General features: G+C 35.3%; 3 protein-coding genes across 3 annotated transcripts in view; all 3 read left to right on the top strand.

The window, feature by feature from the left end:
• Positions 1-144, top strand: part of LOC145661877 (uncharacterized) — a 2,622-nt gene extending 2,478 nt beyond the window's left edge. The window contains exon 1 of the mRNA XM_081727219.1: positions 1-144. This exon is cut by the window's left edge and continues 2,478 nt beyond it. Within this exon, the coding sequence (XP_081583345.1) occupies positions 1-144 (144 nt within the window).
• Positions 145-23,840: 23,696 nt separating this feature from the next.
• LOC145661876 (ionotropic receptor 21a-like) lies at positions 23,841-140,902 on the top strand. The gene is made up of 2 exons (XM_081727218.1): positions 23,841-24,870; positions 140,820-140,902. Exons 1-2 carry the CDS (start codon positions 23,841-23,843, stop codon positions 140,900-140,902), a joined length of 1,113 nt encoding a protein of 370 aa, XP_081583344.1.
• Positions 140,903-141,233: 331 nt separating this feature from the next.
• Positions 141,234-142,706, top strand: LOC145661875 (glutamate receptor ionotropic, delta-1-like). The gene has a single exon (XM_081727217.1). It carries the CDS (start codon positions 141,234-141,236, stop codon positions 142,704-142,706), a length of 1,473 nt encoding a protein of 490 aa, XP_081583343.1.
• Positions 142,707-144,179: the final 1,473 nt, after the last annotated feature.

Here is a 144,179-nt window from a genome sequence, read left to right as displayed (position 1 = left end):
TTACGCAGTAGATTTCGCAGTGAATATTTGGGACAGTTGGTGCAGCATTGGAAATCTAGAAGAAACCATAGCGAAATAAAAATAGGGGATGTTGTACTTGTAGAAAACTTCGAACTGTTACAACTCGAACTGGTAGAAAAGTGAAACCTCCTAACAGATTAGATCTTTTGTATATACTTAAAAATAAATAATGTTTGTTGTGGTTGAGTTACTAGTCCCCTCAACGTAACTCAAGGTAGGAGGATGTTGGATTTGTTATGGCAACATTTGTACCGAGTTTTGTTCTTCTTTTGTTTTTCTTTTGTTCTTCTTTCCCTCGTTTTGTATCAGCTGTAGTGCAAGTGCTAATGTTAGAATAAAGATAGTATTTTTTGCCTTCTATAATATAACATTAACGTCTTATTGTAACACCGGGGTTTTAAAAATGCATATCTTATTAACGATAAAAGACAGCAAAATTTAGTTAATTTCTCTGAAACGACTAGCTCAAAAAGTTTTAGTCATACTAATTGGAAATGTTTTTATCAACAGGTGGCAGCGCTGCGGAGCGTTGACCTTGAGACGACGTAGCGGCTGCGGTAGTCAGTGAATCAGCGCCGTGCCGTGTGGATTGTTGCGCTTCGCGCTATGGTGACGCCACAACAAAAGGCTCAATGTGTTATTCAAGAGATAGAGTACCGTTACGATGTGTGCCGTGCCACTCACGGGGCTCATATTGAACTTTATTAAATTGTTAAAACAAACGTGAAAATGTAAGCTTTCCAATCATGTATAACACATGTATGTACGTTTTTTTTTTTACTTATTTTGCCTCAAAACCCCGGCGGGGCTCATATTGAACTTTATTAAATTGTTAAAAACAAAACTTGAAAATGTAAGCTTTCCAATCATGTATAACACATGTATGTACGTTTTTTACTTAATTAAAATATTTTTCCTCAAAACCCCGGAGTTCTTTTATAGACAAACTGTATTTCTTATGACATATGTTTTTACAATCTGCTTAACATAAGCTTTCAGACGATTTTAACAAGGGATGCAACCAGCATATTTTATTAGAGATTAGATTTCTAGGCTGTCGGCATCTATGGCTATTTAGCCAGCGACGTCTGAGAGTGACGTCCCTTGGCGAGCACACTGTCCGAGCGAAATGGAAGGAAGGAAGCGGCTTGGGACCTGTATATTAGGCACCACCCCGGCATTTCGCTAGTGAGAATGAAGGAAACTCAGGAAAAAAATCAGTCAAGATGGTGGCCTGAAAAAGTTGTTACACTTTCTTGACCGAGTGTCCCACCGGGAATCGAATCTGGGACCGCTCGCACCAAAGACGAGAGTTAGCGAATACGTCATGCAAGGCCGAAGCATATTTTATTATCACTGATATGGGTCAAAATAAAAAGTTCCCGAATTTACATTAATTTGGTGCAAACCAAGCTAATAGGAGACGTGGATATCCTACAGCCCATCAGAATATTGTGTCCAAATAGCTGCAAAACAAATTGCTATTTCATTTTGCTCGGTTCAGAAACGAATCGCCACTGATCTTGTTAATAAATTATTCCACAAAGACTACTGTTTGCGTTCTTTTCAAAAGTCAAGTACAGTAGACTCTGCATTATCAGGCCTAGTTAAGAGACAGAAAAAGAAAGAAAGAGAGAAAACTCAGCAATAAAATGAGAAATGTTTTGTAAACGATCTACTAAACTTGTAACGCTCTCATAAAAACACGACTACGCCAAGAAGAAAGTCATCAATCAAGGAAATTTTCAAAAACTAGAAACTATATATATTTTGACTCTTTAAGGCCTAGTTAATTTTGATTATTTTGAAATTGCATGTACATTATGTTTTCTCATCCGTTGGTACGCGAGCTGGTAAGGATTATCCGTATTACTTATGGCAGTACGCCAGTGCAAAATTGGGAACTCCTGATTTACATTTTTTCATGTTTCTTGCAATTAAATTAGACATTATTAAATTTATTTTAAAATGCCTGCAATACATTTATTCTTTTCGAATTCTTTTTTGTGTAATATCGTTTAATCGTATGTTACAATATTAACAAAACCCTGTCTATACTAAGTGTTCATGTAATATTAATAAGACCGAAATGCGATGTAAAAAGTGTGTTTTTAATGATATGTGTGGAGAAATAAGTGAGTAATCATAGTTCTCCAACGTACCAAGCATTTTTGTTATCCGGCCCGCCCTTCTGCGACATTAGACTGGAGAGTCGGTTGTCTACTGTATATACGTTTACGACAAACGACAAAGGGAGACGAAAAAGGCTTGCCTAGAATCGATTTAAGATGAGAGTGAAGCGTTTGGGAACCGAGGCGAGACTTCTACAAAAAAAAAAAAAAAAAAAAAAAGACGAAACTAAAAAAAAATTCTTCTCGTCTAGTTTTGTGGGTAATACTAATATGGACATTTTAAGAAAGTAATTGCCACCCTTTTCTGCTACTGCCTCGTCGAATTTCCAAAAATCCTTTCCAAGTGGTACCTACTGTATGTCTTGTTCAAATTTTAAGTTTCTAGCTTAAGCTGTTTGGCCTGAACTTTGATCAGTCAGTCAGACAATCACTCAGTCAGGACTTTTTTCAAATATAGAGATATATGAATACAGGTCGCTACTAAGGAAAGTACCCCGGGCATGTGGTAGGAGGGGCGCATAAAAGAGGAATAGATAGTTAGAGGTACATATAAATTAGAGAGCGCCGAATTTCATGTTTGGCCCGGGTGATGTAAGCCCTGTATGGTTAAGGAAAATATAGGCTCTAATATCCCTGAAGTTGAAAAACCACTTACGTAACACCCCAATTTCGACTTTACACGTCGCTAGTCCTACGTTAGTGTTCGATAGTGACGCAAATCGTTAGTATTCCACAGATAACGTGTACTTTTTTTAAAAAAATAATGAGTATGGGTCTTCTAGCTGCATGCCAACAGGCTCACATCTCAAATCATCTCATCAATCTAAGAATCATCTCAAAAATGAGGTTAACCATTAGAACAATGTAAATGTTCATTAGTGCCATCAATATGAACATTCATACTTCGATCGTACAGCTCTTAGTGTAATAATAAGACTTTAACAACTTTATACATCAGGCTCACCTTATTAAAATTAACCAAACGAACATGATAACACCACGCTCTTTGTTAGAGTCTCAATGCGTCCCTATATTCTCGCTAACATAATGTACAAGGAGAATGTGCTGACTGCTATGCCCAAGTTACTTTCTTGCAACTATGAGCTCCTCCGTGGCTAAGCGGTTAGCGTACGCGCCTGTGGCGTGGGAGTCCCGGGTTCGATTCCCGGCGGGAGCTCATGTGGTTCGGATTCCACGTTAATCAGTAGGTCCACGTCTCATATAGCCTCGCTGCTGAACGGGATGTTAAACTCAAAATCAACTCAACTCATTTCTTGCAGCTATTATTTATCTGTTATTTATTGCTAGTCTGCAAAGAATTCCTTAGGTTAATATGCCGATGTCATTGATAGTCATTGCAGTGCTTGATAGTCCTTGATGGTGGTAGGAGTATGTGCGCTACTATTAAAACATATCAAAAAACACAATAGGTAAAATCTGCAACTTAAAGGTTCCTAGTTTTCTTTTACAGTACATAAACTAATAATAATAATAATAATAATAATAATAATAATAATAATAATAATAATAATAATAATAATAATAATTGTTATTGTTATTATTATAAAAAGAATAAGACTATTGCAGCATAAAAGTTATCAATTGCATCACATCGGCAACAAGCGACATATATTTTAACTTCATAAAAATTCGTTTCTCACGATTTTCTCAAAAACTACGCAAGATAATTCCTCTCTTTTATATCATTTTGTTTATCTCGGTGTGATACCTATCTTATCTCTGGACAATATCACAGTAAAACAAGAATTAAATATTAGGAGTGCAAGATAATTCTGGGTTATATCTCATTAACCATGGAAAGATTGTGTAGTGTATATTTCAGGATGTAAGTTTCAGATTAACTTGCATTATATATTCTTAGGATTACAAAAAAGAAATAAAATTCCGAATTCACGAATTTTTCCGAATTCCAGATTTTTTCCGAAATCGGATTTTTCCGAATTCCAGAATTTCCGAAATTGGAATTTTTCCGAAATCGGAATTTCTCCGAATTCCGGATTTTTCAGAATTTCGTTTTTTTAAAAGAATTCATGAACTTTTTCCGAAATCCGCAATTTTGCGAATTCCGGATTTTTTCCGATTTTACTTTCCAGATTTCGGAAAGTATAAATTCCGCAATTGGCCATCCCTAAAATGAAAATGATTATGTTTCTGAGTTAGTAACTCTTGATCAAATTTTCAACATAAATTAAGTTCGAGCTGGGATGACTTTTAACATTTCACTTTGATGATGCAGCTTGGGGGAGAGGAAGTGGAGCGATATATACAAATGATCGAAGATGACCGATATTGATGTGGAATACATAGCTTTCGGGGCCCACTGATACGAACAGTCACATTTCCGATGCCGTTTAAATCCTTATTCTGCCCCTATCGTCCTTTATGTGGAAAATGAAACGCATTCTTCTCGTGCGAAGAAAGGGCATTCTGCTAGTTAGAAGAAAGTTTACTTTGATAATGACGTCATTCATCTGTCATCAAAAGCTACTTTCAAGTAAATGTTACTTTCTTTACTTCTTCATTTCTTCTGTAATTTATGGTGTCGAGTGGGTGATAAGCAGTAAAGTACCACCCGACCTTAACTCGAAAATCACTCTTCGAATGAAGGGGTCGTGAATGAGATCAGTCGGGGAAACTATTGACTAACAGTCGAGCAAGATAAGTCATATGAGATTAAAATTCAGAAATTTGCTGGCAAATTTACTGACTATTTTGTTTTGCATTTCTTGAGTTGGGGTTCTTGTTGGGCTGAGTTTTGGTTGCATGCCATTTGCGACACTCTGCAGAACGTAGACTTAACTGGCTATCAGATCGCAAATTATATGAGCACCATGCCAATTACCCGCCTGTAAGAGTATCATGTAATTAAATTGCATATTCCCCATCCATATACTCAGAAGGTTTATTATTATACCGATATGACAGTACAACTCTTCTATTTACGCTTCAGTGTCGAGCGTATCATTCTTATACAACCATTCACCAATGCATTCTTAGGGCAAATTCTGCAATGCCCTCATGCGTATAACATTCTCGCCTAAGCTTGTAGTATAAGAACAATATATAAAACACAAGAAGTATGGTCATAGTTGTTGGATAGAACTTGTAGATATATACCCAAAACTTCCCAGAAGTAATGTAAAATTATATTTTCATTACCTATCATATCTGTATTATTTCTGTGAGTATATTTATTTTTCTACTTATTGAGTTTTGCCTCCTTTCTACTAGCAGTATTATTATAACCTCTTTGTATTTTCATGAGCGCCTTTTATTTTACGTTATTGTAACCAAATATTTCTTTTCCTTTTGGAATGGCTAAGGAAAATCTACTTTCATTTCAACGTCTCATGTTTCTCATAGTGTATGCTATTTTCTTATAATATTGAAGATATACTTGTCTCTTCGTCACCATTTGTATCTTCTACTTTGGTTCATCGCAAAAACATGATTAATATTGAATTATTTGCTATCCCATTTGTTAGTTCTATGATTTAATTCTGTCCACATCTAAACTTTTGCTTTCCCTTCATGGAACAGCATTGAATCCAAGTTTCCTTTATAAACATCAATTTCTTTTATGAGTTTGAATATTATTTTCATCCTGCTTATTGGATTTTAGATGAGGAGTTTATAATTGTTACTTGCCATTTCTATTTCCTTCTTCAGGCATGCATCTCTTCTGAAATCCAATTTATATCCTTCTTACTTTCTTTGCAGCTGTATTGATTCAAACATATGGAGTTTTCCTTTTTCTCTTTCGGAAAAGTTTCCTTTAATCCTTGCCTCTTTCTTATCTAGAATATTTCTCAATGTAGCTCAATGTTCTTCCACTCTTTGGGTATTTCATAAATCTGAGATTCCTTTACAGAGAAATGTTGAAGAATATTGTAAGTACAAACATACTGATATACAGTGGCGTATTTACGATTTTGTTTCGGGAGGGGCTTTGCTTAGTTTCGGGGGGGGCTTTGCCTGAAAATGTGAAAATTCTGCAAGATATTTCATATATTTCACTATAGTAAGTAAGATTTCGGGGGGGGGGGGGGCTTAAGCCCGGAAGCCCCCCTCCCTAAATACGCCACTGCTGATATATTATATTATATTTGCGGGTTAATTGTTATTGTTAAAGCTTTCCGTGCGAGTCATCTAGATTTAACTCATGATCAGAACTCAAACAGGGTTTGATTATCATATTAAGCTATATATCCGAAACGTAAAACCGAACTCTCCAATCCGAACGATAAAAATAATACTTTCTGATATCTTCAAGGATATTAATCGAGATATCATTGTTAATTCTGTGCCAACCACTGAATCAACATTAACAGCGTTTTCTACTAAGAGAGGAATCCAACTTGAGATTGGAATATCTAATCCTTACTTGTACTTATTTTTTAATAATTGAAAAGTACGAAAAGTAGGGCGAGCATACATCCTGTTTTGACGCGGGACAGTCCCGTTTTACTGGCGTGTTCGGGCCGTCCTGTCAGCAGATGGAATAAAAGTAATATTTGTCCCGTTTTATACCAGTGCAAGATGTAAATAACAAACCCTGTATCCTTACATCTTGTAAATATATTAGTAATTAATATTAACAAAGAGGCAAGAATTGAACTGAAATTCCCGACATTAAACATACTCTATAGTTCGCAGCACTGCTCGAAAGGCATCAGAGGTTTTAGCAGTTGATTTTTTTGTTGAACATACTTCAACCGTGACTTTCGTTTTTTGTAACTTTCGAATTACTTGACCCCGTCCTGTAACAGAGAGAGAGAGAGAGGGGAGAGAGAGAGAGAGAGAGAGAGAGAAAGAGAAAGAGAGAGAGAGAGAAAGAGAAGGGGAGGAGCTCTGATATCAAGGCGCTGATAAGAACAAAGGTAGGTCTAAAATTAGGTATTGCTAAGGTAAACAGGAACTAATTTACAGCACTGACCTGTTTGTCATTTCTTATGATTTTTAAGAAGCGGGAACCTGTTTCGTTTTCAACTGAAAATTTTATGGTCACCCTAACGAGAAGGCGAGATAATTATCACATTTTGTGTTGGGCATGAATTTATGAGGAAGGGAAAGGATAGCGACTACTTGATATGGAATTACTGCTCTACGTGAAAAAACAAGGATTGATCATTTGGATTTTCTAAATCCTTAGGCGCTGTTTTTTTTTCGCATTTGCTTTCCTTGTTCTTACTACTGCTATGGTTTTGCTGTGTTACTGAAAGTAAAGAGTGGGAGAGATGAGACGACAAGTCGCAACTGTTGACTGCATACGGTGAGTATAATAAAAGTGAGTATAATAAAAGTAGATTTCTTCTAGTGCTCTGTTCTTTTGTCTTTCGTCTAGTTTGTGAACAGGTTGTGATTTGAAATTCATACTTTGCTATCAGGAGCTCCTTCGTGGCTAAGCGGTTAGCGTACGCGCCTTTGGCGTGGCAGACCCGGGCTCGATTTCTGGCGGAGCTCATGGGTTCGGATTCCACGTTAATCAGTAGGTCCCTTCTCATATAGACTCGCTGCTGAAAGAGACATTAAACTCAAAATCAACTGAACTCATTTTTTGCTATCACTCGAGGACTATAAAGAAAAGAAATAAATGGTCGTTCTCTTTCGTTCCGTTGTCTTTTGTGAGACAACATTATGTTTTCGGTCCACATCATTCTAGATTGAAGTTATTTATATAACCCTTGTTTCTCTTCGCGAAATAGTTTTCATTAGAGGATATTATAATTAAAGTCAAAGAGTGCAGCAAGTTTGCTGCTTAGGTATTTTGATTACTTATTTTGACTACTTATTTAAGGTTAATATTTATGCCTAAAAGTGCCTCATTAATCTGTGCTTAATTACGTTCATTGATTGTGGGGAGAATAATTTTAATTGAATCACCAAATGAAACAATTAATACTTGGAAGTTCAGATTGGGTTGTTAGGCAATAAATATGTATTTTGTGAGTTTTAAAATAATTCTGAACATTTGGTTGCTGGAAAATACTACAATTCAATTGAAATATATTATAAATTGTTTGGATAAATGTAACAACTTGGTACCCGTTTAAATTTAAATGAGTTTTATGAATTGTATTTATAATAAGTACCTCTGTTTAAAAATTGATAGATTTAACGACGAAAGGAAAAGTCAAATGAACGTCGTATTTATATATTGTTAATTCGCCACATTTGTTTGTTTGTTAGTCAGTAATATATATGAGATTTTGTTTATGAATTATAATCCTTGTTTACAATTATAAAATAAAATAGTTGTTAAATATAAGTTTAGGTATCAGAGTGTATTTGTTTTGTTTTGGGTATTCACTAATATTGGGGCATTTATTGGAAAATAGTATTGCTATTGTATTGAAATTTTGCTTCCTGTTAACGGACTTGACTTTTCCAGGAGACATGTCTGGGTGTTCAAAGTACCCCATTGTATTAAGAGCTATAGTTTTCTTTCAAATTGCTTACCTTTTTTTCTTTCTTTCTTTCCTTTTTGATTTGAAGTTCATAGTCAAGCGGTGAGTTTACTTAGATAGCGAGGGAGCGTTATCTGTGGAACATATATAAAAACAAACACTAATAGATGTGATAGCGAGATGTGTTATTTCATGCGAAAGAACATGACATTGATCAACAAGAAATAGGCGGCTGAAAATTCCTACAAAAGGTTTCTCAACGGTTTTTTGTGGTATCGAGTGCATTGAATAACATACTAAAACTTTACCCAAGTTTGATCACCGAAAAGACCCGATTTTCAAGATGGCGTCCAAGATGGCCGTCAAAATAATTTAAACTCTCAAAAAATTCCGACAAAAAGTTTCTCAGCAGTTCATTGTGGTATCGCGTGCACTGAACAACATACTAATAGTTTACCTAAGTTTGACCACCGGAAAGACCCAGTTTTCAAGATGGCGTCCAAGATGGCCGTCAAAATACGGATTAACCCTAAAACAATCCTACAAAATTTTTCTCAGCGGTTTTCTGTAGTATCGAGTACGCAGAATAACAAACTAAAAGTTTACCTAAGTTTGACCACCGGAAAGACCCAATTTTTAAGATGGCGTCCAATATGGCCGTCAAAGTAGGTTAAACCCTCAAAAAATTCCCACAAAAAGTTTCTCAGCGGTTTATTGTGGTATCGAGTGCACTGAATAACATACTAAAGGTTTAACCAAGTTTGGCCACCGGAAAGACTCGATTTTCAAGATGGCCCTGGAAATACGGCTCAACACTCCAAAGATTTCTACAAAGAAGTTTCTCAACGTTTTTTTACAAAATTTTCTCAGTTTACCCAAATCTGACCATCTTAAAGACCTCAGTTTCAAGATAATGTCCAAGATAGTCGCCAAACCCGTCTACAGTTCTCATTCTATGAAGGTAAAGCTAGTGTTTATATTTTCAGGGTCTTACAATACATTTATGACACCTATATTACCAAAACTGTTTTCTTTAACGTTAGTTTACCTGAACATGTTGTTTTCTTAACATTAAAGTATTTACAAATAGTCATTGTCACATTCCTTTTCCAAAACAATTTCCTTGAAATAATTTCTAGTTTTCTTTGACACGAAAGTCGGTGATTTTTTTGACGTTTTTCTTGTACTATAGTTTGCGTTGAATGACATACTAAACGTTTACCTAAGTCTGACAACCGGTAAGGCCCAATTTTTAATGTGGCGTCCATGATGGTCATCAAACACTTAATTCATAGAGTTTTCATTCTATAAAAGTAAAATTAGTGTTCACACTATAATTTTAACGGCCCTGATTTTACCAGTAACTTTGCTTATACTTAATTTACGAAAAATATCAAAATTCTTCATGAACATTGAAATAATTACAAATATTCATTCTCCCATTCTTCTTCCGAAACAGAATCATTAAAAGTATTTTCACAATTTTCAGTTTGACACGGTCCACACGCAGACGTACATGGTAGTCCATATCTCATGCAAGTTTCGTTAGGCATCCAGTCGTGCAATTGCAGTGGATCATATGAAGAAGACTTTCTGGAGCAGCAGGTATATCACTCATAAATGGTACATACTGATTGTGCAACAGCTTCCGACCCCAATCAACTTTATTCATATCACTGACCTTCCCAATCCAAACCATGATTTGATAGTATACTCGAAAGCTGTGATATTTGGTCGAAGACTCGGTAGAAGAAAGGCTCTCTGGAGTGACGAATGACGTTGCAGAAACAAGTTTTTTACGGAAGTGTTGGTGGCGCAAAGAAGTAAGAGAGTCAGTATTTCTGCCCCCAAATAAAACTACCATTACCTTTCTTCCTAGACTCTCTATAATAGTTTTGTTTGTCGTGGCTGCAGAAATACATTTGCACAGTTCTGAATCGTTTGCTTACTGCTAATAAGTTTTTGGAATGCTGACTTCTTGCCTACACCAAATATGCGCGAAGTTGAATCACATCCTGTGTAAGCATGAATGAACAGTAGTTGCGAACACACATTACTACCCAGGACTCGCTTAATCTCTGTGATATCATATACTTTATGCAATGCAGACCTGTCCGAACGAAAATATAGTCCTTTATTATTTAGCTGTGCATAGTATAGGAGAAGGATAAGTAAATCTGTATCTTCCCCTACCAACGTTGTTGGATGTTGTTCTGAATATTTGACAGCTGCCTTGACAATGTCCATGTCTGCATCCCCTGACGCATTAATAACACTGCATTCTCATCCGCAATTCTTCTGTGACCATGTGAATAAATGTCTGTTTCTGGGAGGATATAGAGAGAAAATCATCTTTATTTCCTGCGAATTCTGTTGTTGCATTGAAGCTGATGGTCGAGTGGGTGATTTGACCTCGTCGATGATGAGCATTATCCTTGATAGAAGGACCGGCTTCGTAACCATCAAAAATAACAGTTGCTTTTCCGTAATGTTTTATGGTAAATTCAGCGTATGAGCGTGCAATGGCACAATACGTGTCGTTCTTTTTCCAAGGCAAGCGATGAAGAAGGGAACCACCGTCTAATACATAATGTTCAGTTCTGGGATTCGAATCCATTATGCCTTTTTGGGATTTCTTGATAACATGCTCCTCAATTGTATGAGCCAATTGAGCCTTGTCACTTTTACGAAATATTTCTTTGGCTTCAAACAGAGCTGCTGGGAATAGACTGAGCTCATATCTCCATGCTCCAGAAAAAGGTCTCCAGTTTTTGACATAACCAAAAATCGTTGATAGAGAAGAGCAGGATCAATGGATCGGTCTTTGTCAATTTTAATGCTCGACTCGTCGGCAAGAGTTTTTGCACGGTCTTTTAGTTTAAATGATACATCAAAGATTGGCTTCCCGACCATATCTTGTACAATATTTTTCCCAACAATCTCTGAATTATGCACATTGACATCGTCTTTGACAACTGCATTGTAACAATGTTTCTCAAAGAAGGGTCTGGTGAGAATGGTGTACAGGTTACAAGTTTTCCCTTGATCTTCTCCAAATCACAGTAATCTCTCTTAACTCTTGACATTGTTGTTTCTCGATGCTGATGGCTGGTTGTGTAGGTAAGGGCATTAAATGCCTGCATAGTATCGTGGAATTGAGATGTTATAGATGTCGACATGGTCCACAAAGCACGCATTTCTTCAGTTATCCCACTTCCGTGGGTTAATCCGCCACTACTCTTTAAAGACCTCATCAACGTCTGCTCGATAACTAGGTCTGAACTAAGTCCTGCCCCAAAATGGTTACTGCGGCGAATCACATGGAATCCCTTGGAGAAAACAGCATATACATTAGGATGTGTTCCTCAATTGATTCACTTGCACATAGAGATATGCAGATTATAAGTAGTTATAATGTCCAGCAGCGGCAAATATTGGTAGACAGTCTAACACTGCTTGCAAGTGCATCATCCAAGACCCTGTGCGGTCTGCTTTGATGAGTGATCGAGTAACTTGCAGCATTCTTTGATAGTTTGTCCAAAGCATACTTGTTTGTGATCTGTGGCCAAGTTCTCCCCTTCTTGTGTCAATCAGTTGTTTTGCTTCGATCAACGCATCCGACTTTATCGCATTTTCAATCGTGATTTGTTTCAATATCAATGATGAATATAATTTTTCTACTTCATTCACTAGTGACGCAAATTGTTTGTTATTTTCCTCCAGATTTGAGACAATTATATGATTCAGACATCTGTCTATTAAGAGATGTTCACGGAAAGCTCTCTGAACTGATTTTCCGGTCATCATGTGCTAAACAGTGTTTCCACCGTAAACAACTTCCATAATATTACGAAGTCCTGTTCCTTCCATCAGTTTACTGATTGCGCCGAGCAGGTTCATAAATGTGTGAAAGCATCCAAGCAACAGTACGATATCTTTTAAGTAGCTACCCTGTGGTGCATCTGTAATGATTTCTGCAGCTTTCCAATACAAAGGCTGGTCAAACGTTATAATTGGTGGAGCATGTTGTTTCATAGCGAGTCTACAAATAAAGTCCAAGGTAGATAAAATGCAAGACTTGTCTCCAGAGTACAAGTCTATCATAGGCAAGAACACAATCGATGATTGACCTGGATGTTGTAATCCTTGATGTATAATGTGCATCATTTCCTGCAACTCAGGGATTTCTTGTAATAAGTTTAGCGAGAGTTCCCAAAGTACATCAATTGTATTATCGCAGTTGCCAAGTGATGGGAGATCTTTGAAAACAACGGTGTCACGAACATGTTTCGCAAAGCGATATTCTAGAATTGGAATTTTACTCTTCACTGCCAAGTCCTGATTACTTACATTTCTTCTCGGAATGACTCGATTCGTCTTTTGTCCTGGTGTGAGAGCAGCTATGATCCCTATTCCATGGAAGGTTCCTCCATATATTGTGGTCGATATTGTCTGTAGCTAAACAAAGAGTCATGTCTGGCATTCTTATATCACCTGTCAACACATCTGGAGCAACTGAATCAGCTGCGTTCTTTTCAAAACGCAGAACTTCTTTATAAGACGAACTAAATCCCAGAGCATGCAGCGTATCCACAAGGAATTGAGATCGATACAAGTGGTGAACCTGCACTGCAAGGCCAAGCTGTAAGGGAGCAACAACAGCACGTGGTCGGGCTGCCTGAATAACTGCATGATCTATTCCTGCCACCTTCCGATTTATATTTTACCCTACAAAAATACCATTCAACAATCTCCGCAAGGAATCAGGTACGAAAGAAAGGGCTGATACTAGCTTAAGAGAATTTTCAGTTGGATACTGATCTGTTAGAGATGGGATGGTGGACCTTATATAAGGCGGGCTGCTGTTTCGATGATAGCGTTTTTCTGTGATTCTTTATCCTTTGCAACAATGCTGAAGTAAGATCTGAGAATATTTGATGTAATTTCTCTCATCGTTACAATATCATGGACACCGTCTCCTTGAGCAAAATAAATATTTTTGTCATACTGTTGTTTTAACTTTTCTTTGATGTAACTCTTTCCAAATGGTTCTGAATCTTTCATTTCCAGAAATTCCTTCATTTTATCTTGTAGGTGTGAAACGGTCAATTGTTTATCGTCATTATCTTCTAGGTAAGAGCAAACTTTCAAAAATACTTGCTCTTGATCTTTGTTTTTGGGTCGGCCAGGTTTACTGCGCTTCGTCTCTTGTTCTTTCTGAAACTGTAGCGGTATGCGAAACCCAGAACGAAAATTGCTGCTACAAGAGTGATGGTAAACACAATCAGCGGCGTGCAGGTCATGTCCAAAATATTCAATTCTTCCTTTCACGACATCCGCCCATTCATCTAAACGACTATTACAACATTCAATAATAGTGTTCACAAATACGTCTGTCTTCACATAGCTGACACAATCACTTCCTGGTGTAACTGTAATACCGCAGAAGAAACAATCTGTTTGGCTGTTGAACGCACCTTGAGATACCCTGCACTTCTCTTTGCTGGTTGAGAATATTTCCTATTTTTGCTTTTAATGTCTTTCGGACTGATGTACCGTTGTCTGCATTTTGTGTGTACTTTTTCCCCTGCTGAAATTAACAAATCATCTCCTCTTTCCGCACTTGCTTTATTGATTCCTTCAGCTCCCTTCTCACGAACTTGTACAATATCTGAAGAACAACTTAAATCTTCATGACATATAGGACAATTTCTTTCCTGGATATGTTAGCATTCATGCTGAAGCATGAAAGAAACAAAGAAAACAACATTAACATATTACTACGTTTTTTAAATCGCACAATAAACTACACAACAGTAATATAATAAAGCAATAAGCTACAGTTCAGTAAACGAATATGCTCGAAAATAGAAGCGCAAATTGGAGCAAAGTTACTTTGCGCCTACGAAATATATTCTAAGACCCTAAAAAAATGTGGACACCAACGTTGCTTTTATATAATGAAAACTATGGGAGTTAAGTATTTGACGACCTTCTTGGACCCCATCTTGAAAATTAGTCCTTTTCAGTTATCAAACTTAGTTAACCTTTTAGTATGTTGTTCAGTGTATTCGATATTACAAAAAGAAATCGTTGAGAAACTTTTTGTAGAAGCATTTGAAGGTTAACTCGTATTTCATCGGCCATCTTGGACGCCATCTTGAAAATTGGGTCTTCCGGTGGTCACACTTGAGTAAACTTCTGGTATGTTATTCAGTGCTGTCGATACTACAAAACACCGTTGAGAAACCTTTTGTAGGAATTTTTTTAGGGTTAATCCATATTTTGACGCCCATATTGGACGCCATCTTGAAAATTGGGTCTTTCCGGTGATCAAACTTGGGTAAACTTTTAGTATGTTATTCAGCGCTCTCAATACTACAAAAAACCGTTGAGAAACCTTTTGTAGGAATTTTTTTAGGGTTAATCCATATTTTGACGCCCATATTGGACGCCATCTTGAAAATTGCGTCTTTCCGGTGATCAAACTTGGGTAAACTTTTAGTATGTTATTCAGCGCTCTCAATACTACAAAAAACCGTTGAGAAACCTTTTGTAGGAATTTTTTGAGGGTTAGGTGTTTTTTTTTTCATATCTGCAGCCGTCTAAAAGCAATAGCGATAATCATCTCTGATCGTGTCTTTCATGTAGTGTTTTAAATGGAAAAAGCATTGGTCTATTGTTACCACTGAGACTAAAACAGATTCCATTAAATGCACTTAGTTCTTACAATAAAGTATCAAAATAATAATAGTAATAATAGTAATAAAGATATCTGCTGAAAGATATACAGAAAACTAGGTTTCAGTGTCTATAATATAGGGCTAAATTAATATTTTCCATTACCGGCTGCGACCATTAAGAATACCTTCGTGATCTATATAGAACATGAGAAATCAATTTCCATAACACGAAAGATGCATTAACACTGCTACGGAAACATACAATAATGTTCATAAAAAAATTATTTACTTCTGCCTTCTGGAAAAACTATTTTGTAGAAACATGTAATTTTACTCTGAAAACTTTTATTTATTTTCCATGATCCGAAATAAAAGAAATATTTTATCCACGCAAATTTGTGTGGTGTATTAGATTTTCATCTCTAAATAGACAGTATAACCTCTAGTGTTCTCTAAAGAGAAGTCAACAAAGCAATGGGGAACTTTGAATGTTTTATTTATATACCCCGATTTGTTCTATAACAAATCCATGTAACATGTAGTGTAAGAATATAAGTTTCTACTTTTCTTCTTCAACAAAAAGACTGGTTTCGAACACCTCTTCATTCCTCGTATTCGTTTGCTAGCCTCGTTAAAGGGAGATAGTTTTGGCAGTCTGGGTCCTCGCTTAATTGTAGCTGTGGTATGTATATAATGTGTAAGGTGTAAAAATTATAATACTCAGATATTACAATGTGTTCTCTAAGAAGAATGAAATAATATTATATGTAATTGGATGTGAAGTGTTATAATGAAAAGAAACGAATCATTCTTAAGGTATCAATATTTTAAGTTTCATTAATCTTTTATACGGACAAATTTGTTTTTGGATGGCTGTAAATCAGTAAATGCAGTTATATATATAATGAATCATTGAACAAACTGAAATCTAATGTAATTCTTTAAGGTTGCACTATTGACATAGACACAATCTTATCAACATTTGTTTAAATTAGACATCTGAAAAGGAATTATTATTATTATTATTATTATTTCATATTTTGTCACTTGTAAGAATAGCAATTGCATTACGCATGGAACTATACCTTTAGAATAGGATCAAATTAATAAAATCAGGCGTTTCAAATGGGAAGTGACAACAGCTTAGACAATCAAGGGGCCTGATTTTATGTGCTTGCACTTGAATAAATAGCATTTTCGATAAGAAACTACTGTTAGCTTGTGCTTCAATTAGTTGCGACTAAGTTTAATTTTATTGTTGTTTCGAAGATTTTCGATTACACAGATTTAACGTAAGATTTATAATAATTTAATGCGATTAGTGGTGTATTTAGGGGGATTCAGGTTTAAGCCTCCCCGAAATTGTATTTACGATACTAAAGTAAATGGCATATCTTGCAGAATTCTAACATTTCTAGGACTAAAGTTAACAAAGCCCCCTCGAAACAAAATCGTAAATACGCCACTGAATGGGAGTGATATACTTCGGTGTATTATGAACACATTGATCTAACAGATGTTTGGTACACATATAAGATGATTCGAGGCGGACGAATTTAAGACGCTATCTGTTTATGATCATGATTGTTTCAGTTAGTAGTATTCTTACGAATGAATTAGGTTCTGACTGCCCTGTCATATGTCTGTCAGATTGTATTCTACTGTAAGTTAAGCATAAAAGAAAATTAACAGTTGGTTGATTGTTTATTGTTTTTACTTATGCAAATTTATTTAATTTATTTCTAAAAAAAGCAATGCATACAAATACTACTTTATGTAAAAATGTTCTTTTTTAGTTCTATAACCTTAGTAACTGTAGTTTATATGCATTAGTGATATAACATTATTATTGTCCGTTTACTGTAGCTTGGAGCTGTGTTTTGACACAAAACCTGGCTAGCGAATCTTAGCAGTCCTTCCCCTTCTTTCCCCTTATCGCAGTGGTAACAGTGGCACTAACTCATCAACTTTAGCACTAGTAGGGTTTGATATTTGCAAGTTGCGTAAATTTCGAAACAGTTTACTTCTTCTCTAATGAGCGCCCGTAACTTGTGTGGGACAGGGGAGGGGCAACTGCCCCCAGGAAGGTTCCCCGCGGTTCGAAGGGGCCCAGTTTGAGGCAAAATTTTCTTAATCCATATGCGATACGAACATGAAGTTATAAATGAAGCATCAAACAGTTTCACTACATTACATAAAGCAGCGCACAAAAGGTAAATAAAACAAAAGTGAGTCGTGGGACCACTTCAGTAAAAAACGTCTACTATTAGGCCCCTAGAAATAACATTTATTCGTATGGTTTTGAGGTTTGTCAATATTGTCGCCTGAATTAATTTGTCATGTATGGAAGGGGCCCAGGGGCGTAAGTAACGGCCCCGCAGACCTTGCCGTGAGGGAGGGCCACAGGCTCCGGGGGGACAAATAGTAAGAGAAAGATATAAAGAGGAGGGCCCTAGAATGAGGAAAAACTTTTTCTATGAGGCCCAAATACACGTATTAATGCTTGCCCCCCAGAAAAATCTAAGTTACGGCGCTGTCTCTAATGTGAATTTATTGGTACAGTTCTACTAATAGTTAACTATATCAGGTTGGTCTCTTTAAACCTTGGTTCGTGGAGAGAAACAATCTTACAGGAGGATAGTATTCATATTTTAAGAAGGTGGGGAATAAAGAGCGAGGATGAGAAAGATGAGAAGAAAGAAAGAAAGATAATGAAAGAAACACTTCTACATTTATTTCATAATGAATTTAAACACATATAAACGAAAAAGGGATATCGGAACCCACTACCATAATAATTGTGGAAGGGTTGGTAACATTCTGGCGTAATATATTTCCCGCCAATTCTGGGGCCTGTGTTTGGCCCAATTCTGGCCTTACAGCAATGGCGGATCCAGGGGACGATCGGGGCCCGCCGCAGAGGAAACTTTCTTATTTTATATGTTAAATAAAACTCATCCCAGAATTTGGAGCTCTTAAAAGTAGCTCTAAGTAGCAGTACTAAAACCCACCACCTCCCCAGAAATCCGACCTGAATATGCCCCTGCCTTACAGAAGCTATCATCTAGGCATTCACCTCGTGGGACTGAGGAAAACCTTAATAAGGAATACCAGCCAGAGTTGGGTTCATGCCCACGCTCGATCTACATATTTTAATGCCTTTTTTTGTGTTGGACAGTGCCTGGTAAGGGCACCCAAACAGGGTAAAAGCGTGCTGCTTTAAAATATTTACATGTTAAAATTCGCTTTATACTGTACTTTGAACAAGTAATTCAATGTGTATTATATTCTTCTTACAGCAGCATGCTTTATTTCCTAATACTTTAAGTCTATGGTTGTTAGTATTTATAATTATTGCATCATACTAATTCTTCTCAAAGCTCGTTCAACTAGTAGAAATTCTAGATTTGGCAGTTTGCAACATTGCAAACCTTCACCAACAGGCAATAATGTGGTGAGAATATTTCCACCTATACTCGCATCGAAATTCCCAGCTTCTGTTTACAATCAGTACAAGATGTTTCTGTGGCCTTATCATGAAAACAACGCTGTCCAGCGAACCTAACCGTCTTCGCTTTCTCTGTTTGTTGTTTACAATACAAACTGTATACTTCCAATATTGCCAGGCGTACAAGGTTTTCGCACACTTTCGAACAAGAAGACTTGTACAAAATTGAGTGTGCATTATATGTAAGATTGTAATACATAATAACTAACTCTATTTGTCATAACGTTAATACCTCAGTCATCCCAAAAGCAGCAATTTATGTAGTAATAATAATTGTTCTATGACTGTGCAGAAGTAGGTACATTCGGTTCGGCGATTCATGTGCCTGGCAACCATGAATTAACCATGTAGGGGTGAGAAGCAAGGTGATGACGCTCGCACTACAATTGTTGTTTGTAAACAATTTTCCATCCTAGAGTGGACGGACAATATTATTATTATTATTATTATTATTATTATTATTATTATTATTATTATTATTATTATTATTATTATTATTATTATTATTATTAAATGTGGTATTTAACTTCAATTTTTTTAAATTTCCATGTTTTAAATTTTATTTTTTCACTGACTGTATTTGTCGTAAATTTTACTTGTTTTAGGAATTGTACAATTATTATAAAATAATTTAATTGTAACAATTTACATAAAAGAGAAACGGAGAAGGTAAGAAAAGGAAAGAAAAAGGCAAAACTATGATGCATAGAAATGAATGAAAGAAAAATGGTATGAAAATTGTAAATTCTGCATAGTTAGTTATAAAAGGAAAACTTCTTGTAATAGTTTGCCAGAAGGTAATGTACCTAAAATGGAAGTCACATAAAATAAAGAATATATATATATATATATATATATATATATATATATATATATATATATATATATATATGTGTGTGTGTGTGTGTGTGTGTGCAACTACGCAAAATGCAGTCTCTAAGTAAAGTGAAGACCACCTTTGAAAACAAAATATTTGATCTGCTGTTGAATCATTTTCTGAGTTAAGGAGACACAGCGAAGTGACAATCTCCACATCAATATGTGTTCGTCCCTCGGTTAGGTGTTATTTATTGTGACCTTTTTCATTCTGCTCTGATTCTTAATCGGTTTTGGAATATTCCCAGCATTTGTAAAACAAATATTGGAGAAAAACTATGATGAAAAGGTGACTGAACGTAATGATGAAAACATTACCTTCTCCACTTCTCAAAGTTCAGGAGAGATGAAGAAGCCGTTTCCACATTTTCCATGGGTCAAGTAGGCTTGTCTCGAAAAAAAACACTCTTTATATTTTTTATATTCTTTCAACACGAAATTCTATCTCAAAATAATCAATAGTTAAGAAGAAATAGAAGACTTACTAGCATTTGAATCTATATTTTAAATTCGGCTCATCAAAATTTGCTTTCGATTTATTTCTTTACATTTCGCTAACAAGTGATGTTTACCTCGAAACAACCTAAATATAAGAAAAAATAACGATTTACTTTTATCTCGATAACGAAAAATAAGTTGTGAAAATAGATTAGAAACAATTAGAGAAATTAACTTTACAAATTAAAACTAGCAAGACCACACAAAACACTATGAAGAAACCAATGGTTAGATGATACCAAACTAGACGAACTAATTATTAACCAAATAATAAATGAAGAAATTTTAATAGACTGTATGATAATTTTAAAACAAACATAGTTATTAAAAATTGCATTAGTTGGTAAATCCAAATGAACTAAGAAGGAATTTCGAAGGGACACAAAACGTTTAGGGATAGAAATAATTGTGGAAATAGAGGATTAAATAATGTTAGAAATATATTACAAAATAATTTGCACCAACAATGAAAACACGTTCATAATTATATCTCAATTGACTAGTATCCAGAGAGATCATCTCGAAATATCCACAAAGGAAAACACCACTGGATACACAGATGATGTTGGTGCAGCAGGGTTTCTGCAATATTTAGTAGCTACTAATGCGACTATTCAGTCCTCAACTTGCAATATAAGTAAAACACAAATTTAGGTATTGCAACTTCTTTCCTAGTTAAAAAGTGTCTTATGTATCAATAATTTAAATGCGTGTGTGTATTTGTATTTTCTTGTTAGCAATGTCTTATGTAAATCATCTATAAGCAACAGTGAATGACAACCATTTATTACAAACTGCAAAACAAAAATATTTCCAAAATTACTATAAAAGCAAGAAATAAATAAATATAGACCATGATCGATGAACTACAGCTGAATGACATTCTAGGCAATTCAAACTGATAACGCAGAGATCAACTGGGGCAATCAAATGAAACAAAATCAATTTCAATATGGTCATTTGAGGCAATATGGACACCCTAAATACATTAGCACTACTTAAAGGTTGTAATGAATAATTAAAGAAACGAATTATAGCCCATGGTTAAATATTCTATTTCAACCAGTTGACAGATACAATACATGTTACACAAAACCAATGTGTGGCTGTGGAGCCACAATTGAAATGAATGATGAAGAGGTGTCGGACTGCACGAACTCAACGGGGAAAACCGACAGGTTGTTGGGGCAGCATCGAAATCAACATTAAAACATTACGTACTAGGTAGTGTCGTTAATAATTCCACAACACACATTACTGTTAGTTAAGTAGTTGATAAGCTTTAAACAAACATGGAAATCTATAATTTTAGGAAGGTACTATACCTTTATTTACAGCTACAAGAATATTTAAAAATGTCACTGAGCTACAATTGAGGGAAAGAACAATCACAAAAATGTATTTAGATAAAGAAATATGTGAAACAAGAATTTCATTACAATATGCTAAATATAATACAATATAATATGCTTAATGGCGGTGAGCCAGTGCGGAGAGCACAAAAATTATGTTTATCATAAAAATATTTATTAGTTTATGTTAATCATATATCAAAGTGTACCTGTAGATTAAAATATTAGTGTTAGCTTCATATATAGGAATGAGCACTTATTTTTGTCTGAGATCTCACATTGTTGACAAACAAAGAAGGGATCGTCTAATGAAGAACACAGTCCTCGGGAAACCATTGAAATATTTTGTCGTAAAACCAACCTCGGCAAGTAGCACAATTTTCTTTTTGAGTTTTCTCATTCTTGTTATTGTTTTGCAACATTTTTATGTATCCACACATTCTTGTGTGTTTTCTATGCAGATGTTTAAAGTTTCGCACTATTGTCCTTCGCTTTACATTACCACATCTTATTTTCTTGGGTGAACCCACACGCGTCTAATGTAATTAACTTTCCTTCTAATGCGCGTTCGTCTTCTTCAGCAAATGTTGTATGTTCACCAAAATGTTTCTTGCAGTTAACTTTGAATAACCTTCCACATAATGCATCCGAGGGACTTCAAACGCTCTTGCAGCAATAACAAGTAGCTTTTTATTCTCAACGGTCTCTATGGCTACTGGCACGTTTAAATTCCATGAGCATCTCTTGCTTTTCTGTGTGGAATTTCGAACCGTGATGCAACGGGAAAAGGATGCATACATTCTACTATCTATATAACAATACTAATGCAGTATTTTTGATATATACGTTATTAAAATCAAAACCAAAGGGGAAAAACTCATCTGTCGAAAGTGCCCCAAATGTGAGTGTCGGAAGTACCCCGAATATACATGTTGCACTTAACTATATTTTATGCAAGCTAGGAACACAACATATTGATGAACCAACTACCTGTGATTGCACAACTTTCAGTTGTATGCTGTTCACCATGACTACTGAACAATACAACTTTCACTTTCAAACAAGAGCTTAACCCTTGACTTCTCACATATCTCTCACACTTTACCTCATACATTTAGACCTTTGTCGTCAAATTATTTTACTTATTCTTAAACTTTTACAGATATACATTCTATAAACGCCAAAGTTCCATTTAGTACTGTTTAGGCCAGCACTTTCACTTCCAGATAGAATTGACAGTGTTATAAGCTTAGAAATGTCGGTATTCCCCAACTGTCGGTCTTCCCCTGAATGGCCATATATCTTAGAAGTTTGTTATAATTTTCTTTAAACATTTACAAAACTAATATAATTGCAAGATCAGTAGCGAAAGTAAGGAACTTCTAAATGAACGAAGTCATTGATTTATAGTATAACATTTGCTGCAACACAGTGTCTTGTATTTCATAAAAGTTTTCATACCAAAATGTTTATTTTATTTGTATTAAAGTTTGTAACTTCATTTGCAGAACACCACTGGAATTAATTTTCATGATTATTTATTCCACATTTATCGGTTTACTGCTAAGTATTAATCTCAATATTCTTGTATATTGCAGGAAATGGATCTTACATCACATTGGAGCGTAATATATATTCAACTTTTATGTTTTACAAAAAACATCTCGGTGATGACATTTTGGGAAGATACTAATTGTGACAACACATTTGTATTGGAAAAATTTATTATTGAAATGTATACCGACTTTAAATGTACAGCACTGTATAACGATAGAAACAATTCTATTGAAGAAATTGCTTCCATAATAAGCATATTCGATAAGCATATTGATTCTCCAACGTATATAATTAACACAATGTTCCTCCATGGAAGTGATAAACATAAGTTAGTTGTTGATTTGTTGGATCAAAATTGCAATAGCTTTATAATCTCAACAGAAAATATATGTGAAACATTTTATGGATTGCACAAGAGCTACCAACGAACAATACAAAGAAATCAAAGACGATTTCTAATTCTAATTAGAGAAAATGAAATGTCACTGAATAATTACATCAGCTGTAAAACGATCAGTTTCTTTCCTTTTACACATATTTTAGTATTGCCATACAGTCAACAAACTTATAATTACTCAAACATTCGTTTGCTAACTCATATTCTGGCTGATAACTTGGAACCTCTTAGACTGCAAGAAATAAATATATCAACATCTAAGTCTGTAAACTTGAAACCAAAACAAAATTTAAATTTGAGTGGTCTCTTGATTAATTTATCCTTTTATGTATATCCACCATGGACAATTGTGAACGCAGATTCCTATGATGGCGTAGAATACAGAATAATGTACCATTTCTCGAGAAAGTATAATTTTACATGGAAAGTGGATATTGTTGAAACATGGGGACATGACACAGATAATTCAACAACTGAAAGTTTTTTTGGTAGGCTCAAAGGCTATAAGTATCATCTTGGTATAACATCAGTATACTTGACTTTCAACCGTAACCACTATTTCCAATGTGCTATACCTCATGGTCAATCTGATGTCACATTTCTAACTCCACTTTCTATTAACAACCATTACTTGTGGACAATACTTCGTCCATTTTCACTTGGAGTATGGCTAATGCTATTATTATTTATTTTGTTTAATTCGATAATACTTCACACTTTCTCATTTCTTTATAATGTTAAATTAAAGTTAGCCACCAGAGATCCATATCGCAAGTATATATATTGCATTCTATATTCTGTGTCAATTACACTAGGATTTTCAACTCCTAATACGGGTCAAGGAGGGATAAAGCATTTAATAATTTGGATGTTCATAACTTCAACTCTTCTAACAACTGCATATAACTGTAATCTTGTATCACATCTTACGTCACCTTCTTTCCTGAAGCCAATCGACACATTACAACAGCTGTTAGAATCTGGTTTGAAATGGGGTAGTGATCAAGAAGGATGGGACGGGACACTTATTTCGTCAACCAATCATGTTGTTCAGCAGATTCTGAAACGACAGTTATTTATACAGAATTCAGAAGAGTTAAACGCTTTGATAACTACAGGTAAACTAGCAATTCCAGTGGACAGAACGAATCCTGGGTTTATTTCTGGTGCGGAATTTATAGAGAAAAGTAACTTTGAAAGGTTACATGTGATGAGAGAAAATGCAATTAGTAGCTACTATGTTTTTCTGTTTAATATTAATTCACCTCTTGTTCAGATGTTTAATTCATATTTGATGCTGATATTGGAGTCAGGCGTCATTGACCACTGGGCTAGAGAATTATATAAATTATTCGACAGTGACTTTGGAAGTAGGCGTTTAGAAGAAATCCGTCCGTTGCGATTGGAGGACATCAAAGGTACATTTATTATACTTTTAATTGGCATCAGTTTTTCTTTCCTCATTTTTCTATTGGAAACACTAGCATATTTCATGAGGAAATAAACATAAAAGAAAATGTACAATGTTTAAAGAGTATATACGTATTTTAAGGATGACCAAAATTTTCCGGAATCCGGATTGGGAATTTATTTTCCGGAGTCGGAAATTTCACTTACCGGATTTGAGAAAAATCTCGTAATTCGGAAAAAAAGAAACCCGGAAAAATTCCGGAACTTAGAAAATTTCGAAATTCAGAGAAATTCATCGTTTTTTCCGAAGCCGGAATTTTATAAATTCCGTTTTTTCTGAATTCCGGAAATTTTTTTACATCGAAATTTTCTGAAATCCTGCATTTTCCGATTTCTGGAATTTCTCCGATTTTACTTTCCGGATTCCGGAAAGTAAAAATTCCGGAATTGGCCATCCCTAACATATTTACAATTGCAAATAATTAAGAATTCGTGACTTCAGGTCAACAGATCGATCATAGTATATTCATAAAGACGTTTGTAATACTCCACTAAAGTGAAATGGAGTACAGTTTAGTTTATGTTTGTGTTTATTATTTATATTGTTCATACTATGTAATAAAGAGTATTCAGCGTGTCTAAGGTACACACTAATAATACTTACTTACTCTCTGGAAAATTTTAACAAATATATTAGTATGCAGTTACTGTAACAGAAACTGATTCGATAGAGGCACGTAGAAGATAGCTCTGTAATAACAAACCTTGAATCAACATTCGCTTTTTTCTAAAAAAAAAAAAAAAAAAAAAACAATACGTGAGATCATTGTAGAGTTTGGATTATTTTTTAAGAAATAATATTGTTTTATATGTGATTTTGTATCATGATATTCAACGCTAGAATATACAGTAAGTGCTATAACAATTATTTACTGAGGGAAATTTTAACATGGAAGTAAACGATTTCGGCTTCGGTCACGCCATAAAATATGTAGCATTTAATGTGGCAATAAAACTGCTAATTGCCTAACAAACAATTTAATATTAAAACAATTCTTACATAAAACAATTTTTATTTACATACCAATCGTTGTATACACACTTTTACTCACACATATTTATTCTGTTATTCATATCACCATTGAGCTCCTCCGTGGCTAAGCGGTTAGCATACGCGCTTTTGGTGTGGGAGGCCCGGGTTCGATTCCCGGCGGGAGCTCATGTGGTTCGGATTCCACGTTAATCAGTAGGTCCACGTCTCATATAGCCTCGCTGCTGAACGGGACGTTAAACTCGAAATCAACTCAACTCATATCACCATAAACTCACTGGACACTAATCAAGAAATTAACTATTAACAGGAATATGCTAAAATCCGGAGATTTTCTAGACCGTGAACTGTATTAATTTAACGACGTTTATCCAAACATTTCTAGCTGTCGTTACGTAATTAGATTTTTTTATGATAAGAACTTTTACTGCATGTATAAATTTAAAATATAAACATTAAAATTTTAATTTCTTCCTTATAAGCACATCTAAGAATACATAGATTATCTGTAGCCATCATATTTTTTCCAAAATAAACATCGTACAGCTTGACAACAATATCCTTCAATTTATAAATAAACAAAATAAAACAATTGTAGATAGATAACCGATAAAGCCTAAGAGCCACGACCATAGTTAGTATTTATCCATTATCTTTTCGAAAGCAGAATTAATTCTAGTGAAGTTATAGATTCTTATGTGTACGTTTCATTTTAAAACACTCAAAATCGTATAACAAAATGACATTTTAGAAAAGTATTTTCTTTCTGAAGGGAGACACTTGGAAATATACTTCTTCAAGAAATAAACATAAGTGGAAAATTAAGTAAAATCAAATACAAAGGTCACAGGGGGTTAAAAGGTAACATTATTCCATTTCCTTTCTTTTAATTCACTTAATTCCTTTTGTATTAAGGAAACATTCAGTGGAAATGAAATGGAAGAGAAGTATTCAATATTTGGGAACTTCGAAATTCCGTCATTTCAATTAAACCTAACTTATGTCTGTTTAACTTTATGGTATATATTAGGTCAATACATGAACAGGTTACAAGACAGGCTAATTTAAATACGTTACATTTCACTTCGGACTCGATGGCTACGCTAACTGATGATGCACTTAGATCTAGTTGCCTGGTAGTATACTGGTGTAATATTATTTTTTCTTATGATTGATCTCCATTTACATTGTAGTTTCAGTCTTACAAAAGTATTATCATGAATTTTCCTGATGGTACTCAATGATACAATATAAATAAATGTCAGAAAGGCAGGTAATGGGCATCAAACTCCGTACACTGCATTTCGATGCAGATCAGTGCATTTTTATAATCAAGAGAATTGTGCAGGTTGTGGATGGCCAGGTTATATCTTCGAAGTTACTAAACGCTGAAACTGTCATTAAATAAATTCTTGCATGAACTCATAATTACATGTATTATTTCCAACTTTGAGAAAAACATTATCTATGTGAAATAAACAGCACTTTTGAAAATAAAATTTTTAAACAGCTGTTGAATCATTGTCTGAGTTTAAGGTGACCCAGCGAAGTGACGTAATAGGTGAAGAGTCTATACATCAACTTGTGTTCAATCCTGGATTGGGCGTTATTTAATGTGTCCATTGCCTATTCTGCTCTGTTCCGTATCCGACCTGCGAATTCTCAGTTCATGTGTAAAATAAATATTTGAAAAAAATGTTTGATGAAAAGGTGGCATGAACATAATGCTGCCAGCATTACCTTCTTCACTTGCCAAGTTCTTGAAAGGAAGAAGGCGTATCTATATCCCCCGTGGGCAAACTCAGTTTGTCACGAATAAAACAATCTTTATACTTTATACATTTCTAAAAAAGATATGTCAAAACAACCGAACTTTAAGAGAAAATAAAGGAGTCGCAGGCATTTACATTCAAGTTTTAAATTTGGAGCCACCAAAATTTACTTTCCATTTATTTCTTCGCTTACTTTCCCAGTAACAATTTTTACATCAAAATAGCCAACAAATAACAAACGAAAGCAATTTGTTTGTTTCTCGACAACGCAAAATGGTTTGTGAAAAAGGTTTAGGAACAATTGTAGAAATGAACTTCAGAAACTGAAAGTGGCAAGACCATACGAAAACAGTATAAAGAACCAAATGTTTAGATAGGATATCGAACTAGATCAAATGATTCTTATTAAAATAACAAAATAAGAGATTTCAACAGGAAAGATGATCTCTAAAGTTTTGAAGTAAACATGATTATTAATAGTTAAAATATTATTCCCAAAATAACTATGAATGAAATTTGAATAGAGGTAGAATGTATAAAGGCTGAAATAATTTTAGAAATTGATGACCAAACAAATTTCATGCACAACGCAAATATGGACATAATTATATTTATTCATTGATAGAGGTTTAATGGGAATGTTCTACGTTGGTTCTGTGAATGGAATTGTTGCTTCTTTTACTTTCCAAATGGTGTAACTCAAGCTGATAGTTTCCAAGTGATGTGTCTCCAGCTGAATGTTGCCAAACAGGTAACTTCAGTTCATTCTTGTAGTTCTACGTCTGCTTTCGTGAAATTGGGATTTTTCTTAGAAGTTATAATGAACTGTATTGCAGATTAAACTTCTTTCACGAAATAGAGTGAAGACTCTTAAGGGCTCATTTACAAAATAAACTTGGGTAAGTAAACTTCACACTGATCTTTTAAATTTGAAATTTGAAACCGGAAGTTGTTGCGGAAATCAAATACTTTAGGTTTTAATATAGAGTTAGGGAAGGAGACCTATTGTGTTTGCATTCCACAACAATTTCCGTTTTCAAGATTGATATACATGGAGCAAAACTGATAACAGGTAGCGAGTGATAGTTTTTTTTTTTGTAATCGATTAACTGTTCTAAATATAATTACAATCTGCTCTCTCGACCCTGTATTTAAGCCGAAAGTGTTAGAAATCAATCACATTCGGTTTTAAAATTGGTTGTCGTAGAACAAAAACTATAATACGTAGATAGCGAGAAGCAGTTTTCTGTAGTTAATTAAAGCGTTCCAAAATTATATTCTTCTCCACTAGAATCTCTCTACTAAAACAAAAGACGCAGAAATCAAACACTTGGCGGTTTTAACCTTGGTCGCTATAGAGTAAGAACGGTACGTACAAGCATATTCCTTCAATCGATTAAATGTCTCAAGAATTAGTATCATTTCCATCCTCAAGTATTTACTAAAATCGGAAGTAGTAAAAATCCACTACGACGGCAAATTTCAATATTTCTCTACATATAGCAAAAAAGATAACAGCCCGGTTTTAGCGTGATCATCAGAGCGAAAATGGTACTATATAGCAGAAAGTAGCTTTCTGCAATCAATTAAGCGTTCCTTTTCCACTGTAATGTTTCAACTAAAACCGGAAATGATATAAATCTACTAACACTTATGATTTCAATAATATTTGAATAAATAGTACCCCATAAGAAAACAAACTCTGTCACGAGATGTACAAGTGACATTGTTACTTGTCTAATGTATAAAGGGAGGATGAAGCACTAACATTTTTTAAAAAATCTTTGTTCGTTTCAAACAGTATTGGTCTCTCTCTTCTTAATTTGTAATGTATAAAGCAACTATACATCACTGCGTTATTAGTCAATCTGGTTTCGTGTAGTGTTTCAATTCTCATTTTCAAAGTTTAAAATAAAATAATGATATTCTGGTTTATTATCGAGTCTAACATTATTCTTAGGTTGTATTATTATTATCATTATTATTATTGGTCTTTTCCGTCTTTCAATTTTTAAGGCAATAAAATATTTTGCACTATCATAAAATATGTGCCACTTTTAAACAGTATTATTCTGTTCAATGGTGCACGCAAGGGAATGGATTTTCTAGTTTGAGACACCCCTTGAGCATGGTGTTACGCAAAAATAAACATTTAACATACTAAACTATATATACAAAAACACTTAAAAGTATACGAACTTGGGAGTCTGAAGCCCTTATGGCAAACTTCTGTGTAAACTACTGATTGTGTTTCTGCTCTCATTTCTGACAGTTTTCACGTTTGAATGAAATTTTGAAGTGCAGGGTAAGCAAAAAGGTGACCACCTACTTTGTCAAAATATCTTTAATGCTTATAAATTTTTCTTCAAAACAAATGAACGAAAACAAATGGTTGAGATTGGTTTTGAATTTAAACTTGCAATTTGAAAGTTGAGTGTGAAGTTGATCCAACTTTATTTTATAAATTAATTATTACTTTAACAAACAAACTAGTTTCTTTTCAAAATAACAAATAAAACACGAAAAAGCACGTCTCGCTTGAATTTTGAGTCGAAATTTAAAAGTAGAGTATGTAGTGTGAAGTTATCGATTGTATCGATTAAACATATCTTTTTGGTTTTCGAAAGAAGTGAATTTTTTCTTCAAATTAACTTTATTTTAAAAAGATATCCTTACGTTTTTCGAAACATAGTACCTTTCTTCAAATAATCAATAACAAACCCATATCAAAGGATTGATTTTTGTCTTGAATCAAAATTTGTAAGTAAAGGATCAGGGTAAATTCGGTCACATTCAAATTGTTTTTGTAAATCTCTCTCTTTTATGTAACCGAAACAGAGAATTTTATCTTCAATACAATCAATAACAAAAGAAAAACAAGTGATTAGCTTCGGTTTTAAAGCGAAATTAGAAAGTGGGGTGAGTGTGAGGTAAATTTGGCCACATCCCAACTTCATTTCGTAAATATCCCTTTATGATTTTCGAAACAAATATTTTTTCTTCGAAATTATCAATAATAAATGGAAAACAAAAATGGCTTCTGTTTTGAATTGAAATTTGAAAGTGTGTGTGTGGTCAGTGAAAGTGTAAATGTCTCTTTATAAATTTCGAAACAAACGACGTTTTTCATCATAACAATCTATTACAAGCGACTGGCTTGGATTTTGAATCGAAATTGAAATTTGAGAGACCACGTAGAAGTTAGCTACACCCTACCTGTATTTTGTAATTTTTTCTCGAAATTTTTCGAAACAAACGATTAATTCTTCAAAACAATCAATAGTAAAAAAAAAAAAAAAAAAACGATTGGCCAGTGGGAAGTTAGGTTCCCCAAACTTTATTTTGTAAATATCTCGTTAGGTTTTTGCGAAACAAACGATTTTCCTTCAAAAGAGTCAATAACAAACGAAAAACAAACGATTGAGTTTGGTTTCGAGTCGTAATTGGAAAGTTGGGTGGGGGCAACTTCACGCAAGTTTTCCTGGGAACTCGTATTTAAAAATACGAAAATTTTTCATATACTGTCATAGAAATCTTGTATTTCATATGTTTTGTAGACACGAGTATCTATGTCGGAATATAAGGTTAACAATAATGTCGAGTTTCTTCATGATACGAGTCCACACACTATTCTTAGTTGGACGTCTATAACACATTTAACACACACCACAAACCAAATATATAGATATATATTGTTTTCTGGAGGTATTATAATACATTCTTCGTTACACAATTATAGGGAGAACGGGCCCACCTTAGAGAAACTGGAAAAATATTAAAAAATGTACTGAATGATACAAAAAAAGGTAAATTAAAATACGTTGTTTCAAATACATTGTAGTGTATTACGTTGTTAGTTATTACTACAAATATGAAAATTTATCGGTAAATGTTTGAGTGTTATTGCCTTATAAGTAGAGTAGTAGCACTCAACAATCTTCGCAATATTAAAGCAATACTAATTGCTATAAAATAAAGAAACCATATATTTGTACTCATATTCATTTATATTTATATATAGGTAAACAGAGTAAACGTTCATTAACAATGGAAATGTTGAGACCGTTAATATGAAAATTGTTTTACATTCTTATGTTCCTATCAGACGTTATCCTATTACCTTATCTTTCAAAGCAATTACTGTTATGTGACCGACTTTACAAGTTTGTGTTTTGTGATAAATAAACTTTTAGTATTTAACATATAAAGTCCTTATAATAGGATAGCAGTGAAATATCGCCCAGATTGAGCACCACTATCTAATACTCGTCATATGATCTTTTATTTTTTTATCATTAGCAGCATTAAATATTTGGATTGTAATAATTACGAAGTAAAGAGCACATACTACCATTATAGTTGTCAAAAATACACATCGCTACTGTAGTGTTTAATTATAATTATCATGCAGTTTTGTCCTCAAAATGTTATTACTTTTAATGCGCAATTAGTTGAAATCATCATTTCAAACGATTCGTGTGTTCACCGAATTGTACAAACCCAATCGAAGTTCAAAGAAAATGTTGCCATTGCTTGAGAACCGAACCATTTTTCCGTTACGTATACATTAGGGTTTATCGGAAAAACGTGTTTTTTGAAATCTTGTTACTCTTAGTGGCCATTTTTGGCCAAATGCGTTTAATATAACATAACAAAAATTTCAAATTTATACCTCAATTTTTTGAGGTGCCGCCATTGGCTTAAAATTCGGAAACGCATGATGAAATCGTAGATTTTTAAAACGTAAGTGAAATATTTATTACTTTATACAATATTACCCTTAGTAATAATTGTTTTTCAAGTAGTCCAAATACAATGAGGAAAGAAATTTAAAATCGTTAGCTCTTGTTTATCTGGTGACGCTATCGTTTTGACTGAGAGAAAAATCGACAAACTTGTAATGTTTATGTGTGGCAGCTGCGGTTGTGTGAGACGCGGACCGCTCCAAAACTTTGATCGTGAAATATCAAAAGTGGTAATAACAGTATGTCAGAAGTGCTTAAAGGACATGAAGAATTGGAACGACACATTGTGTAGGGACAATTCGCAAAAAAATAAATGAACACGGGTTTATTTTCTGCGGAAAAACGGTTTTAAGGGCAAAGCCCCCAAAGTTTGAAATTTGACGCCCAAAAGGCAAGAAGTGCGCCTAATTGAACGAAATTATGCACAAATATTATAGACGTAAATTGAGGTAATTCGGTTTCTTATTTTCCTGGAGAAAAACGGTTGAGTGGGGCACGGACCTTCTAAACCGTTGATTACGAAATCTCAAAAGTGCAAATATACGTCAGAAGTTTCTAAAGAGTACGGAGAATTGCAACGAAACTTCGTATAGGGACAATTTGCAACAAAATAAATGAAACGTGTTTTAATGTGTGCGGAAAAACACTGGTGGAGCCTAGGCCCCTCCGAAAAAATCGGGCCTCGGCGTTAAATTCCAAAATTCTGGATGAGGGCTTCTGCCCCCGTAAAACCGTTTTCCCCAGAAAATAAAAAAAAAATGTGTTCCCTAATTTTTATTTATTGTCCCTATACAAAGTTTTGATCCAATTCTTCATGTCCTTTAGGAATTTCTGACATAATGTTATTAGCACTTTTGATATTTCATGATCAAAGGTTTGGGGGGGGGGTCCGTGCCCCACGCAATCATTTTTTCCAGGATAATACGAAACCCGCCTTTCCTTATTTTACTTCTGCAATATCTGTGCAGAATTTCGTTCGCTTCGGACCACTTGTTTTTGCCTTTCGGGCGTCAACTTTCAAAATTTTTGGTGGGGTTATTTTACCTCCTAAAACGTTTTTCCGCGAAAATAATAAAACATGTATTCGTTTATTTTACGTGTAGTGTCTACCTGCCAAATTTTATTAAAATCGGAGTGTTACACTTGGGAAGTGTTACTTGTTAGACATTTAATCCGTGAAATCGGCGGGACCAATTTTATAAGAACAAATTGGAATGGCTTTACGAAACTGCGTGTCATTACTTCTTGTTGATTTTGAACTTGTAGCTGTTCACTGGACTCAGATCTTCGGTGCTTTGATTTAAGCACGGATCTAAAATATATACTGAATATTTGCCGTTTGGACATTGTTTTGCAGGTTCTTCGCTAGTCAAAATCCTGAAAGGCTACATCAGGCGAGATGGTTGGCAACTGTTAATAGAATTTTCGCCTTTACATCGCAACAGGGAAACCTTCAACAGAGCTCAAAATTATGGTTTCCTACATAATGAATATTTATGCTCCTGTATGGTTCTATATTGAAAGCGAATCATCTTGTACACAAGCATCTAAACATTTATCAAAACTTACGTGATTTTCTAGATCTATGGATTCATATACTAAATCAATCATAGATCTCTTTATAATTGCGAAATGCATGGTTTAGTCATCCCGAGCATTTACTTCTGGCAATGATATCGGACATAGATGCCAACATAAGAAGGCTCGGTTGGAGAATAATTTTGAAAGCAAGAACATTATCCTTATCTGTCAGTATGAGAGAATTCAGTTTCTGAAGGTTTCCTTGCCACACTCAAGCAGTAGAGCGTATGATAAAATTAGTGACAGAAGCGGCTAGTTCTCTGTGATGTGCAGACGCTCGTCACGGACTTATTTTGACAACTTTAAAATCTCGAGAAGGGACACCGCAGTTCACAATGAACTTAGAAAACAATTAGCTCAATAATATATAATACTAATATAATAAATAATAAAAAATAATAATAATATAATAAATAATAATATGAGTAACTGAACGCAACATTTGAGAATAAGTAATCTGCAAATTCAAAACTAAAGATGAGACCTGGAGTGGGAGAAAGGGCGGAACTCGAACTGCAGCAATAGAGTAGTGACACTTGGGGGATTTTTGACCTACTGCGCATGTGCAAACTCTTCCGTTTCTTGTTCCAGTTCCGGTTCCTGTTCAGGTTTCAATTCACGGTCCGATTCATGTTCCGATTCCTGTTCGAACTCAAGTTCCAGTACCTGTTCCGGTTCCCCCGGAGCAGATAACGAGTAGCCTTTTACGCCTATGACCTATTGTAGAGATTACACAAGCATGAACACCACCGGACCACGCACGCGCAGAAACATTACAGTTCGAATTACACAAAACAGCAAGACTATGAACATAGTAGAACGACCATGGCACTGCTGGTAGTGTTTTTTCAATCATTATAACATCATTTACGAGCACTTTTGTGATGTAAGAAAAGACTATGGCAACATATTAGAGCAGAGATTAAAAAAATAACAACAGCATTTAACAATATAGCAGAAGTTTGATTATTCACCCCCCCCACCACCACCACACACACACACTTGGTGCAGCAGGCAGTTTCAGTTTAGTAGAAATTGCAGTAACGGGCAGAAAAATTATAGTTTCAACTCCTGTTCCAGTACCACTGCCGGTTGCTATTTAACAGCAGAGTTTGAACATAGCACATATTCTAACCCTATGTAACTAGCAGGGTTGTATTTTTTCTCTTTGACGACAGTCCTAATTTAAGGGTCAAAGTTCTATTTAGCAACGAGTGACAGATCTGGGGTTGGTGTCGAATTCGAAATTTCATAAGCCATGACCAGAAGTGCGATTTTATGGGTCAAGATGACCTCATTGAGTTACTGCGGTTTCAGATTCATGATCAGCTTATATGACATCGTTATTGATCTGGTGGAGTCGAATTCGAAATCTCAAAAAATCGTGACAAAAAGCGCGGATTTATGGGCCAAGATGACATCGTAGCGACTCGGCGGTTTCAGATTCGTGATCAGCGTATCTAACATCAGTATTAGTTTGGTGGTGTCGAATTCGAAGTCTCAAAAGTCGTGATCAAAAGTGCGATTTCATGGGTCAAGATTACATCGTTGCGACTCAGCGGTTTTAGATGCGTGATCAGCGTGTATGGCATCAGTATTAATTTGGTGGTGTCGAATTCGAAATATCAAAGACCGTGACCGGAAATGCGGGTTTATGGGTCAAGATGACATCGTAGCGAGTCGCCCGTTGCAGGTTCATGATCAGCGTATATGACACTGGTATTAGTTTGATAGGGCCGAATTCGAAATCTTAAAAACTCGAGACCAGAACTGCGGTTTATGGGTCAAGGTGACCTCGCAGCGACTCGGCGGTTCAGATTCGTGATCGGCGCACCAAGTTACATGAAAAATAATGATTTTTCGAAATTGTCAAGATTTAGGGGGCAAAGTCCTATTTGGCAACGAGTGAAAGATCTGGGGCCCTGAGGTTTATGGACAAGATGATCTCGTAGGGACTAGGCAATTTATTAAAATTTTTGGCAGAAATGGTCCGCTCCTGGTTATAGGATAATTAATGGTATGCTGCTTGTCACGACAATGTCAAATTTGAAAACCGTGTGCCTTTAGCTCGAACCGTAGTCGAGAGAATTACAGTTATTTGGAATTTTGGCAACAATGGCCCACTCCTGGTTATAGGATAATGAATGGTATGCGAGTTGTCACGACAATGTCAAATTTGGAAACCGTGATCCTTTAGCTTTAACCGTTCTCGAGAAATCTACGATTATTTGAAATTTTGGCAGAAAGAATGGATCACCCTTGGTCATAGTACAATGAGACTCTCAGAATATATGCTGCTTGTCGCGGCAGTCAAAATATTCACGATTGTTCCTTTGGTCCTAGGCCAATAAAACACTCTGAATATATGTATGGTTTTCAACCAAATTAACAATAAGTTTTAGAATGGGAAAAAGTTTATTATTTTTAAAATATCTTGTTTCGTTTTGAAGTACTTCGCATGTGCCGGACCAAATGAGGTCAACGGGAGAGTAAAAAGTGTTTCGCTTCATGTTCCAGTTCCAGCACCAATTCCGATTCCTGCTCCGCTTCAATTTCGATCCCGACTTCTGTTTTGATTCAGTACAAATGCTATAAGCGTTGTTTTCAATATATCGTGAAAACAGTGAGCATTAAGAATAATACGATATAAGAGAAAACACCACCTAGTACTCTATGGTGGGAAGAGACCCAATTACAGTAAAGCAGCAATCATTAACGATAATACACTATTACAAAAAAGACTTCTAGGTGTTCTATAGTGAAGGATTGTTGATCGTTGTAAAACAGTGAGCGTTAAGAATAATACGTGATTAGAGAGCCGCATTAACTAACCCCCAGAGAGGGACATCCTCTTGCCTGGCTAGAAAATGGGATACGTGATTTGGTAGAGTATTTAATGAAAGGTGTACTCCCTCATCATCCTGTAGGACTTATGTTTATTAACCAAAGCCACCCAGGAAAAAGCATTTTATTTGTCTTTTAGAGCTGTTAGTAATATGAATGCTTATAATGTATGGACTGCTTTAGAAAAGGTAATACAATCAAACACGCCTTTCCTATGTCAGGACCATTTCGTTGTTTATTTTCACCACGTTGAACTGCCTATTGGTATGGGACGGAATTCTGCGGGTGAAACAGAATTTCACTAATATAAATGAGTATATAAAACACAACAGATGTATCGTTGTTATTAGAAATCCCGATTATTATTGTTTGTGCCAGGCCCTGGTAGTGGCTATAGGCCTTCTTGAAAATAAAGATAACAGAAAAGAGATAGATAGATACAGGTATCAATACTCAACAATTATGTTTAATAAGGTCTCTGAATTGTGTGAAAAGGCTTGTGTTAGTTTAGAGAACAGTGGTGGAATACCGGAATTTAAAAAAAGTTCAGGCCTATTAACACGTATAGAATTACTGTGTATGACGGTTTGTCTGGAGAAAAGTATTTTTCGAGGGGCACGGTCAGGGTAAACTTATTAATTTACTGTAAGTAACAACCATTACAATGTAATCACTAACCTAACTGCGGCATTTTCATGCCATTAATATTGCAAAGAATGTCATAAAAGATGTCACATTAAAGACAGGCATGCGGGGATGTGTAAAGCCTTGTGTAATAAATGCCAGATTAATCCACCATGCACCGTTACAGAATGCGTACTATATTATAATGAATGTAATAAATGCTTTTACGGAGCTCAATGCTACAATAATCATGTCTTCATTATGCGATATCTTGAAAGTGTGCGCTCAATGTCTTAAAGCACACGTGGTGAAAAAGGCGGAATCCAAATGTCTGTGGGGAAGTATTCTGCACGAGAAGTAATAATATGATGCTATCAGGGCATCTATGTTATATTCAACCGAGTAGAGTACGTACTCCATAAAAATGGTTATTAGTGTTTTATGATATTGAGTGCCGACAAGATAAGGAAATAGCCGGTGGTACGTTAGAGCATGAGCCCAACCTGTTAGTAAGCCAACAGATATGCTGCAACTGTAAACAAATGTATTGTAGAGTTTCTAGATTATTTGGCACAAAGGCGTTCTGGTATTAATAATAGTAGCCATAGCTCATAACTCAAAAGGCTATGACGCTCATTTTGTTTTACGCACAATGCTGCTTGAGAAAGAGTAAATTCCTCGAATAATTATGCGTGGGTGTAAAATTTTAGACATGGAATATTTATATATAATTTATTGATAGGCTAAATTTTCTACCAATGCCTTTGTCAGAGTGATGCATTCGATCTGCCCGTTTCGGAGGGCCATTTCCCTCATTTATTTAACACGAAGACCAATCAAGAGTATCGTGGTGCTTCACCCGGCCTCGAGTATTATGATGTGGGCAACTTAAGAAAGAAACAGAAAGGGAGGTTTATCAAGTGGTATAATGAAGAAAAGAAAGACTTCGGGATACGGGTTTTATTTTAAAAGAACAATTAATTGAATACTGTGTAAATGACGTGAACGTGCTGCGCAATACATGCATATGATTTATGAATGAGTTTGAGCTTATATCGGGCGTCAAACCGTTTCTAGAAACTATAAGCATTGCCAGCGCGTGTAATTTAATGCATAAGAAAAAGTTCTTGCAATCAGACACCATTGGTATTATTCCGCTAAGCGGGTAAAGGTGGCGGGATAACCAATCGCTCGGCGCCGTTCAGTGCCTCGTACAAGGTGGACAGATTAAAAACACAAATCCAGCATTCTGGTAACGGACGAGAGGTTGTGGTGCGTGGTGATAAAGAAGTGCATAGTTATGCGAGCTATAACGATGCAGAACATGTTTGGGAGTATCAAGGGTGCCTATTTCCTGGTTGCCAGCTGTGTTACTCCACAGGCTGTAATAACACCATATGTAACGACTCGTACACTACTTTTAATATGCACTATGAGAATACTATAAACAAAATTAATAGATTATAAGAACCTGGGGTATATAGTGTTTGAAATATAGGTGTGCCAGTGGCGATAGTTTCTCAAAGAATATCGGATGCTAAATAAATTTAAAAAAACAAAACACGACTAAGAAATGTCCAATTCATCCGCGGGAATCCTTGTATGATGTAAGGGTCGACGCAATGAAAGTACATAAAGGTGAAAGAGGGAGAGAGTATCATATATACCGACATAATTTCCCCTATCCTTATTGTTGTAAGGTGAGAAAAATATCCTGTGGGTCATCCGAAAATTTATGTGTGAGATACCGAGTGCCCCGATATTTTGAAATTCGAGGTTATAATAAAGTGTACGGTATTAGCGCCAGACAATCTCTACCACCCCGTGTGGAGTGGTGGAAATATATTATTCCCCCTATGCCGAACATGTGCGGACACTGAATGAAGAAGATTGCACACATTCGGATGAGGAGAGAGCTTTGACGGATTTATGTGTTGTAGAGGAGGTGGGGGTGGCTTTTGAGAAAGGATACAGTGTGATCGAAAAACACGAGGTATGGAGCTATGAGATGGTAATGTATGACACTGAAAAGAAAGAGGACGGACGTTTCATGGAGTACATTAATCTGTTTATGAAGTTCAATACTGAATGTAACGGCTGACCCACAGGATGCACCACCGAACAACAAAACGACCAGTTCTTACACGAATATTTTGAAAAAGAGGACATTCAGTTAGACCAAAAAAGATTATGCGTAACAAACCTAAGAAACTATTTCAAAGCTGGGTGTACACTGCCTGTGTAATAAATTCGCACTGCGGGAAAACATGGAGCAAATCGCTATCTTTTAAAATCCCTAGGAGTATTTCGATAAATTAACAAATCCGAATATAGAAGTTAAATCGTGTATAGCGTTGTTGCTCCAGCAAAAAGTATCAACGTAATAATTGCCGCATACACCACGACACACGACCGCCTCGAGTTATTCCGTTACTTGGATTTACTCGGCAAGCGTGTGTTATATTATGATACCGACAGTGCTATTTACAGCAAATCTCCTGGCGAGCCTGTTAAAAATAGGATTGTTTTTAGGAGATTGGAAAAATGAGTTAGCAGAATATGGGCCGGATGCAAACATCGAAGAATTTTGTGGTGGGCCCAAATGTTATAGCTACACCGTTGTCAACACTCTTACCCGTGAAAGAAAGACAATATGTAAAATCAAGGGAATCACAGTGGATAATAAAACATTAAAATACTTGTATGTTAAATTTGATCAAATGAAAGATGTGGTTTTAAATAATTCACCATCTATTAGTGTTCCTCTCGGCCGCCAAATTGTACCTGTTAAAGATCATAAATTAATTACTAAGCCGGAGACGCATAAAATTTACCACGTTTCTGCCAGTAAAAGAAAACGAGTAGATAATTTTGACACACTTCCATACGGGTATAAAAGAGAACGTTTCGGGTAAATACTGTATTAGCAGAAACCATAGTTTTTAATTAAGTAGAGAGAGAAATAATAGATAATAAAATTTTAAACCATTATTATTATTTTAATGAAATCGAAATATGTGTTGGTCTAGCATACGATGATGAAGGAGGAGAATTTTCTGTTATTATCACTTTACATAATTACTAAGACCGTATTCGTCTTTCATCTGATGAGTGGTATACTTTTCTATCATATTATTATATATTGAGAACTACTTTAATGCCATTACAGATTCTTCATTGCCTACAGAATTTTCCGTTGGTGATAATTATGATGTATTATTGTCAGTTACTCTTAAAGGTATTTGTCAGTGTTTTATTCTTTTCTCAGATGATGATAGTAATGGTCAGATAATTTTTTTCTGTTTATACATGGAGAAAACTCCATCTTTATTTGGCATGCATTCAGCAGGCCTTATTTACCTATTTTCAATTATGTAAAGATGTAACAAAGTATGCTCAAACATGTCTGAAGCAGAGCACTACTACCATTCCACAATTTATTACTACTACTACTACTAATAATAATCTATCATCTGAACGAATTGTACTGGAAGCATTAACATTATTGAATCGTAATAATAATAATATTTTATTATATCTAAATTATTTTGTGAAGTATTAGAAGATGAAGTTTCAACATCCAGTTACTTATATTATAGCCGGCCTACCTTGTGTGGTAAATCATATTTTGTAAAAGAGTTTTTAAAATGCTATGCTGAAAAATGAAAAATATACGGTGAGTGGTGTATGGTGTTATGGTGAGTGGCAACCTCTGTACGAAACTCTCTCCTCAGGTTGTAGATTTAAAGAAGGGCTGCCAAAGCTAGATGAATTTTCAGCGAAAGAAGGTCCTCATCCTATTATAATTAACGATTTAATGCGTGAGGGTAATAATCAGCCACCGAAATTTGTCATTATAACGCAATATGATTTTCATCAGGCCAGAGGTATGCGTGATATATAGTTAGTCATTATTGGTATGCTTTAAAAATCCATGTGATCAGGCTCAAATTAATTACGTAGCACATCAATTGTATCCAGGTAACAAAATTTGTGCAGGAAGCCTACCAAGACGCAACTCGAGATCCTCATGGTTACTTACTTTTCGACTTAAAACAGAATACCTCCGATGAACATCATGTTCGAACAAATATTTTCCCCAGAGATTCCTACAATCATGCTTATGTATTATCTGTCAGGAAAGTAAATGTACACCTATTTTTCGAGTCTGGCATTCCTGCGCTTCATCCGTGGAGAGTATGAAAATTAAATCAATCAAATGTTTACTAAGGGGCAAAAATAAAGGTTTAATCTGAATAAGACATTGCAAAAGGCACAAGCTGTGAATACGAATAGTGCATAGTGTAAATAAAGGACGACACCGAAAGAGAAAGCCAGAAACAGCTGTTAAACTTAGAAAAAAGAGTAAAAATTGTCGAAGTGGGAACATAAAACACAAATACAATAAATACGCCGACAACTAAACGTTCACCACGGCAGGATCTTGGTGTAGTGGTAAAGGTGCTGGCTTACAAATGCAAAGGACGCCAGTTCGAATCCCCGTCAAGGACATTTTTAGAAAATTTTGTTAATAATACATACAGCTCATGAGAGATGGTAAAAGAGGTCGTATTTAGTTTTTCAATTATTATTGGTAATGTTTAGTACTGATAATACTTTTTGTCTTTGCGTATTGCTTTTATTATTTTCTTCATTTTGAAAGAGAAGAATATCCGAACAAATGCCACCAAAATGCCTCATATTTTGAATGTAAACGCCATTTGCAATTAGTAAAGAATAAAAATTGAACGTTCCGATGTAGCTGCACAAATAAAAAGAAAAACATGGAAGTGGAGTGTTCGAATCCATACTCATGGTTATTAAAAATACAATTCTACATGCCTTACACCTCCCGACCACGTTTCTACGTTAGCAAGTAAGAGGTTTGTGTTTAGGTTAGGCTGGTCAATACGTTTTGAAAAAGGGCCCGGTTTAGCTCTGACGCACCACAGGTGCGAGAAGGGAGCAAAACACTTTTTCTCTCTGCCTCTGTGTATCTATTTATCTATCTATCTGTATATATATAACGCTATTTGTGAATGCCATAACCACCCTAATTTTCAGCAGATTGAGACGAAACTTGGCACAAACATTAACTGTTGAAATATATTGATGAGTTCGTTAACCAGAATAAAAAGATGAAATTGTTCAAAATGGCGGCCCTTCAAACTCTTAAAAACTTCCAAGGGAACCAAATTTCGCCCATAAATAGGTACTTAGAAAGTTTGAATAACTTTCCCGCTTTTACTGAAATATTTGTGTGCAGAGACTTATTGAAATATTGGACCCGATTAATCGCATAAAGAAGATTCACGCCCTTTCGCTATGGTCAGGCTTTTTTTTTTTGCAGGAGGGGGTTATTTTCGTATCGGAACAAGATGGTTGTTAGTGATGATATGAAATTACACATTGAAAGTGAAGTAACTTGTGAAACGTGTTATTTGAAAGAATAATATAATAAATGTGCTTTCCCCTAACACAGAGAACTGTAAATCATGTATTTCGAGTTCGGGAGCCTGAGTGGCGAGGAGTGTTATTTGATTTGCTTTTTAGTAACACATTGCATTGCAAATAAAGGTAGGCAACATTAGTGGTAAGTAAAACAACAATAATAATAATAATAATAATAATAATAATAATAATAATAATAACAATAATAATAATAATAATAGGTATTGTTTGTGGCAACGCAATATCTTCCTCAATTCTTCTTCAAACGTAAAGACTGTAACGCCATATCTCCCTTACAAACAAAATATTAGGAATTTATATCGAGAGAAAGGGAAACTGTTGAGTGACGGGACCAACGTTGGACAGTAAGCACTCGTAGTACTCAGAAAAATAAGCAATTTCAATGCAAAATGAACGAAGAGCCATTGTCATGGGTAGTCATGGAGCCGCGGCAGAGCCCTCTTTAGGCAAAATGTCGATTACTTATATCGAGAGAACAGGAGGTGATAGTGAGATGGGACCAACGTTGGACACCGTGGACCCATAAGGCGCATCGAAAAAATTAGGAGGCGGGCGCCAGCCAGCCTTACTTATTTCCACATAATAATATAAAATTATATTGTCGAACTACACACACGAGTTAGCTAGTAATATTTCATATTATTATTATTATTATTATTATTATTATTATTATTATTATTATTATTATTATTATTATTATTATTATTATTATTATTATCGACAGCATCTTTTCATTACGTGTGCATGTTTGACATGAAGCCAAAGAGAAGATCCATCATTCGTAGAAAGCATAAGAATAGCCAGTTACTTTAACTGTGAACGACGGCGAAAAATACGAAAAGAGTGACTGCCTGTAGCGAAAAGAAATAATACTTTTTCTCAAATGGATAAAAAATCAAGCCGAGATAGATTCGAACTCGCATGGACGGCGCGAACAGCCAGTTAATTGTCCTTTTTTTAACTGACTCACCGAACGTGTTTTAGTAACTTACTTATTGCTAATTTTACTTGCTTCACTCGTTTAACTTGCTTTTTCTAATAACATGTAACGACAGGGACACGAACACAGAAACATCGAGAACATTTAAAAATCATAGAAGCTCTCCCGCCGGGAATCGAACCCGGGACACCGTACACCAAAGGCGCACGTGCTAGCCACTAGACCAACGGGGAGGGCACCGCTCACTCCCTGTGTCGTTAGGGATTACGACCACTGTATTGCCAGCTATCACTTCTGTGGATTGTATACTATGATCACATGTTTCTTCTTTGCTGGAAAAGTTAAACCTACATTCTATGTAATACATGAGGTATTTAGACCTACATGCTCTTCATATAATGTAATAAAAGGGTCATGCTGGGAATAAGAAAAAGAACATTCCTTGGACAAAACGGAAACTATTGGCATCAGAAATATTTATCTACGAGGCATGCGCAGTAGTATATTTCAGAATAGTTACTGTTTAGTTCAGTAAACGAAGAAAGGGCTATAAAAAACCAAAGTGGTCCCCGCTGGTCTAGTGGCTAGCACGTGCGCCTTTGGTGTACGATGTCCCGGGTTCGATTCCCGGCGGGAGAGCTTCTATGATTTTTAAATGTTCTCGATGTTTCTGTGTTCGTGTCCCTGTCGTTATAAGTTATTAGAAAAAGCAAGTTAAACGAGTGAAGCAAGTAAAATTGGCAATAAGTAAGTTACTGAAACACGTTCGGTGAGTCAGTTAAAAAAAAGGACAAAGCACTGGCTGTTCGCGCCGTCCATGCGAGTTCGAATCTATCTCGGCTTGAATTTTTATCCATTTGAGAGAAAGTATTATTTCTTTTCGCTACAGGTAGACACTTTTTTCGTAATTTTCGCCGTCGTTCACAGTTAAAGTAACTGGCTATTCTTATGTTTTCTACGAATGATGGATCTTCTCTTTGGCTTCATGTCAAACATGCACACGTAATGAAAAGACGCTGTCGATAATAATAATAATAATAATAATAATAATAATATGAAACATTACTAGCTAACTCGTGTGTGTAGTTCGACAATATAATTTTATATTATTATGTGGAAATAAGTAAGGCTGGCTGGCGCCCGCCTCCTAATTTTTTCGATGCGCCTTATGGGTCCACGGTGTCCAACGTTGGTCCCATCTCACTATCACCTCCTGTTCTCTCGATATAAGTAATCGACATTTTGCCTAAAGAGGGCTCTGCCGTGGCTCCATGACTACCCATGACAATGGCTCTTCGTTCATTTTGCATTGAAATTGCTTATTTTTCTGAGTACTACGAGTGCTTACTGTCCAACGTTGGTCCCGTCACTCAACAGTTTCCCTTTCTCTCGATATAAATTCCTAATATTTTGTTTGTAAGGGAGATATGGCGTTACAGTCTTTACGTTTGAAGAAGAATTGAGGAAGATATTGCGTTGCCACAAACAATACCTATTATTATTATTATTATTATTATTATTATTATTATTATTATTATTATTATTATTATTATTATTATTATTATTATTATTATTGTTTTACTTACCACTAATGTTGCCTACCTTTATTTGCAATGCAATGTGTTACTAAAAAGCAAATCAAATAACACTCCTCGCCACTCAGGCTCCCGAACTCGAAATACATGATTTACAGTTCTCTGTGTTAGGGGAAAGCACATTTATTATATTATTCTTTCAAATAACACGTTTCACAAGTTACTTCACTTTCAATGTGTAATTTCATATCATCACTAACAACCATCTTGTTCCGATACGAAAATAACCCCCTCCTGCAAAAAAAAAAAAAGCCTGACCATAGCGAAAGGGCGTGAATCTTCTTTATGCGATTAATCGGGTCCAATATTTCAATAAGTCTCTGCACACAAATATTTCAGTAAAAGCGGGAAAGTTATTCAAACTTTCTAAATACCTATTTATGGGCGAAATTTGGTTCCCTTGGAAGTTTTTAAGAGTTTGAAGGGCCGCCATTTTGAACAATTTCATCTTTTTATTCTGGTTAACGAACTCATCAATATATTTCAACAGTTAATGTTTGTGCCAAGTTTCGTCTCAATCTGCTGAAAATTAGGGTGGTTATGGCATTCACAAATAGCGTTATATATATACAGATAGATAGATAAATAGATACACAGAGGCAGAGAGAAAAAGTGTTTTGCTCCCTTCTCGCACCTGTGGTGCGTCAGAGCTAAACCGGGCCCTTTTTCAAAACGTATTGACCAGCCTAACCTAAACACAAACCTCTTACTTGCTAACGTAGAAACGTGGTCGGGAGGTGTAAGGCATGTAGAATTGTATTTTTAATAACCATGAGTATGGATTCGAACACTCCACTTCCATGTTTTTCTTTTTATTTGTGCAGCTACATCGGAACGTTCAATTTTTATTCTTTACTAATTGCAAATGGCGTTTACATTCAAAATATGAGGCATTTTGGTGGCATTTGTTCGGATATTCTTCTCTTTCAAAATGAAGAAAATAATAAAAGCAATACGCAAAGACAAAAAGTATTATCAGTACTAAACATTACCAATAATAATTGAAAAACTAAATACGACCTCTTTTACCATCTCTCATGAGCTGTATGTATTATTAACAAAATTTTCTAAAAATGTCCTTGACGGGGATTCGAACTGGCGTCCTTTGCATTTGTAAGCCAGCACCTTTACCACTACACCAAGATCCTGCCGTGGTGAACGTTTAGTTGTCGGCGTATTTATTGTATTTGTGTTTTATGTTCCCACTTCGACAATTTTTACTCTTTTTTCTAAGTTTAACAGCTGTTTCTGGCTTTCTCTTTCGGTGTCGTCCTTTATTTACACTATGCACTATTCGTATTCACAGCTTGTGCCTTTTGCAATGTCTTATTCAGATTAAACCTTTATTTTTGCCCCTTAGTAAACATTTGATTGATTTAATTTTCATACTCTCCACGGATGGAGCGCAGGAATGCCAGACTCGAAAAATAGGTGTACATTTACTTTCCTGACAGATAATGAAAAAAATGAAATCTTTAAGTTTTACGTCCCACGATTATGCCGGTTAGGCTAAAGGAGACGGTGTTAATGAGAGATGAGTGAAATGGTGGAATGAAGAAAGTGGGAGGAAACGGGAGAACCCCGAGAAAACCCACGTGCACGGTGTTTGTCCACCACAAAGTTCACTTGGCGGGGGTTGGGATGAACCCGGGACCCCAAGCACCAGAGGTGAACGCTCTACCACTGAGCAACCAGCGTTTATTTCGTAGTGTATTACCATTAATAAAACAAGGTGCAAAAACTGTTGGTAAAAAACTGTTACGTACAAGTATTAACGTAGCCGGAGATGTACTGGGTGATAATAGACCTATTGACGAAGCTTTACAATCACGGTGGGAGGAAGAAAAATGCATTTAAAAACAAAAGCTCAAAATAAATTAAATCAGTTATTAGAGTGGTCAGGTAAGAGAAAAAGAAAAATTAAGTCTGCTCAGACAGGTGGTAAGAAGAGGAAGAAGAAAAGAAAAACATATTTTAAATTAAAATATATAGCAATGTAATTTTTACCTCACACTTCCCAGTAAAAATTCTATGGAATATTTTCCAGAAAATACTTTATCATGTTATGCGACCAAATTATATCATCTTCTTGTGCTGGAGAAAGTTGTGTGGGAGACTGCAGTTGTTGAAGTACATTATATAACTTAATTTCAGAATGTTTCCGTATATACTAATAACATTTGTTATAGTTTAACGGATAAAGAAGACTGGTGCACAACTACCATTTTGCCAGTTTATTAATGTCAGGTTGACGATATTCTTTCGCAAATTAATCATATAAGCGGTATATTGAACTTACATTTGTAGGTTAAAGCATCGGTAAAAAGAATTGAGGTTACCAGATTGAGAAAATATTTGGATAAAAATATAGAACTGCTATCTCCCCAATTAGCCGATACACTAGGTTTTGATTATGTACATAAATAAAGTATTACACTTGTCCATTACGCGCGTTACCCACTTAATTTACAAAAATCACTACCTGCAGACATGTATATTTATATCGATATTGTAGAACCACAACTGGTAGGCGATACTGTTGCTCCAATGTTACGTATTATAACTACAAATATTAAAGAGTATGGTGCTAGTAATGCGTATATGTTTGAAAATCTTCATTATGTTACTGTGCAGCGTAAACAGTTTGATCAAATTGTTATTGATTTAAGAGATAGTACGGGTAATCCTCTCCCCTTCCAATATGGTGGTGTATTTGTAAAATTACATTTTCGACGTGATTAATAATAATAGTAAGGTATTTAAAAATAAGGTATTAATGAACATATTAATAGTAAGAAAAATGCAGTGTGAGTAAGAAATCAGAATTAGATTTATTTGCGAGTTTGCCCGCTCAAACAAGCATTATAGGCGATAAAATAGTACCGTATAAACCGGTAACGTCATTATCTGATAATGCTCCAATAGAGTTTGTAGTTCCCGGTCACGGTCATGATCACATTGTTTAACCGTACATTATGTTACATATGAAAGGTAAAATCACTAAAACTGATGATTGTAATTTAACTTCTGCCGATAAGAAAATTGACCCTTTAAATGATTTTCTTAGTGCAATATTCAGTGAGGTACAAATATATCTGAATAATCAACTGATATCCTACTTCTCGCATACATACCCATATCGATCCTGTATAGAAAAATTATTAAATTATAATGCCGACGCAAAAACCAACACATCTTCAGACTGCCAAGTGGTTTAAAGATACTGCAGGTCATATGGATAGTGTGGCAGATAATAATGTGGGGTTTAAACAGCGTCATCTTCTCATAGGGTTAAGTCAACCATTTGAATTACTGGGTTACATTCGCGGTGATATATTAAATCAAGAAAAAAGTCTATTGAATATTGTACAACTGTGTATTAAGCTAATTCCTGCCAAAGCGGCTTTTTGTGTAATGGGCGAAACTAATGCTTAGGAAAGAGTTAAAATTACAAATGCAACACTGCTGGTGAAAAAAGGTTGATGTATCGCCTGCTGTTAAAATAGCGCAAAATAAAGTATTACAGAATCCTAAATTTAGAGTGAAATATTCTATAACAAAGGTGCAGGTAAAAACAGAAACTTTACCACAGGGTATTATTAATAGCAGACTTACAGATCTTTTTCCGGAATAATTCCTAAACGTATTATTATTGGTTTTGTTACTAATGCTGATTTTAACGGTACCTATACAATATATCCTTTTAATTTTAAGCATTTCAGTATGAACGTCTTTACATTGTATGTTGACGGAATGCCTGTTCCATCCAAACCGTTACAACCAGATTTTGATAACCGATATGTGCAAGCATATTCTGCGTTATTTATAGGGTCTGGACTTAAGGTTCCTGTGAACTCCCCCTTGTCCGAGCACTTCGCCTTTTCGCCACCAGATGCTCACTTTTTCATTTAGCAATCACTGCTGGTACCTCTACTGGGAAGAACTGAAAGATCGTACCGCTCAGTTTGAATGTGTTCAGGATATCCACACTTGAAGTGGGCGGGGAGAGGAATCCAACAGTTTTTTTTTTCGTGCACCTGCAGTCAGTCAGAGTCTATTTATACAAGCCGTGTTGTTCAGCCGCAGGGCAAAACCTCAACCATTGATGAGTAACATAAATCTTTTCTTTTTGCAGGTAGGAATAGAGTTTTGTACGAAAAACGGGAATTAGGTTGCAGAGAACGTCATTCACATCGCGTTGACAAATTATCTTTCGTACGTTTATCACATGAAACTCTTTTCTTTTTTCGATTATTACCAGAATATGAGATAAAAAGAACCTAAATGGTTCTTTGTATACAGAAAACAGACAAACAATACTAATATTTTCTTACATATCAGTATTATATGATTTTTTTTCTGAAGTGTATGATGCATGAAAAATGGACAAAATGAATTTTGACTTTTCTATTTGTCCCTATCCTTCTGAGTAGAGAGAATGATGTGGCGCAACTAAAGGGCCTGCAGGGCCCGCAACATTGAGAGGCCCAGAACAGAAAGAGGCCCATTTCAGTTTCGAAGTTAAACTTTATAATGTTAAGATGTTAAAAATTATGTGATGTTCCAACTATATCTCACTTTTACCTATGAAGACGGTAACACCTGAGCGATTATTTAGTAAATTAAATGCCAACAAAACTTTTACTGACCAGCGAAAACATTATGACCACTCGCTACTTTTTGAACGAAATCATCGGGCTGAGATAAGAGCTACAAGGCATAACACAACCGCGCGCCAAACACGACAAGAATCTCACTCGATTAGTCAGTGTGATGCTTGTGCCTTGAATGGGGAAGGACGACGATATATCAGGGTGACTAAGTGGCTGGGAGCTTCATTTCGGAAACAACGCGACTTGTCGAGTTTTCGCGATCTGCCGTGCTTATGTATTTCAAAGATGGGAAAAGAACAGTGAAACCAGCATCGAACCAAACAACAAAAAGTGGGACGACCACCTCATTAAAAATGTCGGATGTCGTAGACTCTCGAATTTGGTATAGCAGAATAGACGAAAACTATAGCACAATATAATAATAATAATAATAATAATAATAATAATAATAATAATAATAATAATAATAATAATAATAATAATAATGTGCATTTTTTTGCATACGAGCAAGTTGTGACTCACTAGATAGAACATAGAAAGTCAAAACTGTTCTCTGTAAATTTTACGTGACTCATGAATGTCGAAAGAGGGGGTCCGTTTAACATTTTTGCGGGGAGGCCCATTCGTCCTTACTTACGCTACTGAGAGAATGTAAGGTAAAATAATAACACCAATATATATATATATATATATATATATATATATATATATATATATATATATATATATATATATATATATATAGATAGATAGATAGATAGATAGATAGATAGATAGATAATCCTGGCGCAACAGTCCCTTGTGATCTGAGCCTGCAGCGGGCTTATGCTAGTAGTAAGGACAACCACACCCAACTTCGCCGGCTGTCTAGATTGAAGTCCGCTATCTTTTAGTTTCCCAACTTTTCTCTCGATATTTGGTCAACACAGAAATGTTTGAGTGCCACACCGGGAATTAATCCCTGGACGATGCACACCGTATCACTTTCGCTAATCATTTGGTAAAATTCAGGTTAGAGTGGTACTGAATTAATTTTGGAATATGCCATTTCTCATAAGGTAAAGTTCAAAAGTATTGTGACATAATTAAAAAGCTCATTATCAACCACGTATTCTTGCCTCTAATATCTCTAAAAGTTTTCGAGTTATGTGTCAAAAATGGTTGAAACACTTGAAGTTAGTTTAGTAACTTGAAGAAGATAGTGGACTTATACATACATGATTAGAATTGCTCCAATTTTTATTTTTATTCTTCTTTCTCGTAAAGAAATACAAAATCATAATTTCAACCATTTTGGTATATTTTTCATAATTTGAAGCGCGAACAGCCGGTTTCTTTCCTTACGTTTTGAACTTGGGATTTATATTCTCCTTGTCACTTATCGTGAAAGTCATATAATAACATGGGTCACAAAGCTAGAATATCTTATGCGACAGAGGTAATGACAATTTTTGTCATTTCATCTCTCAAGATCTGATAAATTTGACATTTATTGAATGATATCGGTTTTATAATACGAATAAATTTTTCGCAATAAGGTGCGTATAGTGGTCGTAAGAAATGGCAAAAGCTACCACTGACCTTTATAGTTTGACTCATGCTTTTTCGATCATGGTATTCCTCTTAAATTTTGCAAAGGACAGTATCATTTTAATTATCTTAACCTAATTTCCTAAAGCATCTCATTCGTACGCTAAAAGAAAGATTTCTATTTTTTATGTATAAGAATTCAGGGGATGCAAATTTACTCAAAATTCCTTTACAATTAAAGCCGCCTAAACAGATATTCCTTCGAGATTTCTGTATTTTGAAAACAATTCACGATTTCAGTTCTTTGTATTTACTTGTTTCCATGTTTATTTATATCAATACTGTATGATCAGTTCCCAGAATTATTTTAGTTCCCCGGTAAATCCATTTATAACAAGCTCCAAATACTGCTACAATTTTAATGTGGTTTCAAGAGAATCTGCATATCTCATCCTTTTGTTACTCTCTATATATTCATCTACTACGTAAACAAACATCAGTGAAAGAAAGAGGCTGAGAGCTAACATGTGCTCCGTGAGGAACGTTGTCACACCTTGCACTGATATATCTAGAGAGTCTAGTGTTGCCACGAGACGAAACGAGACAAGACGAGACTTCTGGCTGTGTCGTCTCGTCTAGAAAAGATGTGTCCGTCTCGTCTCGTATCGAATGGTTCTGTCTCGTCTCGTGGCAACACCAGAAAGGCTGAGGCCCACAAAAGAGCTGTTAAACCAAGTGGTTAAAATTATAACTTTTAACCTAGTTTGGTTAACAGAGCACAACACAAAACACGACTGCAATCCTCCAGCAACGACTGCTTAGTTTCGACTGAACCCGTAATTACTTCGATAGGAACATTTGTCAATACCGTCAGTACAGACGAAAGGCAAGATTTCCCCATTTATTCTGATATCCTTTTTTCAGAACCCCTGGCGCCACTTCAACAAATAAGGAGGCCTATATAACTTTCCCATTTAAAAAATGGTTTATCTTCGAATAACATCATAAAAGGATAAAAAAGATAAATTTTATTGTCAAATCACAATCTTTTTCGAAACTCAGTGTCGAGAAAGGCTAACACGTTTCTGTCTTGGTTCGGAACGAGAAAGACCATGAAACAATAGTTAGTTACTGATAAAATTGCCACTTCTACGCATACTTGTACTTCTATTAAAGGATTTTTATACGTAGATATCTCCACCAGCCCCCGGAATAAAATCTTCTGAAACACTGATCTCAATGAACGCTTTACATTGTATTTGAATCTGGAGCACTATCACAAAATAATTAAACTTGAATCGATTGAAAAATGGAAGTGAAAGCTGTTTGTAAGAATCATTTTTAAAAAGTGCTTTAGGTATTCCCTGTTCTTTGTAGGGTTTGAAACGTTGAATCATTTGGATCATTTGAAATAATAAAAGATGGTATACATTTCGAAGGCAAATAATTTATTCCGAGTTAATAATTTTTTAAGCAAATTCAGAAACTGTGTTTGTATTTTTCGAGACACGAGACAAGACGTTTTACGAAACGTTTCGTATTGTATCGTGTCTCGCTTCAAAGAGTCCTGTCTCGTCTCGTTGCAACACTAAGAGAGTCTTACGCATTATCTTTCCAAGAAAATGAGCTAGAAACTTGAAAAGCACATTCAGTCAATTGTTATCATAGAATATACTATGGGCATAGCCGCTGATGTGTAGAAGGTGGCACAGGCGGAATTTGTTTTTGGCGAGTTGGAGCCGTGGGGCTCTATTATTTGGATTGGAAACATTGGTTCAAAAATATTTTACCTTTAGCATACATACATATACACATATCATACGCACACACACACACACATACGTACATGTGTGTTACATATACTTTAATTAATGTGTGGATCTAAGGACAAGGTCCGGTTCGCCCACCCAAAAACCGCCTCTGGGAGGTGGATTGGAAGCGCACCCCTGAAACATAGAATTATGCTAATCGTAATCTTCTGAGATAGACTACCCCCCGAGGAATAAGTAAATAAATAAAAATAGTTTATTAATGTTTATCTTCCGTACACGATTAATTGAAAAATTTTAGTGTCTCAACAATGAGAGCCATATACAGGTGATCCTGCGTTCCTGGCGGAACTTCCCTAGTTGCGGACAAAATTTCATACTATAAACTCTTTTCGGCTCTCTCCCTCACGGTAGTTTTTTTTTAATCTATTATCTACTCCCTTGGAGTAACTGTTGCTCTGTATTTTCACGGGCTTGCAACCGTCAGAATGAAAATCTTGGCTGCCTTCCCAGCTACCCAATCAGCATGCAATAGATACATGCAATAACAATCAAATCCCACACAAACTACTCTACCCATCAAATATTTTAACATGGAAAGTTCTTTTACGCAACGTATTTCGTTTGTTTAAAATGGAATAGACCTAAATACATTTTTTTTAATGTTCTTCTGGAGATTCGATAGCGAGACCGCTCACATCAAAAAATGAGAGAATTAGTGCTCTGACAATCTGGTAGAAATACAACATGCCATATGTACATTACTGTGATTACATTGCTATTTATTCAATGATTATTTTGCTTAGAGTTTTCTTACTGTCCAGGGTACTCTTCAAGGATATACAATTACTCTTCACTTATGTCGCGAAAAAATATTCAGCTTGCAAATTTATTTCGAGAACTTCTCATTCCCTAATACATGTTTATACTCTCAATTTGTGCGTACAACCGACAAACTTACACAGAATCTCAACAGAGTTCAAATGTGAGGTGTCTGCTGTGAAACAAAGATCAGTTATATGGGAGGGGATTTTAGAGTGCAGCTCTAGGAACACTGTGGGCTTTTAGAGTGTAATTCTAGGAACGCTGTAGGGGGCCATCCCGCTCCACCTGAGACAAAAAAAAAAAAAAAAGAATGAAAAGAAATCTGGCGGCACACAACTAATTCACACTGGTTACAAAGCAGGCACAACAAAGTTCTGAATGAAATATGTTTATTTTTTTGCACTATTCCATTTTCCGAACAATAACATTTACCGATGACTTGTTAGCCCCTCCACCACAGCCACTATGAAAACAAATTCAATCGGAATTTGGCCAGCTCGTTTGATCACGAATAATTATCGTTTGATCCCAAGCATAATGACGTATTACACACAATTTGGCTAGGGCTTGTTAGCCCTTGATAATCGGCATGTACCATTCCATAGACATTTCAATCGTAAATAGGTAAGCAAAGTTTCGTTACTTTCTGGTAGAAAGTATGACAGATAAAGTTGATTGTTTATTTAACAATGGTGGCCTCTAACAATGAAACTAACAACAACAACTGAAATCGACAAGTACCATTTCATAGATGGGTGTGCCAAGTTTGGTCAGTTTCTGGTACAAAATATAGCAAAGTTGATTCTTTGTTTAACGATGGTGGCCTTCAACAATGAAACTAACAACAATATGTGGAATCAACACGTACTATTTCCTAGATATTTCAATCTTAAATGGGTGTGCAAAGTTTGGTTAGTTTGTGGTAGAAAGTATGTAAGATAAAGTTGATTGTTTATTTAACAAAGAATAAATCCAATGATTGTTTATTTAACAATGGTGATCTTCAACAATGAAACAAAAACAATATGTGAAATCGACACATACCATTCCATAGATATTTCAATCTTAAATGGGTATGCAAAGTTTGGCCAGTTTCTGCTAAAAAAGTATGGCTGATAAAGATGATTGTTTATTTAATAATGGTTTCCTCTAACAAGAAAACTAACAACAATATGTGAAATCGACACGTACCATTCCATAGACATCTTAATCGCAAATGAGTGTGCCAAGTTTGGTTAGTTTGTGGTAGAAAGTATGGCAGGTAAAGTTGTTTGTTTATTTAACAATTTAGAAATCCATCGATTGTGTATTTAACAATGGTGGTCTTCAGCAACGAAACTAACAACAATACATGAAATCGACACGTAGCATTCCCTAGATATTTAAAACTTAAATTTGTGTGCAAAATTTCGTCAGTTTCTGGTAGAACGTATGACAAAGTTGTTTATTTAACAATGGTAGCCTATAACAATGAAACTAACAACAATTTGTGAAATCGGCAGGTACCATTCCCTAGATATCTCAGTTGTAATCCGATGGGTATGCCAAGTTTGGTCAGTTGGTGGCAGATAAAGTTGATTGTATATTTAACAATGGTGGCCTTCAACAATGAAACTAACAACATATGTGGAATCCACACGTACCATTCCCTAGATATCTCAATCTTAAATGGGTGTGCAAAGTTTCTTCACTTTCTGGTAGAAAGTACGGCAGATAAAGTTGATTCTTTGTTTAACGATGGTGGCCTTCAACAATGAAACTAACAACAATATGTGGAATCAACACGTACTATTTCCTAGATATCTCAATCGTAAATGAGTGTGCCAAGTTTGGTTAGTTTGTGGCAGAAAATATGACAGATAAAGTTGACTGTATATTTAATAATGGAGAAATCCAACGATTGTGTATTTAACAATGGTGGTCTTCAACAATGAAACTAACAACGATATGTGGAATCCACACGTACCATTGCCTAGATATTTCAATCTTAAATGGGTGTGCCAAGTTTGGCCAGTTTGTGGTAGAAAGTATGGCAGATAAAGTTGATTGTTCATTTAACAATGGTGGCCTCTAACAATGAAAGTAACAACAATAAGTGAAATCAACACGCACCATTCCATAGATATCTCAATCGTAAATGAGTGTGCCAAGTTTGGTTAGTTTGTGGTAGAAAATATTACAGATAAAGTTACTGTATATTTAATAATGGAGAAATCCAACCATTGTTTATATAACAATGGTGGCCTTCAATAATGAAACTAACAACAATATGTGAAATCGACACATAGCATTCCCTAGATATTTCAACTTTAAATGGGTGTGCAAAGTTTGGTCAGTTTGTGGTAGAACGTATGGCCGTTAAAGTTGATTGTTTATTTAACAATGGTGGCCTCTAACAATGAAACTATCAGCAATATGTGAAATCGACCCATATCGTTCCATAGATATCTTAATCTTAAATGAGTCTGCAAATTTTGTTTAGGTTGTTGTAGAAAGTGTGGCAGAAAAACTTGATTGTTTCTTTAACAATGGTGGCCTTCAACAATGAAACTAACAACAATATGTGAAATCGACACATACCATTCCCTAGATATTTCAATCTTAAATGGGTGTGCAAAGTTTGGTCAGTTTCTGTTAAAAAGTGTGGCACATAAAGTTGATTTTTTATTTAACAATGGTGGCCTCTAACAATGAAACTAACAAAAATAAGTGAAATCGACACGTACCGTTTCATAGATATCTCAATGGTAAATGAGTGCGCCAAATTTGTTTAGTTTTTGGTAGAAAGAGTGTAAGATAAAGTTGATTGTTTATGTAATAATTTAGAAATCCAAAGATTGTTTATTTAACAATGGTGGCCTTCAACAATGAAAGAACAACAATATGTGAAATCGACACATACCATTTCATAGATATCTCAATCGTTCATAAGTGTGAAAAGTTTGCTTAGTTTGTGGTAGAAATTATGACAGATAAAGTTAATCGTTTATTTAACAATAGAGAAATTCAACGAATGTTTATTTAACAATGGTGATCTTCAACAATGAAACTAACAACAATATGAGAAAACGACACATATCTTTCCCTAGATATTTTAATCTTAAATGTGTGTGCAAGGTTTGGCCAGTTTCTGGTAGGAAGTATGGCAGATAAAGTTGATTGTTCATTTAACAATGGCGGCCTCTAACAATGAAAGTAACAACAATAGGTGAAATCGACACGTACCATTCCATTGATATCTCAATCGTTAATGAGTGTGCCAAGCTTGGTTAGTTTGTGATAGAAAGTATTGCAGATAAAGTTGATTGTTTATCTAACAATGGAGAAATCCAACGATTGTTTATTTAACAATGGAGGCCTCGAACAATGAAACTAACAACAATATGTGAAATCGACTGGTACCATTCAGTAGATATCTCTGTGCTAATCCGATGGGTGTGCCAAGTTTGGTCAGTTTGTGGTAGAAAGTGTGGCAGATAAAGTTGATTGTTTATTTAACAATGGTGGACTCTAACAATGAAACTAACAACAATATGTGGAATCCACACGTACCATTCCCTAGATATTTCAATCTTAAATGGGTGTGCAAAGTTTGGTCAGTTTCTGGTAGAAAGTACGGCAGATAAAGTTGATTGTTTACTTAACAATGGTGGCCTCTAACAATGAAACTAATAACAATATCTGAAATCGACACGTACCATTCCCTAGATTTTGTAACGTCCATTAACCAGATTATATCCGTTTTTGCTTAATTTTTGAACTGTTTATTTTATATTTGATTGTTTTAATTTTATTAGTTGTATATGTTAACATTGGTGACGGTGGCGCCATCTATCGTTTTAGACACAAACTGTTTGGACGTTCTGAATAACCTTAAGTATTCTAATCAAGATGATATTTCACTTGCCGAATATCCTAATGATTATACTTTACTGGTATTTGATTTAACTCCTGATTCTAGTGCTAGAGCTGCATTTCATACTATTCAACAACGTCAAGGAAGTGTGCATTTAGAGGTTATTTTTAACCAAGCACTGACATCTCCTGTAACAGCATTCTCTTCAGAACTAGAAACTGATTTCCAAAGAGAAATATATATTGATTAACATGTTAAATACACTTCAACTTTATGAATCATTACAACAAAATCTGTCTAACAGGCATTTTATCGGTATATACGCTGCAGATCAACTACCACGTGTTATTCACACATTTTCTGCTGTGATAATTATAAACAGTGATTCTAGTGATATACCAGGCGAACCACGGATTGCCATTTATATTTCAAAATTAAGGGTTGGTGAATATTTCGATAGTTCCGGTCTTCCACCGTATATATATATCATAGGTTTCTAAAACGTAACTGCTTATTTTATACACGGATAAATAAACGCATTCAAGGTGATTTATCTAAATTTTGTGGGCATTACTGTTTTCTGTATTTAGCATGTCGTGCGTCTGGATATTCATTACAACATTTCTTAAATAAATTCTCAACTTCCGCCGTTGATGCTAATGATATTATGCTTTATTCATTTATGAAAATATAATGGTCACTGGAGCGAGATTAAGCTCTTCGTAAACCACACACACACACACACACACATATATATATATATATATATATATATATATATATATATATATATATATATATATGAACAAAATTTTTCATTCATTGGCTCCCCGAGAAAAAAATTCTAGCTATGGTACTAGTATATGAACTGAAGTACGTGTTTGTAAAATATCTGAAAATCTTCTTTGACACAATAGTTGACTCGAAAAGGAAAAAGAGAATGAGGAATTCTTGCTCCGCATTCTTTTATTTGTCAAAAACCTTTGACTACGCTATTTTCTGTGCCCGAAGATATTGTTTATGTACTGTATTTATTTATCTATATATTTGCAAGATCTTAGTCAAGGTGTCCGGCCCCAAGTTTGAAATCGATGACCACCCGATTCCGGAGTAGGCACAATACCACTCTAACATTATTATACTACTAGAAAGAAAAACACTGATACCCACACCCATGTATATATACACTAATATAGGGGGAAATATAAATACTAATCTTGCAAGGGGTCCTTCATATATATTATAAAGGGGGTCGCAGTGTGGAAAAGGTTAGGAAAGGCTGGAATAGAGGGTAAAAGAAGTAGACGAAACCTGCTGTTGGGACACTAATTTGATTAAAAATAAGAACTTCCACTATGTCTTACCCTTTTTGTTCTATGGGGAGATGAATATTAAAATCTTCAGTAGTAAGAAATTTCTACCACTTCTGGTTTGAGCAGAGAGAGATGTGAGTGAAGATAATATATTTTCTTCAGATGTTGAATAAATTCCAAAAACAAGTTGTCGTTTCTTATTAACGTACTCATTCTATTGCGTTCAATGCTGAAACTGCACATTGTTAAAGAGCTCATTCGTGGCTAAGCGGTTAGCGTACGCGCCTTTGGTGTGGGAGACCCCGGTTCGATTCCCGGCAGGAGCTCATGTGGTTTGGATTTCACGTTAATCAGTAGGTATTGTCTCATATAGTCTCGCTGCAAAAACTCAAAATCACTTCACTTCACTACACATTGTTAATTTCTACTACTACTTCCGGTTTGAATAAAAGTTTAATAAAGGAAATGAAATATATTCTTGGAACGCTGAATTGTTTCCAAAACACCTCTTGTCCTATCTCTTTATTGATTTTCCTCTATGACTATCAACTTTAAAATTGGAAATGGTTAATCCATATCACTTCCTATCTGAACTAACTTTGTAAGTGAAACTCACTGTTGAGACGCTGAATCTATTCTAACTAAACACTCTTCACTATCTACTACTGTTGTTGTTCTATGTAGACAAATATTAAAACCGGAAGTAGTAGGAAATTTATATCATTTTTAGTTTTAGTAGAGAGAGATGCGAGTGGAGATGGTATCTTTTCTTCAAATGCTAAATCGATTTCGAATTAAAAATGTTGCTATATGGGGATGAACGTTGAAACCGGAAATGGTTAATTTCTACAACTTCCAGTTCGAATAGGGAATGGAGAATACTACTACTTAGTTTTGAAAGTTGAGGTATCAGAAGAAACCTTTTGTAATATCCCGCACATGGCTCTGTTTATTAACAACCAACATATGTTCATATTCATAAACATCAAAAATGGATGTTTTACTACGACTTACTACAGTGGCAGATGATAGTAACACCAGTGACACCACTGGTTATGTGACGACCAAGGACCACCAACGCCACGGCTACGCTGGAGTAGGTATAAAACCAGGAAGATCACAGACTACTACCAGTCTTTGGCTGGTCAAATTCCTTTCCTCAGCTTAGAGCAGAGCTTTGGAAGAACCTTAACAAATCCAAGTTTTTAGCTTGCAATGGAGCTCTAGGCCTCCTTTCCCGCTTGGCTTTTAGTGGAGCTCTAGACCTCCTTTTCCGCTTAGCTTGCAGTGGAGCCGTATAGACGTCTTTACCTCTCTCTCTCTACTTGCACTGGAGCATTGAGAGATTTTTTTGTCAGAATATCACCCAGCTTGCAGTGCACCTTTGGAAGAACCTTACCCAATTCAAGCTTTTAGCTTGCAGTGGAGTTCTAGGTCTCCTTTCCCGCTTGGCTTGCAGTGGAGCTCTAGGTTTCCTTTCCCGCTTGGCTTGTAGTGGAGCCTTGTCGGCGTCTATACCTCTCTTTCTCTCTCTACTTGTACTGGAGCATTGAGAGATTTTTTTGTCAGAATATCACCCAGCTTGCAGTGCACCTTTGGAAGAACCTTACCCAATTCAAGCATTTAGCTTGGAGTGGAGTTCTAGGTCTCCTTTCCCGCTTGGCTTGCAGTGGAGCTCTAGGTTTCCTTTCCCGCTTGGCTTGTAGTGGAGCCTTGTCGGCGTCTATACCTCTCTTTCTCTCTCTACTTGTACTGGAGCATTGAGAGATTTTTTTGTCACAATATCACCCAGCTTACACTGCAGCTTCGTGGTAGTTCTTGTCCGCTTAGCTTGCAATGGAGTTTCGTTGGGACTCTGCTCACCGTGGAGCACTGAGCGTCCTACCCATCCTCACTTAGTTTTTCTTGTGAAGAATGCTTCCCGAGAACGCCAGGTCTAGGGGACGCCTATATTAACAGAAACATTAGAGAATTTGTAATTATTGTGTATTATGCTGTGTTAGAGAACGGAATTTTGTAATAAAATTTGATAGTGGGAGAAAACGTTTCCCAAGTATAATTGTTCTACCTTTGCTCTAACCAAAGAAAACTTTACACTGTTCTTGAGATTCTGTATCAATGACTTGATATCTGTTAATGACTTTTTCTCTGATACCTTTCGTTGTACGAACGGATAAGCAAACAAACGGACATAGACTTCCAGTATTTATATTTCTCGCACAGTTTGAAAGTCTAAAACGAAAAAGATGGTGTGCGTTAAAAACAAAACAACTATAAGTTCAGTAGTACCTCGATAGAATGGTAACCTAAATTAACGATGATCTTTTGCTGTCGTGGGCCGTCCAATTCACAATTGTTAAATGTAGAGCTCTTCGGAAACATTGATGAAAAATTGTTTCAGGTCATCATAACTGTTTCGTTAATAATACAATAAAACAAACCTTTCACGGGCCAAGGCTTGTCTTTGTATAACATTTCTTTGATATTGATTCATCTTTGTTGGCGTGACAATGTAACGAGGATATACTTGATTTTATAGATTGGCTAACTGAATGCCTGTTCTTCGCACGGGGATAATAATTTTATGGAAAGTGTCTTTTTTTATTCCTTCTCTCCATTAGAACACGCATCGGGAATGAAGATTGATAGAAATGGTATCGAAAGTGTCACTATTCATATCAGCAACTCCGCGGTTTCGATTAATTATATACGCTGAGAAACAAGTATGGGCTGAACACAAAAACGTAGGTTACATGATATATCTTGTAGCTTTTGGATTTAACGTACAACTTGTATGTAACATACTGCAGCAAATGTTGAACTGAGAACATATGTTTTGTAGATACTTTCCGTATAAATATTCTGCACATACGTACATTCCGTATCAAGAAACAATTGTATATTTATGGTCAGGATCTCATGTACAGATGGACGTATATAGCGTGTAGCGGACGTATACGAAAAATTATTAAACGTCAGACATTCTGCACCGGCATGATGTAACATCTAAGTAGAAAATGGCAATATGTATCTAGCATATGAATAACATTTACTCCGTACAGATTCAGGTAGTAAACATACGGCTGCCATATATTTTTACGATACCGATTTCTGGACAAACATTTTTTCGGTATATGCCAGCTCCTCCTCATCCTGACATAGATGGAGACTCAACTTGTACTTAAACGGTATCGGGGTTGTGCTATTTATATTATCGACTCTGGAAACAGTGGATTGAATAGAGTGTCAGTCGTTTTCGTGTTTTACATGTCAACCCCTTCCGAACCCAACAGTCCCCTGTTCTCACCATCATGCCGATGATGGATGAATTTGGAATTTAGCGCATTGAGAATGTTACTATTTATCTCAGCGACCCCGAAAGCCATGGTTTGAACATTAATATCAATCATTTCTAAATATTTTTACATGTTAACCACCACTCACTCCTTCTGCCTTTCCTTTGTCAAAAATATTCTAAAATAAGTTAGGCCAGAAGAAACTCGTATAGAAGTAGTAATTGCGAGACTTGGCCGAAGTTTGGACTTTGACCCCGACATTTATGACGTCATAGGTCAAAGGTCAATGACCTTGGCCCGGGGTCAATGACCTAGGGGTACTTAGGACCACCCCTTCTAAATTTGGGAGGGGTACCTTGGCCCACCACTTAAATTTTGGAAATTGACCAATTTAAACATTGGGTATTATAGTATAGGACCTTAATATGTATTATGATAAATTTGTGTGGTCCACCTCGTTCCCTTTTAGGGGTACAAAATTGCCAAAAATATAAACGTAAGCAATACGTTATACCACGTGTTTGGTTTTTGGTCGATTTTATCCCCTTTGATGAGGTGTTATTATCCTATATAGTTATATGGTCATGTATAGGGGTCCATTCCCTTTCATAAGATATGGGTATATTTGTGCACCCCTTTAAAAATTTGGGAGGGGTACCTTGGCCCACCCCCTTAAATTTTAGAAATTGCCCAATTTCAACATTTGGTATTATAGTACTGGACCCTAACATGTATTATGATAAATTTGGGTGGTCCACCTCGTTCCTTTTAGGGGTACAAAATTGCCAAAATTTTAGTACAACCACGTGTTTGGTATTTGGTACATTTTATCCCCCTTTGATGAGGTCCTATTACCTTATATGGTTATATGGTCATGTATAGGGGTCCATTATCTATCATAGGACATGGGTACATTGGTGCACCTCGGGAGGGGTACCTTGGCCCACCCCTTAAATTTTGGAAAATGCTCAATTTAAACATTTGGTATTATAGTACAGGACCTCAATAAGTATCATGATAAATTTGGATGGTCCACATCGTTCCCTTTTAGGGGTACAAAATTGCCAAAATATAAACGTTGTACCACGTGTTTGGTTTTTGGTTCATTTTATCCCCTTTGATGAGATTCTATGATTACAGGGGTTCATTTCTTATCATATTGTTGCACCCTTCTTAAATTTTGGCAATGGGGAGTTTACTGAAATTGTCCAATTTAAGCATAATACAGGACCTCAATATGTTTCGGTGGTCCTATTGTCAAAATTTTAAGTACAACCACGTGTTCGGTTACTGCCTCAATTTATCCTATTTGATAAGGTATGGACGGGTGTCCCCTTTCAATTTGGTAAGACCCTTCGGGTGTAGTACAGTCACGTGATCGATGATTTGGTTTTGATGCGCGACGAGGTCCCTGGTCAATGTTCTCTAGGAATTAGGTGGAAACTTTGATAGGAAAGATTCTTGGCATTTAAAACTTTTTTTTCAACTTTTCAAACTAAAAAAAATCAAAACAAAAATTGAAACGAAAAATTTTCAAACAAAAAATTTTGAAACAATAAATTTACAAACAAAAATTTGAAACAAAAAATTTGAAAAAAAAATTTATAAACAAAATTTTTGAAACAAAAATTTCAAAACAAATTTGAAACGAAAAATTTTTCAAATAGAATTTAAATAAAACAGTGATCAGCTTTCACGGTTAACCGTTAAACTTTATCCGGTTTTTAACTATTCGATTAAAAAATAAACGGTTTTCAACTATTCGATTAACAAATAAACGGTTTTCAACTACTCGATAAACAGATGAACTGTTTTTTTCCTTTTCACACCAGTGAGTGCAAGAATTTACAAACTAAATAAAAAAAAATTTGTACTCGCTTTAAATACGCATCATTTTTGAAACAAGGTGTTAGTGTTCATCATGGATACACAGTGGAAACATCCATTTACCTGTATTCTCGCAGGGCCTAGTGGGTGTGGAAAAACGTATTTTGTGAAGCGATTACTGTCACATCTCCCAACCATGATCAATGCAAAATTTCGTAAGATATACTGGTATTATGCAGAATGGCAAGACGTGTATGCAACAATGCCGGTTCCAGTAGAATTTCACGAAGGACTTCCACGAATGAAAGATTTTCAGCCTCAAGATGGACCACATTTGATTATTATTGATGACCATATGCGAGAAGTGAATAGTGATATTGTTGATATGTTCACGAAAGGATCACATCATCGAAATATTAGTGTGATTTTTATAACACAAAATGTATTTCATCAAAGTAAAGCAAATAGAAATATGAGTTTAAATTGTTCGTATTTGGTGTTGTTTAAAAATCCACGTGACAAGTCACAAATCAAGCATATGAGTTATCAAATCATGCCTGAGCATCCACTGTTTCTACAAGAAAGTTATCTAGACGCAACAAGAAATCCACATGGTTATTTACTGATGGATCTTAAACAAGATACACCCGATGAAATGCGATTTCGTACAAATATTTTTCCCGACGATTTGCATCATTATGTTTACGTACCAACAAAACATGTTTAAATTATTGTGCATGTGAAAAGAATGACTTAGTCTATCACGATGTCTCCTACAGTGAAACATGCTGATCTGCTACGTGCTCTGCACAAAGCTAAACCAAGATTGCGTAAAGCTATTATTGCCAATGCAGACGCTTCATTAATTCATAGTATTTGTGAATGTTGTTATAATGTCTTAAAAGGCAATGTTCCACTGACAAGTGCGCAGAAATCAAGATTAAAGCGTTACAAGAACACGCTCCGCTATCTCGTAGACAATACAAAATTATTGGATAAAAAGAAGAAACATTTAGCCGTACAACAAGGAGGATTCTTACCTGCATTACTTGCACCTATTGTAGGAAGTGTGTTATCCAGTATTTTGTTTAAACAATAAACTTCATGGAACATAGCAAGAAGATGGTTTTAGTGCCACCAGAAATGCTTGAACGAATGCATGCATCATCATCCCGTGTGAGTGAAAATCGAGAATCTAATCTCGATCGTGAAATGCAATCTATATTGAATACATCGTATCCAAGTGATGAAGAAAAATGGAATCAGTGCAATAGAATATTACAGAAATATCTTTATGTGATACGTAAACAAGAAGAACCAATACCACTTACAATTACATCAATGAAACCTGATAGTGGCGTCCCGAATGTTGACGATAGCACGAAACAAGAAATTTTAGCCGCAATATCACAAATGTATCGTAAGAAAGCCGAACTACTATTCCGTCGTTTAAAACAAGATGACGCAATTACGTGGGATCATAAAGGAACAGTGTACATCAATGATAATAAACTACATGGATCCAATATTGTAGATTTAATGCGCGATGTGACTCGACCGAGGAATCATTCTAATCCTCAAGGCTGGGAATTGTTTTGCAACTACCTTGCATCATCAAACACACCTCAAGAATTGATTGGTAATCCACGAAGATTAAACTATATTATCAAGCATAATAGTACAACAGCATCTGAAGGATCTGCACCACCAAAACCGGCACCTGAATTATTTTCTTCCGGAGAAGAAGAAGAAGAAGAAGAATATGATGATGATGTTTTAGAAGTCCGACCAAAAAGAAAACGTATCATTCCACAATGGTCAACGTACAAACCATGAACAAAAAGTTGAAATCCATTTATTACAATCCTGCACATCCTGCATCATTTTCTACTGCAAAGAAATTATGGCAAGCCACAGGAAAATCTATACCTCTAGCCAAAATAAAACTTTTGCTAAACAAACAACCTACCTACACGTTACATCGTCCTGTACGTCGTCGTTTCCGTAGAGATTTTTATCTTGTTAACAATATTGATGATCAATGGGAATGTGATTTAAATGATTTACAATCTCTTCAAAACTATAATGACAATTACCGCTATATTCTTACAGTGATTGATGTGTTTAGTCGGTACGGATGGGCTGTACCACTAAAATCAAAAAGTGCCGAGGATATAGTGAATGCATTTGAAATGATTTTCCAGGACAGGAAACCAATTGTGCTACGTAGTGATCAAGGAACTGAATTTACCAACAAGACAGTACAAAAGTTTCTCAGGAAACACAACGTGCAACATGTTACAACAAAGGATCCAAATATTAAAGCCAGCATCGCAGAAAGATTTAATCAGACATTGAAACATCGTATGTGGAAATACTTTACCAAATATCAAACATACAATTACATCAAAGTATTGCCTTTACTTGTAAAAGCATACAATGAAAGTCGGCATTCCAGTATTAAAAAGGCACCTCCAAACTTTTCTCAGGACAATTTACTGGAGGTGTGGCATAACTTATACGACAAAAAGCTACAACGTTTAAAACAAGATACGGATTTATCTGTTGGTGATACTGTTCGTATAAGTAAAACAAAACGTATCTTTGACAAGGGTTACCTCGAGAACTGGACTTGGCAAATATTTAGAGTAAAAGCCATTGTACCAAGGAACCCACCAGTGTATCGACTAGAGGATTTAAATCATCAACTCATCGATGGTGTTTTCTACAGAGAAGAATTACAACCAGTACCGCTCCCTTCGACGTTCCTCATTGATAAAATATTACGTACAAGAACAAAAGGTCGCAGAAAGGAGTATCTCGTCCAGTGGAAAGGATATCCTTCCTCATTCAATTCGTGGACCCCTGCAACTTCATTGAAGAAGAAGAATGGAACCTGATCAAGATTTTTACGTTACACTTCCCAGTAATAGTTCCATGGATTATTTTCCAGAAAATACATTGACTTCATATATTACGAAATTACAACGACGTGTAGAGTTTCGCCAGAAATGGGATGTGGCAATTGTAGAGATTCATTATCCACATTCTGTGCTGAACATTAACAGTAAAAACAATAAAATATATTACAAATCATCAAGTAGTAATGATCAAGAACCGTGGAAGGTTGTAACGATCCCTGTACGCTATTATAACAATATACGGGATCTTATTCATGCAATTAATATACATCATAAAGAAACCAATTTATTTATATCTCATGACGCAACTAATAATATATGCCTCATAAGACATCCCAAAAAGGAAATCCATACTTCTGTACAAATCTCACCAAGTGTTAGTTTAATGCTTGGATTTGAACCGAAAAGTGATTTAAAAGATGTTGAAAAGGGACAATATACACCGGATGTACGATTAGGTTTACCATCACAAATGTACGTCTATTGTGACATTATTGAATCTGTCATTGTTGGAGATACAATGGTACCCTTGCTACGAATTGTCAACATGGATCCTGTGAATCATACTTTTGGAAGTCATGCAGTACAAATCTTTAATCCTGCACATTATGTTCCGGTGGAAAAAATGAATTTTGAGCAAATACAAATCGATATAAGGGACAGCACAGGTCATCGTATGCCATTCACCTTTGGAACGGTGTGTACAAAACTACATTTCCGTCGTCGTCGTCATGACTGATCCGTATTTGCAATACTACCAAAAACAAGCGTTGTCCGGTATCGGCAACGTCTATGTGGGAAGTCCCTATCAAGCAGGACATGGCATTGAAAGTTTCCTTGGTGGCTTATTTCGTTCAGTGTTACCACTTGTGAAGCAAGGCGCTAAAACTGTGGGAAAAGAATTATTAAAATCAGGTGCCAATATGATTAATGAAGTGGTGATCTCGAATCAACCGCTGGAAGAATCGTTTCATCAACGTATGCAAGAGGCAAAATCAAATTTACAAGAAAAAGCTAAAAATAAGTTGAAAACTATGCTGGGAAGTGGATATCATAAACGAAAATGGGATGACTGCTCTCAGTTTGAGGTTGACCTTCCAACGATCAACAACATCATCAATCCTATGAAGAGACGTAAATTATCACATAAGAAGAAGAAGAAATCATTGGCATCGTCACCAGATATTTTTGATTAATTCAACGATGGCTTTCTTACATCATCAATCCTGTGAATGTGTAAAATGTGAATTGGACATTTTTTCAACGTTACCCACGCAAACCAGTGTTCTGGACAATCGTATTATAGGCTACAAACCAATTAGTTCAATAGCTGAAAATTCACCAATAGAATTTGTAGTGAGTGGTAGCAGTGATGAATACATTGATTTGCCACAAACCTTATTATACATCCAAGCACAAATTGTGAAACCAGATGGTTCCTCCTTCACCAATACGGATAAAGCAATTGCACCTGTCAATGATTTTCTAAATGCTATGTTTAGTGAAGTACAAATCTACTTGAACAATAAACTGATTTCATTTCCGTCACATAATCATCCATATCGTTCGTACATGGAAAAACTGCTCAATTATAGTGATGGAGCTAAAAATACACATTTACAAACAGCAATGTGGTTTCAAGATACGGCTGGTCATATGAACGCAACCAAAAGTGAGAACAAAGGATTTCAACAACGCTATGAACTGACAAAACAAAGTATGAAATTCGATATGATTGGACATCTTCATTGTGACATTTTTAATCAAGATAAATTTTTAATTCATGGAGTGGAATTACGTGTGAAACTTATTCCTGCAAAACCAAACTTTTGTCTCATGGCCGGTGAAAGTGGTGTCAATGCAAAAATCAATATTCTAGATGCATCGTTGCAGGTGAAAAAAGTCAGCATCAGCCCTAGTGTGAAATTGGCACACAATAAAATTTTACAATCTACACCGGCAAAGTATCCTCTGACAAGGGTTCAAATGAAATCATTTACCATCCCGAAGGATATACAATCCAAAACTATTGATAACCTGTTTATGGGAACATTGCCAAATCGTATTATTGTAGGATTTATATCGAATGAAGCATCCAGTGGAACTATTACCAGCAATCCATTTGAATTTCAACATCTAAACATTAATTTCTTTACATTGTACGTGAATGGAAAAGCTGTACCTTCAAAACCATTGCAACCCAATTTTGAAGAAAATCTCTACATTTCATCGTACCACACATTGTTCTCAGGCTCTGGCATACATTTTACCAATACTGGAAATACAATTTCAAGAGCCGACTACAAGAATGGATATACACTGTTTGTATTTGACCTAACTCCCGATTCTTCTGCTGGAGATTGTCACTATTGGAATTTACAACAACATGGAGCCATCCGATTAGAAGTTCATTTCCAAGAGAAATTAGCAGCACCTGCAAACTGTATTGTGTATGGGGAGTTTTCCTCACTCCTAGAGATCGACCACCAGCGCAACATTATCCTGGACTTTTAAATTACAAGGTACGTATACGTTATGTATCATTTCCATTCACGATGTTGAATACATTACAATTAGCTAGTGCTTTAAACGGTAGTCCATTGTTCAGAAATCATTTTACTGGGGTATTTGCAAGCGATGAGTTGCCCTCACGGATTTCTCTTCCGTGGCAATCATTGTAAATACAGATCCATCTACAAAACTAGGAAGTCATTGGATTGCAATTTATATTGATAATCGCGGTGTTGGAGAATATTTTGACAGCTATGGCCTTCCTCCTTATGTACCACAACATGTTGCATTCTTAAAACTTCATTGTATGTACTATAAATATAATAATAGCCAAATGCAAAGTCTTGGTTCATCCGTATGTGGCTATTATGCTTATTTTTATTTGTGCTGTAAAGCCCAAGGAAAATCTCTGCGTGAAATTCAATATTTGTTCACAACAGTACCCACGGTTAATGATCGTAGACTGCTGCAATATACATTCCAGGTAATTTTATCATATTTATCATTGTAAGTGTATTTGTTTTATCATCATCTATTTCTATACTAATTATCTTTTCTTCCTCGTTCTTTTTTACAGAATTCACAATACGAAGCTTTGCAAACGGGCGCTATGCTGCAAAACATGGAAAGAAATCATTACAATCAAGAAGAGGAGGCGGTCTAATGAAGAAACCCAGCTCAATATACAAACATTGTCAATACCTTAGTGTAACAAGAAAGAAAAAGAAGAAACCAGAAAAATGAATAAAATACAATTTATGCTTATCTATGTGTTTTTATTGTCCATTCCACATATAACGTTATCAGATTCTCCTAAAGAACTGTGCGATATAAGACGAGAGCCCTGGGCAAAGTTTCCACCTAATTCCTAGAGAACATTGACCAGGGACCTCGTCGCGCATCAAAACCAAATCATTGATCACGTGACCGTATTACACCCGAAGGGTCCCAAATTGAAAGGGGATACCCGTCCATACCTTATAACCTTATCAAATAGGATAAATTGAGGCAGTAACCGAACACGTGGTTGTACTTAAAAATTTGACAATAGGACCACCGAAACATATTGAGGTCCTGTACTATGCTTCAATTGGACAATTTCAGTGGACCCCCATTGCCAAAATTTAAGAAGGGTGCAACAATATACCCATGTCTTATGATAGGAAATGGACCCCTGTAATCATAGAATCTCATCAAAGGGGATAAAATGGACCAAAAACCAAACACGTGGTACAACGTTTATATTTTGGCAATTTTGTACCCCTAAAAGGGAACGATGTGGACCATCCAAATTTATCATGATACATATTGAGGTCCTGTACTATAATACCAAATGTTTAAATTGGGCATTTTCCAAAATTTAAGGGGTGGGCCAAGGTACCCCTCCCGGGGTGCACCAATGTACCCATGTCTTATGATAGATAATGGACCCCTATACATGACCATATAACCATATAAGGTAATAGGACCTCATCAAAGGGGAATAAAATGTACCAAATACCAAACACGTGGTTGTACTAAAATTTTGGCAATTTTGTACCCCTAAAAGGAACGAGGTGGACCACCCAAATTTATCATAATACATGTTAGGGTCCAGTACTATAATACCAAATGTTGAAATTGGGCAATTTCCAAGATTTAAGGGGGTGGGCCAAGGTACCCCTCCCAAATTTTTAAAGGGGTGCATTAATATACCCATATCTTATGAAAGGGAATGGACCCCTATACATGACCATATAACTATATAGGATAATAACACCTCATCAAAGGGGATAAAATCGACCAAAAACCAAACACGTGGTATAACGTACTGCTTACGTTTATATTTTTGGCAATTTTGTATCCCTAGAAGGAAATGAGGTGGACCACCCAAATTTATCATAATACATATTAGGGTCCTGTACTATAATACCCAATGTTTAAATTGGTCAATTTCCAAAATTTAAGTGGTGGGCCAAGGTACCCCTCCCAAATTTTTCAAGGGGTGCATTAATATACCCATGTCATATGAAAGGTAATGGACCCCTGTATACGCCTATATAACCATATAGGGTAATAACACCTCATCAAAGGGGATAAATTAGGTCAAAAACCCCCGAAATTTGAATTTTTGGCAATTTTTTACCCATGAAAGGGAACGACATAGACCCCCAATACTGATAGAGGTACATACTATGGACATAAGGTACCCTATATGGCTCCATGTCATATGAAAGGTAATGGACCCCTGTATACGCCTATATAACCATATAGGGTAATAACACCTCATCAAAGGGGATAAATTAGGTCAAAAACCCCCGAAATTTGAATTTTTGGCAATTTTTTACCCATGAAAGGGAACGACATAGACCCCCAATACTGATAGAGGTACATACTATGGTCCTAGGCTACCATACCAAATTTTTAGATTTGGCAATTTCCAAAATTTAAGGTGGGTGGTCCTAAGTACCCCTAGGTCATTGACCCCGGGCCAAGGTCATTGACCTTTGACCTATGACGTCATAAAGGTCGGGGTCAAAGTCCAAACTTCGGCCAAGTCCCGCAATTACTACTATAGATAAAAGCAATCAAAAAAAAAAGAAATGAAATCTTTCTCCCGAAGAGACGACGTTATCGTCTGCGGTAAAACACACTAAAAAAAAAAAAAAAATGAAATCTTTGAGCTTTACGTCCCACGATTATGCCGGCTAGGCTAAAGGAGAATAGACTATGCTAGGAGGTGATGATGAGAAATGAAGGAAATGGTGGAGTGAAGAAAGTGGGAGGAAACGGAAGAACCCCGAGGAAATCCACGCATACGGTGTTTGTCTACCACAAAGTTCACTTGGCTTGAGCTGGGTTTGAACCCGGGATCCTATGCACCAGAGGTGAACACTGTACAACTAAGCCACGAAGAAGCAATGAAAATTCTTTGACTAGCCTAGGAAGAGTTAGTTGTCAACCATTGTTATATACAGTTTGGTTTTGTTAGTTTTTGTAGCAGATTATTAAAAGCGAACATACGGTGTTGGGTATTTAGAACTTACAAGAAGTCTCAAGATTTTACAAACTAAATCTCGTAGAGCAAAAGGTAATGAGATTGGGACTTGGATTACTTTGTATATGAAATAGTACAGATACAAATTGAGAGCAGCTTGTGATATTAAGGGGATGAGAAAAGGTAAGAAAAAATAAATATATCATTGATCAACATGATTTTATTCACAAAAGAAGTGATTACTGATTCTGAAGCAGTTTATTCTCCTGAATTCAAAAATGTAATCAAAATGTTTCCATTAGGCACCGTTTTTTTTGTGACATTCACTTGTTTTTTCATGAAACATCCATATGTTTGGATCGGCGTAGCGCAGTGGTTTATTAATGTAGAAGGATAATCTAAGTGCAGGGTGTCTAGTAAACTTCCAAAATGAAATTTCGTGGCCTTTTCTGTACAAAATTATAAAATTTCCTAATATTTCCTAATAATTTGGGTGCGAATTAGGCCGAATTTTCATCCATGCGATAGAGACGTACTTTGTTTTCGATTTGGTAGCTTCTAAAGCCGACCATAGACATTTTTTGTGGTAAACTTTGACGTTTTATAGAACAAAATTTTCCAATCTGTACTTACATTTGAACAGTTAAAAAAATCGTGATCCAAAAGCTAAATTTCATGACTTTCATGATCATTTTCTGTTTTCGTGATATTTGTGACTTTCGTGACCGATAGACACCCTGAAGTGGCACATTACTGGGAAAAGCTAAAACTTTCATCTAGTGCAAGATTTGTGTCATTAATGTCATGGGGTTGGGGATGGGAGGTAATTGAATTTAGGTAAATATTGTAGAAATTGCTTTTTTTTTTAAATTGCGCTATTCCTCCTTTATCTCTTGCCGCACCTCAACGATGGTCGATAAAGTTATAAACTTACATAGCTTATGAGACCTACTTGGTATATAGGTAATCGAGTTTCCGAAAGTTTCCGTGTTGTGCAAGAAAAAAGTGGAAAATAATGGAGCAAAAGTGTTTATTTTTTGTGGGCTTGACAACACTGTAAATGTCGATCAAGATCAGACTTGTTTTTAGCAGAAAGACATTCGTGATCGTGTATTGAGCCTCGTAGGTTTTCATACTGTGTAAGTGGAGTGCTCTTTGTTTCGTTTCTTTTGTTGTTAAAAAGAACTTGCATAATGCCAAGAAAGTGTTTGAATCATCCGCACAATTTCTTCTACGTTTGTGGTGAACTAACGTTTAAATCTCGGAGGCGAAATTTTACGCCACTTATAAAAAAGTGTTACTATCTTTACTTTGACTGCAAAGCGGGTGATTTTGATAAACTATGGGCTCCGAATATATGTTGTGTGACATGTGTACGGCTTTTCACAGGACGGAAAAAGGACACACATCAAATGTCTTTTGCAATTTCCATGATCTGGAGGTAACAAAAAGACCAATGCAGTGACTGCTACTTTTGTTTAACAAACATAAAAGGAATTACAAAAAATAAAACTAAACATACCATTACATATCCAAATTTGCCATATGCCATAAGGCTTGTATTACATAGTGACGAGTATGCTGTACCGAAGTGTCCAGATTTTGTGACCGTAATCGAAGACTCTGATTCGAATGCAGTGCATACTGAGGAAAAAAGTCATTATAGAAGTGATCTTACATTCGAGGCTTCTACATCAGAATCCCACCGACTAACTCAAACAGACCTCAATGATCTCATTCGGGATTTACAGTTGTCGAAACAACAAGTCGAACTTCTAGCTTCGAGGCTCAAAGGTTTGAGTTAGTGTTGTAAAGGTCTGGAAAAAAACCGGAAATTTTGGGTAAAAAACCAGTTTGTTTACTGTTTTTTTACCGAGCTTGTAAAAAAACGGAAAAATTGGAAAAAATAGAAACTTTCGAATATTTTACTACATTATGCTTTTAAAATGATAACTATTTTATATTTACTAGTTTACAGTTAAGATCATTGAGTAGTTATGTTTCTTGTACTAGAATAGGAAAGTTTTGTGGCAACAAATATATTTGCACAATTCCTTTAAAGTTAGCACCGTGATAGAATAGAGTTATGACTACAAAAGATACTAAAATACAATCCTAGTTAGATTAATTAATATAGACGCATGTGAATTATCTTAAGTAATCTTATAAAGTTACCGTTTCATGGCAGGGAAGTGTTAAAATACCAGGGACAGAATCATTTTAGTTAATACCAGTATGTTAAAATCAAATATATGTTTTACGGAGATCCGTATCTCCGTTGTGCTGTATAAAATTTTTGGAAATTTTGAATATATTAGAAAAAATCTTTTGTTCGGAAATATTGGCAAAACCCGGAAAATACTTTGTATAATTTAAAAACTATTTCATCGCCTGATGCTAATCTTATTTGCTGTAACTTGTCTGCAGTATATAAATTTTATATATATCGCTAGCAGGAAAAATACTTAAATCAACGTCTTTTAATTTTACTTTTTAGTTTTTTCATTTGCGATAAAAATCCCTCTTTATTTGCATATATTTTTCGAACAACTCAAAAAGAGAGATGATCTTATTTACATACTAGTTGAATATACCCATGCTTCGCACGGGGGCTGTATTTGCAAGTCATCGCTAATGGAAGTGTCACCATTGATTTCAGCGACCGCGAAAACTATGGATTTGACACAAATATCGGTCATTTTCTACTACGTTTACACGTCCCGGTAACGCCCCCATGAGACCCCCTGGTTCGAATTTTGACAGAAATGTTTAACTCTGGTCTGGAGCCTGGACCAAGGTATTCGTGACTAAAATTTGGCAGCTCTCGGTCAATTTGTCTGGTTCCAAAGCCGGTTCCAGTAAACGTCCTCCTGAGACCCCTTGGTTAGAAATTAAAAAAAAAAAAAAAACGCTTCGTCTTGCTCTGGGGCCTGCACCAAGTACCCCTGACCAAAATTTGGTAACTCTCGGTCCACTCGTCTGGTCCCCAGGTTACACACAGACAGACAGACAGACAAACACACAACAAACTCTTTATTTTATTTATATTAGGAGGTATATACACATACACCGCACAAGTGCGTAAATTTGAGCAGCGACAAATATATTAAAGAACTTAATATGTGAAACTTCCGTTCGCTATTATTAAAGCCTAGCAGAATACCAGTTCTTCGCACGTGAAGAATACGTTTCATTTTGGGTATAAAGAGAACCAAATCTGTCACCAATGAACTTAGGAACTCCAAAAAATATGAACTTTACACTAGTCATTCTCAATTACTTTTACATGTCACTCTCCCCCTTTAGGAGTACTAATGGGGACTGAATTTGGATTTAAACTTCATCGCAAGGGTCTCTGTTCATCTCAGCCAGACCGAAAACTATGGGTTCGATATTAATATCGGCCATTTTCGGACATTTTTATATATTCAGCCCTTCTCCCCCCCACAAGTTGCGGACCTGAATTTAGATTTAGACAGCATCGGAAGTGTTAATGTTCATCATAGCAATCCCAAAAGCTATGGATTCGACATTAATATCGGTTATTTTCGATCATTTGTATATATATCCCCTCCCCCAGGTCATGGAGCTGAATTTGAACTTAAGCGGCATTGAAGTGTAACTGTTCATGCCAGCGACCAGAAAAACTATGGATTCGACACTAATATAAGTCATTTTCGTTATTTTTTTTGTATCACCCCCTTCACTTTCCTTAAATTTTCGGCCTTGAATTTGGATTTAAACTGGATCGGAAAGTCACTGTTCATCTCAACAGCCCTGAAAGCTATGGATTCACAGTAATATCGATTATTTTGCATCATTTTTATATACCTCCCCCTCCCCAGTTTGCGGGGATAAATTTGGATCTAAACGGCATCGGAAGTGTTACTTTTCACCTCAGTAACCCTGAAAAGTATGGATTTGACACTAATATTGGTCATTTTCAATAATTTTATAAATCCCCCTCCCTTTCCTTCAAGTTGCAGTGGTGAATTTGAATTTAAGCTTCATCGTAAATATCACTGTTCATCTCAGTAACGCCGAAAACTATGCGTTCGACAGAAAGATCTGTTCCACACTTCCTTCCTCTAAGTTGCACGAGGACCGAACGTCATCTATGTTGATAATTTTTATCGAGATCAGTCTGGTGGTTCAAGATTTGTTAAGTTACAAATATAGTGTCCTTCATTTTTATATATTGTATATGTAGATAATTTGTCGCACTAGAAAACAGGTATTTGTTTACAAACAAAATTTTGTATATACATAAAGTTTATATTAAAGTTTGTATTTGAATATTAAGTAATAGTAATTATATGTTTTAGTGCATGAGTATTAGTGAAATTTGCTTACTGCTGTCTCTTTTAAGAAGTATTTTGGTTAAAATTAACAAAATTTCACTAGATCAAAGAGCACATTAAGAACTCAGTTTCATTCAAGAGCCCTATTTGTTGCAACAGAAACGCTTCATGATGGTAGGTGTATGGAATTGTAAAAGTTATGTAATTAATGCACAACCAGAAGTAAACGACTAAAAGGCACATAAAGGAAATGAGTGGAGATTACTAATATTTATGAATACTTACTACAGTTTTATTTTCGAATCCTTATTTCTCAACTTACATTTTTCACGCGTTACAAAAAAAAAAAAAAAAAAAAAAAAAAAAAACAACGGTTCCATTACTAGTAAAACTAACCTAATACAAAGATTTTTTTATTTTCCCAATTTTTCCAAAATTTCCGGAAAAAACGGTTTTTTACCAGCAGGTTCAAAATTTCCGGAAATTTTACAACACTAGTTGGAGTCTATTAAACAAAGAAGTAAGGATATGCGTGTATCGTAGTCATGATAGTGATTTCAAAGAATATTTTTTGACAGAGGATGGTGTCGTGTTCTTTAATAATGTTAGTGCAGTTATGGTGGCTCTTGGACATGAACACCAGCCACATGAATGGCGATTGTTCATACACTCCTCAGAAATTAGTTTGAAGGCGGAGCTTCTGCATAATGGAAATGAATTACCATCAATACTTGCGGCCCATGCAGTTGACATGAAAGAGACATATCAGAATATGAAATTGTTGTTAGATAAACTCCAGTACACAAAATATAACTGGAATATGTGTGGTGATTTAGAAGTCATAGCTTTACGTCTTGACTTGCATCTGCGATACACAAAATTTTGCTGTTTCTTATGTGAATGGGACAGCGAAATAGGAAGTCGCACTACATTAAGAAGCAATGGTGTAAACTCCCTTACTCCTGAGAGCAAAGATGTGTTTCACACACCATTCGTGACATGGGGGAAGCTATGGGGGCATAGTAGGCATTGCCCCCTAACTTTTTGACAAAAAGCAAAAATGCTACTTATAAGATCCTAAATTCTGATTTGTATTAACCGTGCCCCCCAGCCAACAAAAGGTCTGCCCCCCAGCAACCAATTCCTAACTCCGCCTATGATTGGTGAATCCCGAACCAGTGTACTTACCATCCATGGATATCAAATTGGGCCTTATGAAGAATTTTGTAAAAACACTTGACAAAAATTCTCCTGCATTCAAGTATTTGGAATCTAAATTTCCCAAAGTCACGAAGCAAAACTGAAAGAAGGGATATTTGTTGGGCCGCAAATCACATCATTACTGGATGACAAGTTTGCAGAGGTATTGAATCCTCTAGAAGACAAAGCGTGGAAAGCTTTCGTAGGTATCTGTTGTTGTTTTCTTGGAAAACATAAAGCAGAAAACTATCGTGAAATAGTGAATGATCTTGTGAATTCGTACCAAGCTAAAGATTCACTTCTTAGACTCTCATTTAGATTTTTCCCGAAAAATCTTGGTTCAGTAAGTGATGAACACGGCAAGCGGTTCACCAGCAAATTTCTGCAATAGAGAAGAGGTATAAAAGCAAATGGAGTCCCAGAATGCTAGCTGATTACTGCTGGACATTGAAGACAGACATCTCGAAAACTAAATACTACCGAAAATCATCATTCAAACCTACAACTTCTTAGGTAATAGAAGTTATATTTATACTGTAGTCGTATTTATGTTTTCTTTAATGTACAACAAGGACGAAAACGGCAAAATAAGATGTTCCCGGTACTTTGACAATCTATTGTTAAAATGAGCTATGGAAATGTACAATTTCCACATTTTACACTATTTAATGACACCCTTTCCCCTTCGTATGGAATCGATGACAACAAACTCCATATATGATATGACCTTTGTCCTTCCACTAACATCAACATTATAAGCTTATGTTAATAAACAGCTGAGCTACGCCGCTACAAACACAAGGATTTTTTAAGAAAATATGGCCCATTTCGTGTGCAAACGTGAAAAAACAAATGACTGTCACCGTGCCTGATGGAGAAATTCTGATTTCATTTTTAAATTTAACAGGAGAAGTACATTTAGGCTTAGTAACACTTATTCTTGTGATTTTTTTTTTTTTTTGTAGACCAGTGTATTTATAGGATAGGTATAATGTACACAGCACTTGCCTGACGCTTTCGGTGGTCTTTTAGCGATAAATTGTCTAATATATACCCGTATTTAACCTTTATTTATTATTATTATTTTAAAAAATCGATTGTTAGATTGCTCAAATAGAAGTTTCGAGCGTATTTATAAAACAAACTGGTGTTTTAGCGGCGATCAATTTTATTAAAATACGAACGTTCTCTTCAGTGTCGTTAATTTTTTTCAAATATTAAACAACGTAAAAAGTAAATGTTACTCTTTATTATTGAGAGGTAAAATTGAGTTTTGTGACTCAAAATCGTGGCCTGCGCGATTATATTTTTGTTGTGGCAAATCTAATCTTTAACTCATCCATCTCCACATCATGTCGTCGTTTTTGTTCGGTTCATTTGGTAATTTGCTTTTAAGTTTGATAAATTACTATGCAAATAATGAAAATACAAGCTAAGTATATTGGTGATCATACATCAAACGTGGTGATTGTTAGATCGTGGAGAAAAAGGAAAAAATAATTTTATTGATTGAAAAAATATTCTACATATACAAAAACAAGTCAACAAAAAGTAAAATATTTTTGTCTGCAAAATAAAAGTTAAAATATAACTTTGACATTGATTTAGTAATAAAAAATTAGTTTATAATTTTAAATAATTAACGATTAATTTTACAAAAAATTAAGTCTAATATGACAAATAAAATTCATCGTGAAGGCTCGTTGGTTGCACAATATCGTATATATATATATATATATATATATATATATATATATATATATATATATATATATATATTCGAGGGTTGATCCAGAAATAAGGTTCCTATCAATTTTAACACACTTTGCTCTATTTTCGACATAATTACCATCTTTTTATATGCATTTTTGTAAACGGTGCTCCAATTTCTATATACCAATGTCGTAGAACTCCGCCGCCAACCCGCTGAGGAAACGTTTCACCTTGTCAAAAGCTCTTTCCACTGTGCCTAAGACCTTCCAGGAATTCGAGCAACAAGTTCACAGACGGTGGTCCTCATATTTTGAAGCACTTCTCGTTGGACCATCACGACAATCGCCTCCGAAAGTGATGGTCCTCCACTCCGTTCTTCATCGTGGACGTCCTTTCGACCGACCCTAAACTGACGATGAATATCCACGGGTGGAGTCCCTTTGGCGTTTCGCGGACAGCGGTGTTCCCGTGCGGTGCAGAGGGAGCTCTTTGGAAACCTTATTTCTGGATCAACCCTCATATATATATATATATATATATATATATATATATATATATATATAGTGGTGCTAATCATCTGGTTCGAACCGGTTATTATAATATTTCGACAGAAATTTGAATGGGTGGACGCCAAGAAATTTGTCAGGGGCGATAGACAAAGAGTTTCCCAGTCATTTTAATAAAAAATATTTAGGTCTTAGTTGTAAATTCTTTTGAGGGCTCGATATTTGTATTGATCAGAATAAATATTTGAAATTAACAAACAACAAAAGACTGGTTTTGGTAAAGCTTTGAAGCTAGATGCAATAAATCTCACTAACAAAAATACACTATTATGTATTCTGTCATAGGCTTTTCCCTCCTCCAAATCGGTTTTGTTTCAGCGTGGCGCTACAAAATATAATAGAAACAGCTCTTAGTTGAAACCGAAGGTGGTAAAATTTTCGTTGCGTTCGACAACATAAGAACTTTTGTATCTACCTTGTATGATTTGTTTCCTAAAAAAATATATTTATCTACCTTTTGTCAGATATATATTAGGGGGTGCAGTAAAAATAGCAGTAAAAATAGCAACACTTTCCGAAAATTTCTTCCATGATGTTTCCGTTTGCGGTTTAAAAGAAAAGAGAGCTTTGCAAAAGCAATAATTTTACGTCGATTTTCTGAAGGTTGAAGGAAAAAGATTCACCAAGGAAAACAACATAACGTTTGTCAAGTAGGGAAGAAAACAGAAGTCACGAAAAGAGAACATTTTTTTCCTGAATACCACTTGCGACCCTCTTTAAAATACTCCCCTCCGTTCCGTTTATCAGCGTTGTCAGGGGATCAGGGTGTAAAGAATATTGTCACAATTCATTTTAAAGAGTTTCAGTGTGATTGGTTATTTTGCTAGTTATTGTCGCACCCCCTCAGAAAATCCTAGATCCGACCCTGTATATATCTGTATATCGTATATAATTAAGTGTAACTCATTTACAGCGTAAACATGAATTTCTTCCCCTTCTCCCAAATATATTGATGTGTTTACTTATCGACTAGAGTTGCATGACTTCTATTTGTCACTGAGACAGAGAGGTGAACATAAAGAGTCATTTTTATAAAATACGTATTTTTCGTTCCCAATTGGTCTCTTTCCAGTACATCTGCACTTAAGAGAACACAAACTAGTTCATTAACGGCCAAGGCCAGGAATGTGTGTTTTTTAACGATTTTTCTAAACACCAAATAGAAAGGAAAAAGTAGGATATAGTTTATCATGTGTATGTACGTATGCACGCACATGAGTTTGTTTGTATGTAATTGAACGACTTGGGAACACGTAATAGTAAGCGCCATTTCCACTTAAACTGAGTGTAGGTGGAATGGAAAAAATGAAATATTTCAGTTTTACGTCACACGCTTCTGCGGGCTAGGATAAAGGGGACGGCGATGATAAGAAATGAGTGAAATGAAGAAAGTGAGAGGAAACGGGAGAACCCAGAAGAAACCCACGCACACGGTATTTTTCCATCACAAAGGTCACTAAGCGCGAGCTGGAATCAAACCAGGGACCACATGCACCAGACGTGAACGCTCTACCACAGAGCCACCATGACCCTAGGTGGAATGGAAAATGAAATGAAATCTTTCAGTTTAACGTCCCGCCATTATGCATATTAGAAACTCTTATGCTTGCGTAACCGTATATTAGAAACGGGAGTATCCTGAGGAAACTCAAGAAACCGATTTTGTCAACCACAAACTTATTTAGCTGGGAATTGAACCAGGGATCCCACGCACGAGAGGTAAGTGCTCTACCACTGAGCCACCATGTCCCTCTTAGATGGAATGAGTTGACATCAAAACACAGAACAGTATGTAGGTATTTAGTTTTTGAAAGTTCCTGCAAATGGCACAGGAGAACCTTGTTTGGTATGTACTATTGCATTGAGTTGCATGGGAATGTTGAACCTTCTGTTTCAATTTATTCCAGGGGGCACGGTTTCTCAGTGGTAGATTCTTTAACTCTGACGGGTGTGGTTCTTGGTTCGATCTCCGGTCAAGTAAATTTCTGGTGGACAACATCGTATCCGTTGCTTTCTCGGGCACTCCCGTTACCTCTCACATTCTCATTCCACCAATTCTTCCATAATCATTCACCTGCTTTAATCAGCCGTCTACCGTCTTACTAAAGAGTATAGGCTAATCGTTGGACGTTAAACCGAAAGATTTCATTTCATATCATTTTCTAGTTTATTCGAAAACGTGTCATATGTTACGTTTCTGTCATATTTGTGCTATGTTTCCCTGAGTCCTGAGCAGCTGTGACAGAAACCTGAATATTAATAGAATTGGATTAATGGAAACACGATTAATTTGTAACAATTTCAGTTAGGCTAAAACGTTAAATGCAATTTAATATGGCGGACTCTAAACGCATGTGCCTATTATAAATTCACTTTTATCCGACTTTGTGTAATGTCTTTATTACGCGGAAACAAAATGATATGACATAACTTGATAATCGATTTCTCAGTAAATTATTCATATTCTCAACGGTAATACCATAATTATGTAACTTTCAATATGTGGGCTAACATACTCTTAACAATTACGACATTACGATACGTCCCTAACAGCACAATTACATAGCAGGAATATGTCTATCATGTTCCCTAAAGTACATGGGAATATGCCCAGTATGTGCCTTATGTACCTCTGGGAGATAAATCACACGAATGACAAGAGATAGTCATAGTCTATGTCCGACCCTAGGCACATGCCTGACATGTACCTGGGGAACGTGCTTAGTATGTTCTAGCTATGTTCCCCATGCCGTAAGCGTCAATGAACCACAAAATTACTCCCCTAAAATATGTTAAATCGCCTATATGCGTAATGTTTTTACTTTAAGGTGAACCTAAATAACACTTTAAACAAGTATATATATATATATATACCCAGGGTGGGCGCGAACTACCAACCTTTGGATTACTATCCACATGCTTTTCCGGATTTGCTACGGAGGCGATGAAGAAAATCTGCTCGCCATGTAATTGTATAACAAAATGACAAGTATCTATTTACTTTATTTCATGATTCTTCCATTTTCACTTTCAAATGATCGGCGACAGTTGCCATCTAATAAAGTTGATGCGTTTGTTGCTTCTAGTACACAATCGCTTAGAAAAAGAAACAAACAAATGCATCAAATGTGGGAGATGAATTTAGAACACCTAAATGGCGCATGCCTAGCACATCTTGTGCTTTCAAGGTATCTGAAACAATATGTACCTGAAGGAGATACCTATAATGTGACAGATATATGTCCCAAGTGACGACATAAAAACAAATGACTGTTAGAGTGCGAAACTAAGCCAGGTATATAAATGCTATATTTGTGGTACATAGTTGTAAATATCAATTAGGTGTAAGAAGTACCTAAAACTGTAGGTAGCTGAAGTACATACTTAGCACATGAATACCATATGTGCCAAGTGTCGGGTACCTGGGAAACATAAATGGCACATGCCTAGCAAATTTTGTGCTGTTAGGGGTATGCACCAAGTCTAGAAGTTTGGTTCGAATGGCGTAGTATTTTCTCAATGTTGAAGCCGAACGTAGTACTAGATTTCTACTGCTTCCGGTTTTAGTAGAGACATCAGAACGGAGTTGAAACATATTCTTGGAACGCTTAATTCGTTGTAGAAAACCACTTCCTATATATATACATTTACCCTATAGCGATGATTATTGAAACCAGAAACGGTAATTTATTTTACTTTGGCTTTAATAGAGAGAAAGTGGTACCTATTCTTAGAACATTAAATCAATTTCCCCCACACGAAAATGCTTCTCGCTATCTCTTATCTTTTATATAGGGTTGTTGTGACAGTCTTTGACCACCCCGTAGTTGCCAACCACTTTTCAATTTAAAACTGTATATTAGACTTATTGTCCGATATAAGAGCATTATTTTCCGTTATTATTGAATTGCAGCCAATTCTGGACCAATCCCAAAGATATTGTCAAAATATATTGCACGTGCATTCGGTAATTGTCAATCAAATATATGCTTACGGAAGACGTACTGAGTTTTCAACACTTTTAATCTGTTGCAAAGGGGAACGATAACACTCTGGTTTTCGTGCTTCTCTGTAGTCTTATTGCACCAGGTAAGAAACGCACATACTATTCTGTTGCGTGGAACTGTAGAGCACATTTTAGTAATAACATTTTAGTGATAACTATAAGATTTCAAGAATAAATCAATAAAATGTAGTGTCGGATACTGACTTATGAAATATTCTTTGTTAACTAGTGATGCACCACGTCGAGTACTGAAAAATTGTAGAAATGTAACTAACGAATGTCCGAGCATGCTTTATATTTTCTCGGAGAATTCCTTGATTCAAGCATTAATTAAATGATCAGTTTACATTTGTATAAACATCTGCTGAATCTTATTGTTAGTAAGTGAATATTTACCGGATGGATGTGACTCAATGGTAGTGATCTAGGGTATTAAGCTTCGGATCATGAGGCGGCAATTCACTTGGGTTTCGAATCCCTCTGAAGAGCAAGGGTGTTTTTAATTGTCCTAGACATTTGAGGCGTTGAATGGCAAAGTGGCATAACTCAGTTTTAAGACATTGTGAGATGTTGAGACTTTTGTTAGAATTGATATAGAAAGAACGGGCAAAATGGGTTCTTTGTGCTGCCATCTTTTGGCTTATGACCTGTTGTTTTATCTGTGAGATACCCAACTTTTCCATCCAACGCCTCATTTCTGTGTTCGTGTCCCTGTCGTGATTAGATTACACCAAAGTAGCGCGAGGAGCCTTAAAGCTGGATGTCTCGGTTGAGACGAACTTTAAAAAGAATGGTAGAGCATTGGCTTAGCATTCGGGAGTTCCTGGGTTCGATCCCAGCGTTCGACCATCCTGACTGAGGGTTTCCAGAGTTTTTCTCAGGCAAATGCTGGGATGGTACCTACAATATAAACTCTGGTAGTTTACCATCCAACATCCTCTGCCCTATCTTATCCCGGCCGGAAGATCCGTAAATGACATAAAATAAATGCAAATTCAAGAACTGAATATTCATTCATGCAGGTTCCCAAGATTTTCATTCAAAATTAACGGCACTGTTAGGGCATGACATTTCATTTGAATAAGAAATTTATTATGTTTGGTCTAATTTGTTTGATACTGAACTACACCATTCCCACTTCGTCATGGAACTGCAATTAAATATTGTTAGCGGAATGGCTATCAGCTTACATCTGGAATAAGCCTGTTTTCCTTGCATGTCCTTAAGAATTTTCATGTTTCTTTCAGATATAATGAGTCTAGTAGGACTAAACTTAAAGTGCCCGCTTATTTAAACGAGGATCTACGAAAAGCTTTTGTACGCAAAAAAGAGCACCCCATATGAAAGGCATCAGCAATCTATGGAATTCCTTGGATAAAGCTGATGGATAAACTTCATGATCGTAGTCCCGAGAGTGTAGAATGGGTCCAGAACCATGCCTAACAAAGAAAGAAGAAGAGTGATTAGCAAACAGGCTCATTAATATGAGGAAAATGGGCTTTCCACATAAGAAACACGATCTTCTGAATGGTGTTAAAAATTTGTCGATAGAAAAACGTAAAACGCCGTTCAAAGACAATCAAACTGGTGAAACGTGGTACCACGCTTACATGAGAAGATACCTGTAAATCGTGTCACGAACTTCCGAACCTTTGAACAAATGTGGATCTTTAAAGGTAAAGGATTTTTATTTATAGAGTGGCTAGGTTAGGACCAGGCATCTATCTTTATGGGGTCTACAGTTTAACGTTCTATCCGAAAAGACAAAGCCTGTTTAGTGCTGCATTCCACTGAACATTAAATCAATTTGGTGGTTTCGTTCTTGACAAACCATCCCAAAATTACTTATTCTCAGCGACTATTGTGCTGAACTGCGAAATGATACCCGAAGAACTAAAAATGTACAGAAAAAATTGGGCAAGAGAACAGAACCCAACCAACCCTTGCGAGGCTTCTAACCAGTTACTACTACTACTACTACTACTACTACTACTACTACTACTACTACTACTACTACTACTACTACTACTACTACTACTACTACTACTACTGCTACTTATACTATTGATCCGTATTGTAAAACTGCACTCTTATTTTAATGGAAAAAGTGTTATGAAGATTAAAAAAATAAACTTTCCTTGGGCCGTGTTTGAACCCAGAACCCACGCCAAAAGCGACTTTTGTTACTAGCACGGTAGGTAAATTACTTTTTTGAGTATTATTTTCAATCTTATTTTAATGAAAAAAGTGTTATGAAAATTAAAAAAAAAAAAAAAAATAAAATAAAAAATAAGAAAATTTTCTTGGACTGGAATTCAGAAGGAGCTTTCTTTGCGAAGGTAAAGAACATATTTAACGTTTGTATTTAAAATAGAAAATATAGTTTGGTCATTGCATATGTTTGAAATTATAATAATTACTTAATTTCTTAATAAATGAAAGTCCTGAATTAAAGGTTACTTATTATTAATTAACATATTAAAATGCACCAACACACGTACACACATATGTCATATGTATGTATATGTTTTATATGTATGTAGATAGATAAAAGTATCACAAAACTTGATATGTATGCACAAGAAAATATTCTGGCGATACAAGTAGTTGATGGAGAAATGATACCAATAAATTCCTTCAAATTGGAAGCATTTCATATGTCAATGGAATAAAAACAATCACTGGTAGTGATCAGTCTTTGAAAAGCACTAAATTCGTTGGGTTAAGTTCTGACCCCTTAAGCCCCTATTCTACAACTGCTTCAACTACGAAAATGTTATTATTCTCATTGTTTACCTTCATTTTTAATATTTCCGCGCAAACAGCAGCTTGTGTGTGCTTGCGTGACTCTTCACTCCTTTCATTTTCATACCTTCATTCTCACCGTCGTGATAAATCCGATTGGGTAGAAAGGCGTGATTAATTCAGCAAACTCATCATCATTAAAATGCCGAACGCGTATTGCAGACAGACTGTTTGCGACTTTAAAAACGCTCCTGTGTGCACTATAAGTCGTTATTTGGCACCCTATATAACACATCATCATTAACAAATCATATATAATAACTTTCTTTAAGTAATACGTAAAAACTTATTGTGACTCTTATTGAAACGTTTGGATTGCGACCGGAGCGAACAAGAACATTTCTAGTATGCGAACGAACAATATTGTTTTAACAGGAAGCCAATACATTTTAGGGGCGACGCGTCGTTTACTCATTTCCAGCATTTTTCTTTCTTCTTGCTCGTTCGACACACTCTTGCTATCAGCGCCCGGGGCCCCGCTCCTCCCTAGCTATGGCTCTGGACACATGTCTGAAGAGCTGCCACGTGAATTAGCTTCCCGCAAGCATTTAAAGTGCAATTTACTTAAAGTTATAAAGTGTTTACTATTTACAGTTTCAGTAGAGCGATAAAAGCTGAGATGGTATCTATTTTGAGGATCCTGAATCCATGTCAATAAGCCGTTTGTTGCCTCTTATTACCGCTTTCGCTCTATTGAAATCAATATTGGAACCGGAATGGCAGTAGATTTTCCTACCACTTCCGGTTGGAAAAAACAATAAATTAGGAGATGGAAGTTATTCCTGCAGTACTGACTCCATATATATAGAAACTCGAAACATCGATTATATATATAAACTTATCCCTGTTAACGATCAGCACTTTTAATGGCGCCGCATAGCAAAAGAATCGTTCACTTTCATATAAAAGCATGATATTTGGCATAATGAAAGCGGGATACATTCAAGGTTCTGAAATTTTGACTGTTTTTTTTTGGTTTCCACATCCATCTTTTGGTTTCCACTTAGCTTAGCGTATTAAACAATTTTAAATTTACAGAAGGATCTTAAACCCAAGACGGCGGCCATTATTTCTGATTTATTTATATAACATTAGGTAACTACCAGATTTCAATTCACTTTTACTTATTGTATTTATTTTGTTTCAGGTCCACTGGTATAATTATAAAAATAGTACATCTGAAATTAGTAAAACAATAAATCGTATTCATGATGACCTCAAGAAGTTACAAACTCATTGATCCAGTAGATACGACAGCAGCAACTTCAGGCCATAAGGTATTTGCGTGTGATATGTCAAGAAAATATCAAGGAAGCATTAATCTGTCCAAAACATTTCAAAAGAAAAGACATATGTGCTTATGCATCCTTGGCTGACAATATACGCAAGTTCCAAGAGCTTGGAGAACTGTCAAGTAAGATAATATCAACACTAGATGAAGGAAAAGGTATTGAAGAAGCCATGGTAGCGGAAAACGCAAAGTACCATGAATCGTGCAAACTGAAGTACAATAAAACAAAGTTAGTAAAACCGCAGAAAAGATCGATAAAGAGTGATTCAATTTAAGGCACAGTTTCACCGATGAAGCGAACAAGGTTGCATAAATGTTGCCATCTTAAAAGAGTAGCACTGTGTTTCTTTTATGAGAAGGAAGGTGGCAAAGAAGGGTTACATGAAGCCAGTATTTTCATAACCGAGTACGAACTGTGCACTTCTGTTAGAGGATACAAAATTACTTGATAAACATAGCTCAGGAGATATGGTGGCCCCTGAGGCGAAGTATCATACAAGATGTTTGTTATTTCTCTGTAATCGCGCAAGGCAATTTATAATGGAGGATACTGCATTCCCAGAAGAGGACAGAATATTGTCAGGAAGAGTTTTTGCAGAGCTTGTAATATTTATTAAAGAAGCTCCATTAGATAAGACCACTGGACCTATTTTCAACTGGCAGACCTTGCACGTCTTTAATTGACATGGTAAGTTAGAAGAACTTGGAGGTAATCGAGATCCAAACGTTAACATAACACGATTAAAGGAACGGCTTTTGTTTCAGTTTCCAAACAAGCGTCCACACAAGAAGGGAAGAGGTATCTTCCTGGCATTCTACGAAGACATTGGAGCTGCTTTGACCGAAGTATGTGAGCTAGACATCAAGAGTGATGCTCTTAACTAGCGTATGCAGCACAAATCGTTCGCCGGCAAATATTTAATGAACATATTTCCTTGATTGAAGGTTTGACAGTTGAATCACAGAGGCAGTTTGTGCCCTCATTATTACTCCAATTAGTCAGCATGATTCTGGAGGGCCATAAAAAGGAGGATTCAATGTCCTCAGCAGCTCTAACCATATCTCAGCTTCTAAAGTTTAACAGCATTAAGCATACAAGATAAAGGAATACTCCACATGTTAAACACAGCAGAGTCCAAGAGACTCCGGTTCCTATTTATATTGGTCTAATGGTAATGTTCAAACACGTAAAAAAGAAATTGTTGACAGACTTTCTCAACTGGGAGTGAGAATATCTTATGATAGAGCTCTTCGTCTTTCTGTAGGAACGGGGGATAATGTTTGCTACCAGTATGATAAAGAGCAACTAGTTTGTCCACCGAAAATGAAAAAAAGTGTATTTACAAGAGCATTAGTAGGCAATGTAAACTACAACCCCAGTTCAACAACGTCGAAAGAGTCTTTTCATAGTACCTATCTCGCTGTTCCAACACCTCAATGTCAGCGGTGATGGAGTTGATTGTAACATTATTGCAATTGAAAGACTAAACCAAACATCCTCAAAAACGATTGGATATCTTCCAAAGTATTACACAGACATACCGACAGTCAACTGTAGTGTTAAGGGGTCACCAGTTCCAGCTGCTAATGTAACATCTCTGAACAAACAAGACTTCAAACAAACAAGCAACAAACAAGAATACGAAAAAGTGGAATATAAGTGGCTAGAAAATACGCAAGAAGTAATCAATTATAATATCGATACATCACAAAATGTATCTTCAGCTGCATATCAAACCGCTGAACTAAGCCCAGAAGAGAGCCTTGTAATGTGCTCATCAGCTTTACTTAACCTTTTGTCTTGAAAATGCTTACACACTAGCAATGATTAAGCACTCCATGGATGTAGTGAGCAAAGCTGTCAAGCTTCTGAATACAGGCCAGACGCCAGTGATCACTTTTGATCAGCTCTTGCACACTTTGGCAAGATAATATTGTGGTGATGATGGGTGCTTTTCACATTGAGATGACCGTTTTAAAGACAACAGGAAATTGGCTTTGAGGTAGTGGCTGGGTTGAGGCACTAGTTCAAGCAGGCATTGCACCACTTGGAGTATACGACTCGTTATGGAACGCAGTACACGTTACACTTGTTAGAAGTGCCCATGAAGGGACTATATATTCTTCGGCATTGTGCAAGCCAGCATTACTACAACATACAGCAACATGAAGGCATGAGGCAGTATGGCGACACCAACGAATTAGATACTTTCCTCAGTTTCAATATTGGGACATCGTGATGGAATTTGAAATACGTTCATTTGTCTTTGTCCGTTCCTTGAGATCCTCTGACTTTTCTTTGTATCTAAAAATATTGACATAACTTACATCCTGGTTCTTTGCATTGGACCATACTCATAATGCGTTTTCGACACCAGTGCATCTCCGAGATATGATTGAACTATCAACAAAACATCCTAATGTTGAGAGAGAATTTAATGCTGGCAAGTTCACAGTCAAGGAAACAAATACACATTTCTCAGGTATACCTTTGATCAAGCTCATGAGCAAAACAACGCTTGTATTAAAGGGGACGAGGGAGCTGTTGGAATTACAGGAAATCCCAGTGCCCTCAGAGGTTGGATGTTGACAGGACCAGAAGTTGCGAGGATTATTGACGAATTTCACGATGTGTATCAAAACATTGGACGTCAGAATTCTTTATTCCACCACGAACAAATCAAAGGTGCGTAGGCAACTTTCCTCAAGGATGTGAATTCACTTGTTGAAACCATTGAAGATTTAGGAAATCCGTTTTTAGAGGAAAGAAAATATTTAATCGTTTTGATTACAAAGAAATTGAAGATCCTGAAGTAATAAATAGAGTTGCAAATGTGCTGAAGATTGGTCAAAGAACAATTTGAATCATTTGCGAAGGAACGTCTCATTGGCAGGAACAAACCTTTTGATAATCCTGTCGAAAACACAAATTGCGACTGTTTGGCACACCAAAATTAAAACCTTGCAGCAAGGGAAACAAACACATTGTATGGATGAAAAATAATGTTGAGCTTTTCTCACGTCTATACATAGGTTACCAAAAAAGAAATGTCGACTTAGATTATTCTTTGAACATGAGAAACGAGGCATTTCCTCTATTACTCTTTGATGGAGGTAAAATACGTTTCGGTACTAAATGTGATCTTCTTACTTACTTGGAAGGTTTCTGTGAATCGGAGTCCACTGCTCCGCATGTGCGGTGTGTATTTATCGATGGAGCAGCTGCTGTTTAGATGTTGAAGCCGGTTCAACCAAAAACCTTTAGCGACCTTTTACTAAGTGCCAACGATGTATTCATTCCATTCATAGCTTCAAAACGTATGAGAGCAAGGAGTTTAGATCTGGTATGGGATACACATTTAAAGCACTCGTTGAAAGAAACAGCTAGACTGAAGTGTGGAAAATGAGTGAGAGGACTTGTGGTACCAGAAGCAACCATTCCTAGGAACTGGCAAAATTTCCTACAAGTGAATGAAAATAAAAGAGAGCGTTTTACATTTCTGGCCGAGTCTCTCATGTGCCAATCGTTTGGTGAAATGAATAAACAACGTGCTGCTACAGATGCGGAGACGGTTTTTAGTAATCATCATCTAAAAACATTGAATCGATCGCTCCATGTACACATAAAGAGGTCGATATATGTATGCTACTACATGCTGCTCATGTATCTCGGGACAGTCATAAGAAAATACTGATTTGTACTGTTGACACAGACGTACTGGTGTTACCTGTTTTCATATCACAGGAACTTTCTAAATAAAATAAACTTTGGGTAGAGTTTGGTACGAACAAAAACTTAAGATACTTCGCAACCCTCAAAATAGCTCAAAACCTTCGACCATCAAAGGTCGACCTGACAACCTGAACTTTCCTTGTTTCATGCCTTAACAGAATGCGATACGGTGTCCAGCTTCTGTAGATTATTTCTATTCAGTTTACTAATAGAATTTGAATTTGCTAACGATTTTATAAATGAATGGAGAGATGTCAATGTGTTATCTTAATTTGTAGTTTCCTGGTCTATTGCACCTGTTTTCCTACGAATATGAAGCATTAAAATAATTTAAATTTCGATTTACTAAGAACAGTTTTGATAATTTTTTTAATTTTGCAATCATTTAGTCTCAAAACATATCAATTTTAAACTGAATTTAGTGTTTAACAGCAGTGAATATATGTACTTCTGTTTCATTTGGGGTGGAGGACTGTGGCAAAACAATCGTTTTGATCGATAATATAAAAAATAATCAATTCTGATAAGAAATAAAGGAATCTGATGATAAACCCACTTTTTTTCGATTTTAAAGACTCTCAGGTACAAGGATAAACAGAACGTAAAGAGTCGTACGTACAAAAATTTGGAAATGAATCAAAACAAATAAAAATCAATAATTTTGAAATTTTAGGCGCCATCTTGGATTTTAGAGGTTTCTAGAGACATTTCGAAGTGGCCCAATATCTAAAAATGATCTCAGAGGTATCCCATATTCATCATCCCATATTCTATGCTTTTATCAAGAAATGAACGATACTTTGAATATTACAAGCTATGTCGCCTCACTATTTATCAATATATCGATCAGTGTTGTAACCGGAAATTACGTTTTTTTCCAGTTTCTGTGTGAATAGAGGGATAATTTTGGATATAAAAGAATTATTGATTCTGAATTGACGTGCAAAATATATTTTTTTGCTATTTATTTTCTTCTTGTCTGTCAACATACAGGCAGATGGACAGACGGACATATTCTATATGACGTCCCATACTTAAGATAACATATTGTGAAAGTCTAGAAAGAAGAAATACAATTTCTTATTAATCGTTATCAAATTACATAGGGCATGTTCTCGTTAGTTAGTATTTTAATCAATTGGACAAAAACAAGTTTTTCCTATGCGTTTGAATCAAGATAGAATTAATCTGAATTGCAGCTTAAATGTAAAATCATATAGTCAGCTGGGTTTCTATATTAGAACCTTCGCCATTTTCAGCTCTAAAACTACAAAAATAACTTTTACAATTAAAAGAATACTTAACAATAACAATTGTGGGTGGAACTATGTGGAGTGAATTGCAAGCGACCAGTTAAAGTAATAATATTATCTATATAGTTTGTAATTTTCTGCGTATTTGCGCTGCATAAGAAAACACTCAACTTTCCTGTATATTTATGTGTCATATGTAACACGAATATGGAGAAATAGTAACTATTATTTATCTTGGAAATTACCTTTCATTTACATTAAGTTTTATTTATCTTGTAATTGCAGTTATCTGACTTGCATTCTGTTATTAAATAATGTTATTTCCTACGAACAGACAGGCAGGTATATAATATAATTGCTAAACAACATATGCATTATAAGTGGTTGTTAGTTTTGTAGTGTTACTGTACCAAATTATGCAGTGTCATTAAATGCATTGTTTTGTATATAGTTTCGCCCACACTCTTCTTTAAACATATTTGTCATTGCATGTTGAAGAGTTAAGTTCTAAATTTCTTGCACTTGATGCTATATACTAAAAAGTAAACACACTCTTTAATATAACTACTTTGCTTTCTACATATTAAAGGGATATTTTAAAAAATTGAATTTAGTCGAACTTAGTAAGTATTTCTTTGTTTTATTATCTGTCGCTATTATGAGCATTTAAAGATCCTGAGCCAATTTTGTCACTTGATTTGTGAAACCAGAAAATAAATAAGAAATTTGGCTTATTTGATGGGATCACACAGTGACAATTAAATAAGTCTTATCTGCTCAAAATTAAAATAGGCTACTTGATAGTATATTTGGTTTCAATTATTCGTAAGTATTGTTTTCTTCATTTATTATTCTTTAAAACAAATCTTATGTTCATGATTACAAAGTTTCATTGAGGGTCATTTACTATATTATCTCTTTCTATATATACTCTTTCATAAAAATATTTATTTTTTAAAGAACTATCAGAAATAGAAAATTATTCTATATATTATGGATAACATATGACTAGTACGAATCATATGTACAGAGTTCGTGCTAACGTCATTTGCTTTTTACGGTCAATTATGCTAATCCAAGACGTAATTTTCACAATGAATATGACTGTACTCTTGTTGCATAACAATAGCTAAAATTAACATATCATTAAATACTATTTAATTTACAATTAACAGAAATGATAGTGTCATCTCTGGTATCAGCGATAATAAAGAATGTCATTCAGCTAAATAAGTATTTACAATTATAAAGGATTATTTTTTAAGTAATCGTCAATCATATTTAACAAATATAGGTGAAACTGACGGCGTAATCCTTACAAATGGTAAATTGTGATACCCGTTACGTACATTTATATTACATGGAAGATATTTACGACGTCATATCTGGTTTTCCTTTTCAACCTATTACAATTGAATCAGTGAGTAGAAAAGGAGAACATTCCCCAGCATCTTACTTTCGGGAAACTAAAAGAAACTATTAAGAACTCTGTTGCTCTGATATGATTGTTTTGCATTATAAACTTGTAGTGTATGCTAAGGATTATTATTTGCCACAAAGAAAAACATTTAAATATTTTATATTTCCGGCTACACACGAAATTTGTTTGCGGAATATTCTCCTTTTTTCACGCAAGAGATAAATGTGGCAAAAAAGTGCACAAAACATACAGAAAAATCAATGTTATTTTTAAACACTTGATTGGAAACCGTTAATGCATTAATACACGGTACATTTAGTGAAAAACTTATTTAAATTGCAAGTTTCAAGTCAATATTAGTGATATTTTAAAAGAAATTGAAAAGTTATTTATAACATCAGATTAGGTGCGATACAGAAAGTAGAAAATATATAGTAAATGCATTTAGAATAAAGTTTGTTTAATCGAAACACCTTTGTATCTATTCATCATCAATGTCACTAATAGCATATTGAGAAACTGACAACTTCATGATATTGTTATAGAAATCTTGATACTCCTATGGCAGGTAATGCTTAACTTTTTCAATGTCTCTGAGCTTCTATGGATTCACTGGTACTTTGGCCCTGTAAGCAAGGTCTTGTGGAAACAACATATTGCTGGCTTCTGTTTTGCACAGTTTAAAAGTTACATTTTTGTATTCCATCCATGTACTGATAGGGTTTTTATACAGCCTTTAGTTTCACTATTGTACACAAGATGTCTATATTGACTAATAGAAAACTTCTGACCTTTTTTCTTAATGTCTGTTGTAGTTTTCTTAAAATAGTAAGACCACCAATCAAAGTTAATGATATCATCATTTCTGACACTCCTTACTTCAAACAGTGGAAACGTCTTTTTGGCTGTTTTAATGATGTCTTCATATTGTTTTGGTGTATAAATGCGATCACACCTTTTTATTGCCCTTTTAATAACTGAGAAGTTTTGATCACAGGGCAGAAAGCTGTGACCCCGGATTGGAATATAACAACTAACCACTTTAACCACAACTAACTAACCACTAACGTCAGTAACACCAAAACTAAGAGGAGCTGATAAGCGAAACTGGTATTCCATAGCAACTTGTACGGATATCAACCTAATGGTACTTTAGTTATTATAGCAAAGGAATATTTACATCATTTAGTTATAAAGAAAGGTAAATGTTTGAATTAAAGAAAATGAGGAAGGGGGAATAAGTAGCTCGGGAAATTAGTAGGCCAAGAGAATGCTTTCTTTTTCTTCTATGAATAAAATAAAAGATTTTTAGATTAACTTTCAAAATTTTTGTGTGTATCATATCACATAAGGTTCACCAGTCTGCAATTCTTGCCATTAAAACTTCAAGTTATGCATAAATAAAAATATATTTAATTCTCAAACTCAGATGGGCAGCTGCTCTCTGCTTCCCTGTGTTGTGCATAATCTCCGAAACAAAATCCTAAATACGCCACTGACAATTGGGTTCGTAGATACATGTGTGTTTACTCGAAACACTATTCTTTTATTAATTGTTCTTCATACAAAACAACACTAATAACTATTGTTTTCTCTAAATCCGAAATGTAGAGAACCACAAGGCCTAGTATTTCATAGCGAAGAAGGTATAAAGTTATTTCCGAATTGAGGGTAGCCATTAATATGACAGAAAGAGAGTATCAGTTCCGTATGTAGTAATTATGTGACTGAACCATTAATATACCTATATATTACTCTCAGGTAAGTAAATAGTCATTCGAAAAATTAGCCTCTAGCCATAGATATATAATGCTGGACTCCCTTTCATCATCACGTAAAGCTTTCAGAAACTTTTCTAATAGTAAAGAGACGGGAAAACGATATTCTGCGATGCGGAAGAGAAATTCTTTTCGTCATTGCAAAATCATATTGTAGTATTAAGGGATTGAGTCGGGAAATAGTACAGGTAATTCCCATTCTTATCCAATAACTTATGGACATTAATATGTGGGGATATTTACTGGTTGTACATCATATTAGGATATTTCCCATTACGATGTATAACATTCGACAGGCATTTTAAGATCGATTTCGCAAGACCTGCACGGTCAACAATAGCGAACTAAGTAGCATAGACTACTGCATCGCACCTTCCATAACTATTTCTTAACCCGTAAAATATTCAGTAAAAAATATTTGAAATCAGGAGAAGATTGATACAGGAATTCACTGAAGGATTCTTAATAGTGACAACGCCAGTTTTAGGCTCTCTAGGGAGGGGGCAGGAGGGGGAGGACGAGCGGTGAGCAGAAAAATTTGGGAGGACAATAAATTTTTGTATACCGAAAAGGATAACTTTTAGGACTTTTAGGCGTCGTCACTAGGGTCAGGCGCTCGCCCTCCTTTCTTCCTCTTAAGTAGTCATTGATTCTCAACTTTCACACAATTCAGTGCATTGTAAACATATTGAGCGTAAAAAGTACAAGGGCACTGTTAAGGAAATGTGGCTATGAAACTTCAACTAGAGGAACTTCAAGAGTATAATATGAAGAGCACAGGGGAAAAAGGAGGTAAGTCAAGAAATGGTCGAAAATAAGTTAACAGCAGAATTATGTAGCTGAAAGGTAGTTTGCATGGACTAAATCTCCCAGGAAGAAGAAGGTTAGTAACTAATGAATTTAGTACTAAAGATTTCTCCTACAAGGGAAGAAGCAGGAGTCAGCGGAAAAAAGGACAATTTTGTAAAGTTCTACAAACTGACTTGCCTTCTTTTCCCCCTGTACTCTTCATATGTAATATAGAAGGTAAAACTGCTGTATAATAGGAAGTTCAATTGTGAATCAATTCAGGAATATAAACACATCAGTGATAGATTCTACAATTAAAAACATAACGCCGAAAGAAGGCATTTTCACACCCAGGTTAGCCTATACTTTTTGTCTTATCTTGGTGGCAGGAATCACCACCTAAATGTTGCCGGTGTTGTTCTGAAACACTCTGTCTGTTACACACACGAGGTGTTTCAAAAAGATTTTAAAAGGTTATAATTTTTTAATAAATGAAGATAGAACCATAGATTAACTTTAAATACACATGTTTAAACATAGTGTATTACTTACACAATTTTCACAAATGCTCAATACGTCCACGAATGGATTTTTTTTGGGTTACGAACAGAACTCTCTTTACTGGAAACATGGGACGAAGTGTGGACTTTCCTTTACATAAACAACCAGTTTCTGAAAACTGTTCGTACCAAAGCCGAATGGTCTGACTGTAAGCAGTAGGTTGTGCAGTACCATACTCTCTACGAAAATAAAGCTGCACAGTTGTAATGGAATCATACTTGTACCATAGAATGGAGAACATTTCTTTTCTGTTGCTATGTCGACATCTTGAGACACCAGTCAAAAAGACATTCACCTAAGAAGTATCTTCAAGTAATTAAAACACCCTTGTCGCTTAAACTTTATTTTTAGAGATATATAGTTTAAAATTTACTCTACGGTTCTACGCGTGTATTTAGTTGCTTCAAAAATAAAGACTTTAAAAATTGAATGACTATTTTTGAAACACTCTTTACATATTCTTTACATTCTATTTTACAAAAATGTGTATAATACTGATTCATTATAATAATTAATTAATGTCCATATTGTCTGATCTTTCAAACAGGAAATGAACCTGAAATTTAAACGCATCATTATCTACATTCACCTAATAACTTGGAGAAATGCGTTATCGTTCACTGTACAAGAATCAATACAATTCGATATTAATAAGTTTTTGAAGAGATACATTTTTCCTGCAATCAGTGAAGGAATCTGCATAGGACTAGTCGAAGAAAATTCTTCCGAACACAAAGACGTTGATTTCAACTGGAAAGTCGATGAAAATAAAACACATTCTGTCGTAACTATTAGTGAACCTTCGACAAGTACGAAATACCAACATGTACTTGTTAACGCAATGAATGTTAATTGCACTATGTTTATTGTGTGGACTCATAAAATATGTAGAACTTTCTATATCATTTACAAAGCATCGAAACAGACAATTCAAAGGAAGTTGAGAAAGTATATAATAGTATCAAGTAACATATCTTCATACGACTATATAGAATGTAAGTGGATTCGATTCTTTCCTTTTATTTACCTCCTATTAACCCCTGATAAAGGAAAGACAAGTGGTAATGATCAAATTCGTTTGTTAACTCATACATTGACTGATGAGTTGATGCCGAAGAATTTTGAGTCTGTCAATACAACTATACTAAATTCAAACGTAGAAAACCAAAAGTGTTCTAATTTTGAGGGATTGTCCCTTAGCTTTTCGTTCTATTCAATGCCCCCATTTACAATAATTAATGAGGACTCGTATGATGGATTGGAATACAGATTGTTGTCAAATTTCCTCACGAAGCATAACTTTACATGGTCAGTACATGTTGTTAAAAACTGGGGACAACCATTTGACAATGAAACAACAGAAACGTTCTTTGGTAGGTTAAAAAATCCAAAGTATCATATTGCTTCCCCATCCGCGTTCATCACTTATAACCGTTATAAATTGTACGATTTTGCTATTGCACACGATGAATCTGAAATTAGATTTCTTACTCCTGCTCCAAAAAGACAACAATATCTCTGGTCAATATTTTCACCATTCACAATTGAAGTTTGGTTTGCATTTCTGGCACAGACTTTAATCAATTCGTTTACGCTATATTTCTTTTCTAGGGTCCGTCAATCTATACTGAAAATCTTTGGAAGAAACCTCTATGTGGAATACTTTTACTCTCTTCTGGAATCGATAAGAATCAGTGTTGGTTTTCCTATATCGCATATCGGCCAATCCTGTATACGTTATCTAATAATTTTAATGTTTATGATTTCAACTCTTCTGATAACGGCCTATAACTGCAACCTAGTATCCTTCGTTACATCACCTGTGCTTGAACGTCCAATTGACTCCCTGGAACAACTAGTACGTTCAGATCTTCAATGGGGTAGCACACATAGTTATTGGGTACCTTTTTTCCAAGAATCTACAAATTCGTTGGTTCAAATAATATGTGGAAGACGTATTTTTACTCAGAAACCAGAAGAACTCAATAGTTTAATATCAAAGAAATCTTTGGCAATTCCTGTATGCTGTTATCTGTGTGGGTGTATATCTGGTATGGAATTTGTACCAAACGATGCAGTGAAAAAGATGCATTTAATGAGAGAAAGTGCAGTGATCCAGAGGTTTGCTTTGATATTTCCCAGAAGTTCACCACTAGTACATATATTTAATTCATATGTAACACAGATAATGGAGTCTGGTATTCTATTTAGTTGGGCAAATGAATTAAATATTCCTTTGGCTCAAGAGTTGAGTATTGTGAACCAAGAGACACTTCGTCCCTTCAATCTCGAAGATCTTGATGGTTTGTTTGTTCTGCTACTTTTAGGGCTTACTGGTTCACTACTAACTTTTGCTGCCGAAGTATTAGTAGAAGTGATTCCTATTCAATCCATAAAGTCTATTTACGTTATGAAACGTCTGATTTTATGGAAGGAAAAAGTTTGTTTCAAATTGAAGAGTTCATTAAACAAATGAGGCTCTACGGTTTGAAAATGGGATGTTATTATTATTTTTGGAAAATGAAATCAACGCACATTTCATTGATTAAATGAGTATTTCAGAACTATGATAAAATTGGAATTAAATCCGATCAAATATAGAGCAGTTGTTATGTCATTACGTGGATTCATAGCAATTGTATTAGACTAAAACGTTTATCGTAGTGGAACATCGTTATGCTAGCTTGAATATTACCTGAGGTGAAAAGTGTCTTTTTCATCCAAAGAAGACGAAAATGGTGTCATTTTGTTCGATTCGAAAATAGTATACCGAAAATTAAATTTTGTAGCTTTCATGTATGTTTTTTTTTTTTTACAAAAAACTACTTACTTTGGCCCTTTTTAAAAACGTCACATGCTCCTAATTGAAAATTAACATACTCAGGCTGTAATTAAACCAGAAGTGTTAATCATACCTCTTTAGAAACACAATACAGTAGACTTTCGTACGATGTAAGATATGTGATAATAAAACGTGATAAGGGAAACTAATGTAGGGATATTTTAAAACTTTACCATGAACTTACCCATTTCTTGGACTTCTTTTGTTGTTATAGGGGTACACTGACTCCAAATTCGTTGAATAAAATTCCCTATATACTGAAAGTTTCATGTAAATCAGTGCAATAACAAATGAGGGAAAATATTTTATATTGATATGTTAGCCTTGAAAGCAGCAAATGTTAGCAAGAAATAAGTAAATTTTTCTTTTAAAGTGACAAATAGAAAAATATAAATATAGCGATTTTTTAAAAAAATTGTGGCTCTTGTTTGTATTTACCCAACATGTGGTAGGACAATCTATTGTTTTTAATTTTTTTTTCACAGCTATCAGGGCAGCGTCTTTCGTGTGCTTGAGATTTCATTTAAAAAGATTAAAACTACAATATCATACAGGAAAAATGTATTTTAACAAACTTTTCTTCTTGAGATCTACTCCAGATTGCTGCCTGGCAGTTAGCTATTTTTATGTGGAGCTGCAATATAAGACTGTAGGGAGGTAAAAGCTCAAGTTATACCTTGCCTCCTTGAGAACAGAAAAGATCATAGCATAACTTGTTAATGTTTTCTGTAACTTTTCCACTATACACATGACAAACAAAATTCTCTTAATCTTCCTTAAGATTAGGACTAACCCTCAACTGTTGACCTAATTCCTTGTACATATGCATATATTTGACCGAACCTTTAATAATTTTCGTTGGTAATTGTTTCTTTTTCTATAAAACACGGAAACGTCATCACATCTCGTAAAACTGCGATACCCAAAGTGCTCTCAGGTACAGTCGTTAGGTAATTCGTCGCTGTACGTTAATGACTTTTTGAAGTTTTAATACATATTTATATCCTTGTTTCCGTATACATATGTAGGTTTCACAATTCAGTTGGCAACGAAGCAAAATTAGCACGTCAGTATCATCTGCAAAAACTACAACTGACTTTTGAGGGTATATTACTTTTATATATATATATATATATATATATATATATATATATATATATATATATATATATATATATATATATATATATATATATATATATATATATATATGTGCAACGTAAACAGCAAGTCTTGTATTACCTTCTTCATGATAACATACAAGTTCGAGGCACTCAATTGCTGCGGAAGAAGATAATTTTCAACACTTTTCATCACTGAGAATAAAGAAGACATTGTTTATTATCTCTCTGAGATGAATTGGTATTTTTCACAGATCAACTAAGAATTTTATCAACTGTTTGTTTGAGCTAAAAGTGAGGAAATGTTGCCACGAGTTAACCTCAAAGCTCCCTTTGAGATTTTCATACACATAACCATTAACATTTGCTTGCCTGTGAGCACTTTTAGAACATTTGGTGGAGTTTTCCTTGTTCAAATCAAAACATATGTCTGATGTCTTTCCAGGATAATTTTATTTGTCATAAGCGAACATATAGGGTATAACCTCTTCAAGAGCAGAAACATACGGAAGCCAATCTCCTTTTCTAATAGAATATATGGGACATAGAAACAGCTGTACGATGTCTAAACACGAAAGGCAAAAGTTGAACAAATCTTTGTATATATATGATATACAGGTAATGGTCATTGAAACTGAAACATATGCGCAAATAGCATGGAATGTTTGCGGAGCTCTGGTGAGCCATCTGGTAGTTAGTTTATATATTACTTTTGGGCAATGAGTAACGTGTGCAGCTCCTTTGTATTCACTCCATCAGAAGAGTCAAATCGTGTGTGTAAAGCTTTAGAATGGGGAATATATTCGACTTCAAAAAAGGGCAGATCGTAATAGCGTGTCTAGCAGGTGCATCTATTTCCAAAACTGAAACTTTGTGACGTCATATGAGTTACGGTATCCAGGATGTGGGGTATATGAACAGGAAGGGCGAACCATATCCAGAAGGAGCAACTGCAGAGGAAACGGAAGTTGTTTGAAAGGAACATGTACATTGACTAGGATTATTGCACGAAAACGGAAACGCACTGCATCAGTAATCATCAAAGAAATGCATAAACATCTCGCAGAATCTGTGTGCAGAGGCGGATCTAGCCTGGGGCAGGGGAGGCATAGGGCCTCAATTTTTTAAGTGACAAAAATCATTTAATCTTTAATTTATATTATTTATATATTTCTGAAAATTTATAGTGAACTCATGATGCCCTATCATAGCCTGGATTCTGATTGGACCACCAATTTTTAACCTTTCTAATCCGCCACCGTTTCATCAGTAATACAAATGCCGAAAAGTGGGTTCAGTGGTGTCATTAGCATAAAACCTGGACGTTGGAAGACCTAAAACATGTCATATGCTCCGATGAGAACAGCTACACTGTTTTGCAAACAACAGGGAAGAGTGTTCGTCTGGAAAAGCCAATCTGATGCATACAACACAGACTGCTTGGTACCCACAGCCAAACATGGAAGCGGATCCGTGATAATTTGGAGTGCAATATCGTGGCAGACTTTGGGCCATTTAATTGTTCTCGAGGACTATAAGACCATTTTAAAGGATCACTTACATTCTATGGTTCGAACATCCTTCCCAGACGGTGATGCAGTGTTCTGGGATGATAACTGAATCATTCACACTACTAAACTTGTCTCAAAGTATGATGAGTCAATGAGCATCACAATGAGATTAAGTGTATGCCATGGCCCACTCGATCGCAGGATTCCTACATTTTTGAGCCTGTAAGAGGTGTATTTGTGAGAGCATCAAGTGAGGAATGACTGTCACTACGCTTAAAGAAGAATGACAGAAAACTAAGCTGCAAACGTTGCAGGACCTCTATAAATCCTTTCCAAGTTTAGTTGCAGCTGTACTGGCCGCCAAAGGCACCTCAACTCCATATTAAATACAAATTATGGCTTTTTACCAAGTGTTTCAGTTTCAATGTTCATTACTTTATATACCTAGGTATATATATATATATATATATATATATATATATATATATATATATATATATATATATATACAGGGTATGTATGGCACGTAGCCAGGATTTCGTAACGGGGGGAGGCGTGACATGAAATTCTGAAGGCCCAGGAGCTTGATCAATCTAAACTACTTTACTATAAACATATATTGGTTTATTAGCAAAATAAAATTAGGATATCTTGGTAAGTATTTTAATAACAAACTATGAAGAAATCTCGAGTAAAAGAAAAAAAAAAAAAACGCATCGAAAAAGATTTTACAATATTTACGTCCTTCCTCGTGTATTCAAATATAACAATTTTCCTTTCATTATGACCTCAGCTATATAAAAAGTACATATTCACTATTATAAAAAGTACTTAAATAATGTAAAATGTATTTCAATAATGTCTTGTAAAATATTTTACAACATCTGCCTTCCTTTCTCTGTCGAATCAAATGCTAATAAAACTTTCCACATAAATTTTTGTTTTTATTATTCTGTCAACTACTGTCGGTTCGAAATGACAGGTTAAAGAAGCAGTAGAAAATTGTTTTTGAAATAACGTGTTTGATACTGCAAGGATGCGATGACCAAAAATTATGATAAAAAGGTGTCCGCGCTGTTACTCAACGGCACTATTCAGTCCGAAGCTTGAAATCTCCCTGACTAGTAGCAAAAATTCTGAGAATTCTGTAACTTTTCTAGAGCTTTCAAATTCCCTGATTCTTCCAGGATATCTTGCTCACCTCGCCACCATGTATTGCAAGTGATAGAAATCTCCTCATAAGAAAGAGTAACCAAAAGCTTCCTGTAGTTTTTATTTTTTTAAATTTTTAACGCTGATCCTTCCTTTTTCATTTCATTTTGTTTCATCCTTCCTTAATTTATTTCATTCCTGGTCTCGGGGGGGTGGTAGGGGGTACGGCCCCCGGACCCCACTTGGCTACGTGCCTATATATATATATATATATAGTAATACTCCATGTGATATTGTATGCAAACAATTCTTTACACTTGTTTTTTTTAATACATCACCACGTAGTTTTATGTCGGAATACTACCCACCACGTGGATTTACTACAGTCAGTAGACGACGTATCTCTTACCCCTCCTAAGAAGCAAATGATGACATTGGACCAGCAGCACCACCGCCGCAGGACGCCTATATAATGGAACGCAGCCGGCAGTTCTTCGCCATTTCCCTGGTGTCCCTCCTACTGTTTGCCACAGAACATTAGGAGTAACCTAACCCCAAGCCTCTAGTCTGCCACAGGACTCTTCACTATTTCTTTTCTCTTGGCTTAGCCTGCTACAGAGCGCTGCTGGAAACCCTACCTCAGTTGCTTAGCCTGCTACGGGACTTTGTAACTACTAACCTCCTCACCGCTTGCCACGGAGCATTGGGGATCCCTTCGCCACTCTGTTTAGACTGCCACGGGGCACTGTAGAGATCCTATCCCACGGCCAAGGACTACCTAATTTCTAACCCAATAAATTAGAGAAGAATAACTTTGTAGTATTTCTGTAAATACTGTTACATAATGAGTTTTATAATAAAAGCCCATAATGGGAGTCGATTCCAGACACTCATTTTATTTACCATGCTCTAATTACAACCTATATGGGACAGAATTTTACATGGTAGAGGCTTTGACCGACTCAGTTTTACTGAATACTCCGGTAACCTGACGGTATTTTTAGTAACCGGAAGTAAACTTTTTGAACTGATAGATATGCGATTTTTCTTATTAGTGAACGTAGTAACTTAAAAGTGACAATATTTTTAGTGTATGCCTCACACCAGATCTGGAAAAAGTACCTTTCCGAAAGACATTGTAATATGGCAGAACAAAATTCCCACCCTTATTTTAAATCCATCACTTTACTAAGTACTGTGGACACGATCCAGAAGATTCAGATATGTTTTTCATGTTATTCGACAACCTTGCACTATTGCATTCGTAGACTGCCGAAAAAACGAGAAACTCTTTCCGATGTATCTTCAAGACGTAGCTCTTGATTTGGTACTGCAAGTAAAGGCACAAAACCAATTGGACACACTTAGCTATGATCACCTGGAAAACAAATTAACGGACTTAAGTAAGCCAAAATTACCAGCATGTCGGGCCTAATTTAAATTTTTTCAGACTCAACAAGAGAAAAATAAACCTATTGATGCATAGTTTTTGAAATGAAATTTAAGTTCATTCGTCAAGTTATGTCTCAGGCCACCGAGGAACAAAAAATTGAACTATTTGTCTTTGGGCTTAAAGAAAAGTTTCTTACATAAGATCACATTGGAAACATTTAATGCTTTACAGGCTTTACAATCACATTTACATAACTTAGGAAAAGCACATTACCTTACGAAAAAGAGAGATTACGTCAAATTAAGGCAAGCAATTTATTCTAAATGTGATCAAAATGCATCAGCTGCCACCTTAAATTCTTCTTCGATGGCTAGCGCTTCCTTCCCCACCAACAAGCAACTTATCCTTCATGCAGTCAAACGCTCAATTGGCATCACTGTCAACAAGCAGTACCAACATTTCCTTTACCTTCCGCACGCCAGTTACAGGGTGTTTCTCAAACTGAAGTACCTCCAAATCCTCTCTCTCAACCTAGCACTACATAACTCCCTCCCTATACTCCTGCGCTAAGCGCAACTAACATTACTAACGCTAATGGTTCATTGGAATTAAGCAAGATTGCAAAGCCGAGTTGTCCTTTTTAGTGGCTCAGAATGCTATGATAAAAGCTAAATTTAGACGTTGCGATTGTAATAATCGTAAATCATCCAGTACAGATAGCAACAATAACAATCAGCGTAGGAACGGAAAGAAAAACAACCCTAAGAATAATATCAAAAATAACAATATACCAAGACCGGAAACTGTTACAGTCTGTTGTATATGTTGTAAGCAGATCCACTCTTTCAACATATGTTTTCGAAACAACAAACAGGAAAACGCGTAGAGGGCCCCAGGACAAATTTTCTCCAGAACATGTTCTGAGGGCCGTTACGCAGGAAGATGAAGAAAAACAAAACGTCGTACCCATTGAATCTGACGGACAAACACCGGCATCACTATATACTGTAGCTCCATTGACTGAAAGGAGAGAGTGTATAAAATTAGTAAAGGAGGAGCACAAGTTACTAGTCAATGTAATAATCAATAGAGAAACATATCCTGTAATAATTGACACATGAAGCTCTCTCAGCCTATGATCAAAGTCAATGATTCCTTCAAATATGCAATTAATTCCTTTTACTACCAATCTCAGAGGAATCGAGAATTCCATTGTAAAAATGCGGTACATTGCGGTCCATCGTAAAGTTACCATCTCAGCTAGGATGCCTTTCTTTCTTCCTCTTAATATCAAGAATCAGAACACGGATAAAGAATATTTTATTTTTTCTCCACTTGAGAATTTATTGGATAAGCACGGACTGCAGGCTTTATGAACCAAATTACGAAAAGAACAATTTCACAGTACTAATATCTAACCCATCTAATAGGCCAGTAATATTAGCAAAGAATATATTAATTGTTTATGTTGAGGAAGATCTACAAGAGGATAATATACAGGGCAATCAACAGTAGGGTGCGAAAATGATGAAACATTCTATAGATCAGAACAGGATAAGAAAATAAACTCAGATCTAAGTTATTTAACAAATTTGGCAACGAACATTGTATAGCATAAAACATTTTAATCACTTTTTACTGTGAAAAGAAAAAACATAAGATCAAGACGAAGATACGTTCAGTTGGATAAATTACTTCCTATTCTCTGTTATTTACAAGAAGTTGATTTATTATTGCTCACCAGGGTTGAAAAAAAACATGTTTTTTTTAAAAAAATCATAAAAAACGTTTTTTTATGTTTAAAACATGTTTTTTTTTGTTTAAAACGTTTTTAACGTTTAAAACAAAGTACTTTGTTTTAAACAAGAAAAAAACATGTTTAAAACGTTTATTTTGTTTAAAACAATAATCTACATAAGCATATATATTACATTTTTACACTCTTAGGTACTGCTTGCCATCTATATTCAACCGCTAGATCAAATTTCGGGAACTTCCCTAATCTCGATCCGCCCAAATGTTCAATTCCGGAGAAAAAATCGGGATTTTCCCGATCTCCGTTCACAGAATATGTAGTTTAGTGTTTGTGTTACGTTCTACTGGTCGTCTGCATTCTTCATCTTTAAACTCCCATTGACGCAACTGCTGTGTCAGGGCTTTAAACCTCAATGGCTCAGTCTTAAACTTCAAATTAAGGCTGGAAGATGGTTTTGGTACTAATTTATTCCTCAAAGATGCAACTTTCCTGGTGTGCATTTTATGTATGTGGGAGGAGGGTAAATATCGTGTTTTTTTTGTTTTGTTTTGTTTTCAACAGTTTTTTGGGGGCCGTTCCCCCTCTTGGGGGATAGATTCATAAAAATTGTTACATGAAGCAATGAAGTAGGTTACTACATGGTAATATCGTGTATTTGTACCAGGGTTGGCTGGTTTAAACCAAAAAACGAAAAATGTTCCTAAAAGTGTAAGTGTTTGTAAAATCTTGATGAACACACGTTTGTGGGTTATCACGTTTCACTCCCGTATATTATTCGTATTATATTCAGACCTAAATTCCCCATTCATTACTCAAAAAGATTATACTGCATAAGCAACTTTATATATATATATATAAGTTTATAAATGTTTGTTTTGTGAATTTTTTTGTAGTTGTTATTATTGTTTTTATTTAATTGCAATCAAAGAAAAATTCTAAATATTGTTTCGTTTCAATGTTTACTATTGATAAAATACATCGAAATGCCGTACTTTTTGTGTGGGGGGAGGGGGGTCAGACCCCACGAGAGACATTTAGTGAAATGAGAAGTCTCTTTGGTATTTATTTATGTATAAATGAGTCTGAGCCAAAGTGGACTCAAATAATTCGTATCTTTATTCACTTTTCTTACTAATATGCAAATTAAGTCGTTGTATTTCTTTAATTTGGACCAATAAAAGTTGCTGTTAACTAACTCGAACTAAATTAGTTCTTCTGTACTCCGTAGTACTTTGAAATTGTCCATATGTAATTCTGTATAATAGTTTCACTTGTGCAACTGTTTATCTTTTTGTCCTTCTGAAATGACTCTTGACAGTTATATTAAGAAGCATGTAAAGATCAGTACAACGTATTTTTATCAGGATTCCTTCGTGAGTGAGTCGGCAGACGTATCGCATTTGTGGCCAATTAGTCCTGGTTCCGAGTTCAAATGGAGGACAATTTCTCTCGGATGTAACTCGAGAAACGATTTTTATTCCGCTTTAAGCTTATGTGATCCCTTCCAGCATAACCCGGTAGTTGCATAATAACATCAAGGCGAAACAAACTTATTTCTGTCCATATATGATATGAATATATAGAGCAAATTATTTAAACCAAAACAACCTGGTTTAAACCAAAAAAAAAAAAAAACGGTTTTTTGTTTTTTCAATAAAAACCATGGTTTTTGCCAACCCTGATTTTTACTTCTTGCTTATTATGGGGAGCAGGGAGGGGACAAAGTTAGCCAATTTTTGGAGTTTCAGTCTTTTGACGTAAATTACATTTATTTTTACAACAAACATCAATAGCTCAGTCCTTAATTAAGCTAGAAAGGTGATTTGGTACCAAAGTATTTTTGAGAGATAAAGCTTTCCGTCACTTGCATTTTATGTATATACGGGGTACGTATGTACGGCCGAGAGAGGGAGGATGAAGTTTTTTTTTCATCAATTTAAATATTTCCTACATAAAACGAATTCATTACGCAATGGCAGCAATGGCTACCATTTCTTATATTATTGTCACAAGTATGTGGCCTACACATTAGCATCATTTTGTCAGCGCAGGTAACTGCAAGGGTTGCCAGGGCCCCGCAAAGTCAATATTTTCATATTTTTAATGATTTTTTATGTCTGTTCTTTTTCTACGGATACGGCGGGAATTTCACGCATATTATCTCGTTGGAATTTGTGGTCTATAAGCTTTTCAATGGTATATATCTCATGAAATGTTCAAATACTTCACTTGAACTTCTGTTGGTTTAGTTATAAGCACACTGATGTGCAGAATTTCGTTCAGTAATTGCTGTTATAATAAGAATATAACTCTGCTTGTAATTTACTCCATACACAAACACTGCGGAGGATGGGTTGTTTGTTAGAAAATTAAATTAGCTTCTTCAATCTGATATTTTAGTTGTTTTAAACATGTCCAACCAGCATCGAAAAAAAACACGTTTAAAACAATTTGTTTAAAACGTTTAAAACAAACTGAATAAAACAACAGCCCTCGTTTTAAACATGTTTTAAACACTTGTTTTAAACATTTTGTTTTAAACATATCAACCCTGTTGCTCACTGAATAAAAGAATGCTGATATTGCACTTCCGTATTTAGAAAGGCAAATGATCTAAGTTTATTCAAGGACGAGCAATCTATAATACATTATTTTCTAGCCTGCAACGGGACCTCTGTTTAGCCTGTAGAGATCCTGTCATCGACCTATATATATTGAATATAGAATCGAAATATGTAACATGCATACCGGAAGCGAATCTACGAATTTTATGTCGCATGTGAAAATGTTGTTTCCTGGTAATCCATTTTGAATAAAACTGGGAAGTGAACACACTGTCCCCATATTTTGAATATCATTAATCCGAGATTAACATTCGTGGTTGATATAATAGTGAGTAGTTAAAGTAAATTGCACCTATTTTATCACTCGCATATTTGATTGAGTTCGAATGTAGCGCCTCTTTCATCACGGAAGGTTCGGTATATGAAATTTGGACTTACAATTTATGCCGGAATCCGATCTACATTAATGAGTGAGCAAGGAGACTGAATAGATCTTTGGATAGATCAAGAAGGTAGGAATGATGAAGGAGAATGTTATGAAAGTGAGTAATAGCAATTGACAGTAGATTGGCTTGCTAGTGGATAGTATTAAGCGATGAGTTGTTTCTTCGATAATGTATATACATCCAGCTTATTTAAGTCATAGAGTTCATTAGATACTTTCGTGACTCAATAACATATATGTATATATATATACCCATTAATCTTTCTCCTTTGTTTCCACAAATAATATAGTTAACATAGTGCCCAATTAGATACTCATGTTCTTAATACGTTGGCGCCCAATTAATCACTCATGCTTTCAATAATTACAACTATGTTATCCATCTCCAGAAAACTTTATCTTTCTGTTTATATTAGGAAAAAAACTGAGTGAACAAGCTGTACACACACACAAGCAAACAAACAAGTACACCTAGGTAATTAGTTTCGACAAAGCAAACAAGTATATTGTAAAGCATCTGTTATCAATATCAATATTCCAATATTTTTCTTGACAGTTTCAAAGGGATTTCTGGTCAAAACATCTGCCAGTGTAGTTTTTTTGTACTACTGAAAGAAATTCTAGAGTTAAAGAGATATTTGTGAGAAACAAATTGAACTGTCATTCTGTAATTTCTGACCACATAATATATACTTGTTTTTCATTTTTTTTATTTCCTTACGTTAATTGGTGTTTCTTTAATACTCATTTCTAATTGTTCTTAGTGAGAGGAACAAGAGTTAGATTCAAGGGAGTCATTTAAGAGTGAAGGGGACAATTTTCTCTGCTGAGTTTGAGATTTACATATTTTAATCCGCTGTATAATAATATATTAATGAAAAGCCATGTAAAAGTGTACTTACATCGGTGGGAAATTTTGCTCCCCGTCCTAGGCAAAACCTGAAATGTCGCTCTTTGTTCACGTTCTCAAGGTGGAAGCTGATGTGGTTTACGTCTTATATTAAACAGTAAGTCCATGTCTCATTTAGCAACTGTTCTCAAAAAGTACGCTAAACTCAAAAGAAACAAACAAGAAAATCTTTTTCTGTAGCTTATGTAAAGACTAAATGTTTATGACACAATTTAATGTGACTTGACACGCAATATCTGGTTTTATTGGGAAAAGAAAGTAAAGCAAATATTTGGTAGTGAAGTAGACAGATTATGGGAATAGGAACTAATTAAGTAGTTCTGTTACCAAAATAATTGTGGTTAAACAATTCTAGAATAAACAGTTTCAAAGATGTCATCCATATTATACCAGAGTACATCATAGTAGTATACTAGAAGAAACGCATTCTAAAGTTTTGTATTACTATCTCAATTTGGAAATTGTGGAAATACAAATAATCTACAAATTATTGTGTCAACTCTTCATTCTAGGGATACACTTCGTGGATTTAAAATAGTACTGACACCAAAATGTCTATAAGTATATAATGTATATGTGTATTCTTTAAAAAAATTCATGCTTTTTTCTACCAAGTATGCGCTTGCTAACTAATGGATGACCCATAGTATTTGTCTTTAGAAGGTTTCAGTGTTATCACATCAGTTCGCTTTTCGCTGTTGCGATAAACATAACTACGCCAATGTTTGTTTGAACCACAGAAGAACAGTGTTCGTAATCCGTTTTATCTTATCCGGAGTTCTAACAGAAGCTGAAATGCATAGAAGGCTTTGAACAATACAGGGGTGATGTTTAATATATAACCAGTGTAAACCATTCACTCATTGGTCATGGTTCTGCATATGAAATTATTCATAACTGGCCTGTGCTAGATGGGTATCAAAACAACCCACTGAAGAACACAAGCAATCTGTCAGAACCTATTGAATTATCATGCTAAGAGAAGTAAAACTTACTGAAAACGAATTATCACTGACGTTCTTATGTGGTGCTAATGGCCAGTAGTGCAATCATGTGTACTTCGCAGCAGCGCAAAACGAACTGAAGTGATAACGTTGAAACCTGACAGAAGCTAAGGAATTGTGCCATCTATCGGTTTGGGAGCGCAAAAAGCCGTATAACCAACTTAGAGACGATTAGAACAAAAGAACACTAACTTACTCTCGAATGTAATTAATATTAATTGTTACTCTATTATCATTAGCATACATACATCAATTCACTGAATTTGAAATCAATTGGTAATGTAACGTAGGTCAAAAGCAGAAACTATTTAGTAAATTTGAAATAAACAATAGTACGAATTTCAATTTTGAAATAAAATGGTATGTAGTATTTTTACTTCGAAATATCACACACCTTCTATTTGAAGCAAAATAAAGAAAAAACATGAGAGAAATCTGCACATCAAGAGTTTCGTTTCGGGTGGTTCTGTACATTCTTGAAATTTTTCAGTTAAGTTTTAACTTTCATATACATTGTATGAATATTTCGAACAAATTTTTCACTGATTGATCACATATTTAATAATCTGTTACCACCTATAAGGTGCTTTGGATCTGCAAAATCGGTAAAGCTCCAAATTCTGCAATGCACTGACTGTTCCTTAAGCTTGTTCAGAATCGGGAAAGTATCGAATTTTCTGTTCATGGATCATATACGTAATAGACAGTTCATCTGAGCGAATGGTTTCCTAGATTGTAGAATATATAACCACCATCACGGTTTACCCAGTCCTGAAGGTTTCTGAATTTTTAACAAGAAAATTCAACATATCGTTACGAAACTTTCTTTCTTTTCTTTTCTTTTTTTTTTTTACAAAAAGGAAAATTATGGAATACATTTAAAAAGAGTGGAAGAATCAATCACTGTTCCAATTCACAAGAAAGACGACAAAATTGACTGTAATAATTATCGAGGCATTTCTCTGAACATTCTATTAATAAGATTGACCCCATACGCAGATGAAGTTATTGGAGATTATCAGTATGGATGTAGTCGAAATCGACCAGATATTTACCATTCGACAAATACTCGAAAAGAAATGGGAATATATTATCCAGTACATCAACTGTTTATTGATTTTAGAAAGGCTTACAACTCGGTTAGGAGAGAAACATTTTACAACATTCTTACAGAATTTGGAATACCGAAAAAGCTAGATTTATTAAGTGTTTAAATGAATTCCAGAGTAAAGTCCAAGTAGAAATATGAGACCTTCCACGTCGAGATTGGCCTGAAACAAGGATATGCGTTATCGACGTTATTATTCATCTTTGTTCCGGAGTACACTATAAGAAATATCAAAGATAGGAACCAGGGCCTGGAGTTGAATGGTATTCACCAGGTTATGGCGTATGCTGATGATATAAATCTCATAGGAGAACATTCGAAAGAAATGCAGAGGCCTCATTAAACGCTTTGCAGGGACATGACTAAGTGCAGGGAAATCTAAATACACTGAAGTTCAGAAGGATCGTAATACGGCAAATTATGAATGCGTTAAAATATCAATTAATACTTTCGATACAGTGGATACTTTCAAATATCTTGGATCAGTACTACCAGACCAAAATCATACCCACAAAGCAATTAAATGTCGATTGAAATCAGGAAATTCTTGTTATTATTCAGTTCAAAATATTTTGTGGTCGCGAATTCTGTCAAGGAATTTAAAACTTAAAATATATAAAATGATAATCATGTCTGTTATGCTTTATGGTTTTGAAACATAGTCGCTTACGCTGAGGGAAGAACGCAGACTGAAATTATTTGAAAATAAACGGATCCAAGAGGAGATTATTTGGATCCAAGAGGAACGGGAATGGGGAATGGCGGAAACTTCATAAGGAGGAACTACATAATTTATACGGCTTACCAAACATCTTTAGAGCCATCAAGTCTAGGAGTCTCAGGTGGGCAGGTCATGTACCCAGAATGGAAGAAAGTAGGAACGCTTTTAAAGTTTTAACTGGAAATCCAATCGGGAAACGTCCATTAGGAGAACCTAGGCCCAGATGGAAGGACAATATTAAGATGGATCTAGCAGAAATGGGAATACAGAGTAGAAACTGGATTGAATTGTATAAGGACAGAAGTCAATGGAGATCTTTTGTGGCCATAGAGAAAGAGAGAGAGAGAATATATTTAAGTTAAGCACAACTGCACAACAAACGTGAGTGAGTCGTTCGCTTTCGCGCTTCTATCGTGAAGTCCGCGATTCAACCCCGCATTCGACCATTTTGACAAAAGTTTTTCTTAATTCCATCTGTGAATGTAGAAATAGTACATGTACTGTGAGTCCTGGCCGACTTCCTTTCTAATCAGTGAAAAACGTTCCCGTTTTTAAATCCTTGTTATTACTAATTAATAGCAGTGATAGATTTGCGAAGAGGGTTAGGGTGGGGATGTCTTTCGGATGGAAGCCTCTACCCCGAAATTACAGAATTTCTTAAACAAACTAAATATTAGTTTTGAGTTCACTCATTAACTTCAAGCTGTCCTCAAATAAATAATTAGGAATTTTTAGAAAAACTAAGCATTAATAAGAAAAGCCTCTCCCAAATACTTTTCTAAATCCGCCACTGATTTGGTCTTCAAGGTTGTATCTGGAAGATTATAGCTGAATATACAAACAAAACGAAATATTTCTTATGCCTGTACTCATTAACTTAAGCTCCTCTTAAATAAAAATTAGGATTAAAAAAAAAAAAAACATTATTGAGAAAAAACCCTCCCAAATATTTTTCTAAATCCGATATTGATTATTTCTATCAAATGGTATTCAGGGTTGTGTCCGGAAGATTATTGTTAAATCATTGCACAGCTAAAGTATATGTGGAAGTACGCTATGACAGATATATTGAGAAACGTACGCTTTGATGGGTAAATTGAAAAACATAAGTTTAATTATGTGCTAGAAGCTAGAGTACTAAGCTCTTAGAAGTTAAACACGGATGACTAAAAAGAAATGATCTAGAGAAGAAAAAATGTCGATAATTCAGAAGTTAAAATAAAGTTAAATAGGTTTCAAAATTGCCCTCAAATACTACGTACTTTATGTTTACTTTAATTCATAAACAATGTGCTCCATCCATCATGATGGTGACCAGAGCGAAATATGGCATTTAGGTCATGGAATCTTATTTAACTTTAGAGTATATTATAAGAAAGCTATTTAAACACAAAAAGCATGAAAATGAAAAAAGCCAAAATTTCCAAAGTTCTCGTTTTTTCCCAAAAAAGCCGGCTTTTTATGTGCAAAAAACCATCGATTCAAAAAAGCCGGCTTTTTTTGCACCTTTTATTAGAGAGGTTTAATATCTGAAATATTCAGAGTGTTCCTTATGATGATACGGTTATGACATCTTCAGCGCGAAAACCCAGGTTCGATTCCTGTGGGATTACACAAATTCGGATTTCACGTTAAACGTAGGTTCTCGCATCATGTGACCTCATTGATGAAACGGACTTTAGTCTTGAAAATCAACCACACAATTCAGAGTATCAATTTTAAATATGAAATACTGCAAATAATATTTCGAAACCTCTGTAGAAAAGTATCTACAAATTTCCTAAAATTCCAGACAAAAGGATAAGCCAAATTACTTAGTTCAAAATTTGCAAGTTAATTATTGTAGTATTATAAGGTGTATCAACAGTGTTTTCAAGAAAGTGTATGGATCATTTCCTATTTAATACTTGAAATATAAAATGTACAGAGTGTAAATTTTATGAATGTATTGAAAACATTAATTTTTGAGACGAGTTTTTAATGTTATAATATTTTAATGATAATAGTTTATTATAATATTTTATACTATAACTAATATTGTATTTACTTAAATTACCAGAACGCATATTAGGTAAATGCAATAAATTGACTACCAGATCATTACATCCAATTTTTTCTCATATTGTGAAGAATATAAAAGACGATTAGTCGTACTTATTATTTGAATGATCAAAATTTAATTTGTTTGATTGCTCGTGGTACTCAGGTGATTTTCCATAGTATGAACTAAAACTGAATTGAAAATTATCAAACCTATTATGATCTTTTCTCTCAAGAATTGGCCAATTTAACTACTTTCAATATAATCGATGTAAATTGCTCTAGTTGAAGGAACTTCCCAAACATTTATTTATCTCTCTGTCACTTATCTACTGAATATATCTTTTAAAAGGAGAGGTCTCGGAACTAGGTTAAACAAATATAGAAAAATGCATTATATTTTTATAAACAAAAAATATTGAGATTGACGGAAGCTCAGTTATATAAAAAAAGAGATCATGTTTTAACCAGAAATGCAAGAAACTAGCAGAGAAGAGGAAACAGACAAAACTGTTGGCTACATAATCCAAAAGATAGAATTTAAGAAAATTTCATTGCTGTCATGCGTGTGTATTCTTCCACATACATTAGAAGATAGCAAGATTATAGTTTAGGGAAACTTAGAAATGTATTTCTTAGTGGGCGCCTTAACATAATCACGACAATGTTGCTCTAACATTCAAACTATTTTGAATATTACAAAAGTTTAAACTTATTTACCTCCCCGATAAACACCACCTTTACCAAGACACTTATGTGTCGGGTGGGGAGCATTGCGTGCTACAGTGAAATTTAGAGCTGTGTCGGTGGTAGTTCACTACCAGAAGGGCCACCTCTACCAAATTGGTCTAAATGGAGTAGCCAGACGAAGAGTGTTCTGGGAGAAGGCAGCAGTTCTCCAGTAGCCAAGTTGGCGGAAATCATAGTGATTGGTACGGCAACTTGGACATTAGTCCCAGGCGTGGTCAGAGTGACTGTAACGGCTGGGATACTGCGGGGTGGAAGGCAACGGGAAACCACCACTCTATTTTCCCTAGTTTGCTAGCAGCGAAAAGAGAACATATGAACAATGGTCTTTCGCAGGTCAAAATGTAGTTCCGGAGGTAAAATATCCCCCCATTCGGATCTCCGGGAGGGGGATGGCTTGGGAAGGACTATTGGACGAGAAAGTAATAATGGGGGGAAGACAAACAGAGAAAGAAAGACAAGGAAGAGCAAAAGATTTAGGATAGGGACATGGAACGTACGTACTATGTTACAGGGAGGAAAATTAGAAAATCTTAAAGAAGAAATGAAACAAAATAATTTAGATTTGGTAGGAGTTTGTGAAGTTAGATGGGAAGTTAATGGGGTATTGAACAGCGAAGGATATAGAATGTTTTACTCAGGTAATGAAAAGGGCGGTCATAATGGCGTAGGAATAATTCTTGGAAAGCGCTTAAAGGAGAAGGTAGTGAAAGTAGAATTTATTGATGATAGAGTTATGATGTTAAGACTTAAAGGGAAAACGAAGGATCTAGTGGTGATACAGACATATGCACCGACGACTTCGCATGCAAATGAAGAAGTAGAGGAAAATTATGAGAAAATAGAAGAAATTATAGATAGGGAGAAGAAGGGTGCATGCGTAATTCTAATGGGAGATTTCAATGCAGTTGTGGGAGAAAAATAGGAAGGTAGTATCGTAGACAAATATGGTTTAGGCGAAAGAAATGAAAGGGGAGAGGGACTGGTGAATTTCTGTAGACAGGATTCACTAGTAATTGGGAACACTTGGTTCAATCAGCACAAGAGAAGAAGATATACATGGAAATCACCAATAGACGGCGGAAGATATCAGATAGACTATGTTATGATTCAGGACAGGTATCGGAATAGCTTAAAGAACGCGAAGACCCTTCCCGGGGCTGATATTTTCTCTGATCATAATCTTGTGCTGGCCGAAGTAGATATTCAACTGAAAAATGTAGGCAGAAGAAAAGTAGGTAACAAAGTGTTGAATACCGAAAAGTTGAAAAACGAGGAAATAAGAAATCTTTTCGCTGAAAAATTCGAAGAAAAATGTTCAAACGAGGAAAGGATAGGCGCAGGTAGTAACGCACGGTGGGAGCATATTAAACGTTGCTTACAGCAGGCTGCAGAAGAAACAGTAGGTTACCGCGAACACAAAACTGCTAAGAAACCATGGGTTACAGAGCAGATGTTGCAGAAAATGAGGGAGAGGAAGATGTGGAAACAGGTTGATACAGAAGAGGGCACAAAGATGTGCAGAAAGTTAAATAATGAATTACGAAGAGAAACAGACAAAGCGAGGGAAGAGTTTTACAAAAGAAAATGCGAGGACATAGAAGAATTAGAAAGAGTTGGGAAATATGAGGAAATGTACAAGGAGGTAAAATCTATGGAATTTCGGAGGAAACAAGGGAGTATCATGATGGCAGTAGAAAATAAGAATGGGAAGGTAGTCAGCGAGAGAAATGATGTCATAGGAAGGTGGAAAGAATACGTTGAAGACTTATATGAGAGTAGGGATAGACCGTGTAGCCTAAATGTTGAAGTATAAAATCAAGTAGGCGAGGATGATAAAGGATTTAGTATTCTTAGGGATGAGTTTGAAAAGGCTATAACCGAGATTAGGAATGGAAAGGCAACAGGAATAGATAACATACCAATTGAATTCATTAAAAATATAGGAGACAAGGGAAAGAAAGAATTGTGGCGACTATGCAATGAAATATATGAAACAGGAGAATGGCCAAGAGACTCTCTGAAAACGATCATGATACCGATGGCTAAGAAATCGAACCCAAAGAGATGTGAGGATTATAGAACTATTAGTCTTATATCTCATGCAGCTAAAATTCTGCTCCGAATACTGAACAGAAGGTTATATGGAAGAACAAATAAAGATGTTGAGGAGGAGCAGTTCGGGTTCAGAAGAGGCAAGGGCACAAGTGATGCTATTGGATTATTAAGGGTGATCGGTGAAAGATTTATAGAAAAAGGGAAAGAGGTGTATGTTGTATTCATTGATCTAGAAAAGGCTTTTGACCGCGTGAATTGGGAATTGTTGTTGGGAGTTCTAACAAAGATAGGATTGGAATGGAAAGATAGAAGACTCATAAGAAACTTATACATGAACCAGCAAGTAAGTGTTAGGATAGGGGAAGAACTGACGGAAGAGAGTGCAATTGGAAGGGGAGTTTGACAAGGATGCTGCCTCTCGCCAACACTATTTAATGTCTATCTAGAAAAGATAGTGAAAAAGAGCCTACATGATGATGATGGCATTTCGGTAGGAGGTAGAATGATTAGATGCATAAGATTTGCAGACGATATGGCCCTTGTTGCAGAATCTGAAAAGAAAATCAATAAAATATTAGAAAAAATGAGAAGGGGCTTTGAAGAATATGGGATGAAAATAAATGTTAGAAAGACAAAAGCCATGGTGATTGGAACAAAGGGGTCTGTGTCAAATATAAAAGTAGGAGGGGAGAAAATAGAACAAGTGAATAGTTTTAGATACCTGGGTAGTGTTCTTAGTAATGACATGAAATGCGAACGTGAAATAAAAGCAAGGGTAGGAATGGCGAAAGAAGCCTTTAAAAGAAAGAAAAGTCTGTTTTGTGGGACCTTGAACAAAGAGTTGAGAAAAAGACTCATAAAATGCTTCGTGTGGAGTGTTGTGCTGTATGGGGCGGAAACGTGGACATTGCGTAAGGATGACGAAAATCGACTGGAAGCCTTCGAAATGTGGGTGTGGAGAAGAATGGAAAGAGTTAGTTGGGTCGAGCGGAAAACGAATGAGAGAGTGTTAGAAATGGTGGGTGAGAAAAGAACACTTTTAGATATTATTAGGAAGAGGAAGAGAAACTGGTTGGGACATTGCCTAAGAAGAGATTGTATCATGAGGGACGTCCTAGAGGGTATGGTGGCGGGAAAGAGAGGGAGGGGGCGAAGGAGACTACAATTAATGGATGATATTAAAACAGAAAGATCATACGCGAAGACAAAAAGTTTAGCGGAGGACCGTGGAGCATGGAAGCTTCTCAGCTGCGGCAAGTGACCTGCCAATAAAGGCAGAATACCTATGATGATGATGATGAAACTTATTTATGATTGTAGCACTTTGAAGTACTCGTATGTATTGTTCTGATAGCACATTACAAGGGGATATGCTATTCATCGTCAGTGAAAAAGTGTTTCGTAAGATACTACGTCAATTATTAATATTTTTGTTTGTGAGATATAAATATCAACTTCCATATGATATGATATTGGTTCTTTCAGGATTTCGTCTCTACAGATCAAAAGAATTGTTTACGAACGTATCTCCATTGTCCCTTTCACCTCCTAGTGTAAAGTGAAGGGTATAATAATGTGCTAATATTTTGATCTAAGAAGTAATCGCCAAAAGTGAAATATGCAAAATAGTCTTTCAATGTTACACATATATAACTATAATATGTATTATCTTCATATCGTAGTGCTTTATAAATGTGCCTTAGTGTAAAATTGAAGGGTACAATTTTTCTAACGAGATGAATACAATAAGTATGTCGAACAGGCAATACTATTTTTCTTTGCTCATAAATGTTGGCAATTTCTATTTGGTATGTCTTGCATGTATGATGTTACACAAACGGAGTTGTCTATCGAAAAGATAAAGTTCGATAGTCTCATAACGTCAAAATTAAAACAATTTCATTTATAATCATATTTCTCGGGTCACACTATCAAATGCAACTTAAGGAATGAATCTAAACCACTTGTTCTATTTTACGTAATTAAGTTTCGACAGGAACTCATCCCAAAACCAGGTATGTGGTCACCACACTCAACCAAAGAGTCTTAATGATTACTTGATAAGTGAATGTCTAGTTAGGTATCAGTTCTTCTCGATAAGCAGTGTGATTATCATGAAGCATCAATATTTAGATTTACGAGAAAAATAGTTTTTTTGATCGAGGGTTTACCCATGTTTAGCTCAATGAAATTACCAATTACTATATGCCTTCTTTGGGCAGTTTGAATTTATGAACTTGTTTCTAAGACCTCTGAAAAATCCAATTTATAGTTTTGCTTTTGGATTTAATTCAAGCAAAAATACTGTTGTACCACACTTGTCATATAAAGCATAAACAATTAGTTTTCTTGAACTTCCCGAAAGTTAAACGTCATTCGAATCTTTTTTTAAAAAAGTTTTATTAATAATTTTTGTCGAAGTGAAATTTGAATGTATCACATAAAAATGAAGTTTGGGGGGAACACTTACAAAACAGCGAGTCAAGTTGCAAAAAACTTAACGTAAGAATGCAGTAGGTTTTATTACATTTCACAATTGTAAAGTGTATTAACGGGTTATATGTTTTGTTTCATATTAAGGTCTATATAGTTTCACAAAGCAAACATAAGAGTAGGGATATGTCGAAGATACCTCGCGATCGAGGTCTAGGTTTAAGTCGCGGTCCCTACCTCGATGTCTGGGTCGCGATGGATGAAGGGCGCACATAGCGAGGAGGTAGCACCCTCGCTGTTAAGTTCTCAGTTTGAGGAGAAACATTGCTGTGACGCGTGTGAAATTATTCCGTGCGTGTTTTGTTGTTCAATTGATTTTGTAAATTCAAGCGTTGCTAAATCACGTACTCTAGTCACAGTGAAGATTATGATTCTATGTCTACAATTACAAAATGGTGGGTACTTTCAGAACAGGCGTTATAGTGCTCATCCTATTAATAAGAAGAGACAAGATTTGGGTGAATATCATCATTTATTTCCGGAACTGCATGCAGATGAGTTTCATGAATATGTGAGAATGTCTATTGAAACTTTCCACTACATTTTAAATAAAATTAAACAAAACATAGAGGGCCTTATGCAGAGTCGATCTGACGAGTGATTAGTGCCATGCTAAAGGGTTCGACTAACATATTTTTTCTGCAGTTGTCGGGCATTTAGTATGACTCTAATCACACTTCAAAGCGACTCTGCATAAGGCAAAGAGAAACTGTTCTTCATGCATTAAAACACCTCCACTACAAAATAAGTGTCATATTCGTATTTCCATCTGCAGAAAATCAACAAAACTGTATTATTGTTAAAAAAGTTTTCAAATTAAAGGGTAAATTGTTTTGCATGTAATCTTATCACACGAAGCTTGAGTTATTTTTTCCTTTCATTTCCTTTGAGGATCTAGACAACAGACACACACAATACATAACCTCTTACCCTCCTTCCTCCGTCACTCTCACAAACACATATAAATATAAATCAGAAAGACCAAATGCATGTTCAATGTTTCCTATTTTTACACGCACAAAACACATGCTTTTGTTTTGCCCTATAGATATGTGCCTGCACAGCTATTTATTTACCATATACCAGTAATGAATTTGGAAGAAATTCTTATTAATTTCGGAATTTTAAGGGGGAGGGTTTTGAAGTTTCTAAGCATGGGTATTATTAACACTACCTTCTTTTTTCTTTACAAATTCCTGAATTTGGGGTTTTCAGCCGGAAAGCACCACCCTCCGTTCCCGCCAACGCATTATATAATAATAAGCTTATCACATAAATATGAATAGCTTATCTGACATTCCCATTTGAGTTGCTATTTTCTTCCATTTTTTTTAAAACGTAACTATTATGATGTTGTGTATGTTTTTTATTCCATATTGCTTTAACATTCATCACTAGTTCTATTAAAATATCTTTCGTAATGAAATTTAATAGTGTATCAAAACCTCTCAGGCATAGGTACACACAATCCTATGCAGACGAAATTGTAAACAAATGAAGACTTTATTCCGTGCAGCGCTTCTGGGAGAGGCAATGAGAAAACGAGCCACAGCGATGCTTCCGCTGAACATCGATGTAAAAAAAATCAGTTGTACATAATCGCGACCTCGTGGTCGACCTCTAGGTCGCGATGTAGCGTACATCTTCGGCATGCGCTTACCCATTTGAATACATGGGTTTGTACCAGTATCGAGGGTGCGACCGCGACTTAAACTTCGACCTCGATCGCTATGTATCTTCGGTATGTTCCTACCGTAATGCTTCGAAAATCTATTGGGGTTCCCCGGCCCTGAACAATATGAATTAGTATTTGCCCTGCAAGAAGCATGAAAAATCAATCTCATCTTTCAAACCAGCTCAGAGCTTTGATACTCCATCCTATTTTCTGATCTTCTGCACACCACAAACAGGTAGAGAACAGAAGTATCCTCAGTCATGGTGAAAGTATAATTACATTATGAGAAAGACCAGGGGCTTAAGAGCTGTTCCGTGATGGCAGGTGGACACTTGAAAGAGCGCAACCAAAATGTGCACACAGAGCGCGTCATCGATATCGTGACTTACGCTAAGTTGAAAAAAATTCTTGTAGACATCAATCAGTGCTGCAGACTACATATTAAAATAACTAAAAATTTGCGTTCGGTCGTTCCTCATTGGTATAGAGAAATTGATCCGTAATTGGATCAACAATTAGAATCCATAATTGATTTTAAAACAATATTTTTCATCGTATTAATTGTGAAGTCACTTGGCTTTCTGTCTACATTATGGATCCTATTCTATGTGCTACTGTCCATTTTGATGAAATTATTCTTTAAAATTTAAGCTTTGTAGCTTATAAATTAGTACAGAATATAAGTCACTAAGGTGTTAGATTAATATCAATGTTTCTCTAATTTTCATTACAGGCAATGTCAACATAGTGACTTAAATAAAAGTTTGTCTTTGCACTAAAATTTATTCTCTTTAGAAAGTGTCCCGTTCAATGTTGGTTTCACGCTGACTATTGCTGATAATCCAGATAATAATATATGTCCAAAAATGTATCATGTCATTACTTAAAGCAAACTTTGAAGATTTTTTTCTCTGTCCGGGAGCTATTTTGAAAGGATTAGCTTTTCTATATCTCACGTTTATATACACATACTGTATAATAATCTCATTCCTAAGATTCAACTTGGTATGGAAACGAAGTTTGAATACGTATCGAATAACGGTAAGAAATACAGACGCCTCTTCTACTTGTCGTATTCTGGATCCAGATGTCTCTGCAGAAGCGTGTTCTAAATTTAGTTGTTATTAGACGTCCATTCTGCTGCTTCTTACTATCAAAAGGGCTGTTTCTAAATATCTCGCAACGTTTGAAGATTGAGATTACTTCCGGTTGTAGTTTCTAATTCATGTATAATCAGTGTTTTCTTTCTTCTTGCATGCAGTATTTAATAAGCAAATACATTACATACACAATTAATTATAATGCCAGTGATATATGGTGTTCATTGGGCAAAACATTCCAAACAATAGAAATTCATCTTAACCTTAAGCAATGGTTACCCTTCTTTTTTGATGATAATTTGGTCATGGAACAAACGCCTGAGACATATACAACTCATGTATACAAGTATGTTGTGTTGGAATATACTGTATAACTCATAGGATATGATGCTTTACATTTTTAAAATTTCAACACTTTCAATATACCCTAAAATATGTAATAAAGAAATAACGGTCACGTTCTTTTAAATATTCAATTAGAACTGGATAATCTACACAAAATTTGGAATCGACCAGCGAAATCGGCACGTTTCTAGCACTTGTGGTTTTCGAGATCTCATTGTGGAAAAGATTGGAGACAAACATTTTAATATATAGATATTATATTCATATGTTTCTCTTGCTATAAAGAATACAAACATTTTCATCATGTTATACTAGATCTCTCGTTATGGACTAATGGAAATCGTTAACGGAAATCAATACGAGATAATATCCTTGAATTCACGTGTATTCTGTTAAATTTATATTTCGATGATAATTACGAGTGTTTTGTGATATCAAAGTATCATATATGTAATTATAAGCGAGATAAATATGTTGCCGTAGAAACACTCTGTTATATTACGAAACACGACATGCAAGTGTTAGATAGCGTGTAACTTTATTATGTTTTAAGTAATAATTCCTAGTGCGTAATTAGCTTTCGTACTTCAGAGAGGTTAAGTATATTCATGCAGAACAGTGGTGTATCTCTGTAGTGTTTTTCTAGAAGAGGAGATCTCTCCTTTTCTTGACGTGTTGTCTTGGACAATATTGTATCTGTTTTAAAGTTTTTAAGTGTTGTTAAAGAAAACCCCTTCGTCAATAACATCATAAGTTTGAAGAAAACAAAATAAATACAAATTAGAGACACAGATTGACGGAAAAATTGAGATCGGCCTATCTAGACACGCGGAAGCGTTGTACCACGCATTATAGTGATAAGGGAACAGTATAAAGAAATATAGAAGGTAAAGAAATAGTTTTAGACAATTTGATATTTAGATTACAGAAAATAAAATATAAACATAGTAAATGTAGAATTTTTCATTTAATATCAGAAATATGGAAGAAATGCTTGTTGGTTACCACTACCTTTCATACAATAGTGTTAAGAAAAATGAAATGAAATCTTTAAGTTTTACGTCCCACGTTATGCCAATTAGACCAAAGGAGACGACGATGATGAGAAATTAATGAAGTGGTGGAATGAAGAAAGTGGGAAAACCCCGAGAAAACCCACGAGCATGGTGTTTATCCTCTACAAAGTCCACACGGCGCGAGCTGGGATCCAACCAGGGACCCCAAGCACCGGAGGTGAACGCTCTAACATTGAGCCACCGCACCCCCAATAGTCTTAAGAATAATTAAACATCTATAAAAGAAAATGCCTCATGATGTATGCTTTATTTAGGGAAAAATAAAAATACTTCCTGGAATCGAGCTTTAATATTTCATTCAAGATTCATTATCTAATCTAAATGATTAAATATACAGGGTAGTCATAAATGGTTCATCTGATTTTAAAGTGAAATATCTCGAAAAATATTAATAAATTATAATAGGTTAGTGCTAATGATGAAATGAAACCAACACATTTCAAACTTCAGTTTCTCATATTCATAATCTTGGTTCATGACGTAAGATACCAGCACAAGCATTGTTTTTAAAATGGCATTACAGCAGAAAGCATTCCATGTATTGGTATATGAGACATGTTTTTCCGTTTCTATCGTACAGTGTAGATTACGTATATAGTTTGTAACTGCACCGCCAGGACACTAAAATATACCGAGGTGGGTAGCAATAATTGAAGAGCATTGGATATCTGTGTAAAGGTAAAAGTACAGGGTATCGAAGCGTTTTGTCCCGCGATGTTGAATTGGGCTATGTACTAAAAATGACTTAGTGCTTTTCCCATTGCCTCCCAGATCTCCTGATCTGCCAATTTGTGACATTTTCTTTGTGAGCCTGTGAAAGATATAGCATGTATGTCTTTACTACCAATAACTTCGAGTGAACTCCAGAATCGCATTACAGTTGGATTTATGACTATTAGTAGGGATATACTAGAGTACGTGGGGCGACCTCGATTACCGCACATATATGTGTCACGTAATAAAAGGAAGCGATATCGAACATTTGTAACACTATGTCTGAAATTTGGACAGTTTCAGTATGTTTTTGTATGTAATTCGTTATTGTATGCTTATACATTCTTATGCTTCAACATTTATATTACAACTCTTTGTTCAAACCTGATAAATCGATGAAAATCAACACGCGAGCCGAAATTCAGTTAGGTTTCTTATGAAAACACACATAAATACAAGGTCTGATCAAAAATTACGGTGAATGTAGTTCTACATTACCATCTATTTATGTTATATCCATTTCAACTAGTAAACCCGATAGCCTAAACCATTGTTACAGCTACTTACATAAGTACAGCCACTTATATAAGTACCTGGATCTCTGATTGTTATAATTCCATTACTTGGGATCTAGGCCATTTGCAGTTGTGAGAACGTCTAGACAGATGCAACCCAACATACACGTAACTTTTCTCGGCACTGACAGCAGTTGGTAGCACTGAGTCAATTCTTTATGCAAGTAAAATTGTGAGTAGATGGCGCACGAAACATTTCTCCATTCTGAGATCAATCTCTCTGGTTCAAAGCGTGTTGTCCAATGAACATCACGTGTTAATGCCAATATTGCTGAGTATGTAATGTATTATTTCATTATATACTGTATATTCAAAGAAATAAAAACACTGATCACATATGAATCAGAAAATGCTTGGAAGTAGACAAAAATATCAAATGTAGAACAACTGCTGGAAATTAATTTGTAAATCAATGTCTCCATTCACAGACCTTCTCCAATTCTTCTTATTCCAACATCTTTTTCTTTCTAGGGAAGAGAAGATCTTGCTTGCCACACTGAGTATGCATTGAAATTAAAATTGAAACAGAAACACTTGAAAAAAGTTTCAGCCTGTCCGGGATTTGAACCGGGGTCTACCAAATAAAAGTTCAATGCGCTAACCACTCACCTACCGCTCTACTTAAACTTCCACCCAAACTAATACCTAGTTAAATCGTTTGATGGAAAAATATAAACAACATACTAATGCTTGTGTGAGTGTCTTAATGGCTTACTCGAGATTTCCTTGTTTAACTGAAAAACAAGTTATATAGACGTTCCTTAATGAGGAAAATATCACAAAACGTTCTTCAAGTTGAGGCTACGTCATCGGTTGCAGGGATGGTCCTGATTTACATTACATTTCGTCTTTACCATAACTTCTAATTTCCAAAGAAGAAAAGGCAACAGAAATTATTTTAATATATTTCGAACTGTATCAACACGTGTAGAAATCCCTGGACCAATGTCAATGTCGGCAGTATAGTTACCTCTCAACTTGCGCTATATGCGAATCTTTTTACTTGACAGCTTTATTAATGTAAATTATTTTTGTATTCAATGAGAAAAAGCGGAAAGGCTATTGCTCACTGTAAAAAATATAGGGCAGGATTTTCTTCTACATGCAACAGGGTCTATCATTTTCTACATACTTTTTGCGGTGGGTAATAGCGTTTGCCCTTTTTCTCATTGAATATAATCACTCGCAATAGTGTGATATTTTTGTATTGTTTCAAGTAATTAACATTATTGACGCAGTAAATTTTTCTTGTTTATATACTGTATGTATGATAGACCAGTCTTATTTTTATTTTATTTATAGTATACTAATGTTTGAATAATTAGGATATTCAGAGCAAATTATTAAGGTACACTAAAAACAACAGAAAGGAAAGAAAGAAGCCGAGTTCTTCAATTGCTAAACGCAAGCGATTGTTGCCTTGATTGTTGTTTTTCCTCCTTCTCCTCCTCCTCCTCCTCCTCCTCCTTCATCTTCTTATTATTATTATCCAGCCCTAATAGGAGTTTTTAAAGAGAATGTGAATGTGATACGTTCCCTTTGTTTTTCTACATTCTGCATTCTGGCGAGTGTATTAACACTTGATAATAATAGACTGTTACATTAACAGAGCGAACGTAGAAGTATTAAGAACAACGTGGTATTGCAATCTTTATGGAACCTTGGCGGATTTTTGCAACATTCAAAGTAAGTATGAACTGAAGTTTGTACTTACATTCTTAGGGTATAAACTATAACCAGGCGCGCACGCAGAAATTTTTGTGCAGAGTGTCGAAAGAAAGGGCACAATATTGCAAGACAGAGACACGACATCATTCGGCACCCGAGTAAACGATGGAACTTTCCAAGTATCTGAAGTTGTGCAAGCCAGGAACACTTTTTACATTTTACTTTTGAAAAGGGTGTATATTTGTGCTATGCTAAAGAAAATAAATATATTTCTGATAATCTGATAATTTAGCTTCATATTGTAAAAGTTACATGGGAATCGCAGTAATAACAAAAGCTAGAGCAATTTTAACAGAGTAAGTCATCTCATCTCTTGGTACGGGGGGGAGTGTACAAAGGGATTTAAACTATTGTATCTAGGGAGAACCAAAAATCTGATGATAATCGATTATTGCCAACTAATTTGTTTGTTAAATTAAACAATTAAAGGTACCATACAAAAACCATAGCTTGCTTCATAATTATTAATAGAATGGGAAATTTTGCATTGTTAAGTAATATTCTAAATATGAAGAATACAATGCTATATAAAACAAATAATATTCCAGTTTTATCACATTGTTTGCTGAAATAGCATGCAATAATTATTTAACTAGACTTATTTTTTTTTTAAAAAAATACAAATTCATAAGTTTATTGGGACTACATCAAATAGATATCATCATATGCAATGTTTTGTCATTTGGTACCCTCCGCATCAAAAAAATTGTGACAGCTAACGCCGTGCCGGTAGGCCACCCAATATACACACTCTTATCCCATAATCGTGTCTGGTAAAGAGACCCCCTCTCTCTCTTCCTTTTTTCTCTCCCATACTAAAATTAGCTAATAACATGAGCGCTATTCTAATTTCACATACACATCTAAGATAATGTCAAAACTTTAATACACATGCCCTGTTTACACGGGGTTCAGTTGTAAATTCAGTAGTGTTCATTGGACGTACTGATCCAAACTACTTTTTAATAAACCCAGTAGGTAGCGCAGGTCATAGCTTCTATTCCAAACTACTAGTGCAAAGTGAACAAAAAAGAAAAAAGAAACTAAAAAAAGAAAGAAAGGAAAAACAAAATTGAATGAGTGTTATTTTACTGCTAATTTTTTATCAGAAATATTCTACATTAAAATTGCAAACTGTATCATAATGAAAAGTTACAAATGTTCAAATGGAAAATTGGATGTTCCTTATAAATGTAGCAGACCTTACATGTTTCAAATTTCAACGTGAACAAAACACATTGAATTATAGGATTGAAACAAATTTTATCTCGAACTAGTATAGATAAAATTTTGTTTTCACATAACCAAAGAGGTTGTCCTTTTCTAGTTTTTTCCAAGATTTATCTGTTCCGAACATCCAGCATCAATTTCATCTCTTGTGGATATAACGTTGTAGTTTGCACAGATAGAATGAACGCGCTAGAATTCAAACCGATCATAGTGTCCGTCGCATGATGTTGGTTAGCACTGGGTCGAGTATTCAAACCCGTAGTGACCCGGTAATTCGACTGAGACTCGGTAACCCAGATAATAAAAAAAAGATATTTAGCTTATTCCCTTGCGTTTCAACAGTATTTCTTTCAGAGATGACCAGGATAAGAGATGCTATCCTCAGAGCACGAAAAACACGACGCTGAAGTTGGCAGTCAATTACATTTTCCAGACCAGGACTATAGATCTCTTGCTTCTTTCTAACTTTGGAACACGCACATGAAGTGCGTGTGTGCGTGAGAGACAGGGTCAAAAGTGAAAGGTGCAAAGACCAGATAGGGAAACGTCAACAAAGAAAGAAAGAAAAAAAGAAAGAGAGAGAGAGAAAGATTGAGGACGAATATAAATATGAAACATACTTATCATTACAGTGAATTATAAAGAACGCACACACTGTTTACGCAAATTCTTACAAGGCACATCACCCAATTGTCCGACTCCGATTTGAATGAAATTTTGCTAGCTGATAGAGGACATATATGTATTATTTGTGATGACAGAAATTTTTGCCTTGGTGCATGTTTTCTATTTTTTTATAATTTTTAAGAGTTGTGAGGTGGTTATTAGAGATTACTGCAGAAGTCCCTTACTAACCTTTGTAAATGGAGCGTTAATGAAAAGACAACCATGTAGATATATATAAGGCCTAGGGGAAAGTTGTATGGTAGGTATGACCTGGACGGCACCTATCTTGAAATCCACCATTTTGAATTAAGGTCAAGTTTTATAAATAGAAATAGGGTAATATGATACATAATTTCGGACTAGAATTTAATCACGAAGACAACGGTAAAGCTAGTTTTGAGATTCACCTATTTGGTGAAAAGTTCCAGGAATTTAATTGTTCACTTACTACGTGCGAAAGTCCCTTACCTTCGCTTCTAACCCGCATATTAATTATTATAAGTGGATAAGAGCTTCGGTAATACATATTATGCCTAAAGGAAAGTGGTACGGTAAGGGTATCCTTGACGGCAGCCATTTTGAAATCCGCCATTTTGAATTAAAATGAAGTTTGAAAAGTGAAAACCATAGCATGTGACACCTCATTTTAATAGAAAATTTTCCCAAAAAGCCCATGGTATGCTTATTTTTTCTATTATTAACCAGTGTGAATTTATGACTGCTTCTAATGAGCACCAAACGTCCATTATTCGACCTTTCTAATTGGTAACATTGCTAATTTTCACCGCATGTTTTAAGATTCCAACTGGCACTTTGCAATTGTTGCCATGGCTCATGTTTTCTAAATTTATTACATTTTAAAGAGTTGCGATTGGTCAGTTCGTGAATAGTGTTAGGATAAGCATTCAGCAATCCTTCTAAATTTTGAAGACTTGCAATATAATTATTTATTTTAAACGAGAATACATGAAGAACCTATGTACCTATGTGAAGTAAAGAAATACAAATGAAATTATAACAAATTGGGGTTATACGAACACAAATTTATCAGGAAATATATTCTGCATGTTGCGAAAACGACAAACAATAAAATATTTTAATAAATAAAACATTAAAGAACAGCAGCAATGATAGAAAATATCAAAGAGGCATTATATAACTGTTCCCACACCATTGTTTGTACCATGAACATAATATGACAACAGGAAACTTGTTTAAAAAGAGGTGTAACTTAATTGAGTGCCCGATCAATACTGATTATAAATTTTACAATCATGAATCATCGACAACAATCGATAGAAAACGAATGACATTTTTGTCTGAATAGCTAAAAAATTGCCATAGAGAATAAATAAATAAATATACAATAAAGAAATAAATATAAAACAAAACAAAAAGACCATTGATTTACGCAACAATCATATTTCCTTTTCCTTTTTGAAGAGAATTTTCATTTGATTTTTCGTCTCATCTACTACACAAGCTACGTCTTCGGTATTACTTGAATGCAAAGTTGGAGTTGTTTCGTTGTGCGATGATTCATGTCAGTAAACGAGTTTTTGAAGGGCAGGTATAGGAAATAAATAATTACATGGCAAGTCTTCAAAATTAAGAAAGATTGCTGGATGCTTATCCTAACACTATTCACGAACTAACCAATTGCAACTCTTAAAAATGTAATAAATTTAGAAAACATGAGCCATGGCAACAATTGCAAAGTGCCAGTTGGAATCATAAAACATGCGTTGAAAATTAGCAATGTTACCAATTTGAAAGGTCGAATAATGGACGTTTGGTGCTCATTAGAATCAGTCCTACATTCACACAGGTTAATTATAGAACAACAATAAGCATACCATTGGCTTTTGGAGAAAATTTGCTATTAAAATGAGGTGTCACATGCTTTGGTTTTCATTTTTCAAACTTCACTTTAATTCAAAATGGCGGATTTCAAGATGGCTGCCGTCAAGAATACCCTTACTGCATCACTTTCCTCTAGGCATAATATGCATTACCGAAGCTTTTATCCACTTATTATAATTAATACGCGGATTAGAAGCGGAGGTAAGGGACTTTCTCACGTAGTAAGTGAACAATTAAATTCCTGTAACTTTTCACCAAATAGGCGTATCTCAAAACTAGCTTCACCATTGTCTTCGTGATTAAATTCTAGCCCGAAATTATGTATCATATTACACTATTCCTATTTATAAAACTTGATCTTAATTCAAAATGGCGGATTTCAAGATAGGTGCCGTTAAGGTCATACCTACTATAGAACTTCCCCCCTAGGCCTTATATGTATCTACATGGTTGTTCTTTCATTAACGCTCCGTTTACAAAGGTTAGTAAGGGACTTCTGCAGTAATTTCTAATAACCACCTCACAACTCTTAAAAATTATAAAAAATTGAAAACATGCACCAAGGCAAACATTTCTGTCATCACAAATAATACATATATGTCCTCTATCAGCTAGAAAAAATTCATTAAAATCGGAGCCGGACAATTGAGTGATGTCCCTTGTTAGCAGTGATGCCTTGGAAGATCTCCAGCAGGAGATGAATCTCTGTTTACAGCCATTATTTTATACTAACAAGTTACACTATCTGACGGGGAATAGAACCAAAATTTTCCATTTCGAAGTCTGGCACTTTCCACTACACCATCGATCGCTTTACCCAAACTTTGTTAAACAAATGGTGTAGGGTTTCTTTCTGAGAACGATAACACGAAAAGTCTATACTGCAGATCAACGAAGTGTTTCGAATGTCCTGGTAATTCCCTTGCACTTTCCCAGCCAACATTCGTAAATCGTCTCTATACAGGTGTTTGCTGGTATTTTATTTCCTTTATTAGTGGGCACTAATTTCTCTCTAGGATGTCGAATAAATAAATTTTGTTGTGCACTTAGGTGCAAATAACCTTACAGGAAGAAGCTTGATCGTTCCAAACATCAAGGGTAAAGTAAGTAATATTTGGCTTTTAGGTTCAGGTTGCATTATAGTTTAGCGGTAACGTAATGGACTTACGATTAATACAGCTGTCCAACATAGGTTCAAATCCTGTTCAAATCCTAAGTTTTTTTTCACAAAGTGATTGTGAAGAATCGATATCTCATACTAGACGAGCAATACTTAAGAATGTGGATACAAACACCTGTATCGTGATAGAGTCGATTTACGAATGTTGGTTGGGAAAGGGCAAGGGAGTTACCAAGACATTCAAAACACTTCCTTGGTCTGCAGTATACACTTTTCGTGTTATTGTTCTCAGAAAGAAAGCCTACACCATTTGTTCTACAAAGCTTGGGTAAAAGGATCGGTGGTGTAGTGGTAAAGTGCCAGACTTTCAAATGGAGAACATTGATTCGATTCCCCGTCAAGTGGTATAATTTTTCGCATAAAATAATGGCTGTAAACAGAGATTCATCTCTTGCTGGAGAACTTACAAGGTATCATTGGTGAGAATTTGAGTAAACAGTGTGTCCGTACTTTATTATACATAATTAACTGGCAACTTCAGCGCCGCGTTTCTCGTGCTCTGGGGATAAAATCTCCAGTCCTGGTCATCTCTGAAAGAAATACTGTTCAAACGCAAAGGAATAAGAAAATATATTTTTTTATTATCTGGGTTACCGAGTCTCAGACGAATTACCGGGTCACTACGGGTTTGAATCCTCGACCCAGTGCTAACCAACATCGGTTTGAGCTCTAGCGTATTCATTCTATCTGTGGAAATTACAACGTTATATCCACAAGAGATGAAATTGATGCTGGATGTTCGGAACAGATAAATCTTCGGAAAAGACTAGAAAAGGGCAACCTTTTTGGTTATGTGAAAACAAAATTTTATCTATATTAGTTCGACACAAAATCTGTTTCCATTCTATAATTCAATGTGTTTTGTTCACGTTGAAATTTAAACATGTAAGGTCTGCTACATTTATAAGGAACATCCAATTTTCGATTTGAACATTTGTAACTTTTCATTATGATACACTTTGCAATTTTAATATAGGATATTTCTGATAAAAATTTAGCAGTAAAATAACACTAATTCAATTTTGTTTTTTCTTTTTTCTTTCTTTTTTAGTTTCTTTTTTCTTTTTATTTGTTCACTTTGCACTAGTAGTTTGGAATAGAAGCTATGACCTGCGCTACCTACTGGGTTTATTAAAAAGTAGTTTGGATCAGTACGTCCAATAAACACTACAGAAATTTACAACCGAACCACGTGGAAACAAAGCATGTGTATTAAAGTTTTGACATTATCTTAGATGTGTATCGGAGATCTACAGTTCTACTGGAAATTGAGTATACTATGTTTTTTGAAAGTGACTTAATGAATATTTCAAGCATCCTCCATTTATTCGAATAGTACTGAAAAATATATAAAAACAAATGTTATTTCTATATTACTGTTAGATTTTTGGTAACGGAACTTTATAATGTTAGGTTCTTTTTCTACTACGTTAAAATTACACATTTTTATCTGTTCTCCCTTTTATTTTTCTTCTTTTCTCGTCTTCTCTCCCTCTGTCTCATTTCGGAAGCTCTATGTAATAGACATCCATTGGTTTCAATGTTTCATTGTGTTTCAGTTTCTCCCTACATCTTATGAATCTTGCTTCGTCTCGGTTTTGTTATTTCATTTTATCGATACTAATACATGTGTAGTTTGAAATTAGAATTGCGCTCATGTTATTAGCTAATTTTAGTATGGGAGAGAAAGAAGGAAGAGAGAGAGAGGGTCTCTTTACCAGACACGATTATGGGATAAGAGTTTGTATGTTGGGTGGCCTGGCTGCACTGCGTTAGCTGTCGCAATTTTTTTGATGCGGAGTGTATATGAAAAGTCGTGTTCCTTGTTATTTGGATTGCCCTATTTATTAATGAAAATAAATTTAGCGAAAGCATTGCATAATAAAGTCAAGTGTTCAGAAAGTAGACGCAACACGTAGGTATCTTAAATTTGCTGGAGCATTTACTTGTTACTTCATCATAGGTGGAGCTAGGAATTGTCTGCCGAAGGGCAGTTTCTGGGGGGGGGGGGCAAGACTTTTGTTCGGTCTCGGAGATCTTGGTAGGTGGCCATCTTATAGGTTGCATTCTTATTTTTTGTCAAAAAGTTGGAGGCAATGCTCCCATAACTCCGGCCATGACTTTCACTAATGCGCCAGCAAGAAAATAAGAAATACGTTGATATACGAAAAATATATATTTCCTCCCAGTTCACATGTTTCTCTCTATATGCAATTATTTATGTTGCTCAAGTGAAGTATTGAAAACTTCATTCAGTGATAGGAAGGCAAAATTGATATGAAATTCAGGATGGCTGTAGGTGCCATATCCCCTGGCCCGTTATGTCCCTGGAACGCACGACTTGCCCTACTTTATCTATATTCACGGGGAAAAATTAAAAGACTACATTATTTTTATAAGAAAGGAAAGAATACAGATAAAATGTAAGTTCAAATCTCTAAGCCAATTAATAATTTCACTGTTAAAGAAAGTATAGTTTTATTAAGAAAGTGTACAAATGTCTGTTAAGTTACTAAGATTGCATGCGGTCCAGATCGGATGGACTTTCCATGAGTGCGTCCTTGTACAGACAAAACACAATCATTTTTCGTAGGTGCCCGCTGGCTGTTACCATATTTTCCGACTTTCCCTACTTTATAACTAAATAACTACTAATGATGCAACTACAACAGTACGCTAAGATGCTAATATGTAATTAGGAATATACAATAGCTGTCATATATGCTGCAAAACGTTGAATATATTCCTTATAAAATCACAAAAAAGTGTAGCTAACTGCAATTTAAGCAGTTAGGCTATATTAACACCTTACCGCATGCCGTGCCATATATGGCACATACACTTTTTTCACTTTAGCTATTTTGTGATTTACCAAAGGCACCAAATGAATGTTTTGTCTGCTGTATGAGATATTGAAGTGTATGAATAAGAGATTTTGGTGTCATCTGGCATGATCTTTGTGATTTATAAGTGTGTCATATATGGCACTTACTTATTTCTAGTCGGAATTAAGTGAAGAAACTAAACTTCAAGTTTTATTTCATTTTTCAAGTTCCCATACGAGGATTTCCAATACTGATTATTTTTTTCGCTAAAAGAAAAAAAATGCAGAAACGGGTTCATATTTAAAAATATTGCAGTGTATGAATGCGTAGCTTAGATTTTTTAGTTAATTTTTTATATTGTGAGTTTGTAAGCAACAGCCACTTAGGATCTTTAAGGGAACTAATATTAATATTGACTTTATTTATATAAGACAGGTAAATTTTTAGTGTGTTGTAACTTAAGTAACAGTCATTTGTACTTCCTATCAATCTTACAGATGTTACATTTGATAAACGTGATGTTTACGCTACAAATTTAATTTGATTGCTATTGATGTTCCTCAAGTCCGCCTACAAGTCTTCTCTTCCCGCATTGTTAACCCACTTCTCTTCTAATTGCATTATTTTTAAAAAATATATTTTGGTTGGACGGGAAGTTAGCCAACTGTACTCGTGTTTATCCCATTTGGTAGTTTTACATACAATTTTTAAAGAAAAATGTTTCTTGTATAAACATGATTGTACTTCTTTGTTTGCAATGGTTTGTGTAATTAAGCTGCAACTCTAGTAAATGACAATGATTTATTGTAAAACTTAAAATGAAAAGATTTTACACTTTACTTTAAATATAGAAATGAATAATAGCCCTTTAGCCCATGACTGATTATTAAAAAAGTTATAATTTTAAATTGCCATTTCTTGTATATTTATTTGTTTCTATTAGATGTAAGACTTATCTGAGAACATGATTATTAACATTTACGAATAATGTACTTTCGTTCAGAATTGCACGAATAAAACAGTAATAGAAAATTATGAGTTTACATAATTAGAGTAGATTTTAGGTAGTTATTTAGTAGCAACTGAATATAGGAAATATACAATTTTAAGCAAATTTATGATGTTATAGATTTTCACTGAACTGTTACATGACAATCTCGTGTTAGGAGAACTAAGTAACTTAAAGAGTTGATAATGAGTGCGGGGAAAGGGGGATTCAGAAGGATATAACAAGGTCTTCTAAAAGATTTTCCAATTTTCAGAACTAAGGGGCCATGCCCACTTAGGAAAATATCCTAGTTACGCCAATGAGTACACATACAAAACAAATAATCATAAATTGCACACACGATCAGAACTTTAAAGCCTGTCCATTTATGCAGTAGATTCTGCAAGAAATTTAGACCTGCCATCAAAATTTCCACTTGTTAGTATGATGCTAAGAAAGTGCAAAATCATATAAAATGTGTTAAGAAACTTGCTTATTTGATTGGTGAGGGGACAATGGGATAGCTACTATCTTTCATAAAAGACAGAAAAAAATATAGGAAAAAAGGAAAGAAAAGACGAAGAGAAGACAAATAAGAAGAAAAGTAATACATTATATTCTCGGTGTTGGTATGCGTCCAGAAATATGCTAATCAATTTATTTTCGAACAAAATGCACTTGATTTTCAAATATTCATTTTACGTTAAAAATTCTTAACTGTGTATTTACTTATGCAATATGCAAAACGTGTAATTTTTCTAGACTTATTGATAACATAAACTCATTACTGTAATAAAGAAAAAGGGTCCAATTCTGTTTGCTTTATTGTAAATTCAGGCTATAATGATCATCGTAATTGAACGAGAAATGACGAATGCGCTGTTTTCTAAATGCTACATATCGCAGTAATCTTCTGGAAGGAGCCTGTAATGTATTGGGGCCTTCTGGACGTAGTAAGATCTACAGTTATCTTTCTGATGTCTGTGGGAATACTCAGTGACGTGTATCTGTTACAGGCTCGAATTTTGTGGTTCTTTTTGTGATGTTGTAGATACTTACACAAGGTTTAAAAATTTATATAAAAAATGAAGTTGCGAATGGGGTCGCGGCCAGGATTTCGGCCCTGGCCAGTCCGAGGCCTATTTCAGGCATCGCTCCTCTGCTAATAACAAGAAACATTGATTATTTTCGAAGAGGTATTTGTTTTAGTTTGGGCGGTAGCTCAGTGGTAGAGCGTTCACCTCTGGTGCTTGGGGACCCGTGTTCGATTCCAGGTCCCGCCAAGTGAACTTTGTGGTGGACAAGCACCGTGTGCGTGGGTTTTCCCGGGGTTCTCCCGTTTCCTCCCACTTTCTTCATTCCACCATTTCATCATTACCGTCTCCTTTAGCCTAACCGGCATAACCGCGGGACGTAAAACTTAAAGATTTCATTTCATTTTTTTTATTTATTTTAGTTTCTCGATCAGATTTATTTCGTTTTGCCTAATATTTATAAGACTTTGGTTGGGAGTGTTATATTGACATTCGAGTCTTTAGAACGAATGATAAATTCGCTTATAAAGTCCTATATTTGGAACGCTCAACACGATGAATGTTCTTGTAGATAGTAGGTTCATGAGCTCACATATATTCAAGTGATGTATAACTTTCAGATAAGACACGCACCATAAGTATAGGGGTTTTGTTTTTAGCTAACGGAAAACAATAGATTGGTTATCAGCTGTTTAGAAATTTGGGGATGAGGCGGAAGCAGTGTCTAAGTTGATAGTAAGAATAGGAGATCGAGATTTTTCTCGAGATCGTTTAGTTCATTGAACAGAATCAGCTGTGATCCTGTGTACGCTGGTTAGTTATTGTGCTTGGGCTAAGGATCGGCATATTTTCTCAAAGAGTGTTGAAAAGACTGACAAATTTAAGAAACAAATGATATTTCAATACTAATAGCGCTCTCCCAAAGAATCAAATTTCTCAATCCTCTAAATAACGTGTGTCTGTTATCCTCACAAGTGAGTATGCAACAGGTAATCCTTGCTGACAGATAACAGTTATAAGAGAGATTAGGAATCTGCTCAACGTGAAAATATGAGGAAACACACTCCAATCAAAAATTTAACCCAAACTACTTTAACCCTTGCGTTTCGATTGCTAATCATATAGTCACCAGGGAGTTCATTGAAAGTTAACTTTGGGACATTCCTAAGACATTGTAAAACGAAATATATTTTACCTCGAAATAAACGTCCGTCCTATTTTAGAACTTGAGGTTTTCTCTTTGACATGAAAAGTTATTTGCAATATCTGTTGCTAATGAGGTGTAGTAACTTCGAATTAAAATGTAGAAAAACTAGTGACATCCTCAAATACGCTCCTAGCAAAGTAATTCCTACTTCAAAATGACGCTACTAAGATATGTTATCGTGTGCTCTGCATAGTTTATGAATAATATTAACATACATTGGTATATTAAGTTTTAAGAAAAGTATTTTGAAAACGTCAGTAATACTACGACCATTAAGATAGATAATTCTAAAAAAGAAACGTGGTACTCCTAACAAAAAATGTGTAATTTGTTAATTTTAAGTATTTTTCAAATTAATTTTCTGTATTAAAAATCATTAATAAAATAATTATTCATTTCTTTTAACAGGCAATGAACCTGTCGATGAAGATGGTTATGTACGGCATTCATTTGATATCCTGCGGAAATGCCCTGGTACTTGGATGGAATAAACAAAACGATATTGACTTATATCAGATGTTACAGTCTCATCTAAAAATCAATGTTGATTCCTGTATAGTAGTCCTTAAGGAAAATAATTTTTCTTCGTACCATGATATCAGTGCTAATTGGTATAAGAGAAGCCAAGCAACAACAGTTACGGTAATAATAATCAGTGCAAGTTATGTATCACGTGTTGAATACCAACAATTACTTGTTAATGCAATGAACCACAATTGTGAAATGTTTGTGCTTTTAACGCCTGACGTATGTAAAACATTCTTTAATATCTTTAAAGCTGCCAAGGAAACAATTCAAAGAAGGACAAGAACATATATCATAATGCCAAGGGAGATAATTTTAGATCATTATCTTAGTTGTAAATGGATGCAGTTTTTTCCTTTTACATACCTCTTGGTTACTGAGAAACAGAAGAGAAAAGTCAGCATCGAATCACGTTTATTCACCCATTCATTAACTAATGAGTTAATGCCTTTGAAATTGGAAGCTTTGGATACACCTAATACTAATCTGAATACGGTGAAGCAGCAAAAACTTTCTGATTTAAAGGGCTTATCCTTAAACATATTATTTTATCCGAACAGTCCATGGACAGTACTTAATGGCAGTACATATGGTGGATTAGACTATAGCTTATTAATACATTTTCTAAAGAAACATAACTTGACGTGGTCAGTACACATCGTTGAAACATGGGGAACAATTTCTGACAATAAAACGACAGGAAGTTTCCTTGGAAAATTAAAATCTACCAAATATCATATTGGATCTCCAGGAGTATACGTCACTTACCCTCGTTATAACTTGTATGATTACGCTGTTGCCCATGGTGAATCTCAAGTTAAATTTCTGACTCCAATTCCTAAAAGAAAGCTATATCTCTGGTCAATATTTTCCCCTCTCAAAACCGAACTTTGGTTAGCATTTCTTGCATTAACTTTTGTGAATTCATTCACACTATATTTCTTTTCTATTTTCCGCGAATCTCTACTGAATCCGCAAGGAAGAGATCCGTACGTGGAATATATTTATTCTCTTTTACAGGCAATTAGAATAGGTGCTGGCTTTGCGGTACCAAATGAGGGCCAATCAAGTTTACGTCATTTAATAATTTGGATGTTTATGGTATCAACTATTTTGATAACTGCCTATTGTTCCAACCTAGTATCTTTTCTGACACTGCCTTTCAATGAACATCCAATTGAGTCTTTGGAACAACTTGTTGAATCTGGTCTTCAATGGGGTAGTGTACACAATTATTGGGGAAGTTCATTTGGAGAATCACAAAATCCTCTTGTTCAAGCAATAAACAAGCGAGAATTGGCAGTTCGCAATGTAGTTCAACTAAACAAATTAGTTCTAGAACAAAGATTAGCAGTTCCAGTGGACTGTTACTATTCAGGGTACATATCAGGTATGGAATTTCTAGGAAGTGATGCTCTAAAAGAACTGCGTTTAATGACGGAAGGTGCATTTTTTTATAATTTCGCCACGGCATTCAATCGAAATTTTCCGCTTGTGGATATTTTTAATCTGTATGTGACTCAGATAGTGGAATCTGGCATTTTATTTTACTGGGCAAGAGAATTACGTATTATTTTAGCTAAAGAAATCCAGGTTGCAAGTGAAGACACAATTCGACCTTTGAAATTTGATGATATCACTGGATCTTTCGTTATTTTACTTTTAGGTATTTTTAGTTCCCTGATGACCTTTGGTTTGGAAGTTTTTGTACAATACTATCGTTTACGAGCTTATATTGCTACACAAAAGGAAGAGGGCCTTAAAAGGTAATAATTCTCTTAAAAGCGCTGAAAAACTCATGCTGACACTTAAGGGAAATTTATAGTTGGTTATCGACAAACAGAAGAGAAGTCCAGATTGATAGGTGCATTTCAATACGCAATGTATTAATACAACGCTGTCTCTACATAACAAACACAAAAGCATTATTTGCATATTTTAAAAAATGTTGTAATAGAGGTTTTCTCCAACTGTAGAAACTACTATTATTTTAATATTGGCCTGTACCGATAATGAAGTGCTGCATAATAATTTTTAAAAGAATCAAGCAATCTTACTTTACCTATTAAATAACATAATTTCATTTTCCATATCTACAAAAAAGTTGTTTAAAAATTAAGAAATGATTCCTTGGAAAACGAAAAATTTGTATTGTTATTGGAGGTTGTCCTGAATCATAGTGAATCCTAAGTCTGTAGTTTCCTAAATCAATTGTTAAGTGCTTCATATGAACAATGAAAATGTAGTTATACTTTTATAGAGTTCACAATGTGTGAATCTGCACTCCAACTATGATTATTGTAGCTCAGTGTTACGGTGAAGCTTTGTGATATATGTAAATTTAAAAAAAAAATGTTCTTCAAGTTAAAACTATAAGGAAAAATGCGACTCTATTATAAACGATAAAAATCCATGCCGTGGCTTCATTTAGGCTTTCATTTTGTAGTGGCATCCAATATTACTGCGTTTAATTGGTTTCCCGAATTTAGCCAAGTCACACACTTCTCAGTGATGATGAATTTCCTGAACGTAATCCATCCACGTCTGTTGTTGCTACTAATGTTAATGCTGTGTATGAAATGATTGAAAGAGGTCGGCATATGACTAAGTCTGAGTTATATGCATCTTTGAACATTGACGTGACAGCAATACATACTATTTTGCGTGGTCATCTAAAGGTACAAAAAATTTAAAACCGCCGGATCTCGATCAACTTGACAGAAGCTCAAGACATGTTAATTGGTGCAAACAAATGCTTAGAAATTCAACTGTAGTGAGTCAAGTTTGGTACAGTACATGATTACAAGGAAAGAAATTTAGGTCTATTCATACGAACCCAAAACTAAACAGCGATCCACTGTTTGAATGTTTCAAAATAAGCGAAACCAACAAAGGTAGTAGTTTTTGGAGTGCTACCAATTAAATGATTGATTGTTTTTCGGTTATACTGAACATACAGTAATCAAAGCTTCAGAACATAAAAGAATTACGAATGCTCAGTAGTATATAATTTATTTGCCAGAGCGCGACGACTTGAGTAAAGCAAACCCAAACCGTTGCTTCATTTTTCACTACAATAACACCAATTCCCATACAACATACTATCTAACGTATTCTTTAAATATCAATCAACCAATCAATGTAGAATACCGAAATGTTGATTTTTGATCAGTAAAACTTCAATTGAATGATTCATTACCCTTACTCAACAGACTTATCGCCTAATGACGCATATTTGTTCCC

The sequence above is a fragment of the Thermobia domestica genome, chromosome 10 (assembly GCF_964235325.1).
Source record: "Thermobia domestica chromosome 10, izTheDome1.hap1.1, whole genome shotgun sequence".
In the NCBI taxonomy this organism is placed as follows: Eukaryota; Metazoa; Arthropoda; class Insecta; order Zygentoma; family Lepismatidae; genus Thermobia; species Thermobia domestica.
This window is presented reverse-complemented; position numbering and strand designations above follow the sequence as displayed.

What these genes read in the sequence shown, in the direction of transcription:
- LOC145661876 (XM_081727218.1), top strand. Translation starts at nt 23,841, where the DNA reads ATGTACCATTTCTCGAGAAAGTATAATTTTACATGGAAAGTGGATATT. An exon ending in GCGATTGGAGGACATCAAAG is followed by an intron (nt 24,871 to 140,819) that starts GTACATTTATTA and finishes TTCTTTTAACAG; the next exon opens with GCAATGAACCTGTCGATGAA.
- LOC145661875 (XM_081727217.1), top strand. Translation starts at nt 141,234, where the DNA reads ATGCCAAGGGAGATAATTTTAGATCATTATCTTAGTTGTAAATGGATG.